Here is a 122,776-nt window from a genome sequence, read left to right as displayed (position 1 = left end):
TGAAAGTATTTCAACCAATACACAACCAACTGAATTTTTCAAGCTTGGGAACAGGTGAGCATAAAGTCTTTATGTTGCTTATTGGACAAGGAGTAGGAACAGCCCTTGACAATTTACAATATGATTTCATGGAAAATTAGGAAAAGTCTCTCTCTCAAGGTAGCCAGAGTACTTGAATTCATCATACCCCCTATAAATTTAATGCAGATATAACAGTTATAATAATGTTATTATTATCACTTTTTAGTGATGGTGATGATTTACTTAACAGAATATTCAATTTAATTATCCTAACAATACAGCAAAAAAATAGAACATTTACATTGTCTTCCTTGTGCCAAAAGGAGACCAAAATGGAGAGAGTGTATGTCTTATCCTACACAAAATCATCATGACCTCAGTTCATAAATCTATGATGTCATCTTGAGTACCACAATAATTATTTAGTCACTGAATTATCTGTCATCTTGAAAGAGAAAATAATAATTAATTTTCTTGGTTTTTGTTTTAAAGTAAACAATAGTAGTTTTCCATTACAAAATAAAGAGGACCTTTCCACTGATCATGAATCATGGTCATTGGAGGGGGGCTTAAAAAATGATTCTTATCTTCTAATACCTGGAGGAAAGTGAGATGGCTACTATTGTTTTCATGCAGAATAAATGCAGGTTTACTTCAGCTTCTAGTTAAAGCGGTGTATAGATAAGTGTAACAAGTATTTGTTAACATGCAGTACTATTAAAGCCAGAATGTTTGCCTGCTAAATACTAATATAAATCCCTTGATAAAACGCGGATTTTTATCAACAGTGATAGTATCTCCTGTAAATTTAGAGACAAGATAACGTACTGCAGTCTAGGCAGAATTTGGGTTTACACCAGATAGATAAGCAATTTTGCACAAAGTTGAACTACTCCTTTGTCCCAGTTTCAAATTATTTTCTTCACTTTGAACGCCTATTAGTAACTCAGAATCACTTTCCAAAATGAGTTTTCCACACAGGTTTTTCTCCACCAAATAAACCCAAAGCCATATTGATTTGTACTCATTATTGTACACTTCTCTGCTACTGTCAGAAAATTATTTAAGCATTTCAAGTTATATCAGCATTGCGGCATTTAAAAAGTTGTTCAAAAGGTGTACTCTAACAGACTGTCATTCAGTCTTTAAAACTCTACAGAAGATACTTTTTTCACTAGCATACTGATGCACAAAAAACTTTTAATGCAAATATTCCCAAGCTCTATAACCATCAGCTGCTCTTAGTTCCACATTATTTCAGAGGGTCTTATACAGAACCAAGAAACATGTGAAAATTACCAGTTACTGGAGACCAGAGTACAGGAGATTACTAAATTGGTATGGGCTAAATTGGACAATAAATAAGATCACTTTTATTGCACTCACTGTGCACTCACCTTGACTTACTAGACATCTCAAGAAACAAGACACATAAATCTATTTTAGACCTTTCAATGAGGCTTTCATTCTCACAGAGGGCAGTCTGAGATAGTTTCTTTACTGTGTATACAGTCTATATATATGAGGTGTGTAACACTATCTAATCTAGAATAACCCTGATATTCGTTCGTTTGACCTTCTACAGGCCATCTTAACATACAGATTGACCAGGTATCAGAGACTGCAGAGTCAAGAGCCTTCTCTGGGGCTTATTTCAGTAAGAAACAAAAAAGACTAGCCAGCTTATGGGATGAACTCTTAGAAAGTGGTCTCCTTCAATCTGAGCATTACCTAATTAGGTCAAGTAATACTGAAGGGTAAAAAATTGAGGATTATATTAATGAAGTAACTGTGTATCCCAAAAACTCATGCTATGAAAATAATTTCTGGGCAGATGACTTACTGGATAATTCTGTAACGGCTGTAATCTTATCCTTCATATAGCCAGTTTAAATATAAAGGAGACCAGTAACAACTAAAAGGTTGTCAAGAGCTCCTATAAAGTGAATTGGGCAAGAATGAGGAGTACTGTGAAAACAGGGTGGTTCTCCCACTCCATCATCTTCATAGACAGAGGAGTTCTAATCCTTAAAACTGTCAATCTGGTATTTTTTTGAGTATCATTTTCATTACTGTTTCAAAACATAATATGAAAATAGGGAGTTCTGTCTCTTCCCTCCTGTAGATTTCATTTATCATAACATTAGAGGGCTTTGTTTCTATAGCACATAGCAAGTAATTAGATAATAACATTAACTCGTGTTTGCCAAAGTGAAATGCATGGATGGCACAAGCATTCTTTTCAGGGAGACTACATACTCAGAGTAAAAGCAGCAATATTCAAACATGCTGAGAAGGAGTAGGAAAGAGAGCATTTGCATTTATTATTCTTCAAGTGAAATTAAAGCTAGCAAACACAGCAAGGGCAGTCAGCTCAGTGTCAGCATCACGTAATTAGGAAATGCTTGGCAAATGAAGAAAGATGAGAACATACTTATTCCCATTATGCTCTAATCAAACTGTTGTGATGATGAGCTCTGCACATACGGAAGAGGATAAGTACTTTAAAAATCTGGTTTATCCTGGGCCTTTTCTATGTGGCATTACTGGTATTTTTTTGCAAATAACCATTACATTTTAGTACCAGTCTGGGTCCCACCTCAGCATTCTTTTACCTTTATTTCCACAGTAGTATTTCTACAAAGGTATTATCACTGAGGTGCATTTCATTAGCATGAAGCTACATAGATTTTTTAGATTTGGAATAATGTGTGTGCTGCTTCAGTTTAGTGTAACAGTATCAAACTGTTCCATTCTATCTAATGGAAACAAAATAACTGTTATGCTCCAGCTCAAAATGCTGGAGGCCAACGTAGCGAACTTCACTGGTTCTAGCACCATTTAGGGATTCATTAGGTGGCTCTCAAGATAACCACCAGTTCTTAAGGAGCAGAATGTTAAGACTATGGGAATCGAACTTGCAGTTGAAGAAAGGAAAGTGTTGGCAACTCCCTGGCCACTGTAGATACTATTGCTAGTCTTCTCTGTATTTCTTTGTACTCCATTAGCTGTTTAAAAAAACACAGGAAAATTACCCTCAAGCTAAACAAGAGGCTTATACTAGGCATAAACCCAGGTTGGTAATGTAATTTTCAGTAAACCCTTGGCCAGGCTGACAATAATTACATTATGCCACTGGTTTCCATCAGGAAACACAGAGTCAAATTATACAAAGAAAATAAGTTAATATAGCTCTTAGGACTTGAATGGGTACTTTGCATGACCAAAACCAAGCTGTTTTGTTTTGTTTATTCATATGTTCATACAGTATTTAATACTGGAGCTAACATGAATTGATGAATCTTGTCATGCTTTTCACAACCTGAGTTATGGGAAGTGACATGACTGAGAGTTATACTTGTTTTATGTGGCCAACAGGCCTTATGAGGGATGCCATACTATATTTTACTCACATCTCTATAATATGACTGTAAACAAATACTAGTTATGAATGTTTTCACAGTGAGGAAAATCTGTATAGAGTCCGTGAGGGAAGGATTACTGATTCTTCCTAGAGGTGAAAGAGAGCAGCAAGTCTGGTAAATAAATCAGGAACCCAGTGTACCAATGCATTACTACCAGAAGTACTTGCTTAAATATTTTTTTTTTCTGAGTAGTATGATTATTGCCATCAAGATATTTATCTTACTGCTTACGCAGTGCTTTCCACTCCTTCACCCTTCGGAACAGCTGTAGAGTCCCCAGGTGAGCACTTTCCTCTGATCAGGAAAGAGGTATGGAACAGAGGTCTACAACTCTCAGCACATTTTCTGGAAGTGGGAAGTGGTGGTACCAGAAGCAACAACAGGAAGGAATTTCTTCCGTCATTCGAGTCTTCCTTCTGTCCTACTCACTAAAGCAGCCAAAACCAAGGCATAAAGAGGAGAACCTCTTGCCCTGTCTTACAAAGCTGTCTGTCTGTCCTTCACTGTTCTGTCCTTCAAAGGTCTCCCTGTGTCCCAAGTGCCCTTCTCCTTTCTAATTTTTTGCTCTGACATCTTAAGAATTTTCTCTCTGTCTCAGTCTCATACATTTTCTTGTGCTGTAAGGATACAAAATAATAAAAAGTCTAAGTTGGGAACTTAAGTCTTACTTTCTTAATTTTTTTTAGGAATTATTGCTTTTGTAAGTGTAATTCTAAACTCTTGTTCTCAGGTGGTCTTAAAAAGTCTGAGAAGATTGTTTTCTTTCCTTGATGCAGCATTACTATTTTCTAAACTGTCTCAAACCATGAGGTATGGCCCTTGATTTAGCTCTAATATATTTTACCTAGCACCCAGAGTCAGAACTGTCAGCAGTACTCAGGAAAGCTCATTTGGCATTTCCTAATGACATTTTCACCCTTTCTCCTGCTTTGTACACTTGCCAGCTTAGACTAGTCCCCTTGCACATTAACTTTTATCTTTTTTCCACTTTCCAGTAAAGATTTTGCTCAATTTTTTGCTCCTACTCATCCTGTTCCTCCCTCAAGGGCTGCCTGTTCCATGCTACCCCTTCACCCAGAGTATTCATAGGATTTCTCATCTAATTCTTCAGACCTTTTTGCCCAGTGAATCAACTTGTATACTCTTTATATTAATTATGTACTAGCTGTCACCCAAATGCTTTTGTGAATAACTGTATTTCCTGCCTAAACACAGGAGTTCCATCTTGATTCCTCCTGCTCAAAACGTTCTGCTCACTGCAAACTCTTCTGGACTCTGCTGAGGAAACCCAAACCCTTCAGCTCTTCTCACTGACATACCTCAGTGCCTTACCCAAACTCTTCTTGCTGAGGTAAACCACAGCTTCCTGGCAAACTGAAAATATTACTAATTGTGAATACGGAAAGTAAAGCCCTTGTTCAGATTCAAAGAACCATGAATGTTATCTTTTTTGCAGACAAGAGGATGGGGGTGAAAATAGAGAAGAGAGTGAGCAAGAAAATTGTTTCCCTCATGTTATCTCGAATATTTTGGAGATCTTCCTGCATGTACAGGAGAAATAATCAAGCCTAGGGACAGTGTTAAAAATGAAGTGCTAAAGAACCTTTAAACATATAGTTCAAGAACTGGATGAAATTAATTCTACTGAATGGTATTTAACTACCTCTGGAACATTTCTCCACCAAACTGCTTCTAAGCAGACCTGGCCTGCAGCAGGGAACAACAACGGAATGTGCTTTGAACACTATAAACAACCATAACACGTTGTGGGAATACCACCTTGTCGCTGTTATGTTGAGACAGCCAAAGTGACACAGAAACAGTCTTCTTCCAAAAGCAGGACAGGAGAGGGATAGATCCTTTATTGTAACAAGTCACCGTCATTTATAATGCTTGGCATAACATACATGTTACACCACAACTGGTGCTTTTTCATAAACATACATCACAATTGGCTGCTCTATAGCAACCTCACGATGATTCAGCATTTGTAGACTCATAGTGATTAAGCTCCAGCAAGCTCCAGTGACTCCGCAGAAAGCTCAGGGTATCTGCCTCTATAGTCCTGTCTTCCCTCTGACAGACCTGCTGTTAACCCCAACACTACCTATGCAGTGAAGCCAAACTGACTGCAATTATTAAAATAATGAGATGTTATTAGAGTTCTAAGAAATGTATGAAATCCAATCATCAGAGTACTCGCATAATTAACATCAGTATTCATCAGACAGTTCAGTGCTGTAATGCACAGTGCTGAATGGTGTCACCTGGTTGTGTTTGTAAGAAGCTTGCCCCTGTGGCACGGTTGGGATCACAGGCTGTGCTGATTGCTGTGTTGATAGTAATGTCAGGTGAACTAATTAGAACTCCTGGAAACCCAGGGAACTCAGGTGAAAGCAATAACATCAGGGCAAGTCAAACTAAGCCACATCTTGTATAGGGTGACTGTTGTAGTCTTTCTGTTGTGTAAAAATTCTTCTTCAGAGGTGTCAAAACAGTTTTATTCTGTCACTTGAAATGTTGATACTTTGCGAAGTAACCCTTAATCGTGAGAGAAAGGGTCCTGTGCATAGCCTATTTTTTTTATATTCCAACATCTGGTCTATGTGATTTGAGAAGCACTACAGACTATAGATAAGGCAATCCTTCTGCCTACGGGGGCAGGAAAGAAAGCCTGGATCCTTGGGCTTTCTGGTGCACTTGGTGGGCACCCCTGGACACTCAATGGGCAGCAAGAGCTTTCTGTCCTGGCCCTTTTACTCTGGGAGAAATATTCGTCCATCAGGAATTTTCAGAGTGGGAATGGCAGTTGCAGTGTAGGCCTAAAAAAGCAAACAACAGCCCTTTTCCCCAGGAAAGAAAGCCTGGAACCTTTGGCTTTCTAGTGCACGTAGTGAGCCAGCCTGGGCACTCCATCCACAGCAAGAGCTTTCTGTTCTGGAACCATTGGTATGAGAGGAATCTTGGTCCGTCTGGAATATTGGGAATGAGACTGGAAGTTTCAGCGCAGGGCAGAAAAAGGCCAACAACAACCCTTCTCCCCAAGAAAGAAAGCCTGGAAGCTTTGGCTTTCTAGTGCACTTGGTGGGCCAGCCTGGGTACTCCATTGGCAGCAAAAGCTCTCTATCCTGGCACCTTTGGGCTGGGAGAAATCTTCATCCATCTGGAATACTGGGAGTGGGAACTGAAGTTGCAGCACAGGGCTGGAAAAAGAAAACAACAGCCCTTCTCACCAGGAAAGAAAGCCTGGAACCTTTGGCTTTCTGATGTACTTGGTGGGTCAGCCTGGGCACTCCATGGGAAGCAGGAGAATTCTGGTGTTGCAGCTTTGGTCTGGGAGAAATCTTGGTCCGTCTGGAATATTGGGAGTGGGAACGGCAGTTGCAACACAGGGCTGAAAAAAGCCAACAGCCTTTCTGCCCAGGAAAGAAAGCCTGGAAGCTTTGGATTTCTGGTGCAGTTGGTGGGCCAGCCTGGGCACTCCATTGGCAGCAAGAGCTTTCTGTTATGGAACCTTTGGTCTGGGAGGAATCTTCATCTCTCTGGAATTTTGGGAGTGGGATTGGCAGTTGCAGTGTAGGCCTAAAAGAGCAAACAACAGCCCTTCTTCCCAGGAAAGAAAATCTGGAACCTTTGGCTTTCTGGTGCACTTGATGGGCCAGCCTGGGCACTCCATGGGCAGCAAGAGCTTTTTTGGTGGTACCTTTGCTCTGAGAGGCATCTTCATCTGTGTGGAATTTTACAGAGTGGGACTTGCAGTTTCAGTGCAGGGCTCAAAAAAGCAAACAAAAGCTCTTATTCACAGGAAAGAAAGACTGGAAGCTTTGGCTTTCTGGTGCACTTGGTGGCCCAGCCGGGGCACTCCATGGGCAGCAAGAGAATTCTGGTGTGGCACCTTTGGTCTGGGAGGAATCTTGGTCTGTCTGGAATACTGGGAGTGGGACCGGGAGTTGCAGCGCAGGGCTGAAAATGTCAACAACATCCTGAGGAGGATCACCAAACAAACTGGGAAAGATTCAAGGCCTGGTGGGACTTGTATGGAGCCTGAAAAGACTATAAATCCATGGACTTTCCTGTTAATCCCCAGTTTTATACCGTATTATAATGTACCCCCATGTTATTCCCTATGGTTTATATTGTTCAGGGCTTCTTCAGACTTGCCTTCAGTTATTTCCCGCCAAAAGTTGTTTACTCCCTTGTTCTCCCCTGGTTTTCCTGCTCATCTCTCACTGATTGGCTGATGGATGCCGCAGTGCAGAGTGAGGTCCCATTGGTCCTTTCCCCTGGATACTCCAAAGTTCCACCCATCCTTCTCCTATTCCCCAATCCCATTTCACCCTGAGTTGTCAATCCCATGCTCTGCCCCAGTCATGGAACCTCCCCTTACCCATACCCTATATAAGTCCCTGTTTCCCCCAATAAACTGGCATTGCACCCCTGACCTTCAACCGAGTCTGAACCCTTGTGTGGTGCTGCGTCCCTATTCCTTTTACCCTCGGGCCGTGGCAGATGGCGCCGAACTGCAGGGCACAGTAGAAGGTCTCTCATATTGAGAGAACTCCTGTGTGCTTGCTGGGGCTCAGGGATCACCAGGAGCGGTGATCACCCCGCCGGTCCTCCTCAGCTGGACGGACGACTGTGGACTGCAGAGTCGCATGGGTCGACACATCAGAGAAGGTGAGCAGCTGGGGACACTCCACTTCCCACCCCAACACCTATCCCCTAAAAGGGAGGATTTTTAACAGAAAGGACAAGTGTCAAGAGTCACTGTAATAACACCATGGGACTCTTGCTGTCCACCTCCCATAAGTTCGTGTACCGATGACTTAAGGAATTCATTATTGAACACGGTCACCCCCTTGATAAGAAATCAGCGAAAGCACTCGCCAAGTGGCTGGACCACAAGGGTCACGTACTCGCAGAGGACACCTCTGTGGACCAGTGGCAGTCAATCAGCTATAGTCTGTGGTGAGATAATGATAGGGGGGACCAAACAGCCAAAGAAGCTTTAATTGCCTGGAGACTAGTTCTGATGGTGCTACAGCACTAGATGATGAACCAGAATAGCAGTTTCCATGAAAAACACGAGAAATCATGTACAAGACTCCTATCTGCAAAAACAGCTCCTAAACTGTCACACAAATTGCACTGGACACAAGATGGCGGGAGGGAAAAAGAAGCTGCATCATGGCATGCACAAAATGGCGTCGGGAAGGAGGGAGGCGGAACACGCGAGGAGCGAAGGCAGGAAAAGTTGCCGCAGGAGACACCAGTGTGGGAAAAAAGGGAGTGGGTTCCCTCCATACCACCCCCTAGACCACCTCCTCCCTCACCTGCATGTGTCAGAGACTCCTCCCCCGACACACCCACACGCACACCCTCTCCCTCCAGCTCCGCCTCCTCCCCAGAAAGACCTTCTCCCTAGGATAGAAAGGAAGTCGGGGCGGGGCTAGGCCAAAGGTTAAATCCAGTTTCCATAAAAATGGTAGCGCCCACAGGGCCCATTGCACCAAGGCCTACCCCATTTACCAGTTGTCCGATTCCAATATGGACTATTTGCAGCACTCCCCTGAAAGACCTCCAAAAACTATTGGGAGCAATCAATTGGATCCGACCACTACTGGGGATCACAACTGATGATTTGCACCCCCTATTCGATCTACTCAAAGGAGATGCAGACTTGTCCTCCCCCAGAACTCTGACTCTTGAGGCCGAGAAAGTCCTTTCCGTGGTTGAAAGAAAGATATCAGAAAGACAAATAGGCAGAAAGATGGAGGGACTGCCATCTTCTTTAATTATAATCAGAGAGAACAGACAGCCATTGGCCATATTAGGCCAATTCTTAACAGATACTAAGGACTTCTGTTTGTGGGAGTGGATCTTCCTTTCACACCAATTTTCTAAAACTGCTGTCACCCTAGCAGAAATGATTGGAAAACTGATCTTCAAAGGACGCACCAGATGTTTGGAACTCAGTGGAGAGGAGCCGAGTTGCATCTACCTCCCACTGACTTCCGAACAGCTGGAACAACTGATGCAGAATTCCACTGATTTTCAGATTGCCATCAGAGGCTATCCGGGAGAAATCAAATTCCACCTCCTGGCATGCCCATTTTTACAAAGACTAATTCTGATTCCGGTAAAACTAAAAATTATACAATCAGACATGCCAATAAAAGGTGCAAAAACATTGTTTACCAATGGATCTGGGAGAACCGGAAATGCAGTAATTGTCTGGCAAGAAAATGGTAATTGGCAACAAGATATTAATAAGGCCCAAGGTTCTCCCCAAATTGTGGAATTGTCAGCAGTTGTTCGCGCCTTTGAAATTTTTAAAAATGAGGCGATCAATATCAGATTCAGCTTATGTTGTGGGTATTGTGAAAAGGATTGAAAATTCATATTTCAAAGAAGTTTCCAATGAAAGATTGTTCGGCCTGTTAACAAATTTGTTGGTTTTAATTCACAACAGAAAGTTTGAATATTACACTGTCCACACAAGATCTCACACTGCTCTACTAGGCCCTGTGGCGGAGGGAAACCAAATTGCTGACTATCTAGCAGGTATGGTTGTTACCCCTGATTTGTATCAACAGGCTAAAATTTCCCATGAATTTTTTCATCAAAATGCACAGTCACTGCAAAAACAATTTGGCCTAAAATTAACACAAGCAAAAGAGATTTTAAAAGCATGCCCTGACTGTCAAATGGTAGCCCCGCTGGTTCCAGAGGGGACCAATCCTAGAGGATTAACAGCTTTGGAAATTTGGCTGTCAGATGTCATGCACATACCTGAATTCGGAAAATTCAAATACGTACATGTGTCCATTGACACATTTTCAAAAATGATAGTGGCCACCACGCATTCCGGTGAAAAAAGCAGGGATGTCAAGAGACATTTTCTATCAGCGTTTGCAAGGATAGGAGTCCCAAAACAGATTAAAATAGATAATGGGCCCTCCTATGTCTCTACAGATACAAAAAGGTTTTTTGAGGAATGGGGTGTACACCATATCACTGGGGTCCCACATAATCCCACAGGACAGGGTATAGTAGAGAGAGCCCGCCAAAATATTAAAAATTTGCTGAAAAAACAAAAAAGGGGGAGCACAGGTATGACCCCCCAAGAAAGATTGGAAAAAGTAATGTACGTTTTAAATTTTTTAAATCTGCTGGAGGAATCTGATACTCACACAAACAGAAGTCCCATCGATAAGCACTTTAATTCAGATTCCGCCCATAATGTTACAAAAGCAAAGGTAATGTATAAGGACCCAATAACAGAAAATTGGACAGGCCCCTTTCCTCTTATTACATGGACGAAAGGGTACGCTTGTATTGCAGGAGACGCAGGACCAAAGTGGGTTCCAGCAAGGAGAGTGCAAGTTGTCCGAAAACCAGATCCAACATGTGGACTGTCCGCCTCTGCATCTACACTGCCATCCTCTTAAGGATGAGTACAACTGTCACTACCTCAACGCCAGTAAGAGACTGGATGAAGCAACCCCTGGAGAACCTATGGGTAACACTGGCCAAGAACCTATGGGTAACACTGGCCAAGGCCACGGGCACAGACACCTTGTGCCTGGCTTTGTCCAGTGCTGAAAGCCCCTTCCAAACTTCCCTGGTGAGCATTCCGGTTACCCCAGGCAAGGGCTGCAACAGGTCTACTTCTCACAGTCGGATTTCAGGTCATATCCCATTGAACTCTGCTACACTATCACAGACTGTCTCACGCCAGGCCTTCACCCCTGATCCACCTCAGGAGATCCTAGGCTCTCTCCCCACCAGCTACTGTATCATCTTCCACAGATACACAGAACCAAAACTATTTACTCCCCACAATGTATCGGCCAACAAACCTATCAATCAAGGCACTTTCTCGCTGTGGTGCAACAAATTAATTGCCACTACTGGTGGTTACAGAGCATGTGCCCAGAAATATGAAACTCCCTAAGGGGTTTTTCCTTCTGTGCAGGGATCAAGCGTGGCAGGGTATTCCTGCTTACCTGGAGGGAGGTCCCTGCACAGTAGGAAAACTGGCACTTTTTAATCCGGCCAAATTCAGACTGCTCGATCAACCTTTTACTCCTAAAAGCCATGTTAAGAGATTGTCATCTTTTGCTATAGGTGCACCACTCAGACTCCCCAAACCAAAGCCTAAAACACATGCCCCTAAGCCAAAAGTAATGAATCCCCCTACACCCCAAGCAAGCATTCTTACAACACCACAAAGAGACACTGCCACTCCACCACCACCTTTACCATTTCCTGCTGATTGTGATTCCAACATTCATATCTGGTCATGAATGAAAAATTGTTGGGCTTCCTTTCTGATCCCAGGGATAGGAACAGCCCATGCCCTGTCCCTGCTAACACACCTTGGCTGCTAGCTTACTAAGGAGGCCAACGCCACCATGGCAGCCATAGAAGGGCTGTTAGCAGACACCCAAAAGCTTAAAGAAATTAGCCTACAGAATCGTGCAGCCATTGACTTCCTGCTCCTGGCCACGGACACAGGTGCCAGGAGTTCTAAGGAATGCGCTGTATGAATTTCTCCGATTATTCCCAATCAATCCACCAAAGCATCCACCAATTCAAAAGCCTAATCCAGGATATCCACAATTCCAAAAGCGAGAGCCTAGATGGATTGTTTGATTGGCTGCATTTCCCCTCACTTCCAAAATGGACTAATAGAATCATAATCATGATTGCGATTTCCGTGTTTGCTCTCGTAGCAATTTTAACCTGTCCTCCATGGATCATCGTATGCGTCCGCTGCTATTGAGAAGTCTCGCTGCTAATGCTGTGTCGCAAAATAAAGAAGGGGGAGATGAGGAGGATCACCAAACGGACTGGGAAAGATTCAAGGCCTGGCGGGACTTGTATGGAGCCTGAAAAGACTATAAATCCATGGACTTTCCTGTTAATCCCCAGTTTTATACCGTATTATAATGTACCCCCATGTTTTTCCCTATGGTTTATATTGTTCAGGGCTTCTTCAGACTTGCCCTCAGTTATTTCCTGCCAAAAGTTGTTTACTCCCTTGTTCTCCCCTGGTTTTCCTGCTCATCTCTCACTGATTGGCTGATGGATGCCGCAGTGCAGAGTGAGTTCCCATTGGCCCCTTCCCCTGGATACTCCAAAGTCCCACCCATCTTTCTCCTGTTCCCCAATCCCATTCTGCCCTGAGTTGTCAATCCCATGCTCTGCCCCACCTATGAAACCTTCCCTTACCAGTACCCTATATAAGTCCCTGCTCCCCCCAATAAAGTGTCATTGCATCCTTGACCTTCAACCGAGCCCGAACCGTTTTGTGTGGTGCTGCGTCCCTATCTATTTTACCCTCGGGCCGTGGCAGTGTACTTGGTGGAACAGCCTGGGCACTCGACAGGCACCAAGAGCTATCTGTCCAGGTGCCTTTGGTATGGGAGGAATCTTGGTCTGTCTGGAATATTGGGAGTGGGATCGGGAGTTGCAGCGCAAGGCTGAAAATGTCAACAACAGCCCTTCTCTGCAGGAAAGAAAGCCTAGAACCTTTGGCTTTCTGGTGCACTTGGGGGGTCAGCCTGGCAACTCCATGGCCAGCAAGAGCTTTCATTCTTCGTGGTACCTTTCCTCCAGGAGGAATCTTAAACTGTGAGGAATTTTTGGGAGTAGGACTCACAGTTTCAATGAAGTATTCAAAAAAGCAAACAAAATCTCTGATTCACAGGAAAGAAAACCTGGCAGCCTTGGCTTTCTGGTGTACTTGGTGGGCCAGCCTGGGCACTTCATGGCCAGTAGGAAATTTATGGTGTGGCATCTTTGGTCTGGGAGGAATCTTGCTTAGTCTGAAATACTGTGAGTGGAATTGGCAGTTACAGCGTCAGCCTAAAAAAGCAAACAACAGCCCTTCTACCCAGGAAAGAAAGCCTGGAGGCTCTGGCTTTCTGGTACACTTGCTGAGTCAGCCTGGGCACTCCACAGAAAGCAAGAGCTCTGTGTACAGGCACCTTTCGTTTGGGAGGAATCTTGCTCTGTCTAAAACATTGGGAGTGGGACCGAGAGTTGCAACGCAGGGCTCAAAATTTCAAAAACAGCCCTTCTCTATAGGAAAGAAAGCCAGGAACCTTCGGCTTTCTGGTGTACTTGGTGGGCCAACCCGGACACTCCATGGGCAGCAAGAGGTTTCTGGCTGGTACCTTTGCTCTGGGAGGAATCTTCATCTCTGTGGAATTTTTGGAAGTAGGACTCGCAGTCTCAGTGCAGGGCTCAAAAATCTAAACGAAGGCTCTTATTAAAAAGAAAAGAAAGCTTGGAAGCTTGCGTTTTATGGTGCAGTTGGTGGGTCAGCATGGGCACTTGATGGCCAGAAAAAGCTTTCTAGGTGCTACCTTTGCTCTGGGAGGAATTTTCATCTCTGTGGACTTCTGGGAGTAGAACTGACAGTTTCAGTGCAGGGCTCAAAAAAGCAAACAAAACCTCTTATTGAAGGGAAAGAAAGCCTGGAAGCTTGGGCTTTCTAGTGCACTTGGTCGGTCAGCATGGGAACTCCATGCGCAGAAAGAGCTTTCTTGGTGGTACCTTTGCTCTAGGAAGAAATCTTCATATGTGTGGAATTTTTGGGAGTAGGACTCGCAGTCTCAGTGCAGGGCTCAAAAAAGCAAACAAGGGCTCTGATACACAGGAAAGAAAGACTGGAAGATTGGGCTTTCTGGTGCACTTGGTGGGTCAGGCTGGGAACTCGATGCTCAGAAACAGCTTTCTTGGTGCTACCTTTGGACTGGGAGGAATCTTCATCTCTGTGGAATTTTTGGGAGTAGGACTCGCAGTTTCAGTGCAGGGCTCAAAAATCTAAACATAGGCTCTGATTTACAGGAAAGAAAGACTGGAAGCTTGGGCTTTCTGGTGCACCTGAGGGGTCAGCCTGGGCACTCCATGGGCAGCAAGAGAATTCTGGTGTCGCACCTTTGCTCTGGGAGGAATCTTTATCTCTGTGGACTTCTGGGAGTGGAACTCACAGTTTCAGTCCAGAGCTCAAAAAAGCAAACAAAATCTCTGATTCACAGGAAAGAAAGACTGGAAGCTTGGGCTTTCTGCTGCACTTGCTGGGTAACCCTGGGAACTCCATGGCCCGCAAGAGAATTCTGGTGTCGCACCTTTGCTCTGGGAGGAATCCTCATCTCTGAGGAATTTTTGGAAGTAGGACTCACAGTTTCAGTGCAGGGCTCAAAAACTTAAACAAAAGTTCGGATTCACAGGAAAGAAGGCTTGCAAGTTTGGGCTTTCTAGTGCACCTGCTGGGTCAGCCTGGGAACTCCATGGCCAGAAGAGATCCTGGTGTGGCACCTTTGCTCTGGGAGGAATCTTCATCTCTGTGGACTTCTGGGAGTGGAACTGACAGTTTCAGCGCAGGGCTCAAAAAAGCAAACAAATCTCTGATTCACAGGAAAGAAAGCCTTGAACCTTTGGCTTTCTGGTGCACCTTGGAGGGTCAGCCTGGGCACTCCATTAGCAGTAAGAGCTATCCTGGTGGTACCTTTGCTCTAGGAACAAGAAGTCTTCATCTCTGTGGAATTTTTGGGAGTAGGACTTGCAGTTTCAGTGCAGAGCTCAAAAACCAAACAAAATCTCTGATTCACAGGAAAGAAGACTGGAAGATTGGGCTTTCTGGCAGCACTTGGTGGGTCCGGCTGGGAACTCCATGGCATAAGAGCTTCTTGGTGTACCTTTCCTCTGGGAGAATCTTCATCTCTGTGGACTTCTGGGAGTAGACTGACAGTTTCAGTGCAGAGCTCAAAAAACCAACAAAATCTCTGATTCACAGGAAAGAAAGACTGGAAGATTGGGCTTTCTGGCACTTGGTGGGTCAGGCTGGGAACTCCATGGCAAGTAAGCTTTCTTGGTGGTACCTTTGCTCTAGGGAGGATCTTCATCTCTGTGATATTGGGAGTAAGCTCGCAGTCTCAGTGCAGGCTCAAAAATCTAAACAAAGGCTCTGATTCACAGGAAGAAAGCCTGGAAGCTTGGCTTTCTGGTGCACCTGTGGGTCAGCCTGGGAACTCCATGGGCAGAAAGAACTATCTTGGTGGTACCTTTGCTCCTGGAAGAAATCTTCATCTGTGTGGAATTTTTGGGACTAGGACTCGCAGTCTCAGTGGGCTCAAAAAGCAAACAAAATCTCTAATTCACAGGAAGAAGACTGAAGCTTGGCTTTCCGATGCCTTGCTGGGTCAGCCTGGAACTCCATGGGCAGCAAGAGAATCCTGGTACCTTTCCTCTGGATGAATCTTCATCTCTGTGGAATTTTTGGGAGTAGACTCGCAGTTTCAGTGCAGGGCTCAAAAATCTAAACACGGCTCTGATTAAAAAAAAGAAACCTTGGAAGCTATGGCTTTTCTGGTGCACTTGCTGGGCCAGTCTGGGAACTCCATGGCCAGCAAGATCTTTCTTGTGGTACCTTCCTCTGGAGGAATCTTCATCTCTGTGGACTTCTGGAGTGGAACTGACAGTTTCAGTGCAGGGCTCAAAAAAGCAAACAAATCTCTGATTCACAGGAAAGAAAGACTGAAGCTTTCGCTTTCTGCTGCACTTGCTGGTCAGCCTGGGATCTCCATGGCAGAAAGAACTATCTTGGTGGTACTTTGCTCCTGAAGAAATCTTCTCTCTGTGGAATTTTTGGGAGTAGGACTCGCAGTTTCAGTGCAGAGCTCAAAAAAGCAAACAAAACCTCTTACTGAAGGGAAAGAAAGCCTGGAAGCTTGGGCTTTCTGCTGCACTTGCTGGGTCAGCGTGGGAACTCCATGGGTAGCAAGAGAATCCTGGTGGGGCACCTTTGCTCTGGGAGGAATCTTCATCTCTGTGGAATTTTTGGGAGTAGGACTCGCAGTTTCAGTGCAGGGCTCAAAAATCTAAACAAAGGCTCTGATTCAGAGGAAGGAAAGACTGGAAGCTTGGGCTTTCTGGTGCACTTGCTGGGCCAGCCTGGCAACTCCATGGGCAGAAAGAACTATCTTAGTGGTCCCTTTGCTCTAGAAAGAAATCTTCATCTCTGTGGACTTCTGGGAGTGGAACTGACAGTTTCAGTGCAGGGCTCAAAAAAGCAAACAAAATCTCTGATTCACAGGAAAGAAAGACTGGAAGCTTGCGCTTTCTGCTGCACTTGCTGGGTCAGCCTGGGATCTCCATGGGCAGAAAGAACTATCTTGGTGGTACCTTTGCTCTAGGAAGAAATCTTCATCACTGTGGACTTCTGGGAGTGGAACTCACAGTTTCAGTGCAGGGCTCAAAAATCTAAACAAAGGCTATGATTCACAGGAAAGAAAGACTGGAAGCTTGGGCTTTCTGCTGCACTTGCTGGGTCACCCTGGGAACTCCATGGCCAGTAAGAGAATCCTGGTGTGGTACCTTAGCTCTGGGAGGAATCTTCATCTCTGTGGAATTTTTGGGAGTAGGACTCGCAGTTTCAGTGCAGGGCTCAAAAAAGCAAACAAAACCTCTTACTGAAGGGAAAGAAAGCCTGGAAGCTTGGGCTTTCTGCTGCACTTGCTGGGTCAGCGTGGGAACTCCATGGCCAGCAAGAGAATCCTGGTGGGGCACCTTTGCTCTGGGAGGAATCTTCATCTCTGTGGAATTTTTGGGAGTAGGACTCACAGTTTCAGTGCAGGGCTCAAAAATCTAAACAAAGGCTCTGATTTACAGGAAAGAAAGACTGGAAGCTTGGGCTTTCTGGTGCACTTGCTGGGTCAGCCTTGCAAATCCATGGCCAGCAAGAGCTTTCTTGGTGGTACCTTTCCTCTGGGAGGAATCTTCATCTCTGTGGACTTCTGGGAGTGGAACTGACAGTTTCAGTGCAGGGTTCAAAAAAGCAAACAAAATCTCTGATTCACAGGAAAGAAAGACTGGAAGCTTGGGCTTTCTGCTGCACTTGCTGGGTCAGCGTGGGAACCCCATGGGGCAGAAAGAGAATCCTGGTGTGGCACCTTTGCTCTGGGAGGAATCTTCATCTCTGTGGACTTCTGGGAGTGGAACTGACAGTTGCAGCGCAGGGCTCAAAAAAGCAAACAAAATCTCTGATTCACAGGAAAGAAAGCCTTGAACCTTTGGCTTTCTGGTGCACTTGGAGGGTCAGCCTGGGCACTCCATTAGCAGTAAGAGCTATCCTGGTGGTACCTTTGCTCTAGGAACAAGAAGTCTTCATCTCTGTGGAATTTTTGGGAGTAGGACTTGCAGTTTCAGTGCAGAGCTCAAAAAACCAAACAAAATCTCTGATTCACAGGAAAGAAAGACTGGAAGCTTGGGCTTTCTGTTGCACTTGGTGGGTCACCCTGGGAACTCCATGCGCAGCAAGAGCTTTCGTAGTGGTACCTTTGCTCTGGGAGGAATCTTCATCTCTGTAGAATTTCTGGGAGTAGGACTCAGTTTCAGTGCAGAGCAAAAAAAGCAAACAAAATCTCGGATTCACAAGAAAGAAAGCCTGGAAGCTTGCGCTTTCTGCTGCACTTGCTGGGTCAGCCTGGGAACTCCATGGGCAGCAACAGCTATCTTGGTGGTACCTTTGCTCTGGGAGGAATCTTCATCTCTGTGGAATTTTTGGGAGTAGGACTTGCAGTTTCAGTGCAGGGCTCAAAAATCTAAACACAGGCTCTGATTAAAAATAAAAGAAACCTTGGAAGCTATGGCTTTCTTGTGCACTTGCTGGGCCAGCCTGGGAACTCCATGGCCAGCAAGAGCTTTCTTGGTGGTACCTTTGCTCTGGGAGGAATCTTCATCTCTGTGGACTTCTGGGAGTGGAACTGACAGTTTCCGTGCAGGGCTCAAAAAAGCAAACAAAATCTCTGATTCACAGGAAAGAAAGACTGGAAGCTTGCGCTTTCTGCTGCACTTGCTGGGTCAGCGTGGGATCTCCATGGGCAGAAAGAACTATCTTGGTGGTACCTTTGCTCTAGGAAGAAATCTTCATCTCTGTGGAATTTTTGGGAGTAGGACTCGCAGTTTCAGTGCAGAGCTCAAAAAAGCAAACAAAACCTCTTACTGAAGGGAAAGAAAGCCTGGAAGCTTGGGCTTTCTGCTGCACTTGCTGGGTCACCCTGGGAACTCCATGGCCAGTAAGAGAATCCTGGTCTGGCACCTTTGCTCTGGGAGGAATCTTCATCTCTGTGGAATTTTTGGGAGTAGGACTCGCAGTTTCAGTGCAGGGCTCAAAAATCTAAACAAAGGCTCTGATTCAGAGGAAGGAAAGACTGGAAGCTTGGGCTTTCTGGTGCACTTGCTGGGCCAGCCTGGCAACTCCATGGGCAGAAAGAACTATCTTAGTGGTCCATTTGCTCTAGAAAGAAATCTTCATCTCTGTGGACTTCTGGGAGTGGAACTGACAGTTTCAGTGCAGGGCTCAAAAACCGAAACAAAATCTCTGATTCACAAGAAAGAAAGACTGGAAGATGGGGCTTTCTGGAGCACTTGCTGGGTCAGCCTTGCAAATCCATGGCCAGCAAGAGCTTTCTTGGTGGTACCTTTCCTCTGGGAGGAATATTCATCTCTGTGGACTTCTGGGAGTGGAACTGACAGTTTCAGTGCAGGGCTCAAAAAAGCAAACAAAATCTCTGATTCACAGGAAAGAAAGCCTGGAAGCTTGGGCTTTCTGCTGCACTTGCTGGGTCAGTCTGGTAACTCCATGGGCAGAAAGAACTGTCTTGGTGGTACCTTTGCTCTTGGAAAAAATCTTCATCTGTGTGGAATTTTTGGGAGTAGGACTCGCAGTTTCAGTGCAGGGCTCAAAAAAGCAAACAAAACCTTTTATTGAAGGGAAAGAAAGCCTGGAAGCTTGGGCTTTCTGCTGCACTTGCTGGGTCAGCGTGGGAACTCCATGGGCAGCAAGAGAATCCTGGTGTGGTACCTTTCCTCTGGGATGAATCTTCATCTCTGTGGAATTTTTGGGAGTAGGACTCGCAGTTTCAGTGCAGGGCTCAAAAATCTAAACAAAGGCTCTGATTTACAGGAAAGAAAGACTAGAAGCTTGGGCTTTCTGGTGCACTTGCTGGGCCAGTCTGGGAACTCCATGGCCAGCAATAGCTTTCTTGGTGGTACCTTTGCTCTGGGAGGAATCTTCATCTCTGTGGACTTCTGGGAGTAGAACTGACAGTTTCAGTGCAGGGCTCAAAAACCCAAACAAAATCTCTGATTCACAGGAAAGAAAGACTGGAAGATTGGGCTTTCTGGAGCACTTGGTGGGTCAGACTGGGAACTCCATGGCCAGCAAGAGCTTTCTTGGTGGTACCTTTGCTCTGGGAGGAATCTTCATCTCTGTGGAATATTTGGGAGTAGGACTCGCAGTCTCAGTGCAGGGCTCAAAAATCTAAACAAAGGCTCTGATTCACAGGAAAGAAAGACTGGAAGCTTGCGCTTTCTGCTGCACTTGCTGGGTCAGCCTGGGAACTCCATGGGCAGCAACAGCTATCTTGCTGGTACCTTTGCTCTGGGAGGAATCTTCATCTCTGTGGAATTTTTGGGAGTAGGACTCGCAGTTTCAGTGCAGGGCTCAAAAATCTAAACAAAGGCTCTGATTAAAAATAAAAGTAACCTTGGAAGCTATGGCTTTCTGGTGCACTTGCTAGGCCAGCCTGGGAACTCCATGGGCAGCAAGAGCTTTCTTGGTGGTACCTTTGCTCTGGGAGGAATCTTCATCTGTGTGGAATTTTTGGGAGTAGGACTCGCAGTTTCAGTGCAGGGCTCAAAAATCTAAACAAAGGCTCTGATTCACAGGAAAGAAAGACTGGAAGCTTGCGCTTTCTGGTGCACTTGCTGGGCCAGCCTGGGAACTCCATGGGCAGAAAGAACTATCTTGGTGGTACCTTTGCTCTAGGAAGAAATCTTCATCTCTGTGGACTTCTGGGAGTGGAACTGACAGTTTCAGTGCAGGGCTCAAAAAAGCAAACAAAATCTCTGATTCACAGGAAAGAAAGACTGGAAGCTTGGGCTTTCTGCTGCACTTGCTGGGTCAGCCTGGGAACTCCATGGGCAGAAAGAGAACATCTTGGTGGTACCTTTGCTCTAGGAAGAAATCTTCATCTCTGTGGAATTTTTGGGAGTAGGACTCGCAGTTTCAGTGCAGGGCTCAAAAAAGCAAACAAAACCTCTTACTGAAGGGAAAGAAAGCCTGGAAGCTTGGGCTTTCTGCTGCACTTGCTGGGTCAGCGTGGGAACTCCATGGGCAGCAAGAGAATCCTGGTGGGGCACCTTTGCTCTGGGAGGAATCTTCATCTCTGTGGAATTTTTGGGAGTAGGACTCGCAGTTTCAGTGCAGGGCTCAAAAATCTAAACAAAGGCTCTGATTTACAGGAAAGAAAGACTGGAAGATTGGGCTTTCTGCTGCACTTGCTGGGTCACCCTGGGAACTCCATGGCCAGCAAGAGCTTTCTTGGTGGTACCTTTCCTCTGGGAGGAATCTTCATCTCTGTGGACTTCTGGGAGTGGAACTGACAGTTTCAGTGCAGGGCTCCAAAAAGCAAACAAAATCTCTGATTCACAGGAAAGAAAGACTGGAAGCTTGGGCTTTCTGCTGCACTTGCTGGGTCACCCTGGGAACTCCATGGGGCAGAAAGAGAATCCTGGTGTGGCACCTTTGCTCTGGGAGGAATCTTCATCTCTGTGGACTTCTGGGAGTGGAACTGACAGTTTCAGCGCAGGGCTCAAAAAAGCAAACAAAATCTCTGATTCACAGGAAAGAAAGACTGGAAGCTTGCGCTTTCGGCGGCACTTGGAGGGTCAGCCTGGGCACTCCATTAGCAGTAAGAGCTATCCTGGTGGTACCTTTGCTCTAGGAAGAAATCTTCATCTCTGTGGACTTCTGGGAGTGGAACTGACAGTTTCAGTGCAGGGCTCAAAAACCGAAACAAAATCTCTGATTCACAGGAAAGAAAGACTGCAAGATTGGGCTTTCTGGAGCACTTGGTGGGTCAGGCTGGGAACTCCATGGCAAGTAAGAGCTTTCTTTGTGGTACCTTTGCTCTGGGAGGAATCTTCATCTCTGTGGAATAGTTGGGAGTAGACTCGCAGTTTCCGTGCACAGCTCAAAAAAGCAAACAAAAACTGTTATTCACAGGAAAGAAAGCCTGGAACCTTTGGCTTTCTGGTGCACTTGCTGGGTCAGCATGGGAACTCCATGGGCAGTAAGAAATTTCTTCTTGGTATCTCTGCTCTGGGAGGAATCTTCATCTGTGTGGAGTTTTTTGGGAGTAGGACTTGCAGTTTCAGTGCAGGGCTCAAAAAGCAAAGAAAACCTCTTATTCACAACAGGGAACCCTTGAATCTTTGGCTTTCTGGTTCACTTGTTGGGTCATCCTCGCACTGCATGGCAGCAAGACCTCTCTGTCCTGGCACTTTGTTCTGGGAGCAATCTTCGTCCATATGAATATTTGGAGATGGTTGGCAGTTGCAGCACAGGGTAAAGAAACAACCAAGCGCCGTTTTCCTCAGGAAAGAAGCCTGGAAGATCTGCTTTTCGGGTGCACTTGGCGGGCCAGCATGGCACTCCATGTGCAGCAAGAGCTTTCTCTCCTGGCACCTCTGGTCTGGGAGGAACCTTCATCTCTATTCAATTCTGGGATTCAGACTCTTAATTTCAGCGCAGGGCTCTGAATAATTAAAACACTGATGTCAAACTAACCCATTTAACTTCTTGCTATCTGGAAATGTCTTTCAAGATGTACTACAATATATGGCTTATTCCTTATCATTACATGAATGCCAAAGGAAAGAAAAACGTTTCACCACGTTCTTATAAAGCTCTAAAAATAAATTCCATTCTAACTGCTGCCTTCCTTAATTAGAGAAATGGCTGCTCTTGTACCATGATCTCTACTGGACCCTGGTAGGGATATACTTTTGGCCAGATCCCTTTCTCCAGATGTGCCAGCTACACTAAAGCAAACAAGAGAGAATCTCATCGAAGTCAAAAATCAGCTGCTATGGCAGTTGACACTCTATGGGGTTTAGCACTCCAGCTAAATCTCTGTGGGATCTCTTGTACAGAATAGGGTATTTAATGAATGGTGCTGTTGCTGATCTTCCCTGGGCAAGTTGCAATTGGCTACTGAAGCCAAAAGATTTCCTCTAAGGATTTTTATCTTTTGAAACTACAGGCTGAATTTTAGGGATAAACTGCAGTATTCTGAAAGTGGAAAGTTGATAAAACAGAAAAGAGTGTTTCTTCCATAACAGATTTGAAATAGTCCTCTTTTAAAAATCACAAAGCTTGAAGCCTGCTCAGCAGACCTGATTCCTCATCTCCACTGATCATCAGGAACTGGAATCTCTCCCTGTTTCAGGGTCGCATCTCTGTACACTGTATTAAGGCCTCATAACTGCTTAAGAAAAGGAGTTTATAAACTCACAGTTTCTGGAAAGGTTTCCTTAGCAGATGGTGGCTTTGGTGCCATGACCGATGAATGCAGAGCGGTGCTAGAGAGCCAAAGGTTATTTCTCTTGCTAGCTTTGCTACACTCTCTAATAATTTACATCCAGATCAGTGCTAGCAACGAGAATTCCAGGTTAACACTTGTTTCATTTGTCAGGCTTTGCATTTCAAGGATGGTGAGTTTTTTATTGGAAACTCCGAATGGCTGTAAGTAACAGCCTTGGAAAACATTTTTCTTATTTCTGAGGGAGAATTTTCAAACCTAGCTTTTGAGTATGCAAATACTTGAATGACTTGTTGTACAATTGTAAATAACAATCAGTACATTTGCTCTGACTAATGTCTTAACTTCTATTTGGCGAAATAGTTCTTTTATTGTAGCCTTCTTTAGAAAATATAACCCATAAGCAAAAGTGATCTCATAAAGTGTTGCAACCTTTCAAGTCCACTTGTTACCACAGAACAATAGCAGGCCAATATCACATCCAAAGATACAGAATCTTATATAGATACACACAAATATATATATATATTTACACAAATACACACAAGAAAGTTTGGAGCTCTTGATGGGAGTTCTACACGAGTAATGAACAGAGAACTGGTTTGATGTGTCATACAACTGTGGTGACCATGAACGTATGCTCTGAGCTTTGATTTATTGTCCTCGTTTGTAACTGCCTGCCTTCCCTTTGGGGGGAACACAGGCCTCTATTTTGCACGGTCGTTTTTGTTTTACTTTGCAGTGTAGACTAGGGGCAGAAGATTTTTGGAGCCAAACAGCTTGATCCAGATTCAGTTACTTTACTGGTGCATAAAAATCAGGAGCTGGACTCCACTGTCACCATGGGACCCTCCCAACACATTCCATGATTCCATCAAGTCCAACTGTCAGCCCAGCACTGCCCCAGCAACCCCTAAACCACTAAACCGTGTCACTCATCGCCAGATCCAGGCGCCTCTGAAACACCTGCCGGGGTGCTGACTCCACCTGGGCAACCCATTGCAGTGCCTGACCACCTGAAAAACACAGCGAGAAACATTTCTCCAGGACCTGACCTGAACCTCCCGGCCTCAGCCTCAGGCCATTTCCCCCGGTCCTCCCACCCTACGCTCCTTTCCAGCGACCCCTCGGCAGAAGGCGGCTCACGGCTCCCCTCTGCCCCCCGGCCGCCTCCGCTCCGGCCCCGCTCGGCTCTGCATCGGGAAGGAACGCGCCCATCCCCGGCCCGACACCCGCGGGACGCGCACCGAGGTCCCTCCCCGGGGCGCTCACCCAGGGCTGCGCACCACGGTCGCTCACCGCGGGTCCCTCACCGGGAATCCCTCACCGGGGGTCACTTACCGGGGTCGCTCACCGCGGGTCGCTCACCGGGGGTCACTCGCCGGGGCCACTCGCCGGGGCCACTCGCCGGGGCCGCGCACGGGGGTCCCTCCCCCGGGGGCCGCGCACCGGGGGCCGCGCACCGGGCCGATGGCCGGGTCGCTGCCCGGGTCTCTGACGGGGGGTCGCTGCCCGGGCTCTCTGCCCGGGGATCACTCACCGGCAGCGCTCCCGCCCCGCCCGCTCCAACCCAAACCCCACCAACCGACCCTCTCGGACCCGCCCACCACCCGCCCAATCCCCGACTCGCCCCGCCCACTCCGCGCCCTCCCATTGGCTGCGCGCGTTCGGCCGTGGAGCGAGGAGCGCGCGGGGAGCGTTGCCTGGAACCCGGCGACGCACTCCCGGGAATCCTCGAGGCAGCGCCGCTGCCCCGCCACTCCTGGACGAGCGGCGTGCCCGAGCGGGGAAGGGGCAATCAGCGCGGCTGCGGCCGCCAGAACGGGCAGGGAAGCAGCCGCGCAGAAGGCGCGCTTCGGCCCCGTGCTGTGACCACCTCCGGGGACTGCTCCACTGCCCAACCACCCTCGCAGGGAAGAACCTTTCCCCATATCCAACCTAAACTCACGTGAAAAAAACTATTCACAATCAAAAAGAACAAAAAGTATCTACTTTCTTCCTTCCCCTTCTCCTTATTTGCTGTTTACACAACAGTATTTCATGCCCTACTGGCTCAAAAATGAAATATTTTAAGTCCTTCCCATATATCAGAGAATCATAGAATCATAGAATCAGATGGGTTGGAAAGGACCTCTGACATCATCAAGTCCAACCCTTGGTCCACTACCACCACAGTTGCTAGACCATGGCACTACGTGCCACGTCAGCCTCATCTTAAAAACCTCCAGACGGAGATCCACCACTTCCTGGGCAGCCCATTCCAATGGCTGATTACCCTCTCTGTAAACAATTTCTTTCTAATGTCTAACCTAAACCTCCCCCGGCACAGCTAAGGCCATGCCCTCTTGTCCGACTCTGATTGCCTGTGGAGAAGACACCAACCCCCACCTGCCTACAACCTCCTCTCAGGTAGTTGTATAGAGCGATGAGGTCTCCCCTGAGCCTTCTCTTCTCAAGGCTAAACAACCCAGCTCCCTCAGCCTCTCCTCATAGGACTTGTTCAAGTCCCTTCACCAGCATTGTTGCTCTTCTCTGCACCTGCTCCAGCACCTCAACATCTTTCCTGAACTGAGGGGCCCAGAACTGGACACAGCACTCCAGTGAGGCCTCACCAGTGCTGATTACAGGGGCAGAATCACTTCCCTGGTCCTGCTGGCCACACTGTTCCTGATACAGCCAGGATGCCATTGGCCTTCTTGGCCACCTGGGCACACTGCTGGCTCATGTCAGCCTCCTGTCAATCAGCACTCCCAGGTCCCTTTCTGCCTGGCTGCTCTCCAGCCACTCTGTCCCCAGCTTGTAGCGATGCAGTGGGTTGTTGTGGCCAAAGTGCAGGACCCGGCACTTGGCCTTGTTGAACTTCATCCCTGGATTTTGTCTTTTATGCAGAGGCTAATCTGTCTGGAGGGATGGAGTCTCCTGCCAGAAGTACTGGGGTTGAGATACTCCTTCTCCTGCTCTTGCCATACTGGATCGGGAGAGAGCCCTAGAGTGGGAAAACCTGCTTTTGCCCAGGAACCCCAAAACCACTAATCGTGTCACTCATCGCCAGATCCAGGCACCTCTGAAACACCTTCCGGAGTTCTGACTCCACCAAGCAACCCATTGCAGTGCTGACCACCCGAAAAACACAGCGAGAAACATTTCTCCAGGACCTGACCTGAACCTCCCGGCCTCAGCCTCAGGCCATTTCCCCCGGTCCTCCCACCGCACGCTCCTTTCCAGCAGACCCCCGGCAGAAGGCGGCTCACGGCTCCCCTCTGCCCCCCCGGCCGCCTCCGCTCCGGCCCCGCTCGGCTCTGCATCGGGAAGGAACGCGCCCATCCCCGGCCCGACACCCGCGGGGACGCGCACCGAGGGTCCCTCCCCGGGGGTCGCTCACCCAGGGCTGCGCACCACGGGTCGCTCACCGCGGGTCCCTCACCGGGAGTCCCTCACCGGGGTCACTTACCGGGGGTCGCTCACCGCGGGTCGCTCACCGGGGGTCACTCGCCGGGGGTCACTCGCCGGGGGTCACTCGCCGGGGGCCACTCGCCGGGCCGCGCACGGGGGGTCCCTCCCCCGGGGGCCGCGCACCGGGGGCCGCGCACCGGGAGCCGATGGCCGGGGGTCGCTGCCCGGGGCTCTCTGACCGGGGGTCGCTGCCCGGGGTTCTCTGCCCGGGGGTCGCTCCCCGGCAGCGCTCCCGGCCCCGCCCGCTCCAACCCAAACCCCCCAACCGACCCTCTCGGACCCGCCCCCGACCCGCCCAATCCCCGACTCGCCCCGCCCACTCCGCGCCCTCCCATTGGCTGCGCGCGTTCGGCCGTGAGCGAGGAGCGCGCGGGGAGGCTTCGGCGCCTCGAGCCCCTCGCGGGGAGCGTTGGCTGGAACCCGCCCAGGGAATCCCGGGAATCCTCGAGGCAGCGGCGCTGCCCCGCCACTCCTGGACGAGCGGCCGTGCCCGAGCGGGAAGGGGCAATCAGCGCGCGGCTGCGGCCGCCAGAAACGGGCAGGGAAGCAGGCGCGCAGAAGGCACGCTTCGGCCCCGTGCTGGGTGACCACTGCCCTGGGGAGACTGCTCCACTGCCCAACCCCCTCTCAGGGAAGACCTTTCCCATATCCAACCTAAACTCACGTGAAAAAAAACTATTCACAATCAAAAAGAACAAAAGTATCTACTTTCTTCCTTCCCCTTCTCCTTATTTGCTGTTTACACAACAGTATTTCAGTGCCCTACTGGCTCAAAAATGAAATTTTTAAGTCCTTCCCGTATATCAGAGAATCATAGAATCATAGAATCAGATGGGTTGGAAAGGACCTCTGACATCATCAAGTCCAACCCTTGGTCCACTACCACCACAGTTGCTAGACCATGGCACTAAGTGCCACGTCCAGCCTCATCTTAAAAACCTCCAGGGACAGAGAATCCACCACTTCCCTGGGCAGCCCATTCCAATGGCTGATTACCCTCTCTGTAAAGAATTTCTTTCTAATGTCTAACCTAAACCTCCCTGGCACAGCTTAAGGCCATGCCCTCTTGTCCGACTGCTGATTGCCTGGGAGAAGACACCAACCCCCCCTGCCTACAACCTCCTCTCAGGTAGTTGTAGAGAGCGATGAGGTCTCCCCTGAGCCTTCTCTTCTCAAGGCTAAACAACCCCAGCTCCCTCAGCCTCTCCTCATAGGACTTGTGTCCAAGTCCCTTCACCAGCATTGTTGCTCTTCTCTGCACCTGCTCCAGCACCTCAACATCTTTCCTGAACTGAGGGGCCCAGAACTGGACACAGCGCTCCAGTGAGGCCTCACCAGTGCTGATTACAGGGGTAGAATCACTTCCCTGGTCCTGCTGGCCACACTGTTCCTGATACAGCCCAGGATGCCATTGGCCTTCTTGGCCACCTGAGCACACTGCTGGCTCATGTTCAGCCTCCTGTCAATCAGCACTCCCAGGTCCCTTTCTGCCTGGCTGCTCTCCAGCCACTCTGTCCCCAGCTTGTAGCGATGCAGTGGGTTGTTGTGGCCAAAGTGCAGGACCCGGCACTTGGCCTTGTTGAACTTCATCCCTGGATTTGTCTTTTATGCAGAGGCTAATCTGTCTGGAGGGATGGAGTCTCCTGCCAGAAGTAACTGGGGTGCTGAGATACTCCTTCTCCTGCTCTTGCCATACTGGATCGGGAGAGCCCTAGAGTTGGGAAAACCTGCTTTTGCCCAGGAACCCCAAAACCACTAAATCGTGTCACTCATCGCCAGATCCAGGCACCTCTGAAACAACCCCGGAGTTCTGACTCCACCCGAGCAACCCACTGCAGTGCCTGACCACCCGAAAAACACAGCGAGAAACATTTCTCCAGGACCTGACCTGAACCTCCCGGCCTCAGCCTCAGGCCATTTCCCCCGGTCCTCCACCGCACGCTCCTTTCCAGCAGACCCCTCGGCAGAAGGCGGCTCACGGCTCCCCTCTGCCCCCCCGGCCGCCTCCGCTCCGGCCCCGCTCGGCTCTGCATGGGGAAGGAACGCGCCCAGCCCCGGCCCGACACCCCGCGGGGACGCGCACCGAGGGTCCCTCCCCGGGGGTCGCTCACCCAGGGCTGCGCACCACGGGTCGCTCACCGCGGGTCCCCACCGGGAGTCCCTCACCGGGGGTCACTCACCGGGCGTTGCTCACCGCGGGTCGCTCACCGGGGTCACTCTCCAGCGGCCACTCGCCGGGGGCCACTCATCGGGGGCCGCGCAGGGGGGGTCCTTCCCCCGGGGGCCGCGCACCGGGAGCCGATGGCCGGGGGTCGCTGCCCGGGGCTCTCTGACCGGGGTCGCTGCCCGGGGTTCTCTGCCCGGGGGTCGCTCACCGGCAGCACTCCCGGCCCCACCCACCCGCGCCTGCTCTGCCCCAAACCCCACCAACCGACCCTCTTGGCCCCGCCCCCGCCCCGCCCAATCCCCGCCTCGCCCCCACTCCGCGCCCTCCCATTGGCTGCGCGCGTTCGGCCGTGGAGCGAGGAGCGCGCGGGGAGCGTTGCCTGGAACCCGGCGACGCAATCCCGGGAATCCTCGAGGCAGCGCCGCTGCCCCGCCACTCCTGGAGCGAGCGGCCGTGCCCGAGCGGGGAAGGGGCAATCAGCGCGCGGCTGCGGCCGCCAGAACGGGCAGGGAAGCAGCCGCGCAGAAGGCGCGCTTCGGCCCCGTGCTGGGTGACCACTGCCCTGGGAGACTGCTCCACTGCCCAACCACCCTCGCAGGGAAGAACCTTTCCCACATATCCAACCTAAACTCACGTGAAAAAAAACTATTCACAATCAAAAGAACAAAAAGTTGCTATTTTCTTCCTTCCCCTTCTCCTTATTTGGTGTTTACACAACGGTGCTTCAGTGCCCTACTGGCTCAAAAATGAAATATTTTAAGTCCTTCCCATATATCAGAGAATCATAGAATCATAGAATCAGATGGGTTGGAAAGGACCTCTGACATCATCAAGTCCAACCCTTGGTCCACTACCACCACAGTTGCTAGACCATGGCACTAAGTGCCACGTCCAGCCTCATCTTAAAAACCTCCAGGGACGGAGAATCCACCACTTCCCTGGGCAGCCCATTCCAATGGCTGATTACCCTCTCTGTAAACAATTTCTTTCTAATGTCTAACCTAAACCTCCCCTGGCACAGCTTAAGGCCATGCCCTCTTGTCCGACTGCTGATTGCCTGGGAGAAGTCACCAACCCCCACCTGCCTACAACCTCCTCTCAGGTAGTTGTAGAGAGCGATGAGGTCTCCCCTGAGCCTTCTCTTCTCAAGGCTAAACAACCCCAGCTCCCTCAGCCTCTCCTCATAGGACTTGTGTCCAAGTCCCTTCACCAGCATTGTTGCTCTTCTCTGCACCTCCTCCAGCACCTCAACATCTTTCCTGAACTGAGGGGCCCAGAACTGGACACAGCACTCCAGGTGAGGCCTCACCAGTGCTGATTACAGGGGCAGAATCACTTCCCTGGTCCTGCTGGCCACACTGTTCCTGATACAGCCCAGGATGCCATTGGCCTTCTTGGCCACCTGGGCACACTGCTGGCTCATGTTCAGCCTCCTGTCAATCAGCACTCCCAGGTCCCTTTCTGCCTGGCTGCTCTCCAGCCACTCTGTCCCCAGCTTGTAGCGATGCAGTGGGTTTTGTGGCCAAAGTGCAGGACCCGGCACTTGGCCTTGTTGAACTTCATCCCTGGATTTTGTCTCTTATGCAGAGGCTAGTCTGTCTGGAGGGATGGAGTCTCCTGCCAGAAGTAACTGGGGTGCTGAGATACTCCTTCTCCTGCTCTTGCCGTACCGGATCAAGAGAGAGCCCTGGAGTTGGGAAAACCTGCTTTTGCCCAGGAACCCCGAAACCACTAAATCGTGTCACTCATCGCCAGATCCAGGCACCTCTGAAACACCTGCCGGGGTGCTGACTCCACCCGAGCAACCCATTGCAGTGCCTGACCACCCGAAAAACACAGCGAGAAACATTTCTCCAGGAGCTGACCTGAACCTCCCGGCCTCAGCCTCAGGCCATTTCCCCCGGTCCTCCCACCGCACGCTCCTTTCCAGCAGACCCTCGGCACAAGGCGGCTCACGGCTCCCCTCTGCCCCCCCCGCCTCCGCTCCGGCCCGCTCGGCTCTGCGTGGGGAAGGAACGCGCCCATCCCCGGCCCGACACCCGGCGGGGGCCGCGCACCGAGGGTCCCTCCCCGGGGGTCGCTCACCCAGGGCTGCGTACTGGGGGTCCCTCACCGGGGGTCACTTACCGGGCGTTGCTCACCGCAGGTCGCTCACCGGGGGTCACTCTCCAGCGGCCACTCGCCGGGGGCCACACACCGGGGGCCGCGCACGGGGGGTCCTTCCCCCGGGGGCCGCGCACCGGGAGCCGATGGCCGGGGGTCGCTGCCCGGGGCTCTCTGACCGGGGGTCGCTGCCCGGGCTCTCTGCCCGGGGGTCGCTCCCCGGCAGCGCTCCCGGCCCCGCCCGCTCCAACCCAAACCCCACCAACCGACCCTCTCGGACCCGCCCACCACCCGCCCAATCCCCGACTCGCCCCGCCCACTCCGCGCCCTCCCAATGGCTGCGCGCGTTCGGCCGTGGAGCGAGGAGCGCGCGGGGAGGATTCGGCACTTCGAGCCCCGCATGGAGAGCGTTGGTTGGAACCTGGCGAGGGAATCCCGGGAATCCTCGAGGCAGCGGCGCTGCCCCGCCACTCCTGGAGCGAGCGGCCGTGCCCGAGCGGGGAAGGGGCAATCAGCGCGCGGCTGCGGCCGCCAGAACGGGCAGGGAAGCAGCCGCGCAGAAGGCGCGCTTCGGCCCCGTGCTGTGACCACTGCCCTGGGGAGCCCGGTCCAGTAACACAACCACCCTCGGAGGGAAGAACCTTTCCCACATATCCAACCTAAACTCACATGAAAAAACCCTATTCGCAACCAAAAAGAACAAAAAGTTTCTATTTTCTTCCTTCCCCTTCTCCTTATTTAGTGTTTACACAACAGTACTTCTGCACCCTACTGGCTCAAAACTGAAATACTTTAGGTCCTTCCCATATATACTGGATTTTGTCCCTTAGGCAGTGGCTAATCTGTCTGGAGTCAACCAGGACTCCCAGAGATTCTGGAAGGGATGGAGGCTATCGCAGGAAGGAACAGAGATGCGGAGATATTCCCTAATATTCTACTCTAGAGCCGGCTCAAGAGACAGTCCTGGAGTTGGAAACACTTGCCTTCGTCACTGGACAATCTTGTCCACACCATACAAAGATCTTCTCCTATGGCAAAGTTGCAGCTCCTGGGAGCCACGGATTGAGAACTGGTGTCTTGGGGACAGTAGCTCGGCCACCTGTCAGGACCATGAATCGGATGTGCTCGATATCCGGAACAGGGAAAAAATAGTTACTGTGGTTTCCCCCCGAATTTGTATCTTCCCGGGCATGCCCTGGCCTCTCCCCCCCCCCCGCACCCTGTCCTCTCGCCGACTGGCTGGAGAAGCCTGCGACAGGACACAGCCCCCATTCGCCTCTCCTCCCCTGGTCCCTCCTGCGCTTTCCCCCCCCCTTTTTGCCCACGGCTCAATCCCGGTTTTGTCCCCCGACCTGTCTGTCTCCTGCTCCACCCTAGTTCTGGCCCTTTCCTTCGGATAAAAACGCCATGTGCACGCTGGATTAAAGATTCTACCTGCACCCCACCTTTTGTCTGGGATCCGTGCCGTGTCGCGGCCCCATTCCCTCCCCCGTTCGGACCGCGGCATTGCGCCCAACGTGCGGCGAAGGTAAGGTTTTTGTCTTAAAAAGCGCCCCATACGCCACGAGGCTCAGACGACGCGGAGAGAGGCGTTTTCGTCCCGCTGGTCCTTTCCCGGCTGAACTCCAGAATCACGGCAAGGCGGCCACCGCACCGAGAAAAGGTGAGCACCGGAAAACCCCTAATCCTATCTCCCGCCCTCACAAACTTTAAAAAAAAAAAACCAAAACCCAAAAAACCAAAAAACAAACAAAAAAAAAACAACAAAAAAAAAACAAAAACAAAAAAACAAACAAACAAACAAAAAAACCAAAAAAACAAAAAAACAACAAAACAAAACCCACAAAAACAAAACGAACTGCAGACTAACAGAAGCCTAAGTAACTCCAAAATATGGGCCTCTCGCTATCTACCTCTCAAAAATTCGTGTACCGCAAGCTTAAAGACTTTATTTTGGAAAACGGGCATCCTTTAGATAAAAAATCTGCTAAAGCCCTCGCTAAATCGCTTGAAAAGGGAGGGAGACGGTCTCCGACAGCATGTCCCTAAAAGACTGGGAGAAAATTGGATACATATCTGGAGAGCGAAAGAGAGGGAGACAAAATTGCTACTGAGGCATTAATAGCCTGGAGATTGATTCTGATGATGATACAGCATCAGTTGATGAGTTCCTATGAAAATCTCCAAGAATCACCACGAAAATAAAAATTCCAATTCAAAATCCCCGACAAAAGACAAGCCCCGGAAAAACGAGCACGGCGGGAGGAAAAAAGCGGCGCAGGGAACACGCGGTCTTGGCAACATGGCGACGGGGGGGGAAGGGCGCTTACATGAGCACAGGGCCGAGGCGCGCGGGGGAAGATCGGGGAAATCGCGGGAACGCAAGCCGCGTGGCAGCACGCGCAAACCTTTCGCGCGCGCTCCGTCGGTCCCGTCCCCCAGCCCGCCCGCGCGGACTCCGTCGGCACCACCCCCCAGCCCGCCTTCGCGCCCGCCCCCCTACACCCCCGGCACGCCCACGGACCCTCCCACCAGAACGCCCTCTCCCTCCAGCCCGCCTCTACCCCCACGTCATCACCCTCCCGGGGTAGACAGAAACTAAGGGCAGGGCCAGAGCCTCTTCCGACGATAACATCCGAAAGATGGCCGCGCCCATGAAGCCTTTGTTACCGAGGCTCCTGGCAGTTGCAGGATGGCAAATGCCTCTCTTCCATGCAACGATATTTGGAAAGCTTTCCGGACAGAAGCCGCACAGGCTAACGACGCCGAGTTTTTAAAAGCTTTTCCAATTTACCTAGAGGAAGGTCGTGCCCCTGAGTGGCGTCCGGTGTCTTATCCTATGTTAAAGGACATCAAAAAAGCGATTGTACAGTACGGTTTGGGGTCACCTTATACTGTTGGACTTTTTGAATCATTTTTCCTCGCCTGCCGCTTAACCTTATGATATCAAAGTGGTAATTAATGGACTGCTATCGACTGTGCAGGCATCCGTTTTTGAAGCGGAATGGAAACGTCTTATAATTAAATATGTCAATGAAAAGATGGAGAGACGTGGTATTCCTGTAAACAATGCTATTGATATGCTGTATGGAGAGGGCAACTACGCAGTCGACAAAACCAGGCTCTTGTGGATTTAAAATACCTAGATATTACAAAAGATCTGGCAATGGAGGCCTTTAAAAAGGTTGCTGATGCATATGTCCAAACACCCTCCTTCACCCTAATTCATCAGGCTCAACAGAACCTTTTGTAGACTTTATAACCCGGCTAAGGGAAGCTATAGCACGGCAGTACAGCAAAAGGAAAGCCAGACATTCTGTTTAATAAACTTGTGATTGAAAAGGCTAACGAGGATTGCCAACAAGCCTTAAAAATGCTAAAGGATCCTACACTCCTGGAGATGATAGAGGCCTGTAATGTGGGATCTGATTCTCACAAAGCGAGGTTAATAGCTGACGCTTTGGCCGGGCCACAAACCTGTTTTCACTGTGGTGAGACAGGACATATTAAAAAGAACTGCCCACAATTAACTACAAAGACTGAGCTTCCAAAGACGCCGTGCAAGCGGTGTGGAAAAGGTAGACACTGGACAAAAGATTGCAGGTCTCTTACTAACATCTATGGAGAACTGCTGCCTCCTAAAAAGTCACCAGACTTAAAGAGAAAAGTGACTTTTAATTCAATGCCAGATCTTAGACAGTGCGACTGTGAGCTGTCGGGAAACGGGGAGACCAGCGCCCGGTGGCGCTATGACACCAACACCCCCACAACTCCTCCATCCTTCGCAGCCCGTCCTTCCAGCAAGTACCAGCAAACCACAGCAGTTAGAGTGGATCATATTAGCCCTACCCTCCCTACGTCCGACTTAAATATGACGAGCAAATGCAATGGTACCCTCACCATGTGACCCTGACCCTGAATTAGACCCGAATGAAACGTACTTGGTCATCTCACACCTGGCAGCACGAGAAAAAGGAATTACAGTATTACCAACATTACTAACTGGACTTAATGAACATATATTTTCATTTGCATTTTTGCCTCTCTCCCACCTGTAGAAGTCACAGCTTTCCAGTGGCAAAGATGGTTTCAGTAACCGCTCTAGTGAATCTCATGTCACGAGATGAAGAACTCACAGTCAGCGGTGGACTACAAGTCAATTGGACAACAGCTGTGCAAGCAGAGAGGCCCTTTCTAACATGCTCTGTTTCCCTTTCAGGATTTCGTAGTCCACAAGAAATTACTGTCACAGGCCTTTTGGATACCGCGCGGACATTAGCATAATAGCTTCCCGGATTGGCCCCCAGCTGGCCAGCCCACAGTACTAACATCAAAGTTACTGGTGTGGGTGGCTCACAACAGCCTGTCCAAAGCTCGGAAGTGGTTACCATCCACGGGCCGGAGGGCAGATGTGCAACTCTCCGACCATTCATACTGAACGTGCCGGTAACGTTATGGGGACGAGATGCCATGGAACAGTGGCATATCGGACTGCAAACAAATTTTTAGGGAGGGTCACTGAGCGATTGCAGCTACCCAAACTGACTTGGAAAACGGAGGTTCCGGTCTGGGTAAGTCAGTGGCCCCTGCTAGCCAAAAGCTGCAAATTTTAAACGAATTGGTTGATCAGGAATTGGCAAAAGGACACCTGGAGCCTTCCATTAGTCCGTGGAATACTCCAGTGTTTGTCATCCAAAAATCCTCAGGATCCTGGAGACTTCTCCAGGACCTGCGCAAGGTAAATGAAGTCCTGGAACCCATGGGAGCCCTACAGCAAGGTATGCCATCCCCATCTATGCTACCTGCTGAATGGCCCATGGTTGTTATTGACATCAAGGATGCTTCTTTCACATTTTTCTTAATTCGGAAGATTCGGCTAAGTTTGCATTCTCTGTCCCAGCAATTAATGTTTGTGAACCTCACCGCAGGTTCCAGTGGCGGGTGCTTCCTCAGGGGATGAAAAACTCACCAACCCTTTGTCAAATGTTTGTTGCAAAAATTCTATCACCAATTAGGCAGAAATTTAACAAATCCATCATCTTTCATATATGGATGATGTTCTGATCTGTGCTAATACAGAATTGGCTGTGGAAGAAACTTTGAATTCAGTCATTTTAGCTCTAAATTCTCATGGCTTAGAAATCTCCCCTGAAAAAATACAGAAGGAAGCACCCTGGAGGTACCTTGGACTCAAAATTAATTCAAAAACCATCAGGCCACAGTCAGTTACAATTGACAAAAATGTACAAAATTTGAATAACCTCCAAAAGCTGCTGGGAGCCATCAATTGGGTACGCCCTGTGCTGGGATCACAACCACTGATCTACAGCCCCTTTTTGAGCTTCTAAAAGGAGATGCAGATCTGTCCTCCCCCAGGTCCGTCACAGAAGAGGCTGAGAAAGCCCTTCAAGTGGTGGAAAAGAAGATATCAGAAAGGCAGGTGTTCAGAAAGGTGGAGGGACTGCCTTCCTCCCTAATCATCCTGCGGGAGACTAAACAACCTCTGGCTATCCTAGGCCAGTTCTCTAGTGACCAAGGCGACTTCTACTTATGGGAATGGTTATTTCTTCCTCACCAGTTTTCAAAAACAATTGTCACTTTAGTGGAAATGATTGGTAAGCTAATTCATAAAGGCCGTATGAGGTGTTTAGAGCTCAGTGGAAGGGAACCAGATTGCGTTTACCTCCCATTGACTTCAGAACAGCTTGAACAACTGCTGAAGTCTTCAATCGATTTCCAAATAGCCATCAGTGGATACCCAGGAGAGGTAAAATTCCACCTCCCAGCTTGTCAATTTGTACAGAGATTAGCCCAAATCCCAATTAGACTAGAATTATGCAGTCTGAAATTCCAATTAAAAAAGCCAAAACAATCTTTACAGATGGTTCGGGGAAAACTGGAAAAGCAGTCATTGTTTGGAAACAAGGTGGCAATTGGCAACAAGATATTCATAAAGTCCAGGGTTCCCCCAAATTGTTGAGCTATCAGCAGTTGTACGTGCCTTTGATATATTTCAAAATGAAGCAATAAACATTGTTTCTGATTCGGCTTATGTGGTGGGCATAGTAAAAAGGATTGAAAACGCATATCTGAAGCACGTCTCTAATCAGCTCCTCTTTGGTTTGCTAACCAGATTGTTGTTTTTCATCCAAAACAGGAAATTCAAGTATTACGTAGTGCATACCCGATCCCACACAGCTCTACCAGGTCCCGTAGCGGAGGGGAACCAGATAGCAGATCAGCTAGCAGGTATGGTGGCGGTACCAAATTTATACCAGCAAGCCAGACTCTCACATGAATTCTTCCACCAGAATGCCCGCTCGCTGCAGAAACAATTTGGATTAAAATTAAATCAGGCAAAAGAAATCCTAAGGGCCTGTCCCGACTGCCAGGCAGTGGCCCCGCTTAAATCTGAGGGTACTAACCCCAGAGGGCTGGAGCCACTGGAAATTTGGCAGTCAGACGTGACACATATACCAGAATTTGGAACATTAAAATACGTGCATGTGTCAATTGACACTTTTTCCAAAATGATAGTAGCAACAGCGCATTCGGGTGAGAAAAATCGAGATGTCAAAGGCATTTTCTATCTGCATTTGCGAGAATGGGGGTCCCAAAACAGGCCAAAACCGATAATGCCCCCTCATACATATCAAAAGAAACTGAGGCATTCTTTAATGCCTGGGGTATCCACCATATCACTGGGATCCCACATAACCCTACGGGACAAGGTATTGTGGAAAGAGCTCACCAAAACATCAAAAATCTAATCAAAAAACAAAACAGGGGGAGTATAGGTATGACTCCCCAAGAAAGATTGGACAAAGTCACATACGTTTTAAATTTTTTAAATAAATTGGAAGAACCTGACATACCATAAGTAGAAGTCCCATTGAAAGGCACTTCCATTCAGTGTCAAACCAGGATACAAGGAAGGCCAAAGTGTTGTACAAAGATATTTTAACTGACAAATGGACGGGTCCTTTTCCTCTCATCACGTGGGGGAAAGGACACGCCTGTGTTTCTACCGAGACAGGCCCGAAGTGGGTCCCAGCAAAGAGAGTCAAGATCTACCAGGATCCACCATGCGCTACACCTGTGCCTGCCTCTTCATCATCCTCCTCGACCTAGGAACCAAGCAAAGGACATCGGGAATCGCAGCAGCGCTTCCAAACTGGGCTTACGCCAATTCAGAGAACATCTGGGTAAAATTAGCTAAGGAGACAGGAAGTGAGGCCATCTGCCTGTCCCTGTCAAACATTAATAACCTGTTTCAAACATGTCTAATTGGAATACCCACAAACGAAAGCCCAAAGGTACATTTTGAATCCCCCTCATATGGGACGGAGGAGCCCATGGAAATTGAAATTATGGGATCAATAATTACAAACCATTGTTTTCTCTTTACACCAAACCCGCTGTCAAAATTCCTAGCCACAAAGTGACTCCCTATAAAGAAATTTATCAAAACATCTCCCTCTGGTGCAATAACACTGTGCCCGAAAAATAATCACTGAGGCGGTCGGCGCAAAACCAATAGCGTTGCCAGGGGAAGTTTTTAATCTGCGGTGAGAGAGCCTGGGCGGGTGTCCCCTCCTATCCGGTAGGAGGCCCCTGTACTATGGGGCAGCTTCTCTCTTTAACCCCGGCAGATTCCGTTTCTCAAGCCAAATTCCATCAGCGCCAACTCGATCTAAAAGATCTTCCCCTTATAAATCAGTGAGCAGCATTGTTCAGCCAATCCCAGAAAATTGTGACCCTCTAATACCCTTATGGTCAAAAACCCTGAATTTTTGGAGCGCTTTTGCTGTGTTCCCAGGGGTTGGCACAGCACATTCCCTCAACCTCCTAACACACCTGGGATGCTGGATGGCAAAAGAGGCTAATGCCACCAGCGTTGCCCTGGAGGGCCTGGTTAAAGACACCTAAAACTGAAAGAGGTATCCCTCCAAAACAGGGCCACGATAGACTTTCTCCTTTTAATGCATGGCCATGGGTGTCAGGAGTTTGAAGGCATGTGTTGCCTCAATTTCTCTGACCATTCCCAATCCATGTTCAAAAGCATCAAAGAGTTACAAGACCTGGTCAGTGACATACGAATGTCACCAAAGCTCTCCACCGATGACTTATTTGACAAGTGAGTTTACCCAGTTTACCTAATTGGCTTAAGCAAATCCTGTTAGCCTGCTTTGAAATTTTGCTTCTCCTGTTTGTGTTGTTATTAACCATCTCCTGTGTCACAGCATGCTGCAGGAAGACCATCACAAAAAATATCTTTTTAGCCGTGCCTGATTTAAACAACAGAGGGCGAGATGTCGAGGACCAGGAATCGGAATGGGAACGATTCCGGAAATGGAAAAATATGTACAGCGATTGAATGGACTTTACACATTGTGTGTTTCCCCCGAATTTGTATCTTCCGGGCATGCCCTGGCCTGCTCACCCCCCCCCCCGCACCTCTGTCCTCTCTGCCGACTGGCTGGAGAAGCTGCGACAGGACACAGCCCCATTCGCCCTCTCCTCCCCTGGTCCCTCCTGCGCTTTCCCCCCCCCTTTTTGCCCACGGCTCAATCCCGGTTTGTCCCCCGACCTGTCTGTCTCCTGCTCCACCCTATGTTCTGGCCCTTTCCCTTCGGATAAAAACGCCATGTGCACGCTGGATTAAAGATTCTACCTGCACCCCACCTTGTGTCTGGGATCCGTGCCGTGTCGCGGCCCCATTCCCCTCCCCCGTTCGGACCGCGGCAGCCACCTGCTCCTGGGAATCTTATACTGCAATGGCCTGGGCTCCCACTCCCAGGCTTTTCCCGGACACGTGCATCCTCAGCAAGGAGCAGGCTCTGCTGTTCCCCGCCCCTCCCAGGCAGCAGGGAGACCTGTGCAGAGGGGCTCCTGTGTCTGACTCCAGCAGGTCTCCCAGAGGCTCTGGGAGGGATGGAGTCTCTTGCCAGAAGTAACTGGGCTGCCGAGATACTCCTTCTCCTGCTCTTACCATACTGGATTAGGAGAGAGCCCTGGAGTAGGGAAAATCTGCTTTTGCCGTAGGAGACAACCCCTTGCAAGTAGCTACAAAGGATCCTGATGTGGCACTGCCAGGGTGTCCAGGGAGGCATGGATTGGGCACCAGTGTCTCGGGGACAGTAGCTGTTGGGCCACCTGCTCCTGGGAATGCCTTACTGCAATGGCCTGGGCTCCCACTCTTACTTGCAGCCTTTTCCTGGCCATGTGCATCCTCAGCGAGGAGTGGGCTCTGCTAATAGAGGGAGCAGGGACTTGTATCCGTGGAGGCTTTTCCATCTGGAGTCCAGCAGGTCTGACAGACACTCCCCTACCGAAGCCATCAGGCTGGTATTTGAGCAATGAGCCACTTCTTAAGTGCAGCTCAGTCGCTGACCATCCCCTCAGGGCCAGGGAAAGCTGGCTAGCCGATTCCCTCCCCCTTCCAGCTCCTCGGTGTCCCTCGTTGTGGTGGGAAACAGTTTTCCCCCTGCAGTTATAAAATGGTAAAACCCCAGGGGGTGGTGACCCTTGAAGTTTTTCGGTTTTACCCAATGAGCGCTTCTGCAAAACATAAACATATCACAACCAGAACGGAAGAGAAGGTAGTTGTAGTTGGTGGTAGAAGGTGTAGCCATGTTGCAAAAGCCACGAGCAGAAGGGGCAGGAGCCCCTCTGGGGAGGCTCTGGCCCCCCCCCCCAGCTGGGGTCATAGAAACTCGGAAACAGTGTTAGACTAGACTGAAGTCTGTGACTTAGAAGCTGGAAGTTTTTTTCCCTCCACCATGAGCAGCAGCAGCGGCAGAACTGCACTGACCGAAGAAACGGTGACAAAGAGCCAGGAGAGATAAAACCAAGTAGCAACAACAGGCAGGCAGCACACAGAGAGAACTCCTAGAAGGAAAGAGAGAAAGAACGAGAGCCTGCAGCAGCAGAGAGAGAGAGAGAGAAGTTGGGGTAAGAACTGAAATAAAACCCCATACCCCTCTGAGACCTCCGAGAAAGGAGGAAGATGATGGACTCTTACTTGAAAGAGTCTCAAAGTGCTACAGCCCTTACAGAGAGGAGCTGAAAAGCTCCGAGAAGAATGCGGAGGGTGACCTTGGCCCCCCCGCTGCCTGAGACAGAGCACAGAGCTCTGTAGGGGAACTTGAATCCCCTGAAGATAAGGACCGTCACGAAGACCCCTGAGCTTCGTGATATGACATAGTGAAGTGACCCTTGTCCTGGTGAACACAGCCTACGGAAGAAGACCCTCGCTTGGAAACGAGTGGCCGAGGGGGCTTGGATAGCCCCTCGTGAGTACTGGCAGAGATCCAGCCACAGCTGCTGCATGCATGAGAGGAAGAAAGCCTGCTGCCTTAGAGACTACTGCTCTGAAAGTGGAAAAGGATCTTCCTTCTTCCCTCCTGGACTTTTATTTGGAGGGGAGAAGAGATTTGATCCATTGTAAATACTTATGTCATGGAGGAGATAGCTAAGATTGTATATAATGTATTGTAGTATTTATTTGTGCAGTCATTGTAATATATATTCCCTTTCCCCCATTCTGAGTCTCGTGTGGTTGTCTGGAAAACCCATCTCACAGTGGGTTGAGATGCGGGAAGAAGTTTGGACTAGGGAATTGGATTTTTAGCTCTCAAACCATGACACTCTTTCATAGTGATAAAGGGGAAAAAACTCAAGCAGGAGTTTTAAAAGGAACCCTGTGTCAAGTGGTAAAGCAAACGCGGTATCCTTTAACATTAGAAAGCCAAGCTGGATTGGTTCCAGTAATAGCCAACTTTGCTAAGCAGGGTTTGCTAGTAGAATGTGAATGCAAGAACCTGTAAAGAAAGCAAACGGGAAAGATGATGGATTAGTGCAGGACCCGAGAGAACTACCTTAAATGATAACCTAGGATAGTTTAAAGTATTAGGCTTAAGAGATGCCTTTTTCTGCATTCCCTTGAGCAAGGAGAGCCAAGAAATCTTTGCTTTTAATGAGAAAATCTGGGTTTTGGGGGTCCCTGTTACTTCTCACTGGGGTTTGGAGCGTCCCCTTCGTTTCGTGGCCCTTCGACCTTTCGCCATCCTGCCATTCCCGGCCAGGGGTTCTTTGGGGGGGGGGGGAGAGCTGCGCTTCAGCTGCCGTGGGAGGGCCCCCCCGGTCCGGGATTGTTTCGGGGTCCCCCCTCAGCTGGCAGGGGGGTTTCGTGCCGAGGTGGGGGGGGTGTGTGTCCCATTCAGACATTACAAGCCAGAGCCCCCCTTCTGTTCTCTTTTTGGGGAGGGGGTCCGGGCCCTGTCCCCCCCCTCCCCCTTTTGTGGGGCTTTTAGCACGTCTGGTTTTGTACTACAATTCTCGGGGAGGTCTCGTGTGTCCAAACCCAAAAGAAAATGTTCCAACAAAGCCTCAGGGTTCAGCGCTGGTGGTTTATTTTGGATGGATTCTGTGAAGGCTTGTACAGGGTTGAGCCGCAGGGAGTGTTTTAGGGGGGGGTCTCCCCCATTAAACCACGTGGTCGGCGCTGGGGTGGAGGAGCCACCGGTCCTGGGGGGCCCCGTCTCCTGGGGGAGTCTCGGAGGGGCCGCCCCCCACTCCGGAGCTGCTCTTGGGGTGCAGCGGGGAGGGGCGGGGCGGGTGGGGGGTGGTCTAGGGGGTCCCCCAGCGGGTCCCCAATGTCCTCCAGGTGTTGGAACTGCATCTCCTCCTTGGCCAATCTGCGGTGGGAGAGGGGAGGGGGTCACCTCAAAACCCCCTGAAACTACCCTTGGGGTCACCCCAAAAATCCTCCGGGTTCACTCCAACCCCCAGCCCCGAAATCCCCTCCGGATCACCCAAAACTCCCCCAGACTCTTCCTCCCCCGCCGACACCTGGGTTTGCCCCCAAACCCTCTCCGGGTTCACCCCAAAACCTCGCCGGGGTTACCCGAACCCCCCGCCTCGGCACTTGAGGTCACCCCAAAACCCCCCCAACCCTATAGGGAGTCACCCCAACCTTTCCCGCGGGCCCTATCCGGAGGAGGAGATCCGGGGAGCGGGGCTGGGGGGAAGGAAGAGAAGGGACAAAAGAAAAGGTAAAGGACAAAAATAACGAAAAGGAGACGCGGGAGCCCGAGGCCCCCGCGACGACCCCGGCGGGGGCGGCTCCCGGGGCTCGAACACCCTCGGCCCCGCCCCGCTCACCTGTGCGGGCCCCGCCCCGGCCCCGCCGCTCTAAGCCGACCGAGCTGCGCCCGCCCCGCGGCTGGGGAGGACGCTCGTCCCGGGCTGCGGCGGGACTGACCGGCGCTTGGGGCCGGAGCCCCGGCCCAGGGGCTGCTCCCGGCGCTGCGCCGAGCCTGAGCCGCTGAGTGGGGACGGGACCGGTTCCTGCCGGGGGACGCTGCGGGTCCCGGGGCCGGAGCACCGAGGCGGGATCGGGTATGAGACCAGGAATGGGGCCTCTCCGGGCCGGGACTTCGCCGGGGCCCGGGCCCAGGAGAGCGGCGGCGCTTTCCTCGTGCGGACGCCGAGCCGGGGCTGGGACCAGCCGGGGCGCGGGGACCCTCCGGGTAGGCCCCGGGACCCCCGAGCCCGCCGGTCCCGCGGGGGCCCTCTGGCGGACACGGCGCGGCGGCGCCGATCACGGCGACCCCCGGTGGGCGGGGGGCGGAACTGCAGCCCCCGCTCAGAGCCCCCCCCCCCGGGTACCCCCGAGGCCCCCCTCGGGAGAATATCGCCTCCCCCCCCCTGGCACCCTGAGATGCTTCACCCCGGACAGACACAGCTGGAACTGCAGAACCCATGGAAAGCTTTAACAGGTGGGTCAGACCCGGGGTGCCCTGAAGGCAGGGATGTGCATCCCTTTCCTCAGGGAAAAGAACTTCCAGAGGCCACTCCTGAGGCTCTGAAGTGACAGCGGCTTCCTGCACGGAGAGACGTCCTCGCCTGTGCTCAGGTGCTGCCTCACCACGTGCCTGGAGCGCGTCCCACCACCACCTTCTCCTGGGTGAACACATCCCCTGGAGCCTGACCCCAGGGGGTGAAAATCAGCTGAATTCCAGGGAACTCAGTCAAGTCCCCCGCAGGGACATCAGCAGGGCTGGGGAAGTAGGGTTATAAACAGCAAATTCTATGGAATATCAACCTGTCCTGATCCCACTGAGCTTCCCTGGAACGTTGGCTGGTTCCTGACAAACCTGGCGTTAAAGCGGCAGCTCTACAGGGGAATATCTGGGCTCCATAAGGCACTGTGAGGCTGTTCCAGCAGGAATTCACCATTGAAGAAGCCAAGAGCCAAAAGCAAATCCCAGGCTGGTGGCCAGGCTGGTGGGCAGCAGTTGGATCCGCTCTGGGGGAAAACACCCTGCGCCTGCCAGGAGCTCTGATTGTGTTTTTCCTGCCAGCTCCTGATCAGTGTCAGGGCCGCAGTGAGGGATTCAAAATCCAAATAAACCTCAAAACCTACAGCATGAGTAATCCAAAGGAAGAAACTCACTGTTGTCATAAGAAGATTAAAAATCAGTTAAAAATTCCACAACAACAATACTGGGATTCCCTGGAACCTTATTAATGCTCTTGGTTCCATTTTAATGTATTTTTAGTCCCTCAATTTGCAGCTTGTAGAACTTATCCTGGGATTTACAGGTTGAGCAGGGTTTGCTTTGGATTAAGTTTTACCTCTGGCCCCAATTTGTGCAAACACAACTAGGATCAATGTGGTTAAACACATTTTCCTACAAAACCAGTTGCTCTGCCATCTCTAAATTACCCCAAGTTTTCGGCTAAAAATTTCACCCCTGTCCTCCCTGAGTCAACCCAGGTGTTCCCACCTGGGAGCTAGAAGGAAGCTGTAAATTCAAAGGCAGCAAAAGAAAATCTACAGCGAAAGACAGAAAAAAAGGGAAAAGTTTCAGAAAACATTTCTGAATAATTAATTAATAATTACTCCCAATTTCCCAGTGAAAAGAACAAGAATGTGCAGCCATTAGGGCCTGAGAGTACCCTGCCACCAGAGATCAGCACACATCCAGACTGGCAATTCCATCATCTAAAAGAAAAAAAAGGAAGAAAAAGGTAATTTAGTTTGTTTTAAAGATACATTAATTACTTAAAACCAAACCAACATTTGCTTTTGATTTTTATTGGGTGAATAATGAGAAGTGGGCACAGGGCATGTCATTAATGCTGACTGGAATGATGCTTCCTGGGGGAAGACCAACTGATTGCCCAAGTTCAATTCGTGCCCAAGGACTGATTTGCACAGGAGAAAACCTCTTGCATGAAGTGATTTTGTTCCATCTAATAATATCTGTGCTGCAGCTGCACAGAGCGGCTTTTCCCATCACAGTAACAACTCTGGGCAGGAAAAGATTTATCAGTCAAGATGTGTTACCTGATCTTTCTACTTTAACTCATTTCTTCTCTTCCTCAAGTTTCAGGGACTTGCTGGTCCTGGAGCTTCATCAGAAGCTTTGGGTGGGTGGGATACCCAGACTGAGTTAGTCCTGGAAATGCACATCCACACCCAGGTCAGACAGTCAGGGTCCCAGGGATGTTTCCTGCACTCCAAACACCACAGCCCCAAGCACCAGGAGCATGCAGATGCTCTGCATTGCAATCCACAGCCTCAGTCAGTCCTACAAGGGAAAGCAAAGTGGTTTTGTCTCCTCAGAGAGGAAAACACACAACAGCAAGTGCTGGCCCAGCTGACCCAGCCCTTGTGGGCAGCTGTACCACTGAACAGGAGAATCCATCCTGGCTCACTGTTATGGTAAAACACTGCAAATCTGGGAGGTCTGGGGCTTAAAAGCTCAATTTAGGTCAGCAAAAAGCTCTCTGATTGGGACAATTCACTGAATTCACTGGGAGGTCCTCAAATCTGTTTCCTAGGGCATAAAAACTCCAAAGGAAAAGCTGCTGAGCACACAAGACTTCAAGGTGCTGCAATCAGAGGTTCCCTGAACTGCAGGGAAATGTCCTGAGTGTGGCTTTGGACTGCCTCTGCACACTGTGCTCTCCAGACCAGTCATCCTTCCTGGGAAGGCCAGGGAGAAGGGAAGGTGTGTTGGAGGCTCCCAGGGAACCCCCAGCCTCACTGCCAGTGCCTGCAGCCCTCACCCCAGTTCCTGTCCCTCAGGGGATGGCTCTTCATGTGGCCCTTGGGGACATGGGCTGGGGGTGGCCTTGGCAGTGCTGGGGCACCACTTGGACCCCATGGTCTCAAAGGGCTTTTCCAGCCTCAGGGATCCCATGGGACACTTAGTGACTGACCCACCTGCACAGATAGGCACGGAAGCTGTTACACACAGATCATATTCCATGAGCCAGAGCACTTCAGGGCATCACTGAGAGTGCAGAGAGTAGGAAAACCACACTTACACCACTTACCCTGCTCAGAGGTTTCCCAGAGGGCCATGATTTCCCAGCATTTCATTGTGATCTCGAGGGAAAACAACTCTTAAGATGGCCCTGAAGATGCTACTTTTCTGTCACTCTTGCCCCAACCACGGCCCAAGGTTTCTGTGGGAACCTGAATTATTTCTGTAGTTCAGAAGCTACACATCCCTAAAGCATTCCCTTGGGAACATGAAGCTTCCCATAGGCATTTTGTACTTCAGTTTGGACTTTGAGCACATTCAAAGACAGTTTACATCAGAATGAGGGGACTTGATGACAGCACAGCATTACAGCAGGGACATCAGGACACTCACCACACTGTGGACTCTCCCTTCCCAGCACTCCTTCTGTACCATCGTCAGTTCTCAGAGAGACTCAGTTCTATTTCCAGGACTACTATCAGGAAATGGATCTCTGTTCCCAGAAGCAAATCCCCAAGGCCATTTTTACTCCCTGCAAACACAAGAATGACCAGGGACAGCTGCTGGAAGCGGACAAAAAGAGGACTGTGATGATCAGACACTTTTAACTGGGAGAGCTCCAGTTCCTACCTGCCAACCCTAAGCAGCTCTGCCTTGGCACTGCCCCTCTGCTCCCAAATACCTCTGTGAGATTTTGGCCCCTAATTCACACAATCCCATGGTAATTTGCATAATAACTCAATAATAATCATTAATGGGTGCTCCAGGTGGGAGTCAGTGGGGTTCCTGTGCTCCAGCAGTGCCAGGAGATGTCTCATCCCTTCCCCAGGGTGCTGCTGCAGGGACATCCCCCCAGGAGGCTGCAGGACACGTCTGCACCAGGATGGGAATCTGGGCTCCCAAACCCATCCAACTGCTCCGGCCCTGGAGCTGCTGCTGCACCTCCCGTTTGGCCAGTGGGGTTGAGAGAGGGAAAACTTACAGAGGGAACTGAGAAAACAACCCCAAATCTCAGTAACTCACTTCGTAGTAAAAAGCTGTGCCTGTGTTTACACACATCCAGGAAAAACATTCCCATTGGAGGAGTCTTGGAATTATTTCCTCTGGCGTTCCCTGGACTGGCACAGCTCAAACTGGTGCCATTCAATTCTCCATCTCCCAAATCCAGGTTCTCCTTTGCTGGGGGGTTTTTGCCTGTCCCACAGTCCCGAGGGACCTCTGGCAGCTGCACTGCCCAAGAGATGCCGTGGGACTGCTGGGAAACACCATCGGGAGGGAGGCAGAAATCAGCTAATTCAGGGCAGCACCTCAAAATATTGGGGGAAAATATGATAACATTCCATGGCCTCCCTTTGTAAATAAACACCAAACTGCATAAATAAAACAATAAATGGTACACTACAACTATTTGGCACTTTCAGTTTAACCCATGCAAGTCAGTTAGTAAATTCCACAGCGTTAACTTAAAAAAAAAAAAAAATCAATTATGATACGAAAATCGGGGAGATCAGAGATTTCCCCTACGGTTTTACTTTCAGGGAAACAAAAAACAAACCCACCCCCACTGCTGCAATACCTCAGACTCCCAAAAGGCCCGGGGGATGTGCTGGTGCTTTCGGCTGCCCTGAAGCACAGGGAGGAACACGATGTCACCACCCCCACGGGCACAGCTGAGAACCGAAAGAGCAGCGACACCATCGCCTCCTGGAAGCCCTGTTGTGCTGGGGAGGAAGCCAGGCTTTTCTTCCTGCCTGAGAGCGAAAAGCCTCATTGCTGGTGACTTCTCCTGCCAAGTGCATCAGCTCTGAAGGGAAGCTCATAAAACGCAACTTCTTGCAACGAGAAAGTTTCCTGTTTTCTGGATAACTTTTCCAGCTGAACTCAAAGTTCACACTAGACGTGCAGGGGAAAGGACAAGACTGAAGCAATGACCCTCACGAGAAATACACCGGGACTCACTGGCACTACTTCCAAGGCTCCTTTGGCTTCATGGGAAAGCCGGGAAAGCGCTTGGAAGCGATGCTGATTTATCCCGTTTTGTCCCAGCCTTTTCTTGAACCTCGACTGCTTTTAGCACAGATGCTGCTGTCTCAGTAAGGTTTTGGAGGATTATTGAAAGATATTTTAAGAGCTTACTGACTGAAAAAGCATAGAGCGTTTATCACGGACATCTGAACTCCCACAAACAGCTTCTTTCCCCTTAAAGTACGAAGTTATTTTCACAGTATTTTAACAGGAAGCGCCCGGAAACTCAAGACTGAGCCCTCTGGAACAGAAAATAAACAGAGGGGGAAGAAACTTTGCACCGGTGTAACACACTCCGGAACAGATCTGACTTGAGTTTTACTCTCTGTGTTGAGACATTTCACAGAGAAATTCCAGCAGGAGAGCTGGCACATTCCAAGGTACCTCGAGAGTCCGCACCGCAAGCGGCGCAGGAAAGCCGCAGTCCCTGGGGATCCTTTTCCACCCGCCTCCCGCTCTCCAAACAGGACAAAGGGCGCCGCCATGTTGTGCTGCCCCCGCGCAAAGGCTGCTGGGAGTTGCAGTTCCCACCCCGCCGCACAACATGGCGGCCGCGCGGCGCCGGTGGGTCCCTTGGCCCGCCCGCCCCCTCATCCCTGAGCACTCCGGTCCCTGCTGATGGCAACGCTCCGAGCGCTCCGGGGGAGCAACACCTGTCCCCCCGCTGTCACAAATTTCCATTTCCCCACTGTCGCTGCCTCTTCCACGCTTTTATTGTCAGTGCGGGCGCAGTGATGGGGTTCTGTGCTCGGGGGGGGGGCGCGCTGAGGTGTAGACACCTCTGCCCCCCAAAGTGCAGGTGGGGTGGGGAAGGGGGCTTGCGGCCCTTCCCCACGGTGCCCTGGCAGCGGGGGCTCTGCCCCGTGCCCCCTAAAATTAGGGGGCGGATCAGCGCTTGGGGTGGGGTCATCCGTGTGGTCGAAGAAGGGCCGGAGCCGCCGTCCAAGCTGTGCTGCCGTACCACCCCGCGAGGGCGCGACGAGGGCCGCGACCCCCAGGGACCCCCCGGTTCCTCCACGGTCTCGAACACCTGAGGGGGACAGGGAGGGGTCATCCCACGCCGCCCTGTGGCCGGACCCCCAGGCCCATCCCAGCCCTCCACTCACCTCCCCGGCCAGGGGCTCCCCGGCAGCTCGGGGGCTCGGGGGTCTCCAGCAGGCTGATGCTCCGCATGACGGCGCAGAGGGAGATGCGGGGGCGCCGGGAGGCCCCCAGCACCCGCCCCCGGCCTCCTCCTCAGGGGCTGCGGGGAGGGCAGCGGGGACAGCGGGGACGGGACACCCGTGTCCCTCGGGGTCTCTTCCTCGGGGTGTGGCGCCCGCTCGGCCGCTCGGGGCTCCCACAGGCTGCTGTGCCGGCTGCCACACACCTGTTGGTCAGCGCCTGGACACGGCCCCAAGGGGAGCCACACCTGTCCCCTCCTACCTGTCCCCTTCCACCGTCCCTGCTCACCTGTCCCCTCCCACCCGTCCCCACCCTGTCCCTGCCCCATCCCCCTCACCTGGCGCTCAGGATGCCCTGGTAGAAGTCGAGCTGCCGCATGAAGCCCGGGTTGGGCAGGACGCTGGGCCGGCAGTGCCGGACATGCCGCAGCGCCCGCTCCAGGGCCACCCAAACTCCTTCATGGCGTAGGCCAGCACCGTGGCGGCCGAGCGGCTCAGCCCCATGCGGCAGTGCACCAGTGCCCGGCCCCCTGACGCCCTGCACAGGGGGCACCGGGGACACCGTGTCCACAGGGCTCCCAGGGTCTCCCAGACACCCTGGGGTCACCAGGGACACCGTGTCCACAGGGCTCCCCAAATGCCCCAGCAACCCCAGAGATAACAGAGATACCATGTTCCCCAGGATCTCAGTGTCCTCATGTCCCAGAGCTCCCCAGCTCCCAGTGTTCTCAGCCCTCCTGGTGTCCCCAGGGTTCCCCATGTCCCCTGTGTCCCAACCCCACTCCGGTGTTCCTGGGGATCCCATGCCACAGGCTTCCCAGTGTTCCCCAGCACCCCAGGGGCCCCAGTGGTATCATGTCACCAGGGCTCCCAGTGTCCCCAGCCACCCCAGGTTCACCATGTTCACAGGGCTCCCAGTGTCCCCAGCCCCCTCAGGATCACCAGCAACACTGAGACCCTACAACCCAGTGTCCCTGGGGACCCCATGCCCCAGGGCTCTCTCTGTCCCCAAGCCTCTCCATGTCCCCAACCACCCTGGCGTTCCGAGCCACCCGTGTCCCCATGCCCCTGGGGATCCCACATCCCAGTTCTCCACGTGTCCCCAGCCATCCCAGCATCCCCAGGAACACCATGCACCAGGGCTCCCCTTGACCCCAGGGACCCCATGTCCCCAGGGCTCCCCTTGTCCTGGAGGGCTCACTATATCCCCAAGAACCCCACGCTCCAGATCTCCCTGGTCGCCCCAGTATCTGCAGAGACCCAAGTCCCCGGAGCTCCCCAGTGCTCCCAGTGTCCCCAGTGCACCCCAGTACCTCATTCATCAAGCTTCTCCCCTGAGGGCAGGGGACTCTTCCCTCTGCCCCCAACTCCAGCCCCTGCCCTCCGTGCCCCCTGTCCCCCCGGCATCCCCCCCATACCCCGGGGCTGCCCTGGCCCCACTGACCGGACGCGGGAGAGGAAGAGAAAGGTGTCGTTCCAGTGGGGCAGGAGCTGGGCCACCTCCTCATCGTACACCCGCACATTCATGTACGTGAACAGCGCCGGGAAGAAGTTGTCAATCTCCCGTGCCACGTTCAGGATGTGAGTGACCCTGTGGGGACAAGGGTGACACCCCAACGGGTGTCCCATGATGACCTCATACCTGCCCCACCATGATCCCATGCCAGATGATCCCATGCCACACCACCATGTCACTCCAGATGACCCCATACACATCCATGACATTCCAGATGACCCTGTACCCACTGTGCCACCCCAGATACCCCCATGCCCACCCCAATGGCACGCCAAGATGACCCCACACCCAACCTAGATGGGATCCCATACCATGCAACCATGACACCCCAGCCGACCCCATGCCCCACCACCCCATATTGACACCACACCCCCCCACTGTGCCATCCCAGATAACCCCATACCCCCCCCACCATGACACCATGATGACCCTGTGCCACCTCACCATATGACCTCATGCCCACCCCACTGTGCCACCCCAGATAACCCCATACCCACCCCACCATGACACCATGATGACCCTGTGCCACCTCACCATGTCACATCAGATGACCTCATGCCCTCCCCAGCATGCCACCCCAGGTCCCATGCCCTCATGTTCACCCTGCTGTGCCACCCTAGATGACCCCATACCCACCCATGACACCCCAGATGCCCCATGTCCATAAAGACCCCATGCCACACCAGTGGCACCCCAGATGACCCCATGACCACCCCACCATGACTCCAGATGCCCCCGTGCCATCCCACACTCACTTGTTCTGCTGCAGCTCCTCCAGGTTGGCCGCGTTCCACTCGGAACCCTGTGCGGTGACAGCGGTGAGGGGTGGGGACACCCCTGCCCAGCCTGCCCACCCTTCCCGCCCACTGCCCACCAGGTAGAGGTGTGGGAAGACGCGTGAGGGCCGGTCCATCTGTGCCAGCACCAGCAGCATCTCGTTGTCAATGAAGTCCTTGTGCTGGGCCAGGCTGTGCCCTGTGCGCCGCTCCAGCTCCTCCCGCACCTGCACACCGCCAGGGGTGAGGGATGGCCGTGCCTGGCCCTCCCTGTCCTCCCCACCTGCTGACACCCACCTCCTTGGAGGTGACGTTCTCCAGGTCAGCAGTGGCCATCACGTCCCGCAGCAGTGCCCGCACCGCCTGCTCTGACAGCTCCGTCGCCGCTGGCCTGGCTCCCACATCACCTCGTCATGGGTGTCACTGCCGCCACCATCCACCCGCCCCACCCAACCAGGCCCTGCACAGACCCCGCCTCCCCGTGCTCAGGTCCTTCCCCTAAATGCAAACCCTGCTTCTCCATTACCCATTTTCTTTAAGCTGGAAACTTAAAGACTGGAAGCTCTACCCATTTTTTAAGCCCCACCCCATTCCTTCAAGGTCCACCCCATTTCCTGTAAGCCCCACTTATTTCTTTAAGCCCTACCCTATTTCCTTTAAACCCCTCCCCATTCCTTTAAGCCCCACCCCATCCAGACAAACCCTGTCCCATAAGCCACAGGCTGAATGCAGACCCCACACCTTAGCACAAGCTCCGCCCTCACAGCCCCACCCAATGCCCTACCCTTATACCACAAGCCCCAGCCCTACCCAGGCTGTGGGGTGGGGCAGGGGTGGGGCAAGGGGCAGCTCTTACCGCAGGGGCGGGGTGATGCAGGGCGCACGGACTCGAGGTCAGCCATGGCCAGCCACTCGTTGAGGCAGCTCTGCTCTGAGCTCAGCGCCGCCGTGTAGTCATGGGCCCAGGCCAGTGTGGGGCCCCCCGGGATGTGCCCACCACGGGCAGCGTCCTCGCAGGCACGGTGCAGCTCCTGCAGCATGGCCCTGCCGCACACCACCTGCCACCCGTGCTCTGCCACCGCCACCCGACATCACCTGCACACTCTGCCACCACCCCAACACCTGTGTCCCCTGTGTTGGCCGTCCCCAGCATGTGGGTGCCACTATCCCTCTCCCAGCCGTGCCCAAACCCTCCCCCAACCCTGTTCCCATGACTGTGCCCAGGTGCCCATGGTGGTGCTGGTAGGTCCGTGTCCTGGCTGTGCCCATGGTGGTGCCCACATCCCCTGTGCCTATGCTGACACCCACGTTCCCTGTTTCCAAGCAGTGCCCATGTCCCCCATGCCTCCAGCAGTTCCCATATCCTGTGTCCATGGTGGTGCCCCTATCCCCTGTGCCCTTGGCAGTGCCCACATCCCCCATGTCTGTTGTGGTGCTCAGATCCCCCATGCCATGGTGGTGCCCGCACCCCCTTTGCCCATGTCCAGGGTGGTGCCCACATCCCCTGTGTCCCAGGTGGTGCCCACATCCACCTTCTCTTGGATGGTGACACATTCCCTGTGCCCATGGTTGTGCCCACAGTGGTGCCCACATCCCTTGTGCCCATCCTGTTACCCGCATCCCCCTTGCCCACAGTGGTGCCCACATCCCCCTTGCCCAGGATGGTGACACATTCCCTGTGCCCACAGCAATGCCCACATCCCTCATGCCCATCGTGTTACCCCCCTCCCCCATGTCCAGGGCAGTGCCCACACCCCTCACCCCACAGTGCCCACATCCACCATGCCCATGGCAATGCCCATGTCCCCATCCGAGGTGGTGCCCACACCCCCCATGCCCTCGGTCACACCCGGGCCTCGCTCACCACATGGTCTGCACCGAGATGGGCTTGAAGATGCGGGTCTGTCCCCCCGACGTCACGCTGAACCCCCTGGACACCGCGGGGAGACACGTGGGTCAGGGTGGACACCCCAGGCCCACCCCTCACACAGGCCCCGCCCCTTAAGCCCCTCCCCATTCCCAGAATCCCAGCCCCCCTTACCCATCGCCATCGAGGAACACTTGGGTGTCGCTCCAGAGGGGCAGCACCATGCCCAGGGTGCAGCGGGCGGCCCTGGGGCGGGCACAGGTCAGGGGGTGTGGCCGCCCCCCCGTGCCCCCCCCGCAGCCCGCTCACCCCTCGTGGGCGAAATCCACTCCCAGCAGCGCCGTCTGGCCCTCGGCTCCCGCCTCCTCCCCGCACCACCAGCAGGTACCGCACGCGCCGTGGCCGCGCCGACTCCAGCCGCACCGCCTGAGGGTGTAGGGGGTGTTGGCAGAGGGATCTGCCCCTCCCCAGAGCCCCCCAGTGCTCCCAGGGACCTGGGAGGAGCATCAAGCACACCGAGGGGCCAGGCTGGGCCGTATCCCATCCTTACCCCATCCCATCCATTCCATCCCTCTTCTCATCCTGTCCTGTCCTGTTCCTTACTCATCTTGACATCATCCTACCACATCCCCATCCACCCCATCCCATTCTGTTCCTGTCCGTATCCCACCCCCATTCTATCTCATCCCAATTATGTCCGGTCTTATCCTATCCCCTTCCCTGTCCCATTTCTTGTTCCATCCCATCCCCATCCTCATCTCATCTCCATCCATATCCCATTCCCATCCTGCCCCCATCCTCATCCTACTCCCTATCTTGTCCCATCCCATCCTCAACTGTGTCCCCATACTGTCTCATCCCATTCAATTCCCATCTCTGTCCCTATCCCCATCCCTGTCCTCATTCTGTCCTCATGCCATGTCCCCATACCCATCCTGTCCCATCCTGTCCCCATCCCATCTCCATCCCATATCAAATTCTGTCCATCCCATTCTATTTCCATTCCCACTCTATCCCTTTCTGTCACTGTCCCCATCTCATCTCTATCTCATCCCATCCCATCCCATCCCTGTCCCCATCCCATCCCATTCCCATGTTCCAGAGGGATCCATGCCCTACCAGCCGGATGGCATCCTGGGGGCGCAGCAACTGCATCATGAGGTGTAGGTGCTTCTCCTGCTGCCCCGGGCCTGACCAGGGGGCTCATCTGGGGGAGGCTCATCCAGGGGGGTCTCAGCTGGGGGGTCTCATCCTGGGGGGGCTCCTCCGCAGGCAGCAGCAGCGCAGCCCCCTTGACCATGACAAAGCTCTGCCTGGAGGGCAGGAGGGTCCTGAGCAGCCAGGACACCCCCAGAGCACTCCTTCGAGGGAGACAGAGCTGGGGAGGGGGCAGCTGTACCGCCCCATCCCAGTGCCCCCCATCCCGGGGGTCCCGAGGCCCCTCTCACCGCCGCTGCAGTTTGCCACGTCTGGGAGCATCTTCCTCCTGCAAATTGTGGGGGCAATTCCTGGGGGGAGCGTGACCCCAGGGCACAGACCATGCCTGGGCGTCCCACACAACCCCCCTCCAGCATGGACACCACAGGTCCAGTGAATCCCTGCCAACAACCACCCCCATAGCATGAGCCCCTGGGGGGGGGCATGGGGGCCCCCATGGGGGTCCCACTGGGGAGGGTGGATTCCTGGGACTTCCCCTCGGAATAGCAGAGGGGGTATTGCCTCCGTGCCCCCCACGCCTGGAATGGGGAGCTGGGATGAGCACACGAAAAGGCCCAGTGGTTACTGGAGAGGGGGGGCACTGGGAGCCACTGGGACAGCAAAGGGACTGGGAGGACTGAGGAAAGTGGAAGCAACTGGAGACAACCCCCCATCCACCCCCGATCTTCCCCCCTTAACTACGGGACGCAGCGGAGACCCCACGTGCACTGAGGGCAGCTGGGTAACTTCCAGCAAACTCATAGTAAAGTTCCACCAGGAACGGCCGGGATAACCTTGCACTGGGAGCGACTGGAGATTTCCGCCCCCACCCCCTTCGCACTGGGATCCCCCGGAACAGCCTATCGGGACCTCCGAGGCACCGAGACTCCCGGGAACATCCTGTACCCCCCGCACCGGGACACCCCGAACCAACCTATACCCCCCCCCATGGCACCGGGACCCGCGGAGCTCCGAGACCCCCAGGCCCATTCCCCGTAGCCCCGCACTGGGATCCTCCGGGGCTCTGGGACAGCCCGTTTTCCCCCCGGGAGTCCTCATATCCCCGCACCGGGATCCCCTGTGCCAGCCCGTACCCCCCGCACCGGGACCTCCCGGGGCTCCGGGACCCCCCGTCCCGTCCCCGCCGGGATGCCCCGCTCAGTCCCCATCCCAGTGCCGCACTCACCGCGGGGCCCCCGCGGTAGCCCCACCGCACCGCCGCACCGTCACAAGCGCCATGCCCTCCGCGCCGCCCCCCCGCACCAGGAAGCGCCGCCGCCGCCCCGCCCGGACGGGAACGGGAACGGGAGCGGGAGCGGGAGCGGGCACCGGCCCCGGGCACGGCACGGCCCCCTCCGGGCAACAATGCCCCCGGGACCACCCGAGAGCCCTCGCTCAGAGCGGGACATCTCCAGTGTCCCCGAGCCGCCCTGGCAGCCTTTCCCGGGGATTAGCCGGGCCCCCCATCCGCGTTGCCCCTGGGCACTCAGGATTCACATTACAGCCCGTGGGAGGCCGCCTCCCCGGGAAAGAGGAAACTCCCGAGGCTCCCCGGCACGTGGGACCCCCATGTTGCCAGCAGGCAGGAACCCACCCAGTTTCCCAGGACCTGGGACCCTCCAGGTCCTCAGAGGGTATAACCCCTCTGAGGGTTCCCAGCACTTGGGACCCCGCCCAGGCCCCCAGAAGGTGTGAACCCACCCCACTCTCAGATCTCCAGAAAATAGGAAGCCCCAAGGGTCCTGGCACCTGTGACTCCTCAAGTCCACAGCAGGTGGGAACCCCACAAGGGTCCCCAGCATCCACACCACCCCAGATCCCATCATGTGGGAATCTCCTAAGGGTCCCCAGCAGATGGACCCCCACCACCGTTCCCTAACCAATGGGACACCCCCAGGTCCCCAGCAGGTGTGAATGTCCTGAGGATCCCCAGCACTTGGGACCCCCCCAAGGTGTCATTGGGTGGAAATCCCCAAGGGTCCCCAGCACGTGACACCCCCCCAAACCCATTGTCACCCCATGGTCCCCAGCCAAGCCCTCTTCCTGGGTGAGGGTCTCCCCAGGAAATATAAATTAAATAAATCAACCCCAGGGCTGGGAACGGGGGCACAAGGCCAGATTTGGTGGGGTGAAGGGGAGGAGCACCCCACCAGTGCCACCCATACGCCTTACTGGCTGAGGCTCATCACCTGAGCCCCACCTACCTGCAGGCTCCACCCTTTTTCCAGCCTCCACACCCTGGGACACCCCACCCATCACCCCCACAGGCACAGACCACACGTTTGTGTATATATATATATATATATATATATATGTATATGTATATGTATATGTACAGACATTCGGGCCCCCCGTGCTTCCCCCACTGCCCCGAGGGATGAGGCCTTGGGATCCCCTGGCAGCTCCCCCACTGGAGTGCCTTTAAATAGGGGTCACCCACATCCCTCGGGCCGTCCTGCCCCCCCCGGGGGTCAAGGTACAACATTAAAGAGGAGGGAGGTCCAAGGGAGGGAGTCCTGGAAGTTGGGGTGTTCCTGGGGTGGGGGTCCCCAGGTGAGGGTCCCTGGGCTGAGGTTTTGAGCCTGGCGGGAGAGGAGCCCTGGACTGGGGGTCCTGGGGGTAGGAGGATCCCTGGATCAAAATCCCACCCGTGTGGGGGCTGTGCCCACATCAGGGGTCCCCATCATGGGGGGGCCACCCCGGCAGGGCTATGCCCAAACTGAGGAGTCCCCTGGGTCGGGTGTCCCTGTCCCTGCAAGGGGTGTGTCCCCACGTGGGACATCGTGTCCCTGCATGGTGTGACCCCACATGGGACATCCTGTCCCAGTGCGGGACATTCTGTCCTGGTGCAGAGTGTCCCGGCGCTACTTTTCAGTGAGGGAGAGGCGCAGGATGCGCTGGAGCTCCTCATCCTCCTCACGCCGCGTCGCTCCCGCTCCTCCTGCTCCCGCTCCGAGAGGGCCAATGGCCAGGCGCAGCTGCTCTGCAAAGGTGCCGTACCCGGGGGGCCCGGGGGCTACCGCCACCTGCACCGGGGGGCTCCCGGCAGCCGGGGGGTCGGCGCTGGGCCTGGCCTGCAGCAGCATGCTCTCCTGCAGGGCCCTGACAGGGGGACAGCAGGCGTGGCCAGGTCCCCTTTGTGGAGGCCACACCCCCTTTGTGGAGGCCACACCCCCTCTTACACACCTGTGCCCCACCCACCCCAGGTGGCCACAACCTGCTTCACAATGCCAAATGGGCTGGAGAGACACAGCCCCCACATGCTCCACCCACACCCATCACTAGCCCCATCCTCTGTGGCCACAACCTTTGGACAGTAAGATGCTCCTCCCCTCTTTGTGCCCCCCAACCTTGACACTGTTAAGCCCTGTCCCTCTAAGCACACCTCATGGCCCTGCCCCTCTCCCACCAACTTTTTAAGCCCTTTAGGCCACACCACCTCTACCCCACCCTGACACCTTTAGGGCTCACCCCCTAAACCACACCCTCAGAACCCTTTCCCTACCCAATCTGACACCTTTAAACCCCCTCCCCTTTAGGCCACATCCCTATGGCCACACCCCCTCCCGTCTTCTCAATTGGACACACATAAGCCCCTCCTCTCTAGGCCACACCATGTGGCCCCTCCTCTCCCCAATTCACACCTTGAAGCCCCGCCCCTCTAAACCACACCCCATGGCCCCTCCCCTGCCCCACCCTAAACACTTTGGGCCCCTCCCTCACACAGGTGAGGTGGGCATGGCACCCCACACCCCATGGGTGGAGCCCCACCTTTCCAGCTGCAGGTCCTCATCGTAGGGCGGTGGCTCCGCGCCCGGTCGGGTGTTGGTCAGCGCCTCCAGATGGTCACCTGTGGGGTCGGGCTGCAGGTGAGTGGGTGTGGCCAAGTGAGGGGGTGTGGACCAGGTGAACGGGTGTGGTGAGGTGAGGGGGGCGTGGCTATACCTGGTCAGTCTCGGTGCCGGCGTCCAGCAGGCTCTGCTGGATGGCAAACTGCAGCAGGTCATCGTCCTCGTCCCGCAGGGGCTCGCTGCGCCCCGCACCCAGCACCGTGTAGCCCGCGGGCACCTCGAACACACCCGCCTCCACCCTCGCATGGGAACGGCCAGGCTGCCATGCAAAGGGGGCTGTCAGCACCCAGGGGTATGCCATGGCTCCCCATGGCACCCCGCGGCTCCCCATGGAAGCCCATGACATCCCATGGTACCCCACACATCTCACGACATCCATGGTGTCCCACAGCATCCCATGGCACCCCATGGGGTCCCATGGAACCCCATAGTATCCCACAGCACCCTGCACCCATGGCACCGCACAGCACCCTGTGGAATCCCGCAGCACCCCACAGTGTCCCATGACACCCACAGCATCTCACAGCACCCCATGGCACCCGTGGCATCCCACAGTGTCCTGTGACCCCCCCCCCCATGGCATCCTGTGGCATCCCATGGCACCCCACATCATTCCACAGTGTCCCCTGGCACTCCACAGCACTGCACACCCACTTCATTCCCCTGAGCACTCTGTATCACCTGTACCCCCACCGCACCCTGAGTCCACGGGGATCCGACGGCCCCCTCCACCCCCGGCCCCAGGACGCCCCCGGCTCCCCCAGCCTCACCTCTGGGCCCAGGGGGGTTGGTGCCGGGGGGCTGTTGGGGGGCACAGATCCGCACGGAGCCCAGCGGCTGGTCACACCCACAGAGGTTGCTGAAGGTGATGCGGGCGTTGAGCACATGGAACAGGGGGATCTCTGCGGGTACAGGGGTCAGTGGCTCCGCCCCTAATTAAGCCCTGCCCCTAATTAGCCCACCCCAACTAAGCCCCGCCCTCACCGATCTTGACGGGGAAGCCAGGGGGCAGCTTGAGGGTGATGAAGTCGCGCAGTTTGGCGCGAAGTGGGCGTTGGAGATGGCCATGAGGTCGATGATGGGCGTCACCTGCTCCGCCAGCGACAGCGGGTGCTGCTCGCACAGCCACAGCGTTGCCTTGAACCTGCCCGGGCACCGCCATGGCACGGAGACCCGCCGAGGACACCGCCCCCGCTCACGGCACCGCCCCGGGGACACTGCCCCGGGACCGCGGCACCGCCCCCGGGGGGACACACACCCGGTGGCACGGCCCCTGGGACCCTGTCACCACCCTCATGGGTCCTGACATCCAGTACCACCTCCCTGGGACCCTGTCATGGGTTCTAACACCGAGTGCCACATCCTAGGGGTCCATGTCACTGCCCCCAGGGGTCCTGACACCCACTGCCATGTCCCCTGGGACCTTGTTACCACTCCAGTGTCACAGCCCCTGGGACCGTTTCACCACCCCCTATGGGTCCTGACACCTGTGCCACATCCCTGGGACCCCATCATCACCCCATGGGCCCTGACACCCAGTGCCACATCCCCGGACCCCATTATGGGTCCTGACACTCCATGCCACGGCCCCTGGGACCCTGTCAGCATCCCAGGGGTCATGGTCTCTGGGACAGTGCCACCATTCCTCTGCCACATACCCCAGGACCCTGTTACCAACCCATAGGTCCTGACACTCGGTGTCATGTCCCCGTGATCCCCATCCCCCCGGGGCAGTGGCCTCACCTCTGGACCTTGCTGGACATCTCGATGGGGCGCCCGATGTTGCGGGTCTCGAGGTCGAAGTGGGGGTCGAAGTACTCCTCAGGGGTGATGGCCGTGGGGTTGGTGGGGCTGGCAGCCTGCAGCACGGGCGCCTGTGGGGACAGGACCACTGCTCAGCGCCCCAGGACCACCAGCCCCCTTTGGGGACCCCCAGTCTCCCCAGGAACCCCCCTGGCCCGGTCACTCACCCCGTTGTGGGTGCTGTGCTGCTGTGCGATGCCCAGGAAGGAGTGGAAGGGGGTCTTGGGAGCCTGGGAGGAGAGAGGGGTGCAGTGTGGGCAGTGGGGGGGCACCCCCAGGCTGTCACCAGTCACGCCCTGCATGGGGTGCCACACCTGATGGGTGACACCACACACGGTGTCCCACGCCTGGCACATCACACTCCACACCCAGACTGTCCCACACCTGATATGTCACCCCCCACACCCACAGTGTCCCGCTCTTGACAGGTGACACCCTGCACCCATGGTGTCCCACGCCTGGTGTCCTACACACTGTCCTGTGCCTGATGGGTGACACCCCATGCTCATGGGGTCCCACACCTGTCACATGTCACCCCAGCCCCCCAGGTATCCCACACCTGACTGGTGACACCCCACATGCTGTCCCATGGCTGACATGTTACACTGCACACCCACAGTGTCTTGTACCTGATGGGCGACATCCTACACACTGCCTCGTGCCTGATGGGTGACACCACGTGCTCAAGGTGACCCACACCTGTCACACTGCCACACCCAGCACCCAGTGTCCCCACACCTATCATGTGTCACACTCCACACACTGTCCCACACCTGGGGGACACCTGTCCCACACCCAGTGTCCCACATCCAGTGTCCCACACTTGACACACGTCCCACCCTGGAAGGGAGCGGGCTTTGCAAAGGAGTGGGCACGTCCCCGTGGCACACAGGCCCCCGACTGGCTGGGGGGCTGTCACCTTACTGCGTGACTTGTCCCTGGTCCGAGAGATGCTCTGTCCTGGTCTTGGTGACCAGCTCCACATTACTGGCACTGTACACCTGAGGGGGTGACACCATCAGCCCCCTGTGCTCCAGGGTGCCCCACTGTCCCCACCATTCTCCGTGCCCACCTTGGCCTCGTAGCCGCTGACTACCTCCATCTTCTCCGAGCGCCAGCCCCAGATCCCAGACTTGTTCCTGGGAGAGTAGAAGGTGTCAGGTCCCCACGGGGGGGTCCCCACAGCCGCTCACCCTCTTCTTGCACAAGCGTTTCCTTCCCCTTCGCACGTGCTTCCCCCTGCAACGGCCCCTTCCTGCTGAGTGTCACCAGCCCCTGCCAAGCCAGGGTGCCATCCTCGCCCTTCCCACCTCTCAAAGGCAATATTCCGGGTGTCCAGGTGTGTGGAGACGATGGGGGAGGTGAGCCTGCCGGCCACGTGCTCCTCTGTGGGCTGCATGGCCGCCAGCAGCAGGTCGGGCTCGTGCAGGGCCAGCGCCAGCGTCTCCGTGTACACCACCTGCTTGTCGTGGTCCACCTCCATCACCACGGCCCCCTCGTCTGCGGGGGACACCGGGGGGCTCAGAACACAGCTCCCCGTGGCACCCTGACACCCCCCAGCATGGGGATCTGAGGGTTTTGGGGGAATTGGGGAACCCTGGTGTGTGTAGGGGCTGAGGTGGTCCCCTCAGGAAGAGGGAATTGGGGTCCCCATGGAGTCACTACAGGGGATCTAGGGGAATTGGGGGTTCCTGGTACATGTAGGGGCTGAGGTGTTCCCCTCACAAACAGGAAAATGGGGCCCCCATGGAGTCACTATAGGGAATCTGGGGAATGGGGGTCCCTGCAGGAGACTGGGGTCCCTGGTATATGCAGGGGCTGAGATGGTCCCCTCAGGAAAGCGGAATTGGAGTGCCCAAGGGGTACCTGTAGGGGAGATGGGGGGATTGGGGTTTCCTGGTACAGATAGTGGCTGAAGTGGTCCCCTCAGGAATAAGGAAATGGGGTCCCCATGGAGTCATTATAGGGGATCTGTGGGAATTGGAGGTCTCTGCAGGGGACTGAGGTCCCTGCTATTTGTGGAGGCCCTGAGGTGGTCCCCTCAGGAAGGAGGAACTGGGGTCTCAGGGGGTCGCTATAGGGGATCTGGGGTCCTTAAAAGGGAGTACTTATAATGCAGGGGTCTTGGGGAGGCATCTGGAGGGTCCCTGAGTGTATCTGGGATCCCAGGGGGTTCCTATAGGTAATCTGGGAGGTCCTTATGGTGGTATTTATGGTGCAGGGGGTCTGGAGGGCAACTGGAGGGTCCCTCAGCATACCCAGAGTCCCTACAGGGGATCTGTGTTACTTACAGGAGTGTACTTATAGAGTAGGGGGTCTGGGGGCTCCCCAGGTGAACTGGAGGTTCCCAAGAGGCCCTTATGGGGATGTACTTTTAGTGTAGGGGTTTCTGGGGCTCCCCAGAGGGACTGGAGGGTTCCAGGGTTTATCCAGTGCCCCAGGGGGTCCAGATACGTCCTTACAGGGGTGTACCTATAGTGCAGGGGGTCTGGCACAGTGACTAGAGAGTGTTTGGGTCCCAGGGGGGCCCTATAGGGGGTCTGGGGTCTTTATGGGGATGTACATATAGTGCAGAGGTGTGGGGGATCCCAGGGTGACAGGACGGTCCCAGGGGGTCCCGGAGCAGGGGGTTGGAGCTGACCTTCCCCCTTGAAGATGTAGCTGCGGCGGCCGCGCTGCCACGTCATGTGCTCGAAGCCCAGCAGGGTGGTGTCCACCCGCAGGCTCTCGCCGCGCTTCCACACGCGGTACACGTCACTGGGACACACCTTGGACACCAGCGGCACTGCGGGCATGGGGACCCCCCTCAGTGACACGCCCGGGGGGCTCCCCAGGACACCCCACAGCCCCTCACCCCACAGAGCCCGGTCATGCTCACCCCAGCTGGTGAACTCCCACTTCATCTCCACGTAGAAGTCGGATGCCTGGAAGGGATGAGGAGCATGATGAGCTTGGGGGGCTCCCTGCTGGGGTCCACTGGGGAGTCCTGGGGGCAGGACTGGGGTCCCTATAGGTGGAGATATGGGGATCTGGGAGAGTGGAGTCATGGGTGAGGGTCCACGGGGAAGGATAAGCAAGGGGGCCCAGGGAAAAAGTGGATCCCCAGGCAAAGAGTGGGGTCAGTGGGGGGTTCTGAGGAGAACTGGGGGTTCCTGCTGGGGTTACTGGGGAGGTGGGGAGTCCTGGGAGCAGGGACTGGAGTTCCTATTCGGGTCCTAGGTAGGGATATGGGGATCAGGGAGGGTGGGTCATAGGTGGAGATTCACAGGGATGGATAAACAGGGGGTCCCCAGGGAAAGAGTGGGGTCAATAGGGAGTTCTAGCAAGACTTTGGGGGATCCCTGCTGAGGTCACTGGGGAGGTGGGGAGTCCTGAGGGAAGGGATGAGGGTCCCTACTTAGGCCCGGGTGGGATCAGAGTGGGGTCATTGGTGGAGGCCAAACAGGGGATCCCAGGGAAGGAGTGGGGTCAATGGGAGTTCTGGGAAGACTTGGGAGGTCCCTTCTGGGCAGTGGGGAGTCTGTGGGGCAGGGATAGGTGTCCTTACTGGGGTCCTGGGTGGGGATAAGGGCAACCTAGAAGAGTGGGGTCATGGGTAGGGGTCCCCAGCGAAAGAATGGGATCAATGGGGGTTCCTGGGGAGGTTTGGGGGTGCAGAGGCTGTGGTGGGCCACCAGCTGTAGGGGGTCCGTACCCGCCGGAGCTTGCTGAGCAGCTCTGGGATGCCGGCGAGCCGCCAGCGTCGCCCGCTGGTAGTCGCGGTACTGGAGCACCAGCTGCACCATCTCAGGGTCCCCCGTGCTCACGGCCTCCTGCAGCACTTGGGGGGCACAGGGCAGGGTCACCCAGGGGCCGCTGTGGCGGTGTGCCCGTGTCCCCACGGCGCCACGGTGTCCCCATACCCGTCCATCCATTGGCGTTCTCCCGGCCCACGTTGGCGTTGTGCCGCAGCAGCACCCGCACCGACTCCAGGTGGCCCAGGGACACGGCCAGTTCCAGGGGCGTCCGGCCACGGGGGTCCATCAGCTCCACATCGTGCTGAAAGGGTGGCGGGTCACTGCCCCCTTGGGCACCCCGTGCCACCCAGTGCCCCCCAATACTCCCCTGCCTGCCCCATGCTCCAAAGGCCTAGTGCTCCCAGTTCACTCCAGCTCCAGTGCTCCCAGCCCCTCTTCTCCCAGTGTCGTCCGTTTCCCAGCCCCTCTTCTCCCAGTGTCACAGAGCCCCCCCAAGTCTCCCTGTATCCCAGTGGTGCTATCCCAGTGCTCCCAGTTGCTTCCTGACCCCTGGTGCTACAGTACCCTATTATCCCACTGTCACCAGTCCTACCAGTGCCACCAGTTCTTCCAGTGTTCCCAGTCCCCTGTGTCCTAGTCTCCCTTAGTACTCCCCTTCCCCCCAGCGCTCCCAGTCTCCCTGGTCTCCCCTCGTGCTCTTAGTGGTCCCTCCCACCCAGTGCTGCCAGTCCCCCATGTTGCCAGTCTTCCCAGTCTCCCCCAGTGCTCCCAGCCTCCCCCCAATGCTCCCAGTCCCTCCCAGTTCTTCCAATGCCCTGTACCCCCAGTCTCCCCTAGTGCTTCCAGTCCCCCTGCAATGCTCCCAGTCCCCTCCCAAGTGGTCCCAGTCCTCCCAGTGTTCCGTGCCCCCAGCCCTCCCTAGTGCTCCCAGTCTCCCTCCAGTGCTCCCAGTCCTTATAGTACCAACCCCACCAGTGCTTCTAGTTTCCCCCAGTCCGGTAAGTCCTCCCAGAGCTCCCAGTCCCATATACCCTCAGTTCCCCCAGTTCCCTGTACCCCCTCTCCCCTAGTGCTTCCAGTCGCCCTGTAATGCTGCCAGTCCTCCAAGTACTCCCAGTCTCCCCCGGTGCTCCCAGTCCTCCCAACAGCCTGTACCCCCAGTGTCCCCTAGTGCTTCCAGTCCCCTCCCAGTGCTCCCAGTCCTTCCAGTGGCTTGTGCCCCCAGTCTTCCCTACTGCTCCCAGTCTCCCTCCCACACTGCTCCCAATTTCTCCCAGTGCTTCCAGTCCCCGTGGTGCTCCCAGTCCTCCCAACAGCCTGTATCCCCAGTCTCCCCTAGTGCTTCCAGTCTGCTACCCGTGCTCCCAGTCTGCTACCCGTGCTCCCAGTCCTGCCTGGTGCTCCCAGTCCCCCCTAGTCCTCCCAGTCCCCCTCCCACACTGCTCCCCATTTCTCCCAGTGCTCCCAGTCCCCCCCCGTCCCTCCCGCCCCAGTGTTCCAGTTTCCCCAGTGCTCCCAGTCCTGCCGGTCCTCCCAGTACAGCCCCCCATCCCCAGTGCTCCCAGATTCCCCCAGTCCTCCTAGTCCCCCCCCCCCCCCGACATTCCCAGCGCTCCCAGTCCCCCATTCCCGCGCGGCGGGTCCCCCTCTCTCCCTCCCCTCCCATCCCGCTCCCATCCCGGTGCCGGTGCGCGGTGGGGGTGGGGGTGGGGGAGGGGGGCGCCCGTTCTCCCTGTGCCATTCCCGGTGCCGCTCCCGGCGGCATTCCCACCGTCCCCGCGCGCAGGGCGCTGTCCAGCGCCTGGTGCCGGTTGTGCCAGACGAGCCGGTGCAGCGGGAAGGTGTCGGCGGGCCGGGCCATCCCGGCACCATGTCCCCGGGGCCGCCGGGGCGGACGGACGGGCCGCAGCGCGGGGCCTGCCCGCAATGGCTGCGCGGGGGCGGCGGCGGCGGCGGCGCAGAGCGGCGGCTGGGGCGGGGCCGCACCGGGCACCGGGAGCGGCCACCGGGGAGAGCGATGGCAGCGGCGAAGGGAAAGGCAGCGGCACCGGGCACGGGGATGGGCGCTGGGAACGGCACCGGCAGCGGGCACGGCGCTGGGAACGGCACCGGCAGCGGGCACGGCGCTGGGAACGGCACGGGCGATGGCACAGGGCACCGGCACCGGGAACAGCGTCGGCACCCGGAACGGCACCAACCACGGAGGGACAGCGGACCCCAGCTCATCCTCGTCCCGGGGCTCCCTCACCTCTTTTAAAAATGTCATGACATCAGTCCCACAGTGGGTACACAGTGCTCAGGACCACTGTGCACCCGGCACTGGGTTTATCCCATCCTCATCCTCATCCCAGGGCTGCCTGACGGCTTTTATGTCATGACATCAGTCCCACAGTGGGTACACAGTGCTCAGGACCACTGTGCACCCAGTACTGGGCATATCTCATCCCATCCTCATCCTGGGGCTCCCTGACCCCCTTTTATGTCGTGACATCAGCTCTGTAGTGGGTACCTGGTGCTCGGGACCACCGTGCACTCAGATACAGGTTTACCCCATTTACCCTATCTCATCCCATCCCACCCTGACCAATCCTCCTCCTCATCCGGGGGCTCTCTGACCCCTTTTATGTGGTGACATCAGTCCTGCAGTAGGTACACAGTGCTCAGGACCACTGTGCACCAGGCTCTGGGCTTACCCCATCCCATCGCCAGGAATGCTGGAGCACCGGCCCTGCATGCCTGCCGCGCCCCGACGCACTGCCCGCAGACAGGGTGTGCGCAGGAGAGGTGCCACCTGCACTGCCCGGTGACAAGAGGACAGCCAAAGTCACCCCCAGGGACAGCATAGCAAAGGGGAATACAATCCCCAGCACCCCCCGCTGGCCCGGGACCACCCCCCCCCCCCCCCAACCCTGCAGGGCTTGGGGACTCCCCAGGATGTTCCCAGAGTGCCAGTGTGTCCATGGGGGGACACACGGGCAGCCCTGTGACAGGGAGGTGACAGGGACACGGTGACACCCTCAGCAGGCACAGTGACCTCTCCACCCCCTGCAGGGAGGAGAAGCCAGGCAGTGTTTTTCTATGTTTTTATTATAAAAACTCTTTTTTTTTGCCATTCTCACATCTCTGCTCATGAAAATCTCACTCACCCGGTGGCCCCCCCTCTGCCCGGTGCCCCCCATGCCCAGTGCCCCCCCAGCCCCTGGAGCAGTGACCAGAGACCAATATTTACAGATGCTGCCAGGAACTAGGGAGGAAGGGGACGCCTGTGCCCATCAGGAGGCTGATTTGGGGGGGTCCCACCTGATCCCTTCTCCCCTGGGAAGGGGGGGTGGCAGTGGGCTGGGGGTGCCCCCCTTGCCCTGGGGGGTGGCAAGAGGGGCAGGGGCAGAGCCAGGGGGTACAGGGGACCTGTGGCACAGTATTTACAGGGGGTCCCCCTGGCAAACACACACACACACACACACACACACACACACACACACACACACACACACACACACACACACACACGAGGAGTTGGCACCCACGGGACAGGAACAGCCACGCGGGGAGGGGGGGACACACCAGTACCCACCGGCCCCCTTTGGCACACGCGGCAGTGAGGAAGCAGGTGGGCAGAGGTGGGGAGGGGGGTGCGGGGGCTGCCTTCATCTGAGCCGGAGAGTTCATGGAGGATCAGGGTGGGGACACCAGGGAGAGGTGCCCAACGCCAGCGGCGTCACCACAGCCATGCCCCTGGGGTGGCACCAGCCCCGGGGGACATGGGAGGACACGCGGGAACCCAACCCAATAAATTAGAGGTGGGGTGGGAAGGGGGGAAGGGGACACCAGGAGGGGGTCAGAGCCCGTTAGGGGAGCGCTGGATGAACGGCACTTTGCTGAGCTCCACCACGGGCGAGCGGGGCTTGTTCTGCATGCGGGGCACCCGCTGCAGCAGCTGCTGCGCCTGGCGCTGCGCGTCCCGCAGCTCCTTCCGCCACTGCACCAGCTCGGGGTCGCTCTGTGGGGCAGGGAACGGGTCAGGAGGGGCTCCCTGAGGGGACAGGGCGGCCAGGAAATGCCCAGGGCAGGGAACAGGTCAGAGCAGGCTCCCCAGGACGCCAGGGCAGAGGACAGGATAGCCAAGGACTCCCCAGGCAGCATACAGGGTGGTGGGCTTCCCAGGGTGCCAGGGAAGGGTACCGAGTGGTTGGGTGCTCCCCAGGGCAGGCCACGGGGTGTCAGGGCAGGGGACTGGTGGTTTGGGGTTCGCTGAGGCACCAGAGCAAGATTTGGTTTGTCAGGGGCTCCCCAGGGCGCCAGGGCAGGGGACAGAGTGGTTTGGGGCTCCCTGGGGTGTCAGGGCAAGGTACAGGGTAGTTTGGGTCTCCCTGGGTTCTGCAGCTGCCCCAAGCTTTTAGTATTCATGCCCTGTCATGGCTTGAAGGACTAAATGTGCAGGGCTAGTGGCCAGCAAGAGGTGGCCAGCAGCTGGCAGGAGATGGTTAGCGCCCAGCAGAGGAAGGCTAGAGACAGCCTGGAGGTGGCTAGTACCTAGCAGAGGGGATGGCTAGCAGATAGCAGGAGTTGGCCAGCACCCAGCAAGGTTTGGTTAGTGCCCAGCGGGAGCAAGTGGCACTCGGGGGAGACAGCCAATGAGGGGACGGGGGTGGCCAGCACCCAGCAGAGATGCCAGTGGCCCCAGAGGCTGGCCAGCCCTAGGGGTGACCCAGGGGGAGGGGGGCATACTCACGTCACACTGCAGCACGAACTGCTTGCCCCCGCGGATGCGGAGCAGGATGCACTTCCGCTCCTTCACCTGCGTCTCCTCCACCGAGTCGATCTCCTCCATGGTGAGCAGGGACTGCTGGGGGGACAGGCTCAGCCCGGCCCCTGGCCCCCCACGCACCCCAAACCCCTCACAGTGCACCCCCTGTGCCCGGCACACTCTGGCACCCACCCAGTGCCGTGTCGTGCCCGCCTTACCGGCGACTCGCCCTCCCCACGCCACTCGAGGCGGTTGGGAAAGAGGTAGAAGTAGCGGCGCTGCCACTGTGTCAGGAAGGGGTTGCCCAGCTTGGCCATGTACCCGTGCATGATGCAGTCCTTGCCCATGGCGTACTCTGTGCCCGGGAGAGGTGGGGTCAGCCCCGGATGCATCCCGAGGGGGCTGTCAGGGTGGGGGTCCCCAGCCCCACTCACCCTCCTCGTGGCCCAGCTGCTTGTTCTTGGCCTTCTTGCGGGCCTCCAGCTTGTCGGTGTCGGCGTTGACGGCATTGAAGACAGTCTCAGTCACCTCCTGCTGCCAGCGCTCCGAGATGGTGAGCGGGAAGTTGCGGTACAGCTCCTGGTCGCTCTCCAGCAGCTGGGTAGGGCGGGATGCCGGGCTGAGGGGCTGCTGGGCACCCCACACCCCCACGCTCAGCCCCTGTGTCCCGGTACCTTGATGCCCTTGGTGTCCTCCTCGTCGAAGGAGCCAATGTCAAAGGCGTCGGCTGCATTCACCTCGCCGCGGGGCGGGATGAGGGGCGGCGGGTACTGTGGGTAGGAATGGGGGCTCAGAGGGGTGGCTGCCCGTGTCCGTGTCCCTGTCCCCAATCATGGGTGTAGTGCCCCTCACCTTCTGCAGGAAAACCATCTGCCAGTCCAGGCCCTTGAAGAAGGGCTCCTCCTTCACCTCCTGAGCCCTGGGGAGGGAGGAGGGCAGGTGAGCTGTGCTCTCAGGGTAGTGCACCAGCACACCCTCCCCGGTACCCCGGGGGTTTCAGGGGCACTCACCCACGCCCCATGCAGCCCAGGCGCCGGTTGACATCCCGCTGCAGCAGTCCCTCGAGCAGGGAGCGCAGCTCTGGGGAGAAGGAGTCCGGCAGCTCCAGGGCCTGTGGGAGATTCCATGAGCACGTTTGGCACCAAGGGACATGCGTACACAGGGCTAGGGATGCACACAGATGTGCACGGGATACACGCAGATGGGCGCGAACGTGCACTCTAGGCATGGCTCAGCGTGAAGGACCAGCTGTCCCTGACCCCTCACACCCCCAGTGAGCCCCCCAGGCCGCCACCAGCACATGGTGGGGGGCACAGCAGCCCAGGGGTGCTCATGCCCTGCCCTCACATCAGCACCCCTGGCACACACACACAGGGGTACCCCCACTCACCATGGTGAGGGTCATCCGGTCAATCTCATGCTTGTCCTTTGTCTTATGCTGCCGAAATGGGCTGTGCCTGCGGCATCAAGGGGAAAGGTGGGTCAGTGGCGCCCACCTGTGCCCACCCACGCCCACCCAAGCCCAAGACTCACCCCCGGAGCAGTTTGAAGAGCATACAGCCCAGGGAGAACCAGTCGGCGCTGCTGTCGTACGCCACCCCCTTCTGCAGCACCTCCGGTGCCATGTACCCGTGGGTGCCCCTGGGGAGTGGGCACAGGGGGGTCAGGGGCCGCCCCAGGCGGGTGGGCAGGGCGGGCAGGGGTGTGGGCACACTCACACGCTGGCGTGGGGCTTCTTCTTGGAAAAGTCGCAGGCCAGGCCCAGGTCGGAGATGCGGACGTGCCCGAACTCGTCCAGGAGGATGTTTGCCGGCTGCCAAGACATGGCATTCCCCCTGAGCCCAAGGACAGCCCATGGGTACAGCTGGGGAGCTCTGTGGGATTTGGAGTGTCCACAGGACTGAGGTGGGACTGGGAAGTGCTGATGGGGTCAGTGAGTACCCGCCCCGAGGTCTGAGAGTCTGCGATGGATCTTAGGGGGCTCCTGCAGTGTCAGGGGTGCCCAAGGGACATGAGGGTGCCCTCTGGATTTGGGGAGTGCCCACAGGGTCTGACGGCTCCTGCAGGGTGGCTGTGACACCTGTGACTGACCATGGAGTCCTGTGGGAGGTTTCTAAAGGCCTGAGGATGCTAACAGGGCATCCTGTGGGGTCTGAGGGTGCCCAAAGGGGTGTGGGTGCCTGTGGGGACGGTCACCTTGAGGTCACGGTACACAACGAAACGGCTGTGCATGTGCTCCAGGCCCAGGATGATCTCCGCCGCATAGAACCTCATCTCCGCCTCCGAGAAGACGCCGTGCTGGGACAGGTGATAGTGCAGGTCCCCCCCTGTGACCACAGGGACCAGCTGTCACCCTGGCACTGTGCCCTGAGCCACGAGGTCCCTCGGGACCGGGGTCTCACCGTTCATGAGGTCGAGGATGAAACTGAGCTTGTCGGGCGTGTGGAAGGCATATGACATGCACACGATGAACGGGCAGTCCTGGCAGAAGACACAGAGGGGGTAACCCTCCCTGTCCCTGTCCCCTGTCCCCTGCCACAGCCAGGGTGCCAGCCCTGCCCGTGTGCCCTCACCCCGGTGCTGACGAGGGACAGCATGATGCGCTCGTTGAGGGCCAGTGTCTCGCCCTGCTTCATCTTGATGCGCTTCTTGTCCAAGCACTTCATGGCGTACCTGGGGGCACGGAGTTCCTGCAGCCACTGTGTCCCCACAGCCACACCACCGTGTCCCTCCAGTGCCACCACCCACGGCCACGTCCCCACCTCCACCTCCCACCCACCGCCCTGATGTCCCTGTAGCCATGACAATATTTCCACAACACCCTGACACGTGTTGTCATGGCAACACCACCGCAGGTGCCCTTGGGACCACCAGCAGCCCCAAATCACAGGTGGATCCCTCTGTGCCCCCCACATGGAACATCCCCTGTTACATTTTGCCCGTGTCCGCTTTCCGGCAGCCGTAGACCTCCCCGAAACCGCCACGGCCGATGATTCGGTGAACACTGAAGTCGTTCATGGTGAGCTGGAGGGGGTGACAGGGAGGCACAGGTGAGCCTGGACACCTGGGTCCGTGGTGGTGGGGGGATCCACCCCCTGCCTCAGTTTCCCCACGGGAGGAACACAGAGGCTCCCCATGTCCCCCTCCCTGGAGGTGCATCCTGGGGTGCAGTGATTCCTGCTCACATGGATGTTCAGCTCTACGTTCTTCCACTGGCAGAACCGCGTGAACTTGTCACTGCAAGGAAGCACAGAGAGGGCAAGAGTGGAGACCTTGGAGAAACACCCCCTGCCAAGAACCCTCGGATTTGTCTGGATACAGGTAGCACCCCCTGGGACCCTTGTCTGGGAACAGAGACCCCAGGACAGACCTGGGGATGAGAAGTATCCCTTGAGTCCTCAGTGTAGTGAAAGATACCCCTGGAGCTCTAAGAAGGGACCCCCTGGTCCCAGTCTGGGCTGGGAGACCCAGGTCTCCAAGGGGATGGGACACCCCAATCCATGTGGGACTTTCCCCCCAACTCACCTCTCGATGAATTTCTGGAAGATGCCCCCTCGCAGGTTCTGGCAGATCTCCTCAATGTAAGGCTGGAGGGGACACAGAGCTCAGCACGGTGTCCCCAGGGACACCCACGTCACCCATCCCCCACCATTACGTGAGGTCTCTCCATCCCTGGGATTTCACAACCCCCACTGCCACTTCCAGGTCCCCAGGGATGCTTCTGCCACTCAGCTCACCTGAATCTCTGGGGACCACAACATCACCAGTCCTGGGGACTCCACTGTCACCCTAGGGTGACATCCCTGCTACCTCCAGCTCTCAATCCCCTGATGACCACCCCATGGGGACCACCAGCAATCTCCCCTCACTCCCACCATGCTGCGGACCCTGTCACCATCCCTTGGGCTCCCCATACTTTCTGAGAACCCTCCCTCCCCCACAGCTCCAGGGACTCCTGTCATCCCCAGCCCCCTTTAAGGATTAACTCCCCGAGTACCACAGGTGGCAGGGACTCCCTCTCTGTCCTGGGTGATGCCCACCTGGAAGAGATCTGGGGGCACTTGCTTCTTGCTCAGGTGGCTCTGGACATGCTCCGTGGCACTCTTGGAGAAGGGCTGTGAGGTGAGATGGGATTGTGTCACCCTGGATAGAAGGGAAGGGACACAGGGGCCAGGCAGGGGAAAACCCATGGAGGGGGTCTGTGTCTGGGTTTATGGCTCTCAGGATGGAGCCTGTGGAGGATTCGGAGCTCCCTCTGAAGACACTGGGTACCAGGCCCCTGTGGGCACACTGGGGACACCCCTCCCACCCCAGTGCCTCGCCCCATGGCACGGCACTCACGTGGGAGCAGGCCAGCAGCTCCTTCATGATGTAATGGTCGAAGATGTGGCGACTCTGGGCAGCTCGTTCCTCCTCCGAGTCCAGCTTCTCGTACTTCTTGATCTGGAGAGGGCACAGCTCCCGTGGCACAGGGGCACACAGGACCTGGGACACTGGGAACCATGGCCCCAGCCCCTCCGTGTGCCACATCCCGCGGGCACACGATGGTTATCCCATCCTCCGTGTCCCCTAAGCAGCACCTCCCGGCTCCCTGGACACTGTCACCCTGGGTACTGCTCTTGGCACCACGTCTGTGGGCCTGTAGGTACCAAACTATAACCCACCCCTCCTTGTGAACACAGGGCTGTTAGAGGGGTGCCCCCATCTCACCTCCTCATAAAACTCCATCAGGGGCTTGGCCTCCTCGGCCTGGTTGAAGGCAAAGTCCCGGAAAAGCAGGTAGCCTGGCAGGGACAGAGCCACAGCATGAGAGATGCCAGGCCCACGGCCCACATCAAAGGACACAGGGGCCATCCCCTGGGCCTGCCTGGCCCTGCTACCACCCCCATGACAGGCTTGGAGAAGGGGAAATGCTAAGCACGGATCGGAGAGGGTTTGGCAGGGTGACACGGGGGACAAGGCTGGCACAGGGAGCAGCGCTGTGGGGTACCGTGGGGCAGGGCAGGGGGGCAGTGAGGGGGCTGATGTGGAGGGGGACACCGTGTCAGGGGCATGGGCAGGCACCACGGGCAGGCTGCTGTGGGGAGGACGTGCCCGGAAACCGCCGGAGCCGGCAGGAGGAAGTGAGAGGCGCTTCCTGCCCAGGACGGTTAAGGCTGGCGTGGGGGGAAGTGACAGGGCGGGGGACATGGGGTGGGGAACGTGGCGCAGCCCCCTGGCACCCATGTCCAGCCCGGCCCCATAGCCCCCCTGCTACCTCCAGGGGGCAGGGGAATGGCTGTGGCCACTACTACTGTCGTGGTGGCCACCAGCCCACCCTTGAGGGTGCTCCCCCAGGTGCCCCCCGTGTCCCCCAGCTCACCAATCTTCTGCGTGAAGATCTTGTCAAAGGTCACCTCTCCCCGGTCCTCCAGGTACTTCTGCATGACGCTGCGGATGCTGGGGAGACACCAGAGGGACTCAGTGCCCCCCATGCCCCCTGAAAGACCCCTGCTCCCAACACACTCCCGTGCCCACCATACTCCTCCTCTCCCACTCCTCCCGTGTCCCCCAAGCCCCGGTGGCACACGTGTCCTCCCGTGTTGTGTGTCCCCACCCAAGTGTGACAAGTTGCTGGGCCCCTGTAAGGATCACTGGGGGTCCAAGGGAGGCTGGGGAGGAGGGTATCCCCAGAAAGCCTCCTGGGTGCCTGGAAGTGAAGGCACAGGAGGGCACTGGGGTCTGGAAGGGGGAGTGGGGACCCTGACCATAAGTGTGCACCTGGGCACAGATGTGTGTGTAAACATGAGCGTGTGTGGCAGCAAGAGGGCAGGGGGGTGACGTGGTGGAGACAGAGGGGGTGTATACACATGACTCTATGTCCATGACCATGTGTCTCTCTGTTTGTGTCTGTCTTTTGGGCAGACTGACTGTGTCATCCATGTCTGTGTGTCCGTGTGACAGCCAGGATGTGTGTGTGCCCATGTCTGGGTGTCCACGTCTGTCTGTCCGTGTGTCAGGAAGGATCTGTGCGTGTGCCCATGTCTGCGTGTCTCTGTGTATGTCAGGCAGGATATGTGTGTGCCCATGTCCGTGTGCTCGTGTCCGTGTGCCTGTCTGTATGCCAGGCAGGATGTGTCCATGTCTGTGTCCCCGTGTGTGTCCATGACCATGTCCGTGTGTCCCTGTCCACGTCTGTGTGTCAGTGTGTGCGTGTCCACGTCCGTGTGCCCGTATCCTTGTCCGTGTGTCTGTGTCCGTGTCCACGTCCGTGTGTCCGTGTGTCCCTGCCCGTGTGTGTCCGTGTGCCGGTGCCGGGGCAGGACGCGGTGCCGGAGCGCAGCCCGGGCAGGTGTTCCCGGCCGGTGCCGCGCACACACGTGTGCGGGAGTGCCTGTGACACGCGGGTGCGAGCGAGCGGCGCCGGGAGCGGCGCCGGACGGGATGCGCGGGGACCGCGGGGGGGTCTCGGGGCTGAGAGCGGACGGACGGACGGACGGACGGACCCCCGGAGTGGCAGCGGCGGGGCCTCACCTGGGCTCGGGCAGGACGATCCTCTTGCTGGCGCGGGCGGCGGGCGCGGCGCGGCTCTTCTCCATGGCCATCAGGTAACTCACATCCGCCAGCACCGCCTCCAGGTCCGCCATCGTCCCGCGCCGCGGACCCGCCGCCGCCGCCCCGGCCCGACCCGCCGGCCCCGGAACCGGAACCACGCCCGGAAGCGGAACGGGGCCGGGCCGGGGGAGCCGGGCGGGGGCGCGGGGAGCGGCCGGGCCGGGCTCGGCGGCGCCGGGACACGGGACGCGCGGGGCCAGGAGCGTCGGGAGCGCCCGCAGCGGGAACGGGGCGCGGCCGCACCGGGAACGGCGGGCGGGGCCTGCGCCGCCGCCCCGCCCAGCCAGGAGGGGCCGCGACACCGACGGCAGCGAGGGGGGGTGACACCGGGGGTGACAGTGGGGGTGTCTGCGACATTATGTGTGTGTGACACCGGCTGTGACACCGGTGTGTGACACTGAGAGTGTGACATTATGTGTGTGTGACCGGGTGGGACACTGGGTGTGTGCGAGACACTGTGTGTGTGACATTATGGGTGTGTAGCATTATGGGTGTGTGACACCAGTGTGTGACACTGGGTGTGACATCAGGGGTGTGTGTGACACTGTATGTGACACTGGGGGCTGTGTGTAATAGTGTGTGACAACAGGTGTGTGTGATACTGGGTGTGACACCAGGGACATGTGTGTTACACCAGGTGTGTCTCTGTGTGTGACACTGGGTGGGTGACACTGTGGGTGCGTGTGACACCAGGGGTGTGTGTGACACTGTGTGTGTGTGACACCGTGTGAGTGTGACACTGGGTGGGTAACACTGGGGGTGGGTGGGTGTGACACTGTGGATATGACACCGTGAACGTGTGACAACTGTGTGACACTGGCTCTGTCTCCCTGTGTGTGACACTGACACCGGCTGTGTCTCACTGTGTGTGACACTGTGTGTGCGTGACACTGTGGGTGTGACGCTGTGTATGTGGGACACCATGTATGTGACACTGGCTGTGTCTCACTGTGTGTGACACTGGGTGGGTGACACTGGGGGTGGGTGTGTGTGACACTGTGGATATGACACCTTGAATGTGTGACACTGTGTGTGTGACACCATGTGTGTGTGACACTGGCTGTGTGTGATGCCCTGTGTGTGACCAAGCAGGTGTGATGCATGACATCTCATGTGTCGCCCCACATCACACAGTGACACCAGGTGTGACCACATGCCAGTGCATGTGGCACTGTGCAGCACCACACGTGCCATGTGGGTGCACACACGTGACAGCAGGTGTGACCATGTGCATGTGACACCATGTGCAGGCTCCCTGTCCCCAGGGCCAGGAGGGGACACCGGGAGGGGACAAGCAGGGGCTCTAGGTGCTGAGATTTGCTCGGTCCCGATGCATCACTCGGGTGACACACAGGGACTGGGGCACAGGGAGGGTGGCATTGGCCTCGCCACCTGTGGAGGAGGATGTGACCCACGGAAGAGCAAGCCCTGCACCTCGCCATGCAAATGTCACAGCCCAACTGCCGTGGGGATGTGGGCTGTGACATCCCTGCAGGCTAGGGGATGCCAAATGTCACGCTGGTGGCCCAGGAATCCACCAAAAGAGAGCAGAGGGCAAGGACTCACATGGCCCTGCCAGGAGGTGATAGGACACAAGCACAGCTGCCACCACCCACCAGGATGGGGACACAGGGATGGCTGCTACTGCCACCCCAAGAGATGGATGGGGGGGACAGAGGAGGTCCCAGCCTCGTCCCCTCCACTTCCCTCACAGACAAACAATGGGCAGAGCCAACACTCGGGGATTTTAGTTCATTGGTTTTGGTTGGTTGTTTGTTTGTTTGTTTTTTTTACTTTTTTTATTCCAAAATTCCACCCCCAAGAAACAAAATATTTCCCTTGGGAGGCTGGGATCTTCCCTCCCCCCACAACAGCCTTGTGGTAATATGTTATAAGATCCTCTCTAAAAATCCCAGAAAAAAAAAAAAAAAAGGAAAAAATAAAAGGAAAGGCAAACTGAAAATGAACCAAAAGTAACTGCCAAGTAGGTGCCCTCCCTCTGCCCCAGCCAAGAACCCCAACCCCAACTGAGAGAGCGCAAGACTTGGTTTGCTTTTACCCTTAATGCTTACATTTAATTTTAAAGCACAAACATCAGAGATGGACTCTAAATCGCCAACAAAAAAATAGATATTTACAATATTTCTCCAGGGAGGGGAAGGGAGGGAGGGACGGGGGGGATCAAAACAAAACAAAAACCACAACCAAACCCTTAAACAAGTAACTTTGCTTGCAGGAGTTGTCTTTAGGGAGCAGGCTGGGTTGGTTTTAAATCACTAAGTGATTTTTTTTATTATATATAATTCTCTTTTTTTCTTCCTTGTGGATTTGCACCACACCGGGGTGGTGAGGAGGGTCGCCCGCAGGCGTCTCTGCGGGGCACAGCGGGAAGGGGGCGCTGTCCCCGTGGAGGAGGGACCCCCAGAGGGGGGGAGCCCCTGGCCCTTCCAGCCACACTCAACCCCCACTCTTTTAAGTTTTCTTTCTTGTTGCAAAACTCAAAATTAATCCAAAGGAAAAAGAAAAGCTTTTAATTCTTCCAACGTCTTCCCTGGTCTTCCCTGGTAGCCACCGCCAAGAGAGGCCGAGGCCGAAGGGTATTCCTCTCACCCAGGGGTGTTTTCCTGCTCCGAGCCCTCCAGCAGTGAGGCCACACCGCCCCTTGTCCAGGCACTGCGGGATTGTCCCCTCGGATCCCCCTGTGGCAGCCGGGGACAGTCCCCATGCCCAGGAAGGGGGTGGGTGGCCACCTGTCCTCCCTTATTGCTTCTGAAGCAGCAGGGGGGTGGGCTGCCCTCGGGGGGACCCCCCTGTGGGGCTGGGGACGGGTGGCACAGAGGGGACACCCTGGATTGTGCTATCTGTACGCTGCCAGGGAGAAAGCGGGGTGCTGACACGGGGGGGAGAGAGTTGGGGAGCGTCCGGGCACAGGCAGGACAGGGAGGGAAATAAAATAGTGACCCAGAAAAAGAAGATTCCAACCTTTTTTCCTTTCTTTTTTTTTTCTTTCTTTTTTTTTGTTGTCTTTTTTTGTTTGTTTTGTTTTTTTTGTTGTTTTTTTTGTTGTTTTTTTTAAAGTGCAAAAAGCTCTCTGCTGCCCTAGAGAGAGGTTCTTTGGACCGACCATTCATTGCAAAGGAAAATCGGCAGCGAAAAGGGGGGTGGGGGAAGGAGAGGACAATGCAGGGGAGTGGCCGTGCCAGTTCGGTCCCGGGCCATGGAACAGCCCTCGCCCCTCCGGCCCCAGAGTGCTTCACGGTGCCGGGAGCTGGGGAGGAAGAGGAGGCAGCTCCTGTCCCCCCCACGTGCTCACTCACCCCTGGCTGATGCTTCCCGAGTCCTCCCTGAGCTCTGATGTACCTGTGGGTTCTCCCCTGCTCCATCCCCTCGGACAGACGGTGCTCTGGGAAGGCTGATGCTGTCCCAGAGTGGAAGCAAGTTATCTCCCAGCCTTGCCTCCCCGGGCTCTCAAAGCCCCTGCTCCTGGTGACACCCCGGCCACGGGGCTCCTGCCCTCGGCACCCAAAGAGCTGCCCGGATGTGTGGGAGCGGCGGGAGAAGGAGGGGGATGTATCACAGTCCCTGCAGCCAGATGAGGGGAAGAGAAAGGGCGTGAGAGAGCAGGGCAAGCGCCGAGCTGGTGGTGGCACAGAGGGGTACGGGGTGTTTCGGCTCTGCTCTCGCTTCCTTGGAGAGACCCTCAAGCTTTGTGCTACCAGGGAAGTGACAAGTGTTTCAAGGCAAGGAGACGATGGGGAGGAAGGGGAAAAGCTGGGGGAAGAGGGTGCCCCATTTCTCTGCACAGAGACCTCTGTTACAAGCTCCGCTCCAGGAGCGGCCAGCCTCCGGGCTGAGGCTCCCTGCCATGTGCCCGTTCCTCCTCTGGTACTGGCCAGCCTGGCGGGACATCTTCCTCGGCAGAAGTCCCGGGGAAGGAGGAGGAGGAAGGACAGTGGAGCAGCGGCCCTGCCTGCCGAGTCAGGTGGGAGGCAGCGGCAGGACACGGAGGGCAAGGTGGGGAGGTGGAGGAGCGGCTCTCCGAGAGGGGTGGGATGGGCTCTTTTCCTTCTCCTCAGTCTGCCCCGGGGAGGGTCTCTAGCTGATTTTTTGGATCAGCTTCTCATCGGACAGGCAGTACAGGCTGTTGATGGACAGGTCCGAGATGAAGTGCTCACAGGCTTTGCGGGTGATCTGTTTGCAACCTCGCAGGTCGATTAGGGTGACGTTGGAGATGCGGCGCAGGTACAGCAAGGCCTGGTCCGTCAGCTTATTGCAGCCTGCAGGGAAAGGAGAGCTAGAGTGAGGGGAACAGCTCTGGGAAGACACCCAGTGTCGTGCTGGGAGGAGGGAGGTGCTGCAGGATGGCCGGAGCAGTGCACCCACCTGCCATGTTGAGCTCGGTGAGGGAGTTGCGTGTGGAGGAGCCCACGGCGGTGAGGAGGTTGGCCGACTGGTCCGTGAGGTGGTTGCAGTGGCTGAGGTCGAGGCGGGAGAGCAGGGGCATATGGCGGATGATCAAGCGCAGCGTGGCGTCGGTGATGTCCAGGCCGGCGAGCCGGAAGTCGATCATGTTGCGGAGTTTGCTGCGATTGTCCTGACCTGTGAAGGAAGAGGAGGAGCTGAACATGGACGAACTGCCCTGGCACACTGCGGCACTCCGGATCCAGCATCACCTCCCCACTCTGAGATCAGAACGTCATCCCCTTCCATCTCCCCAAAACCCCCAGGGACCCTCCTGAGTGACCACCTCTCCAGCCCTGCCCCAGGGCAGCAGCTTACTGGGTTTGTCTGTTGGAGGCGTGAGTAAGTCCCGGATCTGAGGGTCCTTGATTCCTACTGCCCACCGAAGATCGAGGGTCCTGAGAAGGGGGCAGCTGGAGGTACTGAGAGCACAGACCGCAGACCAGGAACAGCCCGCTAAGATGAGGTCTTTCAGGCCTGGCAGGAGGGAGAGAGGTAACGAGTCAGACGGGTTTGTTCAGCTCTGAGGCATCCCAGATCTCAACCCTCTTTTTCCAGGCACATGAGGAAGCAGGTCCCCTCCCTGCTTGGGGTGGGACGTTCGCTGGGGATGAGATCCAGGAACCCCAGGAGTTCCCAAGCTGGCAGGTACCAGGGTGCAGAGTGTGTCTCACTGTGCTCCAGCCCTCAGGAAGCCTTGGAGCAGGCTGGTGGCAGATAGGGACCCCTCCCCAGCCCATGCTCACCTGGCAGCCTGTTGACGAGCCACGTAAGCTGTTTTTTGGAGATGTTGGTCCAGCTGAGGTCGAGGCTGACTGGCTGCCTTTTGATGATGCCGCTCAGCGCCTGGGGGGTGATGGACTTGCACCTGCTCAAGTCTATCTTTGTCCACAATCTCTTGTCACAGCACCTGGGGACAAGGACAAGGCTGAACGTTGAGCCCCATGGGATAAGAGACAACCAGTGGGTTGCCTGGCTTCAGGTAGAAGCCCAGCCCTGGCGTGGCCTCAGCCACAGAACAAGGCATTCCTCCTGGTTTCCATAGGTTTCCCCAAACATGGGAGGTTGCTGAGGGTATCTGGCCACCCAGGGACACCCAGAGCAGATTCAGCAGGGTTTTGCTACCACAAAACAAGACTCAGAGTCACAGCTGCTGGTCTGCTTGTCCCCTCCAGGTGCTCCTCCTGTCAGGGCAGAGATTCTAAGGATCCTCGCTCCCAGCAGACACGACACTCCTCCTGGTCCCATCCCACAGCTCCAGCACCACTTGCTGCTTCACTGAGAGCTGTGGCAGAGCCCAGAGGTGGCACAAACTCCTCCTCTCCCACAGGAATCTGTGGAGACCCTGGACCTGATGGCAGCTCAGCTGAGCCCCTGAAGGTGCAGGCAAGGGGACACTGTCCTCCAGCCATCACACCACACCCTTCCCACCGGCTGCTGATCAAAGCAGGCTGGTCCTTTCCCATCGCTCCATCCCTGCTGCTCGGCGGTTAGAAACCTCCCAGCTTCCATTCTCGTCTGTTCCCAAGCCCTTCACCATGCACAGCTGTCCCAGTGCCAGCATTGTCTTCGGGCCTGCTGCCCCCTGAGGCACTTCCAGCCAGCAAATCCATCCTGCCTCAGCAAACCCATCTCGCCTCAGCCTGCCTTCAACACTTCCCCTGCCTGCTGGCACCACAGGAGGCCAGGAAGGGCAAGGACCATCAGGGTAGTGGGTAAGGAAAGGACACTGGCACCTCATAAGGACATGGTGGGGGACACAGATGCTCAGATCTCTCAGAGGGGACAGTAAGGAGCAGCGCACACAGGTCCAAGGGCAATGCTGCCTGGCTCCAGGGGGCAAAGGGAAGGCCACCAAGCATGTCCCCCCAGCCCACCCCATGTCCCCACACTCACCATTTGTACCAGGTCTTGCACACCCGCATGCACTCGCAGAGCTCCCTGCGGGTGAGGTAGCGGAAGACGGACATCCAGACCTCTCTCTGCATGCAGCTCTCCTCGTCCTCCTGCGCCCGGCCCCCACGGCCGTTCAGCCGGGCCGCCCCCCCCTCCTCTGCATTCTCATCCTCCTCCTCCTCTTCCTCATCCTCCTCCTCAGCAGCCGCCTCCTCCTCACCCCCACTCCGCAGGGGCATCCTGGCGGGCGTGTGGCGCACGACCACGCGGGGCGAGTGCTGCAGGTTGGCGGAGGAGGCCGTGATGGCTTGGAGCTTGGGGACGATCGAAGTGCCGTGGACGTCTTTGGTGGGGCGCTGGAGCGTCACGGTGAGGTAGGAGCCGTGCAGCTTGGCCTTCTCCACCTCCGACAGCTCCTTCTTGCCGCTGGGGTTGTTCTCCTTCTCCCGCACCATGGTTCGCTCCGTGGCCTGGAGCCGCAGCAGCTGCCGCCGCTTGAAGCGCTCGTCCCGGCTGGCGCTGTGGTGGTCGCTGGGGCCGGCACCGGGGGACGAGCGTGTCACCACGCCCCGCGGGGACGCCGGGTCGTGGATCAGCTGCAGCATCGGGGTGGGAGAGTTGGGCGGTGGGGTCAGGGGCTCCTCGCAGCTCCGCAAGGGCCGCAGCACCTTGGCTTGCGCCGTGTCGTCGTCGCTCTCCTCCACCTTCCGCTTCTGCGGGGAAGCGGGTTAGCAGGGACGGGGCTGTTGTGGGCCTGGGGAATGTTTTCCCCCTTTGTTCTTCCCCAGGGAAACAGCACAGTGCTGGGTAGGGCTTGCACCAGCAGTGCCCAGTAGAATCATAGAATGGTTTGGGTTGGAAGGGGCCTCAAAGATAATTTCATTCCAAACCCCTTCCATGGGCAGGGACACCTTCCACCAGACCAGGTTGCTCCAAGCCCTGTCCAGCGTGGCCTTGAACACTTCCAGGGATGGGGCAGCCACAGCTTCTCTAGGCAACATGTTCGAGTGCTTCACCACCCTCTGAGTAAAGAATTTCTTCCTAACAGCTCATTTAAGTAGCACCAGGATCAGAGTCCACCCACACCAGGAACCAATGTTCTCCTTCCCCCTTGACAAAAGGGGTGGCCCCTGAGGTTGGAGGTGGCTTCCACTAAATGCCTAACAGCCCAGTGTGTCTTGCAGTGGAATCTCGCAGGATCACAGCTCAGCGTCAGTGGGAACAAGGGGTGCTCATCACAGTACTGGGGGACTCGCCCCTGTGGGATGCCAGAATAGGATTACAGCAAGATGTGGGCGGGCCCCCAAGTGCTGCACTCCCACAATCCTCACTCTCACTAGTCATTGCCCAACTGGTCCCTCCAGCCCACCCTGGCTGAACACATCCCTGGCAGGATGCAGTGTGATGGAGGACAGACATTCTGCTCCTTACCTGGCCCTTCTCTGTGTCGTCACCCTGGTAGCATTTGGGGCACTCCCAGCAGTTGGGGAGTTCATCGTTGAGCAGCCCCTCCCCATCCATCTGCAAAGACAAGGAGGGGGTCAGCAGCAGCCCTGCCCCAGAACCAAGCCTCCCCCCGTGCCCAGCACCTGCCCTGCTCACCTGCAGACAGCCAGGGTGAACGATCTCGTTGCAGATACAGCACTCCATGAGCTTCTTCTCAAAGTCCTGTGAGTCCTCATTCTGATCCACCTCGCCACAAAGTGCACACGTGACCGAGTGAGGCAACCTGGGCTACAAAGGAAAGCAGGGGTGAAACCAGGGCAAGGTGGGACAGTCTTCCCCCTTTCCTTCCCTACTACCTGAATCACGGGGAAGGGGTCAGCTATTCCCCAGGAACCAAACTTGGGTAATTGCCCTCCTCTGTCACAGAATCACAGAATTGTTAGGGTTGGAAGGGACTTCTGGGGAGCATTTAGTCCAAACCTCCCACCTAGAGCAGGTGACACAGGAATAGTCCAGGTGAGTTTTGAATGTCTCCAGAGAGGGAGACTCCATGCCCTCCCTGGGCAGCTGCTCCACTGCTCTGCCATCTTCAAGAGAAAGTTCTTCCTCATGTTGAGGTGAAACCTCTTGTGTTTTAGTTTATGGCCCTGATAGGCCACACAGAGCCATGGCCAGACTGCAGGAGGCTCCCAGGGGAAGACTGAGGATGCAGACTCACCGCTAAGCACTGCCGGAGGACGCAGGACTGCTTCATGCGGCCAGGCCCGCCGAACTTCTTCATGTCCCTGCAGTAGTGGCACATGCCACACTCGCCCTGCATGCAAGCCTTGCATTTTCGGCACCGCACCCGCCTCCGCCTGGCGCCCGACACGATGGGAGAGACCGTAGGCCTGACGGGTGTTGGGCGCGGGGTCGGCTTCATGGTGTGAGGCTTGGTGATGGGGATGGTGGGCAGGCGCACCCGCAGCCGGGCCTGGAGCTTCAGCTGGCAACAGAGAGAGAAGGGAATAGGGTGAGAGGAGTGAAGCACTGCATTGTGCTGAGGTCTGAAAGGCTCTGATTGGATCCAGCACTGCAATGGATAACATGCTGGAGAACAGCTCTGCTCCCTCACCGCTCCACAGCCAAAGGAGCCTGGATTGGTGCTTCCCCAGCAGCTCTCCCTGAGGACACTCCATCACCCCACACCAAGAGCTCCCCTTCCTCCTACCCCCCATCAGGACTCAATAATGGGTCTGAAAAGGGGTGATGAGTCCCAAAGACACCACAGCGTTCCAACAACATCCACCCTTTCCTTCTGAGGCAAGGAATGACAAGGTTCACCCGGGCTGTCCTCTCTTTGTGTCACTCAATGATTCTCGTGGGTCCCTTCCAACTCAGAATACTCTGTAACTCCCGTCTGTAACCCATGTTACCTGTCAGCTCTACACAGGACAGGGATCAGCTCTGGGCACTCCTTCCCAAGCTCAAGGCACACTGGGAGCACCCACACCCCTGTTTACAGTACAGGTGGGACAGCACTGCTCTCCAGCTGACCTTTGTCACCCTGCATCCCATCAGCCCTCAAAGGAAATCTGCTGGCTGCAGCATCCTTCTGGGATCAGCCCTGGTGGGGTGTCCACCACAGCTGAGGGGCTTGGGGAAGGGCAGGCTCCCAAAAATCCCAGCACAAGGATGGGGTTGGGGATATGCCAAGCATCTGAGTGCTGCACCCAAAGGATGTACATGTCTCCAGGTCTCTTCTCCCAAGAAAGCTGCCTGAGATGCTTCTGCTGCACAAGGACCAGCAATCCACACTGGATCTCCTTGGGCAGGGCAGGCAAGCAGAGACAGGCACCTCCAAAGGGCAATCCGAGAGGCTTGTTTGTCTCCAGACTCCCAAATGGGGTGTTACCCACCCTTCCCGGAGTGATGGGGTCCTGCTCTTCCCACACCAGCTTGGGAGCCTGTCTCCCATCAGGAAGGAAGCAGTGACCTCGGGGAGCCAACCTGGCAGGCCACAGGAAGGCAGCCTGCAGAGGGGAAGTCCGGCTGCTCCCTGCCTCCATCTGCTCAGCGAGCTCAGCCCGGGCTGTGGCCCAGCTGTGGGCCCTGGGTTATGAGTATAGCTGGAGAGGGAAAGGGCAGGGATGCATGGAAAGGTCCCCGGCTGCTATCCGCAGGGAGCTGCCTCCCTTGGGGTTGTAAGAGCCAATACTACAGCAGTGTGCTGGCAAGGACAGGGACACAATGGACACGTTCAGCTTGCAGTGAGGGGCTGGACTGATGCTGGCCTTCAACCCCACACCTCACATCACTACAACAGTGAGACCTTCCCCAATACACAACACTCCTCAGGCCACCCAGGATTCCCTTATCAAGCCAGAGCTGCTGGGAGAGTAGGATCACCCCTTCCTCCAACAGCCAAGCTCCATGTTCTCTGAGCATGACCAAAGGGCTGGAGAACATGGAGCAGCTGATCCAGTTACCACCCATCAGTCGAGCTGGGATAACCGGCATGGTGGGAGAACTCCATTCTACCAGCAAACGGGTTTGCCCGCGGTGCTGTGGAGGTGGTTGCACCCTACATCCCACCTTGGCACTGCTCCTGAGGCGGGTATAGAAGCAGTGCCACCACACCCCAGTCCCGGGCAGCGACTCAGCCCCACGTAACACCCACCCAGGTCCCTCCTCACAGCTCTTACCTTATCTCTCTTGGGCCACTGGACGATGGGGATGCCTGTAAGTGCCAGTTTGGGGTCGCTGTTTGCGTATTCTTCCAACAGCAGCTAGCGGGAGAGAGGAGTAGGGGAAAACACAGCAGAGAGACAAAAAGCACAGGTGTGAGCAGAGGGAAACACGGCTGCCGCCAGTGAGGCAGGCTCCGACCAGATGCCAAGGCCAGCACGCTTCAAAGGCAGCTGGGAAGGAGCCCTCCTCTTCCCACGCCCGCCAGCAACCATCCCTCCTCCCCACATGAGACAGACAAGCTCTGTCGAGTCGATCTGCACCAGCGCTTTCATCAACTGCATTTCAGCCCCGAGGCCTCGCGCTGGGCGGTGGTAGCGGGAGAGCGCCAAGATTCGGCAACTGGGGGGATTTATGGGGGAGGATTCACCAGAATCGGCCCCCCCATCTGCTCCCCCGGCACGGAGCAGCTGGAGGGTGCAGCAGCAGCAGGATGCGGTGCCCCAGCACCCCCTCCATGGCCTGGCACAAGCTGCCGGGTAGCCGAGAGCTGCTCCCCCACACTGCCTCGGGGTTTGGTTGTGACTTTGACAGAGAGATCCCTCGGCACCGACCGGACTGGCACGTTGCCCTACGGTACGACAGCCCCTCGCTCCTGCTGGACAGGGGCTCCCACACTCACCCTGGTCTTTCCGGTCTCCTCACCCCCCCCCCCAGCGCAGACCCCTCCCCACCAAATCTGCCCGTTGCAAAGGTGCTTTATTTACTTGACGTTGCCATGGCTACACAGGCAGGAGCCTCCTGCCGGCATCCCGGCGGGGCGGTGCTTCCTGCTGCCAGGCAGGGCCAGGGCAGGGGGTGCCCAGCGTGCCCCCCACCCAGTTTTTCCGGGTGTCTCAGGAGGCAGGAAGCCGCAGCCTTCCCTCGGCTGCCCGGCAGCGCAGCATGCTGCCTCCAGACCTTCCGCCTCCCCAGGAGCACATGCCGCGAGGAAAGGTCAGGGCTGGGGGCTCGCACACGGACATCCGCGTGGGCACCGAACCGCGGCGTCCCCCCTGCCCGGGGCTCCGCGGGGGTGGCGGCGGCTCAGGCACGTTTCCAGCCGGAGAGCCAAGGGGCTAGGGGGGACTCCCGGGTCCTGTGGCTCCATCTGGCTCGGAGCCGGGGTGGGCGAGAGCCCACTCGTCGCCTGTGCCCCCTCGGCGCTGTAGCCGCGAGGACGCGGCGGAGGGGACCGTGTGAGCACCGCGGCCGGAGCGGCGAGTGCGCCCCGAGGAAGGGGAGGGGAGAGGTGAGCCCAAGCACCAGCCAGAGACACCCCCAGGGAATCAGGGGTCCCACCGCAGTCCCCTCCCACCCTGCCTGGGACCGGAGCGTCCCCGCGTCCCCTCCCCACGAGCATTGCCAGCTGCCTGACCTTGCGCCTCTGGAGCTGCCGAGACTCTGGGGTGAAGTTTGCCGAGCCCTCTTTGTTTCGGTGCCCGCACTGCGAGGGCTGGGGCCCCCCACCCTCTCCCCGGACACCGCCGGGGGCTGGCTCAGACCCCGGCCGGACCCGCGGTGTTCGGGGACATGGCTGGGGGAGCAGCTGCGCCCCCCGACCCGAGCGCCCCCGGCTCCCCCCCGCCTCCGGCAGCCGCACCGGCGGCCGCGTGCTCCTCCCGAGCCCTTGGGCAGCGGCGGCGGCAGCTTCCTGAGCCGGAGACAATGCTGCTGCGTCACCCACATGCGGTTCCCAGCAATGCTTTGCAACGGGAAGATGGCAGAAGAAAAAGCGAGCGAGGGAGCGGAGGGCAGAGCCGCGCTGCTGCAGCGCCGGGAGGGGCCGGGACGGCGGGGATTGGCGCAGGGTCCGGGCGGCGCTGCCCACCGGCCTCCCCGGGCTCCCTCCCTCCGCCGCCGCAATCCGAGATGCCGGGGCCAGGCTCCCCGGGGCCGGGGACAGCGTGGCGGAGAGCCCTCACCGCGTCCCGCTCACGCCCAGCCGCCCCGACGCCTTTCTTTTGTCTGCTCCGAGCCGGGTTTTGGATCTGGGAGACCCCAGTGGGGTGAGCGGGGCTTTGGAATGTAGGCAAAGGGTCGTCCCCCTTGCAGCCCCCTCCAGGGACTGCACCCCGTACTCTCCCGACCTGGATGGATGAATCGTCCCTGGGAAACATCCGGCCAGCCAAGTTTGGGAGCACCGTATTCCCAAAGGCACACCGGGGACTAAACCACTAGAGGGGGACAGCTCCATGCCGGGCGATCAAGGTGTCCTCAGTCAGCCCCAGCTCCCCGAGACCCCCACCCCCACCCCCAGCTACACACTGCAATTAAAATGGAGGAAACTCCTGAAATAAAGCAAAACAGTGGTTGCTCCCACTCCTGATATATCCAAAGCATCTGCAGGCCTAACGACAGCTTTGTGTTTCCAGGAAGCCAGTCACATCCCGACCTGGGTCCAGACTGTCGCCACCTGAACTGCCAATGACACCCTTGGGTCCTCGTGGCCCACATGCCCAAGTGCTGTGTGTGTGACCAGTGCTGCCATCCCACCTCTCAGAAAGGGAGACCTTCCTGGTACAGCTCACAGGCCACCCTCAACTTCCTCATCCATCCCTGAAGGATACAATCCCCATTCCTTACCAAGTCCTCCCGGTGTCCAATTGCCCAGCCAGGTACGTGGGCAATGCCAGACCAGAGGCTTTGAGATGAGGTCCTGGAGACAGGATCATTACTTATGGGGAGGCTCTCCTTGTTTCTACAATCCTTGGTGCTCCAGCAGCTCCAAGGAGAGTCCAAATATAACCCATTCATGCCAGGCCACAGGGCTCTGGCTTCAGAATTGTCAGACCTGCTATGCTGCGTCATCACCATCCTTCTCCTCTGAAGTCCAGTGGTGGAAACCAGCACACCCCAGAGGAGTCAGAAAGGATGGACAGGAGCAGTCAAAAGACAACAGGACCTCTCAGGAATTCCCTCTTTGACAGTGATCCCTCCAACGACCTCATGCTCAGGATTTTCAGACAATCCCTCCTGCCAGAGCTGGAAGCACATCTTTGTCACATCCAAAGTGCCACGTCCCACCACGTGACGCTCCAGGCTCAACTCATGACAGGATACATACTTTTCCACATGACCCAACTTAGAGAGACCCCGAAATCGTGATCACCACACAAGAGGCTGTGGGACAAGGCAGCATTTTCCTGCTCCATGCCTGCTGCCCTCTGCCTGGGGACACTGGATAGAAGAGGGTGCCAGGAAGCGTGGTAGGACATCTGATCTGAGGGGCAGATCAAGGATGTCTGGGTGAGAAAACACCACATTCTGACCCTGGGGAGCACAGACCAAAGTGGGGTTTTTCCCAACAGTCCTTGGCCACATCCCAGGTCCATAAATGACCTTACCTGGTGCCACAAGGACAAGAACACCAGCTGCAGATTGATGGCCCTACTTAAAAGGTTTAGCTAGAAATGTCTTAGCCTTTTTCAGGTTTTACAAGCCAATCTATACCAGCCAGTTCCATCACCTCTATGGAAAACAGAAGTTAGAAGAGTGGTTTGACAAACTTGTCCCACTTTCTCCAGCCGCCATAGGGTGGTGACTAAGCATCTTTGTGCCTTGAGGATGCCAGTCCTGAGGGCCAGAATCCTTCTGAACCTCCAAGGACAGTCAGCTTTAAGGAGCAAAACCTCAGGGAAACTGTCTGGGACCACAGGGATTGTCACCTGCAGCTCACAACCGGACACAGGGATGGGGGGGGGGAGTCACACCAAAACCAGAGGCACAGATTCATTTGCTCCAAAATATTAACAAATTCTTTGAACAGGTCTCAAAACCCAACTGAACACCAACAACCTTGACTGCTCTGCCTTCAAAACACCCAACACCAGCCTCCTTTTCTCAGTCCAAGGGTGAGACATGGTGCTCACAGCTTGAGCTCCTCCAGAGCATCACACAGGGGCTCGGAACCACATGTGTCACGTACTCTAAGGTCACAGCACACACAGAAGGCTTGAAAAGCCACAGGAAACCAGAAGTGCAGCCTTTAACAGCACCAACATCCACTCCTTCAGTCAGCACAGCCCACCCTGGGACCTCAGAGCTGGATGTCAGCTTTGATACAGGCAAGAAGCTGAACAGATCACCATCAGCAAGTAGGGGAGAAGGTGGTAACTGGTTTTAGGGACTAAAATGGACTTGTGGGGAATAAAGTGAGGCTGATGGTCTCACTTCAGTGCTGAAGGGGCTAAAACACCAAAGCTCATGGGGTCAGCTCAACAGGTCTGGCAGACAAAGGGAAATAAAATCCCAAACAACCCTCACCGGCCTTAAAAAATTGACTCATGTCACTTCAGGTCACACCCTGGGCAAACAATCCAAAGAAACAAGGCCAAATCCACCTGGGCAAGGACAGGGCTCCAACCGTCACGGAGTCCATAGGCAGAACTGGAAGTGAACTGCATCTCCAAGAGGCACTTTGCACTGACACCCATGAGGGACCCAGCCAGGGCCCAGAGGGTCCCCAGAGGGGTCTCAGCCACGCTGGCTGAGAGCACCCACTGCTCCTGCTACCCTGACCCAAAATCCAAGGGTTGTCCCTCAGGTGTGACATCAGCCTCATGCAGAGGAAGAGGAGGACACAGAGCCTGCAGACACATCACCCCCTGCCCCAGGACAGGTCAGGGTCAAGCCTTTTCACTTCCAATACGACAATGAAGCAGATGCAACCTGGCATCCCCCAGGAATGCCAGTCCCTGTGGCAGTCCCAGGCCTACCTTGACGTCAGCGATGAGGGCATCCTCATCCTCGATGCCAGTAGGAACACACTTCTTGTGCAGAGGGAGCGACTCCAGCTTGTCCACAAGGCAGCGCAGCCCCTCCAGCTCGAACTGCGTCAGGTGCACCTTCCTGTTCTTGCGTGGGCTGCCCCCGGTGGGGTCCCAGGCCTGGCCGTTTTGGGAGCCTCGGCTGGAGTCGGAAGAGTCTATGGATGGGGTCTTCTTCAGACCCGGCAGGCTGCTCCGGCAGCTCCTGCCCAGTTCATCATAGTCCACATTGGCACCATTGGCGATGGGGCTGGTGAGGATGGACCGCCTCGTGACCGGCCGCCTGGGCTCCTTCCCTGCTGTGTCCTCCTCCTCGTCCTCCTCCTCCTCCTCTTCCATGTTCGCCGAGTCCGAGGAGCTCAGCTCCATGTCTGCCATGATGGAAAGAGAGTGAGAGCACAGCGGGCAGGCTTTCAGCTTCTAGAGGAATCCCTCCCAGCCACAACAGATACATATGGGGACAAGGAAAGGGGAAAGGAGGGGACACGTAGCAGCTGGAAAAGAACAGCTAAAACTCTTTCCCATTCCTGGCTGGTTTTGTGGGAATGCAAGGCAACAGATACAGAAAAACATCCCAGAGGAAAAGACAGCAACGCCCTAGACTGAATTTTATGGAATCCTAGAATAGTTTGGGTTGGAAGGGACCTAAGAGGTCATCTTGTCCAACCCCTCTGCCATGGGCCCAGGCATTTTCCACTACATCAGGTTGCTCAAAGCCCTGGCCAGCCTAATTTTGTTTTGGAGGGCTTGGGATCTCCAGCCACTTGGTCCTGGTAGTGACTCAGGACCTTGATCCTACCTTCATGACAGGAAAAAGAGGATGTGGACTCACTCATGACTGTGAGGTCGCTGAGCCCTTTCAAGTAACTTTAACAGCACTTAAACCCCTGCATGTAGCAGCCCTGACCAGCCAGAGATCATTCCTGCCCCAGAGCCCACAGCACTGTGCTGGTCACTGCAACTTCCCTCCACCTCTTGTGTGATAGGCTCTGTGTGTCCCAACAAAGCCAGGAACTGGTGTGCTGGTTTTGCAGCTCTGAGGAACCTGGGCTGTCGCAGGGGCAAAGGAGGAAGCAGAAGTCTGGCTGGTTTTGGCTTCTTCCTCAGAGGAACACCCAGCCCACCACGCTGCTGAGCCAGTACCCCAGCAGGAAGATGTAAGGAACCAGTCTGGCAGGGGCAAGGAAGGAATAAGGGCTGGGCTTACCCATACTGAGCGATTCCTTCTGGAAGTCCTTGGTGAGGTGCGAGCGGCTGGTGATGCAGTACACGTAACGCTCCAGCACGTACCAACACATCTCGTAATAGAAGGGGTAACGAAACTTATTTGGGACCTGCAAAACGAGGCAAGAGGGTCTGCTCAGGCCTCCTTCACCACCATTGCACTCACAGTTCTATTACTGCTGCCTCAAAGCAGAGTGATCCCCTCTGGAGACAGGAAACACGTGTCCATGTGTAACAGCATCATTCCTCTGCTTCTGGCAGCCTGATGGGATTCTCCTTGCAGAAGGATGTTATCACCAGGCAGGGCACAGACCAGGTACTACTCGCTTGCCAAGCCATTAATATTTCATTTTTCTTTGTCAGGGTTGCAGCTCTTCCCCCACAGACCTTCTAATCACGAGTACCTGAGAAACTCACAGATGCCACACCAGGTTTGGCCGAGTGTCCAACACAGCCCAGGTGTGTCTTGAAGCTTCTCTGCAGGAGCTGAGCGCTGCAGGCCCACATCTCCCCAAGTAACAAGCAAGAACACCCATGTGCCTGCCTGTTTCCCCCCACCCTTCCTGCTCCTGGCTCTCCCACAGGTCCTTACCCGCGTGCGGTCTTCAATGCTGTAGATCCGAAGCTGCATAGGGATGTTGAAGCTGTGTAAGAAGTTGCCCCCAAAAACCAGCGTGTCCATGGGAGTGTACACAGCATGGATCCAACCTTGGAGAGAAAGGAGAGTTGGAAGAATCCTGAGCAACAAGGTGACGTCAAGGTCTCACAACTTCCAGTCCTTTTCCATCTCTGAGGAATTCTGCTCTTCCAAGCAGCGCTGTCAAATCTGCACCACCTTCACATCACTCAGATAAGCCCACCCTGACAGTTGCACCTTCATCTGTATCCAGGTTAGCTGCAAGCACAAGACTGGCTACTGACCCCCTGTCACATCAACCAGGCCTAAAAGCAGATGGGGGCTACAATGGGACCATACAGACCCCAAGTCATACAACACCAAACCCATTTGGCCCCCTTTCATAGTTTTTTGTCATCCTGGTGTTGTTCTATATTGTTTCCTAATTGTGTTGGGCCTAAGAACATCAGCAACAATGAAAACAGTCTACCAAAGTCTGTTCCAACAATTAAAACACCCTCAAAGTAACTCAGGTTCCAGCTCTGTTATCTCCAAGGCTAAGCAATCCAGCCAAGTCCAACATTTGGGGAATTCCAGAACGGGTTTTCTTAAGGCAAAGCCACTCAGTTCAAAAGAGGTGTCAGTTGTGATAACAGGACTCAAATAAGTAAGTTGTGCAATCCCTGCTGTTTTCTGTTCCTGGTCCTGCTGAAAGCTACAACTCTGCAGAGGTGTCATGAGAAACTCAGGAAGCTGAGGAGCCTGGACTAACCTTGGGTCAGCCTGTCCTCAACCTGCACTGTTCTGGGTGTCAACCCCACAGGATCTGGGAAAGCCTCCTCTGATAGTTAATCAAGTGTGATGTGAGCCAGCCACAGCTTTCCTGTCACTTGGGCTGAATCCACAATGTCATGACACGCGTGTTCTGGGAGATGGGAAGCAAGAGGACAGAGCCACATCACATCTCCTTCTCCCAGTCACCCACGAGGAAGCTAAATCCTGCCTGTGTTCAAGAGTTTCAGTGTCTCACCAGAACCCTGGCCAAGGCCAGGATGCCCCTGCCCACGCTGTGGTACCTGAGGGGATGACAAAGGTGTAGCCCTGCTTGAGCTCGATGCGCTGGCACTCCGACACTCTGTCCCCAAGAAAAATGTCTCCCTGCTTCCCTGAGAGAAGCCAGTTTTCATAGAGCTCCAGGTTCTGGGGTGTAGGAGGGATCAGCCAGAAGATCTGCAAATAAAGACAACACACATATATAAGTCCTCGTATAATGAACAGTTACTGACTATCCCCTGCTTCTTCCAGATATCTGAATCTCTTCCTCTCCCCTCTCTCAGAGAAATTCCCGGTAACATGTCCTCAACAGATGCCCCTCTAAAGAGGTCAAGCAGCTGAGCAAGGTCTTTCCCAACCTGACACACTGAATGCCACAGGTAGCTTGAGCTTGGGATGCTTTTTAAGTATTTACATCAGAATCAAGAGATGTAGAGCCCAGGAAAGACACCAGAGTGCTAAAGACAAGGAGATATTTACCTGAGTATTTCTGCCACGTTAGAGCTACAACTGAACTAGAGATCAGCACCTGTCTGCCTCCACGTAACATAAGTTTAGGGCGGAAAGACCTCAATTTGCTGTCTGGGACCTGCATCCTCAAGGATTAACAGGAGAACAGACTAACATCCACTGTCCTAAAGCACCTGTAGTTGTTCCAACAGGGACTGTCCTACCTTTCCCCCTCGGTGGATGTGGTACCACACAGAAGTGCCACCAAAATCCACATGAAAATCTGTGTAGCAGCCCTTGACACTCATCAGACAGTACCTGGTGGAAAAAAAGGTGATGGTAAGTTGAAAATGAGTGGTCATCCACGTTTTGGAGCAGATATAACACATCCAAAGGGAATGGGCCCACTAAACCCAGGCCAATGGCTCAGAGCAGTGCCAGAAGCCACGTGACTCCCCTCCTTCCACACAGCCAACGGGGCTTAAATAACTGACTGCAGTGTCCTTACAAGTGTCACCCACAAAATAAACAGGGAGACTGTGCCTCCTGCTTCCCCCTGGTACAAACTGCTGCTCCCTTGGGCAGTTCTCTTGCAAGGGATGCTTTGCTGGCTGCCACAGCTCAGGAAGTCACTTACTTCTGCACCTTGGGATACTGCATCTCCAGGATAGCATTTGTAGACTCTGTCTGACTCTCCTTCAGGTGTCTGGGCCACATATTATCAACCCAGTCAATCAAATCCACCTATGGCAGAAAGGTGGGAGATGTGAACAGAGAGAAAAGGGGCACAGCAAACCCTTCTGCTAATTGCAGGTGGCAACCCCCTTTTTGTTCCCATCCCAGAGCCAGCAACCTTCCCAGTGCCACTGGGTAAATCCCACACATAAAGAACTTAGGATCAGATGTTCTGATGCCAGCACCAGGCTTACATAAAAAACACGCAGGGCAGCATCTCCTAGGGTGGGATTCAACTCCCTAAGCTTCAGGAGAGCCAGAGATGTCCAGGCTCCCTCTGCAGTTTACAGGGAGAAGTGAATGGCTCTACACAGCTGCCCCTTCCCTTCCACTATCTGCAGAGGGAGTTCAGGATGTCCATTCCATCAATCCCACTTTCCACTCTTCAGTAAGAGTAACTTATTTTCCCACCACAAAACAGCTTCCTGCCCCTCTTTCAGCACACCTCCAATCCTGGTGTCCTCTGCCCTCAGAGACTTCAGCACTTGGCACCAGAAACCCTCCCTTCCACACTGCACAACCCTCTGGAGCTCCACTTCCACGTCTCCAATTGCTGACAGCTAATCATCTCTCTGCAGAGTTACATGCCAGGGACTTGGCCATGGTCATGACAGCCTGACTGGGAGATCAGCTCTAGCAGCTTCCAGAGCACACACTGTTGAGCCCATGCAAGTTCCGAGAAGCCCCTCTCCTCCTGCATTCCAGTGCCAAGAGGATCAGGGAAAAGATATCCCCGCGGAAGGAAGAGCCATGCTCACCGTGGCAGGTCTCTGCACTAGGTTCTCCAGTTTGGTGTGGCTGAACTCCAGGCTGATGACATTGTAAAGCTTCTCCCGCTCCTCCTCTGGCGTTTCGTAGTATCGTGCCCACTGTGCCATGGACATCTCGATGTCCCGCTGTGTGTTCACATCCATGACATCCACCATCCGTCGGCTCCCTGCCACAACACACACACGTCACTGCAACCGGCCCTGCGCACAATGCACCACTCAGAAGACTCCAGGAGATGAGACCCTCAGAGAAGCCACCCACACAAGTGTGATGTCTTGGCCTCTCCCAGAACTTCCACATCCACATCAAACAGAAGCTGCTTCAGGTCAAATTAGACCCAAGAAGGTGATCCCCGGGGTAAGGGCAGCTCAGGTCCAACTAGCTGCACTCTGGGGAGCCACGAGACCTCAGCTTAAACCCAAAGAGTCTCCCCATTCCTCCCTACCTGCAGGAGGTGACACCTACCGACACACAGCCGCACATCATTCACGCTGAAGTCCGGATCTGGCATCCTGCAGGACAAACACCTTGCTCAGAAACCATCATGTGCTTCTGGTGCAGACCCTCCCCACCCAGGTATTGCACCCTGAAGGTGCTGCTTTGGGGTGTGTGCAGACCATGGCATTAGATCTGTAGGGGCGCAAGTCCAGGGTGAAACAGCAGGACAAACTTCTGGCTCAGGAAGCAGATTTGGGAATAGGATGTACCATCTCCAGAGCACAAGTTGCTGTACAGTGACTTCTGGCAAAGGAGCTAAGCAATCCCAGCCCTCGTTTCAGAGGCTGCTCGTGTGAGTTATCCCAATCCAAAGGCATAGCCAGACCAGTACATGCAGTATATTCCACTGACACAGCAGAACCACTCCAACTGTTTGTACTGGCACACTTCTCTGTACAAACACTGCTGTCACAGGCAGAACAGCCTGGCAGCCATTCGAGCAGCTCTTGACCCAGAGAAATACCCAAAAGCTCAGGAGAAATCTAGTTTCAGCCACACTCTAATCCTCAGTATCAAATCTCTGCCCTCCCAAGTCACAGAGCAGTTAAAACTGAGCCTGGCACGACTTCCTACCTAATTCACCCCAGTACAGAACATCCTGCACTGGATGAGATGTTACCCACCCATTCACAGCCAGCTGGGGGGGGTTCAGAGCAGTGCTGCTGATACTGGCTCAGAGTTCGTGAGGGGTCATTTATTCCTCTAATCATTGTATTAATCAACTCCCAAAAAACACTGACCCAGCTTTACACTCAAAGCTGTAAATCTCAATGAACGTACTGCAGCAAGAGAGACACAGAGCAGTTTAGAAGTTGGATAAAGCAGGCTGGAATTCTGGAAAATGCCAGAAATACTACAAATTGTTTGACTCTCTGGCAATAGATGCCTATGTTACTAGGAAAGAAACCCAGCCAGACGTTGCATCAGAGCAGCAGTGGGACTTTCCAGACATTTGGTGGAATTCTGATCACCTACAGCCAATTCAGTACTCTCATTTTCAGTCCAAACAGACTAATAAGAACGGGATAACCGAGGTGGAAGATATTTCTCTCTGCTCACTGCACATAAAGGACAGTGTGGACAGGACACAGTCATACCAGCTCAGCAGAGCCAGGATCAGATCCCACACAATGTGGGGAGATGAAGGAATTAGGCCAGAGTCACCCACCACTCCATGCCCCCAACACTTACTTTATCCCCAGGCCGTCTGAGCTCCTGAAGATGAGAGGGTCCCTCAGGCCACCCCGTTGGATGTACTCAACTGTGAAGTCTGGTGCAGGGAGACAAGAAGAGGGAAGGTTTAGGGGAGGCTCCTTCAGAGGATACACTGAGGTTAAAGCATCTCTGGAGATCTCTAGTCCAACCCTGCTCCCAGCAAACTGACTTCTGACTTGGATCAGGTCATTCAGGGCAGTTGAGACTTGAGAACCTCCTCCTATGTCTGTGGTCAGCTAAAGAAAACCTTGTTCCTCATGTTTTTACACTCCTTTGGAGATCCTGGAACTCCTTCGCAGCAGTTCTGGGAGCAACATGGTGTGTGCTGCTGACAAGCCTCAGACAGGCCCCCCAGGGAAGTGGGAGTTTGCTCCAACAGGGAAAACAGCTCAGATTTTGGTCCTCAGTTTCCTAGAAAGCTCACAGCCAAGCAAGAGATGCCTTGAAGAAGTGCTCCTCCCTCCAGGAAATCCTCCCAAGGTTGTGTGATGAAAAGCCATCCCACTGAGCCATGTGCGTGGTGAAAGGAAGGGCAGAGATCCCACACAGTCCTTGAATTAAACATCTCATAGACAACATGTGGCTGCAATTACAGGTGGTGACCCAGGAGAACCCTCCCATTCCTGGCTTCCACATGTCCCAGCCAGCCTGCAACGCTGCAGATCAGCTCCCTGCTCTCCGGATGAAGCAGCTGCCATGCCATTTCCCTACACACATTCCCTGGCAGCAGCCCTGCTTACTGATTATCAGCCCCAAGACAAACCTTTGCCTTCCATGAAGACCACAAAGGTGGAGTTAAATTTGTTGGTGGACAGCTTTTCCTCGAGGTCAAATGTCCTCTTCCCTTCAATTTCATCGTCGGAGATTCCATCGTCCTCGTAACGCCGCCTCATTGTGCCACGCTGAGGGGAGAACACACCTCAGGGAGTGAGGGAAGAGTTACAGACCAGGAGGAACAACCAGAGCCTTGTCCCAACCCAGCACAGCTCAGCCAGGGACCCTGGGGAGCCTGGACCCAAAACACACCACTGAAACATCAGATACGCTCTTCCTGCATCCACATTTGTGCAAGTTGGGCTGTATGGGAGAGAGAGGATCATTCCTGATGAATTCTAACACAGAAATACAGGAGGAGGGGGAGAGAGTTCAGAATAACTGAGGCAAAGAAAAAAGAATCAGTTGCCCATTTTTACAGGTGCATCAGTATTTTGCTGCACTAGAGGTAAAGATACTTTGTGAATTTAAATGTCTGCCAGAATACCAAGTGATAAAGGAAGGGTTTACACTTGAGACAAAATTCTCAAGTTTTCATGTTTGGCCAGGCCTGTACATGAAAGGTGATTTATTCCCTTGTTTGTGTGGGGAGGACTAGCAGAAGGGAAGGAACCCTTTTCTTACAGGGTCAAGTCCATCTGTGTGGGGATTCCTGACAGACATCCTCTTCTGGCATTGCTGGATCTGTAAATAATTAGTGTCCCCAGCTGTTGGCCACCTGGCTGGGGAGTAGCCAAGCTCTGGCAGAACCCTGCGTGGGAATGCTCCCCAAATCCCCCCCAGATAAAAGGCAACCTGCTCTGAATTAGCCAAGCTAATTTAATCCCCCCAATTAGGGATGCTCCGTATCAAGCGTGCACACCAACTGTTGGGCCAGCAGACAGCCAGGATGGGATAGGAGGTGACACAGCTGCTGTCACATCTGTGGCAGTGTCACAGCCATAGCAACACCACTGGAACCAGCCACGGACCATGAAAGAGAAAGGACTCCCTCATGCACATGCACTGCCCTAAAGAAATTCTTAAAATTAGTTAGTTTAACCAGTGCAGGAGGATGTAGGGACATTAACAAAAGGGCTTTCCACCCACCCCCTGTAACATTTAATTTTAACTGACAATTTTAAGCAGGCTGACGGGTCCACAAGGAGTTCCCCAGCCATCAAGGCAGAGCCATTTATCCGTTGTTAACACCTCATTGACTGCACTCGGCTTTCCAACTCCCTGAACGACAAAAACCTGAACGACAGGGGTACAAACAGCTTATCTGCCAGGCAGGAACAACTTCTCCTGAATGGGGCACTTCAGAAAGATCCTGAAACAAGGGTCTGTCCCTCTCAGAGCTTGAATGGCTCTGAGGATTAAACAATCAAGAAAAGGGATGTGTGTTTGCTGTCCTTTGTCTTAAGCCCTCCACTAAAGATGGAGAGAAAATGGGAATACTTTCTTTCCCTGTTTTTAATAATACAAAGATAAAACTCTCCTTAATTACAGGTTTTTAGAAAGACAGAAAAACGCATTTTAAAAAAAAAACCAAACAAAGGGAGGTGGCGTCAGCATAATTGACCTATTCCTGGGGAACACTTGAAATTTCACACTGGGCTGTGCACACTAAAAACTGGAATTGCCAAATGCCCACTCTGCTTCTAAGCTGAGACTGCCTCTTCAAAGGATATGCATCAGAGCATGAAGTTAGAGATGTAGAAGTTTTATGGCTGTGTTGTATCAAAGGATGAGTCCACCTTACAAACCACTTTTCCTTAGAAATCACAGAATCCGTTAACCCAGCGTGGTGCTCAGCTTTAAAATGAGGGCACAGAGCAAATGTAAATCCCCTTCCAGCAGGACTATCTTTTCCCTTTTCCCAATCCCAGGCAAGCCTAGGATTTCAGGTCCGAGAAGGCAGCTCTCTGTCACTAACTAGAGGATGTGCATAATGAGGCAAAGGATTCTGGGCTCTGTAGTCCATGGTCTCACCTGCTTTGGGATCAGGTGGGTGGTGGCTCACTGCAGGACCAGGCTGCCCCTTTACCCCAGACACTCACTTTTAGGAGGAAAAGCATCTCTTTTGTCTTCATTGGGTACAAAACCTCACGAGTGCGAGGAAAAGGTTTGGCACAGAATTCTGGCAAGAAGAGGCTATATTCAAATCAGTCCCTTAATAACTCCCAGGCTGGAAACCTGCATGGTATTTCAGGGCTCCTAGTTAGGTGTACCTTAACTAGGAGCAAGGTTACATCGGGCTAAAACTCAGGTAAGTCCCATTTGAGCACAAGTCTCAGGAAACCTGGGCTGGAACACAGCTCCAGGCACAGACATGATGACCAGCCATTGTCTGTCCTTCTGGAAGTGGCACCGAGCCAGCACAGGCTGTGGATTGTGTAGAGCAGCTAATTCAACAGCAATGTGACCACGTGGCTGGGCCTGATCCCAATCCCTCTGGTGTCACAGGCAGATGCTGGAGATGCCATGAACAGGAGCTCCTGCTCCCTTCCCATCTACCCACTCCAGCTTTAGTGCCCAGTCACTCCAGTTTGGCATCTGGACCATGAGATCACTGTCTTGGCTAATCCTGAGCGCAAACTTGGAGGACAGATCCCACTCCCACCTTCTGTGAATGTGCAGTAAACGACCTGGTCCCTCACTAACAAATCTGGAGGCTTTACGACCAAACAAATATGACGTGTCTCAGGAGGCCACACCACCAGACCAGCCTGCTGTGGATTCACATTACATGAAACTACACTCCAGCTGGATCCACCCATAGATCTGCGCTGTGGGATCCGGGAACCATTCAGATTCTTTTCCCAGACCTCTTTCACAGCACAGCCTCCAAGACAAACAGGTTGGAACCTTCAACCCAAACCACTATGATAAGGCAACCACACCGAAAGTGCACACACCAGAAAACAGGCAGGAACACCTTAAACTTGAACTCCTTTGCAATGGGGAAACAGGGATGCAAAACACAGAAGGAAGGGGATTGTCTCCTCCAGTCCAGCAAATTCCAAAGTCTATTGCTCTTGTCATCAGCAAAGCATCAGCCACAAAACTCCCTCAGCTCCGCCCGTTCCTGTGGGCAGGGAAGAGTTTGGCCTCCTAATTGGCATAGCATGTAGGAGAGCAGGATCCCAGCCGTGGCTGAGGACCCAAAAGCACAATACAAACAGCTCCCATCCCATCCTACCCAGCCGGGGCCACAGTGCTTTCATGTCATTGTTGTCTTGGAAGGGTGGGGAAAAACAATATTTCAGGGCCTGCAGAGCAGGCAGGAGGAAGGAAAGGCTTCTGTGCTTCCAAGAGTGCGTTTTGAGAGAGGCAGCATCTGCAGCGTTCCCCTCCTGGAGTCTGCAGCTCCCTCACAGAACAGTTACACAAACCATGGTCCCCCAACTCCCCAAACTGGGTCTCTGTATGAGGATGGATGTGGTCAGTGGATGCTCCAAGACCCCCTTTCCTCTCTGATGTGTTTTGATCCTCCCCTGACACGCAGGGAATTGCTGCCTGGTTAAATAACTGGTACAGGTGACACCTGCAAAGCCACAGCAGGCTAATGACAACCTCACCTTCCCCTTGCACATACTCAGCTGTGCAAATCCTTCTGGCAGCACTGAGTTTGACCTCTTCCTGGGAAGAGCCAGCTACCTTTGTCTCACAGCCTGCGCCAGGGATGGGACTTGGCTAAGTACCCCTTTCCCAGAAGATTCATACAGCCCTCCTAACTCTTCCTCCTGCTCCTTGGAGCAAGCCCATCCAGGCAGGTCTCACCAGAGAACACAAGAAACTCCCAGCCCTGGGCTCTCAGACTAGGACCACTTCTTCCTGGGGGTGGCTCTGCTACTGGGAGCTCTTCCAGTGTCAACCAGTTCAGCCAGGGATGCACAACTTCCAAAAAGAAGATCAGCAGACACCCCCAAAACTGCCATCTGTAAAAGTGTCCCAGGTGAAGTTCAGCTCCAGTGAAGCAAGAGATCGAGTCAGGCCCATAACATACATGAGTGTTCAGCAGCAATATTAAAATAGCCCATATTTTTCCAGCTTTCTGTTAGGATTCAGGCATTTTTCACCCTGCTGAGAGTTTTTCACCCTTCTTTTTACTAAGGAAGAACTGACAAGTGGTCCAAACCCTTTCTCCCTGTGCCAGGCAGGGTCAAGAAAAGGTAGTTTATTCATCCTCCAAGACCAGCCAGCCAGCAATTCCCATCTAAAACACCTGTCCTTCACCATTCCTTTCTGGCTCTCTTGGGTGCCTACTCAATTAATGTAGGAAAAAGGAAGCATGAATATTAATCCTGCTGACAGCTATCCCTTCTATTCTGATCTTTTCACCTGCAGTCTCCTTTTCCCAAGGAAAGCGCCTCATGTAGCTCCACAGTGGTACTCTTCAAAACTTCCTTGGAAATTTCTTTCCATGGAGCACAGCCCTCTCTAACAGCAAAGGAACTGACATCAGCTGAAGAGAGCCAGAAAACCTCTCTCCTGTGGATTTTTTTTTGAGAGAAGAACGAGTACAAGGTCACATCTGAAAAAAAGAACAAACCGTCCTTTCGCTGACAGAGCCTCCTGTATTTACAGACTGAAACCAACACACACCACAGTATTTTCGTCACTTCCTGTCCTGTCTGCTGCCATCCCCTCCCTCATCTCCCAACAACTCCAGGAACCTCCTCCTGCTGGGTCACAGCTCCTTCCCCCTCTTCAGGAGACCACAGCACCCTCACTTTTCCTCTCCCTATGCTTGTTGTCTTTCCAGAGCAGCTTCCCTGGTGTGAGGCCTCCCACAACTCTCCTTTATTCCTTTAGAGAAAAAAAGTTGACATGAAGAATGCAGTGAAGTTTCATCTCCATTTCCAAAATCCCTCCTTCCAGGTATTAACTTCCACCTGGTTCCCAGCACATGTATAGAACAGTGTGATTTACCAGTGAATTTCTTTTCCTCACCCCATCCCTTTATAGGTTTACTTTGCCCAAAATGCACCCAAATCGATAACAACAAGCATCAAACTGGTAATAAACCAACAAGCTCAACTCTCCTCAGTTTGGGAATTTAACTTCTCCCATATTTTTACAGCAAACAACTGTGGCTCTTGCCCAGATAAATCCAGACCATCAACACCCAAACCTGTGTATGGGTGTTTTGATTTCGAGTGTGGCAAAGAGTAGCATCCAGAATTCTGCCTCTGAGAGCTTGTCCTGAGAATCTCCAGCAATTTTATCCATGGGAATGGGCCCCATTCTTCTGGAGAGGCACAAGGCAGCCTGACAGGAGAATGGACAAGCAGGCTGTGATCAGACTCAGGGTGGAGCAGGTGCCAAAGCCAGAACAGACTATGCAGGGAAGATCTTCCCTTGCAAGTGTTTCCAGATACACCAAGAAGCAAGGCACTCAGATTACGACACCCAGTCAGGAGTCTGCCAGGTCACTGCTTATCTTAAGCACAGGAGCTCTTTTTTTCTCTATCCCTCTCCTCCAAGCCTGCACCTCCCACTTCAGCTCTGGAACCGAGCTCCAAGCTCTGGAGCATAAGCACAGCAGAGAAGCAGCAGGTTCCTCCTGTGCCTCCCCACCTCCAGGCACTTCAGTTTCTCCTCAGCTCCTCTTCCTCCTGTCACTCTTGGGGTACAAAGAGTCCTACAGAGATAGGTCCATGTTGTTCTGTTAATATTTTGGCTCTGCAGAGCCAAACAACTGCAAGTGCCTGGGAGATGATCAATAAAGCAGTCCTGGACTCCCTGCTCCACCAAATAGAAGGAGGCACCACTTAGGATCTGAAGAACAGGCCATAATCGCCCCAAGAGGAACCCAAGAACCAAACCATCAAGCTTAACTCAGGTTTAACACCCCTCACCATCTCCTGTCTCTCTCAAAACCTGGAGAACAGAACAGGTGTATCCCAGGTGGCACATCCCTGGACAAAGATGGACTCAAAGCACCAGGCCGGGAGTAAACAGGATCTACGCAGAACTGGAGCCCTTCCAGGCTTCGCAGCTCCAGGAGAGATTCCTATCACGAGCAGGGCTGGCAGCGCTTCAGAACGACCGGGGAGAACGCTTTGGTTTGCACTTCTGGGTTACAAAATTGAATGTACACAAGAAGTAATTGGGGAATTGGAGCAAGGTGGGAGGAGGTAGGTGGGGAGACAGCATGGATGGGCCAAGGAGAAGTCCAACAGCTGCTGCTAAACCACACACTGACCAGCCAGAGCAGCAAAACGACGAGGCAGAGGAACATGCTAGATCAGAACACAGATGGGCAGGTCTGGCAACAGTCCCAAAACGGAAGCACTGCTCTTAAGGAAGGATACAGCTCCTCACTCCAGTCACCTGCAGCCTATGTCACACTCAGACACTGCCCCCACTGGCTTTCATGGCACTACTAAGCCCCCCACTGCCTACACCTACCACCAGCCAGAGCACCTGGCACCTGGAGAAACCCTGCCTGGATTCCATGACAGGTTGAAGCAGCTCCTGCAGGACCATCAAACCCTCCAGCATGCTCCATTCCAGGGCTGAACACTGACTCTCTGAGTGTTAAAAGCCATCCTTCAACATTCTCATTTCTCAAGGAGACTGAGAAACCCCCTTGAATTACATCCCACCACTTCCAAATCAGAAGAAATAAAGGAAAAAAAAAACTTGTGTGGAGCCCTCTCCCTGCCAGGTTTCCCCAGCACATGCCCTGTACAGTTGGTTAGATGAGCACTACTAGCTCTGCTACTCCTTTTGTTTTGTGCAGTAAAGCAACAGAGTCTCCCCAAAATGGAACAAAGTAGATCAAACTTCCCCCAAAAAGGCAGGATTGAAGATTATACACATTTAATTCGTTTTCCCACTACTGAGCCCGCACAGAGAAGGAGGCAGAGACCCAGGACAGAGGACAAACAGAGCCACGAGCACTCAGAGGTGCAGCTCACTCTGCAGAAGCAGGTCAGCCCTAAGTGTCTTCACTCCTGCCTGGGGCAGCCAGAGCACCTCTCTGTCTCCAGTACTGTGGGGGATCAGAGGATTAGCTTGGATTTTTTAATCAGGGAAAAACCCTCCAAATTTCCCAGGGTCCCAACCCAACCCTGCAGAAACCCGTTGCCAGTTCTGTCCCATCACACCGACTGAACAAGGCTGGACCACCAGAGAACTTGGACAACAAAAACACAGGAAGCTTTGAGGTTTGTACTGCAATTCCTGCTAAGCTGACACTGTTCTTTAAAGGGAACAGCAACAGGCTGCCTGAATTGTAGTTTATAGGGCTGAGGATGCTTAGGAAGAAAGAAAACAACACAGGGTCGTTGGGAAGAACACAGACAATGCGTGAAACCAGCTACTAGGAAGGACATTTCCTCCATACTCTGTGCTGTTACACCATCCCTACACACTCTCCCTCCCCCTCTGCTCCACAAGGAGCCCAGGACTTGTCCCTTCCTTGCTCCAAATGGGGCAAAGAGGCTCAGTGACACATGGAAATATTTATGCACAGCAAATTAAAGACGCTGAGGCGGTCTGACCTTAAAGGAGCATGCATTGCCAGCCCTCTCCTTTCCACTTCCAGCTGCTTCAGTTCAATCCTGAGATTACAGGGGTACATGGAAGAGCTGGGACAACTTTCATCAACTGATATTTTCTCCCAAACTCTGTCAAGATTGCCTCAAACACGATATGATTCTGCTTTCAACTCCCAACCCTGAGGACCAGCACCAATAAAAACCACAGACGATGCTCACACCCCAGAGCCTCTTCCTTGACCTAAAATGGTGTGTGGGGCAGCTTTATTAGAGCTCTTTAGTGCACAGAGTGATGGCTAAAACATGTAAAATTCATCACCCTGCAACCCTGGGCAGATTTCAGCCCAAAAACTTCTCTGGTTCAAGTTCCTGGAAATTCCACAGGGATTCAGAATCCCTGGACATCCAGCTCATGCTGTTTCTACAGCAACACAGATGCACAAGCATGGACACAGAGAAACAGAACAGACAGAATCCCCGTCCAACAGACTCATCTCCTCTTCCCCACCATGGATTAACAGGTCACACTTTGTCACCAGGTTTATCTCCTTGGCCCTCAAAAATCATCAGTGCCCTTGCCAAGGGAGATCTGCAGGTATCCAAAGGTGAGCAGCATGTGGAGCTCAGGCCACTGTGAAAAGGAAAGAAGAACACCAAAGTTCCTCACAGTGCCCAAAAGGCTCACCCATCATTCCCTCCTCTGGAATCAGCAACACTCTTTTATCAGCAGCAGCACCAGACATCTCAACCTCATTCCCCTCATACATTTCCAGAGGATGGGATTAGGGCAGCACCTTGTTTCTCCACCTTCTGAGCACACCACCACTTCCCTACACGTGTCATTTCTCCCCCAAACCCACCCAGTGACCTGCAGATCCCTGTCTGGGTGGCTCCTGACATGATTAAGAAGGTGCTGGGCGTGCAGGGACTGCTCTCCTGACTTGTCAGTGTCACCTCCAGCTGGGATAACCCCGTGAAAATCCCCTCCTGATTACTACGGGAGACATAAATACAACTTGTTTGGTAACTCACAGGTAACTTGAAGTGCTCCTGTGCTGTCAGGCTCCTTGCTTAGTCAGCACTGCAGCTCCCAGAACACACTCAAGGCACAGCCAGGCTTGCGATAGTAAGAATCCAGCAGAGATATTCACCTCTTGCATCCCTTTCTGCTGACATGGAACATCCAGTTGGTTTCAGGGATATATTATCCCATGGACCAGCACACTCATGCATCTTGCAGGATCTATATGCTCCAAGGAATTTCTAAAGCTTTCCAAGAATAGCCTTCAGTTGCTGCTAGCTTCCACCAAAGCCCTGCACAGACCAAATCTGAACAGTCCCTAAATTATTTAGAGCTCAATTATTACACCTGGGTCATTTGCAGTGACTCATTTGTAGTGTGTCCAGTTTGAGGCATGTGGGAGAGATTAATTACTCTCCTTGCATGGGTCCTGTCTAGACGGGGAAACTGAGGTGTGTCCAGCAGACCAAGGACACTTGGCCAGACTGGGCACACAGCAGAGGAACTCAGCCCTTCCAGGCAGTGGGAGGGCGCTTGGCTTGACAGGAATTGCCAGTGTCACATTTCAAATGGAGGTGTGTGATATAAAACTACCCAAATTCTCACTCAGTGCATGTGGCTTCAGTGTCTGTGGGAGCAACACAGGCAGGGTCACCCCAGCACACACATGAGTCCCAAGTCAGTGGGAGCAGCCCTGGGAAAATCAGTATCCAGCAGGACTGGCCTCTGCCAAGCACACATCTGGGGGTGACAAACACCAGCAACCTCAAGGAATCATTACCTGGCACTGAACAGCTTTACAGGACAAACAAAAAGTCAGGTTGAACTTGATGGGATTGCTCCTTGCATCCCACTGTTGGGATAGCATGAGCCATTCGAGATGGAGTAACACAAGGAGGGCAGAAAGCTGCATCCTCCTCTTTGCCATCTTACCTGACACAAGCTCTGTCCTGCCAGCCCACAGCCTGCTCCCCCGACCTCCCTTTCAGCTTTGAGGCCATTTATCCCTATCCTGTGGGGATAAGGGCTGGAATTTTGTAACGTGTCCTGCGAACATGCATGGACCTTCCTGGGCCCATGGCTTGTGTCCTGCATTGACATCACCCCATCCAGCAGAAAGGATTCGGTACCCCCAATACAAATAAGTCGGAAAACACAAGATTCCAGCTGCTGTGACTCCGGGCATCCATCAGAGTCAGCAGTCATCACTCAGGCACAGGCAGTGCACTCCTGGAGTCACTCCACAGCACACACAGCTGTGGGAGGACAAACCTCATCCTCCACACTCCCCAAGCTTCATCCCTCAGCTGATGCCTCCACGTGCTGTAAAGCCCATTTGAACTCTCTCCCAGGGGAGAGTGTGGACACCGACATGTAAGGACAGGTTTGGCAACTGCTGTTTACAGGAGAGGCCTCAGGTTTTGGCTGGTAGAGACAGGCAGAGGCCTCCTCTCAAATTTCACATAAGGATCTGACCAGAGGGCAGGACAGTGCTAGGGCAGGACACAGACAGCCCCAAGCCATGGGAGAGACAGCTTTTCCCTCCCTGGCTCCCCTCTCACCTCCCAAATACTCCACAGCACTTGACACCAGGCAGGGCTTCTCCTCCACAAGCCCATTTCCATTCATGGGTGTCACAACCACCTCCCACAACCAAAATAAGGGTGACACTGCACCCAGACAGGGATGGTCATTTGGGGGCAGCAGCCTGACACCCTCAGAGCTGTGGCTCTGCCCCAGAGAGCACCCACAGCCCTGAGGGAGGGTGAGGCTTCTCCTCGGGCTCCCTCCAGCAGCAAAGCCAGTTTAAGAGGTTCCTACCCCACCCTGTCTCCCCATCTTACACTTCCACTTCTCCAGCCTCGGCAGGTTTGCTGGTGGGGCAGGTAGCTCACTACCCCAGCACAGACAACAATTTGGATTAGGTGCTTCCCCACTGCCAACTTCCATCCAGGGCCACAATCCCTAATTCCCTGAGGCATCGTTCAGCTCAGGGGCATCAGCTCCTGAGGCACTGACTGAGGGAGGGAGAAAACCTCTTAAACCAGCTCTGCCACCCCAGCAATCCTAACTGGGAACCACACCCTGACATACAGACTGCTGACTTGACAGCAGCGGGGAGACCATGATGGGCAGGATCCGTCCTCTGGATAACAGCACTCTCCTGCTGTGCTCCCAAGCCATTCCAAAGTGATCCAGCGCTGCTGCCCTTCATTCCTCACCCTGATCATTGTCACTGAAAGCCCCCGGCATCGCTCTGGTGATGTGCTAATCCCAGCCTGCAATTCACAGGGTCTTGCTACTCTTAGCTCACAGCAAAGGCCTGGTAAAGGGAGCCCTGGAGCAGGGAGAAGGAGAGATTTCCTCACACTCCAGCACCCAGGAATACACAATGACTCCCCTGCAGAAGGACAGGCAGACTCTGTGAGGAAACACAGCACCAGGCCGACTGAACTTCTTTATTCTTGCCTTTGGGAAGTCCAGGCTCCTCGTGGGGAGCCTCGTGTGACATGGGCTGGGTGCAACCACCCAGTGACAGCCAGTGAAGACTTCCAAGTCTCCGAGAGGGACCATGGCATTGTTAGTGCCAGGGCTGGACTGTCACTCAGGCACAGGACACAATGGAGCATTTCAGCTCCTCCATTAAGGGCCTGCAAAACACACAACTCCAGCTTGAAAAGCTGGCACCTCAGAAGAACTGCCTCGTTAGGCAGTCGAGGAGAACATTTATACCGAATGAGGAGAAAACTACTCCTGCAAGTCCCATCCTCCACTACTCAGCCCCGAATCTCTGGGTGAGGAACATGTCCTCTCCACCCTCATACAGCATCACCCACCGCCTGTATGAGCCTCACCAGGACACAGCTTCCCCACAGTTTTTTTTGGATGGGTGCAAGGCATCCTCCTAGTGATATCCCTGCATCCTGAGAAACTCATCCAGGCCTTTATAATCCTGGGAGTCACGGATACAGAGCCTGAACTTGGGAGCAAGCACAAGTTAGAACAGTGCAACCCACCTAATCTGTCATTGTGCCACAGGGGGATGTGTGAACTGGCAGAGAATTCTTGTAGGAGTGAGACTACACCCGGAGCAGAGGTGAATTTCTCCTCCAAACCCAGATCTTTCCCCAACACTGACAAATTCATTCAGAAAACAGACACACATCAGATTTTTGCTGAACCAGAGGAAGGCAACAGTACTGCAAACTAAATAAAATAACATAAGACATTCAAGATTTCCTCTATTTCCTGATGGAAACCAGTCAGGAAAAAGATGCTGTTGCTGTGATTACCTGACACACCAGAAAACAAACTTTTTTTGCCATCTCAGGCCATCAAAACATGCAATTAATTCAGCTCCTTCACCACTATAAACTATTCTAGTCCAGGCTGTCTGGCTACTTAGATTATATTTTTTAAATATATATTTGTTTTGCTGTCACACACACACTGAACCCCAGTCACACACAGTTGACAGCAGCAGAAACACTGTACTAACCAACTACCTGCTTCCCTACCTGGAACTTTTAATTTAGGCCTACTAAAACCAGCTCCCAAGTCCAAGGCATACACAGAGTATTCAAATAAGTCACATTCAGCACTTTTGCCTTCCTTGATAATTCAAATTATGCTTTACAGAAGAAAAATAATAATCTTTTAAAGGCACTTCAACAAGCGAGCATCACCAACACAGCGAGAGCACAGAATGAGCTGGAAGTTTCCAGGAAAAGCAAGGCATGAGGTAAAGCTGTCCCCCCACACAGGGGTCATGCCTTCTCCTCTGGGCCACAGGCCAGTACAGAGAACACACACACAAGTCCAGGTGAGCCTCATGCTCTGCTTGCTGCACATGTGCCTTCCCAAACCCCTTAAGCACCGAGCTCATCAGTGTACAGGCATTTATCCAGCTTAGCACATTCTGCTGGAGCCCAGCCCACCTACATCAGGACACCAACTCTCACTGATTTTTATTTGACAGATTAGAAGCATTTTTAAACCAGTAAATCCATGGCTGATAGCCCCCTTCACCTGTTGTGTCTTTATCCAGAGGTTTTGGGTTAGTCCTGGGTCATTCCCCAGTCAAACCAGCACCTTGAGTTGTGTCCTGCACACTTATGGGAACCAGTGTGCCAGGATGAGGGAGGAGGTGGGATTGCTGCTGTTGCCAAGTTAAAACATCCACCAAAACACTTGGGAGCTCTCCACCACCCTTTCCATGGCCAGCACCCAGAACTGAAGGCAAAGCTTAACGCCAAATACCACATGGCCTCACACCAAATGAGTCCAGAGTATTAAAGGATAAGGATTTACCTTTATGGGCAGCACCTTGAAGGTGAGAGAACAGGTAGTGCTGTGACTCAGAGAGCAACACCATCACAGAGCTGCCACTTGCCCTTCCTAGGGGTTTACAACTGCCTCAAAACCGTGTGGGAGACACAGCAGCTTTCCTGGGATCTCTGGGAATACCATCTCAGACTCTCAGAGCAGCTGCTCCCAAGCTGTTCCCAGTCACAGCCCAGTTCCCAGACCATGGGATTCACGCAGTCCCCCCGAACAGCATCACAAACACCAGACAAGCCAGAGCTCCTGACAGGGCCTAACTGGGACCTGACTGCTGGAACAGCTCCCTCCAAAAGAACACAATGAGAGAAGACACAGGCACAAGAAAACCAGCTTCAGGCTGAAGTTTTCTCAGATTTCACAGCACACTCAAACCAAGGCCCACAGAACAGTCACACACAGTGTTTCGACTCATCTCCTTGTTCCAGACACACAGACAAAACCTGTTGTGACAAACTACAGTGACACTTCTTTCATGTCCCTATCTCAAAGCTCCTTACTCAGCCTCCAACCCTCCCCTCTTCCAGAGCCCAGCAGTCAAATTCCCTTCAACCTTGGTGACACAAAAGAACCCACAAAGCCACTGCCAGGCAAGCTCACCCCTCTGGGCAGGCTGCAGCCATCCACCATAAGCCTGTTTGGGTTGTTCAACCCTCCTGCCAGGAAAAGCCTTCTCCTCCTCCAGTTCCAACAGAACCAAGACCAGAATTGGATTGTTTAGGGCCAATACTGACCAGTCTTTGGCTGTAACGGATCCGCTCTTCCTCAGGCTCCATCTCCGACTCCTCTGAAGAGAGCGAAAAGGACACGCCAGGACTGCTGTCTTCGTCCTCTTCCTCCTTGGAAGCCAGAGGGAAACAATGAAGCAGGACATGGAGACACAGGACACCTACACCCCCACCTCCCTGCTCTTTTTGGGACTGACCCCACAACCCTGTGCAGCGCTAAGAGAACACAGTGGCTGAGCCCACCTCAACTTTTAAGGCTCCCATTCTAATTTAGGCACGACCCAGTAAATGACTTCACCAGCTGCTCTGTAATGTGACAGGACCTGCAAGTCTCTCATCAGGAAAAGGCCTTTGCTCCACTCCACCACCAGCCCAAACAGCAGCTCCGTTTGTGGGCTGGTGGTATCCACTGGGCCCACAGTGGGACAAGAGACAGGGAAGGTGCTGTCAAAACCTCAGTGGCAGTCAGGGAGCAGCCTGGCTTCCCCAAAGTAATGCATTAGAGAATCAACTCCTCCAAACAACACAACCACTGTCCTCGGGATCTCCTCTACCGTGGCATTTGGGAGAAGCTACACCAGCACAGAACATCTCCCATGAGCAGGGAAGGCACATGGGATCTCCCCTACATACAGCACCCAAGCAGGGAAGCAGTCAGGGATCTAACTCCTAACTTGACAAGACCCAAATGCTTGGATTTCCAAATGTGCCACCTGGTGACATCGCACACCAACCTGGGAAAACCTCCCGAGGCTCAGATGGCATTTACACTTTTTTTTTTTTTTTTTAAGGAACAGGAAGGAACCAAAGCCCGGGTATATCGAAGCTCTTAATCCCCAGGACTATGCCTAAGCCAGATCTTCAGGGGAAAGGGTCGGGGAAAGGGGGTCGGGAAGGGGGGTCGGGGAAGGGGATCTGCCACCCCGTGTAGCCTTATAGAACCGCTATCACCGTGCAGAGAGAACTTGCTCCCTCCTGCTCCTCCCCGATCCTCGGGTTTGACAGCAGATCATCTCCAATCCCGCCAACACCTTCCCCACCCCTGCCTCCCTTCGAGCCCCGGGACCAGGACTCCCGGCTCGGCCGAGGGAGGCAGTTTCCCCGCACTTGCTGAACTCTGTTTATAAACAACCGGACAGCCGGGAGCGCAGCGCGCCCGCCCCGCCGTGGGGCGCGGGGGAGACCCCCGACCCTCCAGGTGCCCCCGGCCCGGCCCCGCCGAGGCAGGACGGACGGCGGGGGGCCGGGACGGTCCCCAGGGAGCTGTCAGCCGGCACCCGCCGCCCCCTCCCCAACTTCCCGGTGCGGCCTCCGGGGGCCCGACTCTGGGAGACCCGCCCGCCCCCGCTCCCGCCCGGCCCCGCGCCCGCGCCCCGCGCCCGCCCCGGGGGGCGGCCGGTGACCCCCGCGGTGCTCACCAGGTCTCTCCTGCGCCTTTGTCCTCTTCTGCCGCCGGCACGGGGGGGGAACAGAACACACGGAGGAGGGGGGAACCCCCCGGGTCAGCAGCGATCGCGCCCCGCGCTCGTCGCCCTCCCCGGCCCCGCCACCCCCGGCGCGGGCAGCGGGCGCTGACAGCGCCGCCGGCCGCCCCCCGCCGCCGCGGGCCGCATCCCCCCTCCGCCAGCGCCGCCGCCGCCGCCGCCACCGCACCCCGCCCCGCCGCCGGGTGCCGGAGCCCCGCCGCGCCGTCCCGACCCGGCCCGCCCGCCCCGCGCCCCCCCGGCGCCGCCGCCCCCCGGCCGGGACGCGAATCCCCCTCCTCACACAGGAGCCGCCGCCGCCATTTTGAACCCGTCAGAGCCTCACATACACACCGACGCCGCGCGCACGCGCCGCACGCACAGCGGCCCCCCCCCCCTGCTGCCGCCCCCCTCCGCGCATGCGCCGCGCGCCCCCACGGCCCCGCCCCGCCTCGCGCGTGCGCGCTTCCTCGGTGGCCACGCCCCGTCTCCGATTGTCGCGCCCCCTTTCCCGGGTGGCCACGCCCCCGGTGGCCACGCCTCTGGTGGGGGAGTGGGAGGGGGAGGGGCCCGCAGGGAAGGGACGGTGGGATTTTGGCGGGGGGAGGGGGTCGTGGCCCATCACGCCCTGCTCGTGGGGTCCCTCGGTGTCCGCACACCTGTGCACACCTGTATGGGGGTCTGCGTGCAGAGATGCGGGCACATATGTGTATCTACATGTAACTGCATACAACTACGTACAGCTATACATACAACCGCTTAGATATAGGCTACAGATACTAAGAATATAGTTATAAAATACATATAGTTATATATATAATATGTATAGTTATAAGCTAACAATATACAGTTATATGTACGGTTATAATTATAGATATAAAAAATATATTTATGTAGATAGATATACACTACGTGTATATAGGTATAGTTACATATATATAGTTATAAACTATGTATATTAACTATATATGGTTATAGCTATAGTTAAATAGTTATATATATATAGTTATAACTAGAGTTATATATAGTTATAGATATATATTTATAAGCTAACAATATGCAGTTATACATTCAGTTACAGTTATATATAATAAATATAGTTATATGGATAGTTATAAAGTAACTACATATAGGGATAATATATACAGTATATATATCATATATACTATATATATTTTATAACTATATTACATAGTTATAAATTATATATATTAATTATATATAGTTATATATAGTTATAACTATATATAGTTAATATATATAGTTATAAGCTAACAATATACACTTGTAGTTATATATACAGTTATATACATAATATAGTTATAAACTATGCATAGTTATAGTTGCAGGTACTATATATATAAACTATATGTTAACTATATATACTTATATATATAGTTACTTATAGTTACTTATAAACTAACTCTAGCCCAACAATGTAGTTATAAACTATATATAGTTCTACTTATATATATATGTAGTTACAAACTATATACAGTTCTAGTTATATATATAATAATATAGGTATACAAAGAGTTTAAAAGTAACTACACAAAGGTATAGTTACAAGTATAATATATATTTATAAACTTAACTATAATATATTTACAAATAGAAAATATATAAAATGCAGGCATGTAAACACAGACAGTACAGGTGCAGCACACACATGTGCACACATGTATAACACATACACACGCATGTGCATGTTTATATACGTGCAGCACACACCTGTACACACCTGCACACACATTCACACTCGCCCCAGCCCAAAATCAGCAGGTAACCCCTTTTCAGAGGCCACCCATCCATCCCAGATCCATGGTGGGACCCCATTTCCCCATCTCCCACCCTGTGTCCTTGTCTCCCATGCTGTGTCCTTGTATCCCACCCTATGTCCTTTTCTCCCACCCTGTGTCCCAGATGTCCCCGTGTCTCTGGAGCACCCCCTGTGTCCCCAACGCCCACCCCGTGCCCCCAGTGCCTGCCCCATATTCCTGACACCCATCTCACGTTCCTATCACCCACCCGGTGTTCCTGTCTCCCACCCTGTGTCCCGACGCCCAGACCATGCCAGGGCTGCTTCTGCCAAAGGGACTGTGTCACGCTGACAGCTGACAAGTGTTGTGTCACTTTAATGGCAGAAGTGTCCCGCGGTCACCACCCAGTGTCACTCCCCTCGCTGGCCTGCCAGGGGGAAGGGGAATCCCCCACATCAGTTCTCTGCTCCCAGAACTTGGCTGGTGAGGATGCTTGGATGCTGGGATTCCTAGCGGGACTGGGACAGGATGCTGGGATTCCCGGTTGGACAGGGACAGGACGCTGGGATCCATGGTGCGACAGGGACGGGACATGGGGATCCCTGGTGTGAGAGGGCACCACGTTCCCTGATAGGCCAGGGACAAGACACTGGGATCCCTGGTGGGGCAGGGATGGGATGATGGAATCCCCAGTGGGACAGAGACAGGATGCTGGGATCCAAGTGGGACAGGACACTGGGATCCCTGCTGGGACAGGGACAGGATACTGGGATCCCAGGTGGAACAAGATGCAGGGATACCTAAATAGGATGTTGGGATTCCTGCTGGGACAGGACACGGGGATCCCTGCTGGGACAAGACACTGAGATCCAGCTGGGGCAGTTTCTTCATGCCAGGGGGACACTTTCCTGCTGGCACCCCATGGTGACAGGCAGTGCCAGCCCCGGGACAGGAGGGTGGCCACAGTGGCGGTGGAATGCCGGAGGAGTCAGCAGAGATATGGCAGCAGCCAGGAGCCGCGGTGTGGTCAGAGCTGGGGACAGCAGCAGATCCCAGGGGTCGTGCGGTGCCGGAGGGCTCAGAGGAGCACGCAGCCCCTCCAGGCTCTCCTCCCGCGCTGTCTCTGGCGGGTGGCACTCATGGCAGCACTGCTGGCTGCCACAAAGATGTTCCCAACGTTCTCCTGGTACCTGGCCGAGCACTCCATGTAGGACACGGCGCGGACCTGCCGGGCCATGGCCTCTCCCTGCGGGGAGACACAGAGTCAGATCCCCCAGAGGACCCCGGGTGCCCCACTGCCCCCCCACCCCGTCGGAGGGTGGCAGTCACCTGCTGGCGGGAAATGGGCTCCATCCGCCCATCCCGCAGCTTTTGCAGCGTCCCCTCGTCCTGCCGCAGGTCCGTCTTGCAGCCCACGAGCAGCACCGGGACCCCCTTGCAGAAGTGATTCACCTCCGGGTACCACTGGAGCGGGAACATGTCACCCAGGGATGGGGACAGGGGATGGGGGCAGAGCAGGACATGTCACTCAGATATATGGACAGGGGACAGGGGCAGAGTGGGACACATCACCCAGAGATGGGGACAGGGGATGGGCACAGAGAGGAACGTGTCACCCAGGGATGGAGAAACAGGATGGGCATAGAGTGGGACATGTCACCCAGGGATAGGCACAGGGGTGGGCACCTGTCAGGGTGTCATGGGGGATGTCATATGTCAGCCAGGGATAGGGACAGGGGACAGGGCCAGAGGGGAACATGTCACTTAGGGATGAGGACACAGGACTAGTGTGGAGGGGAGCAGGTGATCCAGGGATGGGGACAGGGGATAGGCACAAAGCGGGACACCTCATGCAGGGATGGGGACACAGGATGACCACAGAGGGGGGCATCTCACCCAGGGACAGGCACAGGGGACAGGCACAGAGGGGACATGTCACACAGATAGGGACAGGCAGCAGCCCCAGCGGCCCCCATGATGTGTCACCTTTGTTAGGATGTTGTCGAAGCTGTTGGGGTCGGTGACATCAAAGCACATGAGGACAACGCTGGCATCTGAGTAGGACAGTGGGCGAAGCCTGTCATAGTCTTCCTGTCCTGCCGGACCGAGGAGCGAGGAGTGGACCATTATACACCAGTTCCTTACTGGACTGGGTCCCCCCTCCTCCGCCGTGGTCCCTCCCCCCTCCCGCGAGGCTGGGACCACGGGAGTGACATCTTCTGTTAACCCCTCCTCTCCCATGGTCATTGCACGGGGACACCCCATCCAAGGCACGACCCAGGGGTGTGGGACACAACAAAACTCCTGGATGGGAGAGTGAGGGGCACAACTGCCCACCCTGTCCCGTCCTGTCCCACCTGCTGTGTCCCAGAGGTGGATCGTCACGGGCTTTCCGGCAACCTGGAGTGACGCCGTGTACTTCTCGAACACGGTGGGGACGTAGACCTGGCAGAAGAGAGGGAGGGTGTGAGACAGGTCCTACAGGCAGCGGTGGGGGGCATCCCATGGGGACAGGGCAGGGCACGAGGAGGTACCCAGGAGAGGGAAACGGGGGGCAGGAGATGGTGGTGCCTCGCCGGCGCAGGGCACCGGCGGGGGGGGGACCGTCCTTGTCCCCCATCCCAGGGCACTGTTGAACCTCATGCATGTCCCGGTGGGACTCGGGGATCCAGACAGACGTTCTGGGGTCTCAGTAGCTGCTCCCCCCTCCACACATTCCCCAGGTCCCGTCGGTGCCCTCACTGAGGGACAAACTCTGCTCCCTATCCCGTGACCCCCCAGGTGAGGCAGAGGTGCCCACTCACCCACCAAGGGGGGGCTGCCGCAGACCCCCATCAGCCCCAGGCTGGGCCACCCCTTCCCCAGTCCCCCGCCGTCCCCATGTCCCACTGCAAACGTCCCCGCTGCTGCCACCGTGTCTCTCTCATCCCGCGTCCACCGCCCTCTGCCCCTGTCGCCGCTCTCGCACGGGGACAGTCCCCCTCCCCCCACCAGTGTGTCCCGCCGGGGCTGGGACAGGGCACAAGGAGCCCAGTACCTTGGGGAAGTCCCCCCTGGCGAAGGCCACCAGCAGCGACGTCTTCCCGCAGCCCCCGTCCCCCACGACGACAGCCTTGACCTCGGTTTCGGGGGGTCCTGGGCTCTGCCCCCCGCGCTCCCGCTGCATGGGGGTGTCCAGTGGGGCCGTGGAGCCTGCCTGGCCTCGGCAGAGACAGGGATGGGGACGGGGCAGTGGGAAGCACCCGCCCGGTCCAGGGTGCGGCCGTCACCCGCCCGTCGGGCCCGCCCGCGGCGCCGCTCAGGGCTGGGGCCGTGGAGGTGACAGCGGCAGGGACACGAGTGTGGGTGTCCCTGCGCACCTCGCATGACCTTCACCCGGCAGGAGGGGCACACACTTCCCACCTCCACGTCCCTCCTGCATGTGCAACTCCCTCTCACGCACCTGCCTGTGCACACACGTGGCTGCCTCTTGCACACGCAGGGACACGTGTGACCCCATCCCACGGGTGACCCCATCCCACACGCGCAACCCCTGTGCTGGCCCAGCTCCTCCTCGCACGTTCTGTGCAGGTTCTCTTGCACACTTGTGCTTGCACACCCTGCATTCCTGTGCCTGTGTGTGCAAACACACCTGTGTGCCCTCCCCAACACCCCATTCCCACCCCGAGCCTGGGTTTTATTGCCCTGAGCATCCACAGGAGACAAAGTCCAGGGGTGGAGGGAGGCACGAGGGGGGGTGACTCACTGCTACGTCCCTGCCATCAGTGCCACCCCTGACGTCACACCAGTGCCTTGCCATGCCTAGCCATGCCCTGCCAGCAGTCTCTGGTGCCTGGCTCAGAACCAGAGGGGGGCAGCTTCCAGCCCCCCATCTTTTCCTGGTGACCCCAACACACTGGTGGGGACAGGCCATGACATCCCACTTTGCTTGGGGATATCCCAAACCAGCACAGATGGTGCTGGGGGTGGCCCCAATGATCACTCTCTATTACCCACAGCAGCCCTTGCCCACACCCCTGGGTTGGGGACTCCTTGGTACTGCTTGCAGGGCTCAGAGTGTGCCTGGACATGAGGGTTAGGGGACATAGGGTGGTCTCTGGGGAGCCCCATGTGGTGTCTGTTCCTGCAAGCTCCCCAGCCCTGTGGTGGGTGCCCCAGGTGAGCCCCTCGGGGGTATCAGCAGTCCTGGTAGCAATTAGCTGGTTTAATGAGTCAAAAAAAGCAGCTTTCTGCCCTTGCTGGCAGAGCAGAGGGCACCTGGCACTCGAGGTGCTTTGTCCAGCCTCTGGCATGTCCCCCCACCGGCATAAGGGGTTCAGTGGCTGAAGGGGACATGGGGCAGCCAGTGCTGCTTTGAGGAGAAAGGAGAGATCATGTCCCCCCACACCCCTGCTTGGAGCTCCCCAAGACCATCTCCCCTCCAGTCAGTGCCCTCTTCTGCCACCCCAAAACCCTGCGGGAGTAAATGGGTGCTTCTGGTCTAGGGGTGCAGAGAGGGATGGGGAATCATGTGTGCTGTTCCCTGATATTCCTGCAGCCCTGTAGCTCCTCTGCCACCAGGCCCTCTGGGCTCAGTGGGTACCAGTCAGTTCAGGAGAGCTCTGGAGCCCCCAGACCAGTTGGGGTGAGTCCAAACTGATGGCTGGAGCACCAAATTTGAAATTCTCTCACCCAGGCCTGACGCAGGATGAAGTTGGAGGAGACACATCAGCGATTCTCATGCTGGGAGGCTGGAAGGCAAATGCACGCAGTAATGAACAATCTCAGAAGGATGCCAGCATTGGGGCAGGATGGGGAGAGGAGACTGGAGCACCATAAAACAATTAGGTAGATGGTAATTACCAGTCTAATGAGCTATCAGGTTGAATCCTAAAAGCATCAAGATTCTTTCACATCTAACTGCTGCAGTGTTCGTCCTCTGGGGTATTCACTCGGACAAAACATTTCCTTTCCCGCAAGACCAACAGAAATTTGATGGGAGAAGAGACAGCCTGTGTGCAACTGCCCAGTGCTCTCACTGCCTGACCTGTGATTGTGCAGAAACGCCCCAAAAAGCAGCTTTATTTGGGGAGAGACGGGCTGCTCAGAGCTTCTGAGGACGTGGAGACCCCACACCTCCTCATCGGAGAAGACCGTGGCAAGGAGAGCTCAGACGCACAGGCAGGTCAGCTCTGGGCTGCTGCAGGGAAAGGGAAGGGGTCGGGACCAGAGTCCAGCCCTGGGGGTGTCTCCTTAGATCTCCCCACAGCCCCCTCACTGCTCCCATGGGTGTCCTTAATTGGGGGAGACAGGAGCCCCTCCAACCCTCCCTCCACCCTCACCCCCAGCCCTCCTATCGCCCCATCCCCAGTCCTGCTTTGCCACATCACCAGGACCCCTGTCCCTGTCACGTCCCCTGGGTCCCACTAACTCCCTGCCCGCTCTGACCACAGCCAGGGACCAGGTCCCACCTTCCACCATGGAGCTGAATCAGACACCCCCACCTCCCACATCTGCCGTGACGGACACCGAAGAAGACAAACAGTGCTGGATAGACATCACCGACGTGGCCATAGATGGTGTCACCCTGCTCATTGGCCTCTGTGGGCTGGTGGGCAATGGGGCTGTCCTCTGGCTCCTCGGCTTCCACATCCGCAGGAACCCCATCACCGTCTACATCCTCAACCTGGCCGTAGCTGATTTCACCTTCCTCCTCTTTGCCATCACCTCATCCCTCCTCTACATGGTGAACAATGCCTCCTGCTCCACTGTCGTGTCCCTGAGGTACCTGAGGTCGTTCCTCCTGCTGTCACTGTTCTCCCACAACATGGGGCTGTACCTGCCGACGGTCATCAGCATCGAGAGGTGTGGGTCCATCCTCTGCCCGCTCTGGTACCGCTGCCACCGCCCCCAGCACCTGTCAGGGGTGGTGTGTGCCCTGCTCTGGGTCCTCTCTGTCGCTGTCATTGCCACAGTGACTTCCCTATGCCTGTCACACAAGGATGAGCTTTGCCAGATGTCTCTCATCTCCATGTTTGTCCTCAACTTCCTCATCTTTGCCCCATTCATGGTCATCTCCAACGTGATCCTCTTCATTAAGGTCCACTGTGGCTCCAAGAGACGTCAACCTAAGAGGCTCTACATTGTTATCTTCCTCACTGTCCTCTTCTTCCTCATCTTTGGGGTTCCTCTCAGCCTCTTGAATTTCCTGCAGCAGCTCAGCTACTCCTTTGTGTCCTCCCAGGTTGCTTTCCTGCTTGCCTGCATCAACAGCAGCACCAACGCCTTCATTTACTTCCTGGTAGGGAGCTGCTGGAGGCGCTGTTCCCTGGTGTCCCTCCAGGTCGCCTTCCGGAGGGTCTTTGAGGAGACGGCAGTCACCACGGTCTCCAGCTAAGAGGCCACTTGCGGTCCCGCTGGCTGTGCTACCCACCCAGGCTTCACGCTCAGCTGCCCACCCTTGCTCCCAGCCAGGCCCCTGCAGGTCATCTCCGCGCAGCTGTGTGTCGTGATGGATCCCTTATCCCAACCCCACTCCGTCCTGATCCATGTTGTGTCCGTCCCCATCTCATCCTCAACCCCATCCCTGTCCCATCCCATCCTGTCCCGTTCCATCCCGGTCCCGCTGCGCCCCGCAGGACTCCCGGCCGGCGGCCGCTCCCCGGCTCCGAGCGCGGCCCGTCGGGCTCTGCTGCCCTCCAGCGAGGGGAGACGGCACGGGCGGCATCCACACACCTGCGACACCCTCCAGACCCCCTCCGACACCCTCCTGACCCCCTCAGACACCCTCTGACAACCTCTAGACACCTTCCAACACCGTCGTGGCACACTCCAGACCCCCTCCTGGCACCCTTCAGACCCTCTCCCGACACCTTCCAGACGCCCTCCGACACCCCTCAAACCACCTCGACAGCCTCCAGACGCCTTCCTGACAGCGTCCAGACCTCCCCAAGACCCTCCAAACCCCCCCTCCCGGGGTCGCCTTCCCCCCAGGCGGTGCCCGACAACCCCACTCCTGCCCCGCTGACCCGGGACCCCTGGGAGTGCCTCCGCTCCTCCCGGCCCGTTCCCGCTCCTCCACCCCAATAAACGCCGCTGGCTCTATCCCGCCGCCGCCTCTCGTTCCTTTCCCAGGGAAGTTGGGGGGGACGGGGGACTGGACAGCAGGGGTGAAGCTCCGAGTGTGTGGGGAGTCTCCCAGAGAAACAGCCCCCCGAAACCTTTCGGAGCGTCCTGGGGCCAGCAGCCCCATGGGGAGGGACTGGAGCGTCGGGAGTGAGGATGGAGTTGGGGGGGGACTGCACGAGGGGGCAGGACATGGTGGGATTGGCATGGGGGAGCGACGTGGGGGGTTGGTATGGGGGCTGTGGGATGTAGGGGCTCTTGGGAAGGTGTGGGACATAATGGGAAGGTGTGGGATGTGGTGGGGCTGAAGGGAAAGATGTGCTGGGAAGGTGTGGGTTTGTGCGGGGCTGGCGACCTCGGCAAAGTCACAGGGGAGGTGGGTAATGCCCCGTGGAGCCCGTGGTGACAAACACACTGTCACTCTGCTCCTGGAAGGGGGTAGCCGGGCTGGGGACCGTGAACTCCCCCTCCCTTTGCCGCTGCACCATCCGAGTCTGCTGAAGGAGAAGCTGAAGACAGGGTAGAGGGGGAGAATTTCCGAAGGAAAAGAGTCCTTTACACTTACACCTGGTTCACAAAATTAAAAATAAAAGATATTTGGGGAGATCTTTGCTGTGACACTCACAGAGCAGCCGAAGGGGAGAACATGGAACCCCTGGGCCATCCTGTCCATGCCGGCTGTGCCCGTGCAGTCCCAGCTGTGGGCTGTGGGGATCATTTGTGCTCCAGGGAGCACAAGCCATGAGTATGTCCCCTCCGTCCATGTGTGTGTCCCCTCCCTCTACCCACATTCCCGGCTGGCAGTAGGAACCAGAGGACAGTGGCAAGCTCAGGGTTCACGAAGCTGTTTATTGATATCAGACCACAGTGGGATGCAGGAATCACGTACCAGGGGGATTTTTGGGATCACAGCCCTGTGGGGCATGATTCCTTTGGAGTGTTGCCGTGGGATTTATGTGCTGAAAAAATCTCCAGAGCAGTTAATTAGGGGTGAGATAAGAAAGGGTTTATTTACCAAGGCTAAGATGTTACAAGACGCGCGCCCCTGTGCCCGAGAGGTTACATTTTATAATACCATCCATCCAATCCCAGATGTGTCCACCCTGTGGCCTTTGCTCTGGACCTC

The 122,776-nt window shown here is 55.1% G+C and overlaps 6 protein-coding genes and 1 long non-coding RNA gene across 11 annotated transcripts; 1 reads left to right on the top strand and 6 right to left on the bottom strand.

Annotated features, from left to right (window-relative positions):
• Window positions 1–43,273: 43,273 nt before the first annotated feature.
• Window positions 43,274–48,393, bottom strand: LOC116789083. 3 transcript variants are annotated; one of them, XR_004357870.1, is made up of 5 exons: window positions 48,260–48,393; window positions 47,810–48,116; window positions 45,267–46,410; window positions 44,926–45,169; window positions 43,274–44,580 (listed from the first exon to the last, which is right to left on the bottom strand). It is a non-coding gene; the product is annotated as an uncharacterized LOC116789083 (long non-coding RNA). The 3 variants fall into 3 exon arrangements; XR_004357869.1 differs by lacking the exon at window positions 47,810–48,116 and having other exon boundaries at window positions 45,267–45,418; window positions 45,808–46,410; window positions 48,260–48,391; XR_004357868.1 differs by lacking the exon at window positions 47,810–48,116 and having other exon boundaries at window positions 48,260–48,391.
• Window positions 48,394–48,542: 149 nt separating this feature from the next.
• Window positions 48,543–55,633, bottom strand: LOC116788029 (protein phosphatase Slingshot homolog 3-like). Its single transcript, XM_032690292.1, is given in 19 exon segments — window positions 48,543–48,905; window positions 48,982–49,008; window positions 49,010–49,091; window positions 49,093–49,233; window positions 49,377–49,479; window positions 49,482–49,576; window positions 50,483–50,629; window positions 51,310–51,356; window positions 51,429–51,557; window positions 51,628–51,725; window positions 52,190–52,374; window positions 53,195–53,260; window positions 53,372–53,443; window positions 53,507–53,566; window positions 53,568–53,623; window positions 54,317–54,404; window positions 54,436–54,510; window positions 54,646–54,680; window positions 55,577–55,633. Coding segments are annotated over 19 exon segments (1,926 nt in total).
• Window positions 55,634–56,687: 1,054 nt separating this feature from the next.
• On the bottom strand, window positions 56,688–65,695 carry LOC116789081 (ankyrin repeat domain-containing protein 13D-like). The gene is given in 21 exon segments (XM_032692419.1): window positions 56,688–57,320; window positions 57,323–57,359; window positions 57,361–57,496; window positions 58,166–58,257; window positions 58,340–58,483; window positions 58,485–58,504; window positions 59,016–59,147; window positions 59,230–59,287; window positions 59,290–59,389; window positions 59,989–60,119; window positions 60,216–60,278; window positions 60,968–60,985; window positions 60,987–61,049; window positions 61,121–61,187; window positions 61,359–61,548; window positions 62,690–62,833; window positions 62,927–62,972; window positions 63,743–63,784; window positions 63,786–63,868; window positions 63,951–64,086; window positions 65,557–65,695. Coding segments are annotated over 21 exon segments (1,854 nt in total). The 5' UTR covers window positions 65,647–65,695; the 3' UTR covers window positions 56,688–57,258.
• Window positions 65,696–66,847: 1,152 nt separating this feature from the next.
• GRK2 (G protein-coupled receptor kinase 2) lies at window positions 66,848–75,197 on the bottom strand. 2 transcript variants are annotated; one of them, XM_032692381.1, is made up of 21 exons: window positions 75,046–75,197; window positions 73,895–73,971; window positions 73,243–73,316; window positions 72,874–72,975; window positions 72,573–72,647; window positions 72,058–72,119; window positions 71,718–71,769; window positions 71,465–71,556; window positions 71,106–71,205; window positions 70,935–71,013; window positions 70,729–70,859; window positions 70,251–70,345; window positions 70,066–70,173; window positions 69,923–69,989; window positions 69,543–69,643; window positions 69,385–69,451; window positions 69,207–69,302; window positions 68,967–69,129; window positions 68,751–68,887; window positions 68,518–68,628; window positions 66,848–67,785 (listed from the first exon to the last, which is right to left on the bottom strand). In XM_032692381.1, the coding sequence occupies exons 1-21, from the start codon at window positions 75,156–75,158 to the stop codon at window positions 67,624–67,626; spliced, it is 2,064 nt and encodes a 687-aa protein (XP_032548272.1). In that variant the 5' UTR covers window positions 75,159–75,197; the 3' UTR covers window positions 66,848–67,623. The 2 variants fall into 2 exon arrangements, with proteins under 2 accessions (XP_032548272.1, XP_032548271.1); XM_032692380.1 differs by having other exon boundaries at window positions 66,849–67,785; window positions 68,518–68,631.
• A 1,717-nt stretch (window positions 75,198–76,914) lies between these two features.
• KDM2A (lysine demethylase 2A) lies at window positions 76,915–113,196 on the bottom strand. Of its 2 annotated transcripts, XM_032692373.1 has the most exons (22): window positions 113,091–113,196; window positions 112,742–112,769; window positions 111,330–111,434; window positions 97,730–97,868; window positions 96,943–97,021; window positions 95,719–95,765; window positions 95,241–95,419; window positions 94,385–94,491; window positions 93,972–94,065; window positions 93,321–93,474; window positions 92,221–92,336; window positions 91,612–91,738; window positions 90,354–90,775; window positions 85,614–85,697; window positions 83,648–83,914; window positions 83,086–83,217; window positions 82,915–83,004; window positions 81,484–82,196; window positions 80,334–80,497; window positions 79,906–80,064; window positions 79,510–79,725; window positions 76,915–79,403 (listed from the first exon to the last, which is right to left on the bottom strand). In XM_032692373.1, the coding sequence occupies exons 1-22, from the start codon at window positions 113,108–113,110 to the stop codon at window positions 79,222–79,224; spliced, it is 3,624 nt and encodes a 1,207-aa protein (XP_032548264.1). In that variant the 5' UTR covers window positions 113,111–113,196; the 3' UTR covers window positions 76,915–79,221. The 2 variants fall into 2 exon arrangements, with proteins under 2 accessions (XP_032548264.1, XP_032548265.1); XM_032692374.1 differs by lacking the exons at window positions 90,354–90,775; window positions 91,612–91,738; window positions 92,221–92,336; ... (8 more) ...; window positions 112,742–112,769; window positions 113,091–113,196 and adding an exon at window positions 87,014–87,146.
• A 2,428-nt stretch (window positions 113,197–115,624) lies between these two features.
• On the bottom strand, window positions 115,625–117,712 carry LOC116789074 (rho-related GTP-binding protein RhoD-like). The gene is made up of 5 exons (XM_032692411.1): window positions 117,584–117,712; window positions 116,904–116,991; window positions 116,533–116,642; window positions 115,876–116,010; window positions 115,625–115,792 (listed from the first exon to the last, which is right to left on the bottom strand). The coding sequence occupies exons 1-5, from the start codon at window positions 117,710–117,712 to the stop codon at window positions 115,625–115,627; spliced, it is 630 nt and encodes a 209-aa protein (XP_032548302.1).
• A 1,927-nt stretch (window positions 117,713–119,639) lies between these two features.
• On the top strand, window positions 119,640–120,922 carry LOC116789072 (mas-related G-protein coupled receptor member H-like). The gene is made up of 2 exons (XM_032692409.1): window positions 119,640–119,710; window positions 119,979–120,922. The coding sequence occupies exon 2, from the start codon at window positions 120,005–120,007 to the stop codon at window positions 120,920–120,922; it is 918 nt and encodes a 305-aa protein (XP_032548300.1). The 5' UTR covers window positions 119,640–119,710; window positions 119,979–120,004.
• The last annotated feature ends 1,854 nt before the right edge of the window (window positions 120,923–122,776 follow it).

This window comes from Chiroxiphia lanceolata, chromosome 6 (genome assembly GCF_009829145.1).
Source record: "Chiroxiphia lanceolata isolate bChiLan1 chromosome 6, bChiLan1.pri, whole genome shotgun sequence".
NCBI classification, from domain to species: Eukaryota; Metazoa; Chordata; class Aves; order Passeriformes; family Pipridae; genus Chiroxiphia; species Chiroxiphia lanceolata.
This window is presented reverse-complemented; position numbering and strand designations above follow the sequence as displayed.

Excerpts from the sequence above, each read along its gene's own strand:
- LOC116789072 (XM_032692409.1), top strand. The coding sequence starts at position 120,005 with ATGGAGCTGAATCAGACACCCCCACCTCCCACATCTGCCGTGACGGAC.
- GRK2 (XM_032692380.1), bottom strand. The coding sequence starts at position 75,158 with ATGGCGGACCTGGAGGCGGTGCTGGCGGATGTGAGTTACCTGATGGCC. Across the intron at positions 70,174-70,250 it reads AAGAAGCCCCACGCCAGCGT|GGGCACCCACGGGTACATGG; the intron begins GTGAGTGTGCCC and ends CCCACTCCCCAG. Across the intron at positions 68,888-68,966 it reads GCAGCTGGGCCACGAGGAGG|AGTACGCCATGGGCAAGGAC; the intron begins GTGAGTGGGGCT and ends TCCCGGGCACAG.
- LOC116789074 (XM_032692411.1), bottom strand. The coding sequence starts at position 117,712 with ATGCAGCGGGAGCGCGGGGGGCAGAGCCCAGGACCCCCCGAAACCGAG. Across the intron at positions 116,643-116,903 it reads CCACCTCTGGGACACAGCAG|GACAGGAAGACTATGACAGG; the intron begins GTGGGACAGGAC and ends TCGGTCCGGCAG. Across the intron at positions 115,793-115,875 it reads AGCCCATTTCCCGCCAGCAG|GGAGAGGCCATGGCCCGGCA; the intron begins GTGACTGCCACC and ends GTCTCCCCGCAG.
- KDM2A (XM_032692373.1), bottom strand. The coding sequence starts at position 113,110 with ATGGCGGCGGCGGCTCCTGT. Across the intron at positions 91,739-92,220 it reads GCATTGAAGACCGCACGCGG|GTCCCAAATAAGTTTCGTTA; the intron begins GTAAGGACCTGT and ends CTCGTTTTGCAG. Across the intron at positions 79,726-79,905 it reads GCCTCCAACAGACAAACCCA|GTCAGGACAATCGCAGCAAA; the intron begins GTAAGCTGCTGC and ends CTTCCTTCACAG.